The 144,179-nt window shown below is 43.2% G+C and overlaps 2 protein-coding genes across 2 annotated transcripts; both read right to left on the bottom strand.

The window, feature by feature from the left end:
* Positions 1-85,465: 85,465 nt before the first annotated feature.
* On the bottom strand, positions 85,466-87,684 carry LOC115777537 (zinc finger BED domain-containing protein 4-like). Its single transcript, XM_030725464.1, has 2 exons — positions 86,189-87,684; positions 85,466-86,050 (listed from the first exon to the last, which is right to left on the bottom strand). Exons 1-2 carry the CDS (start codon positions 87,568-87,570, stop codon positions 85,525-85,527), a joined length of 1,908 nt encoding a protein of 635 aa, XP_030581324.1. The 5' UTR covers positions 87,571-87,684; the 3' UTR covers positions 85,466-85,524.
* A 1,163-nt stretch (positions 87,685-88,847) lies between these two features.
* LOC115777507 (heterogeneous nuclear ribonucleoprotein L-like) lies at positions 88,848-135,908 on the bottom strand. Its single transcript, XM_030725428.1, has 13 exons — positions 135,771-135,908; positions 124,359-124,477; positions 122,366-122,475; positions 122,134-122,261; positions 120,417-120,502; positions 119,851-119,947; positions 110,993-111,065; positions 100,290-100,361; positions 95,909-96,072; positions 93,858-93,974; positions 93,381-93,438; positions 93,185-93,283; positions 88,848-92,753 (listed from the first exon to the last, which is right to left on the bottom strand). The coding sequence occupies exons 1-13, from the start codon at positions 135,906-135,908 to the stop codon at positions 92,698-92,700; spliced, it is 1,317 nt and encodes a 438-aa protein (XP_030581288.1). The 3' UTR covers positions 88,848-92,697.
* Positions 135,909-144,179: the final 8,271 nt, after the last annotated feature.

The raw sequence follows: 144,179 nt of genomic DNA, 5'->3' as shown, positions 1-144,179 counted from the left end.
TTAGAGCTTGCTATAGGTATTAAAGATACTGCACTGCAGTGGTTTGAATCATATTTATCTCATAGACTCCAATTTGTTCATGTAAATGGGGAGTCTTCTTCACACACTAAGGTTAATTATGGAGTTACACAGGGTTCTGTGCTAGGACCAATTTTATTTACATTATACATGCTTCCCTTAGGCAGTATTATTAGAAAGCATTGCATCAGTTTTCATTGTTATGCAGATGATATTCAGCTTTACCTATCAATGAAGCCAGATGACACACATCAATGAGTTAAACTGCAGGAATGTCTTAAAGATATTAAGGCCTGGATGACCTCTAATTTCCTGCTTCTAAATTCAGATCAAACTGAATTTCTTGTACTCGGTCCCACAAATCTTAGAAACATGGTGTCTAACCAGATACTTACTCTGGATGGCATTACTTTGGCCTCCAGTGGCACTGTGAGAAATCTTGGAGCCATTTTTGACCAGGATTTGTCCTTCAATGCACATATTAAACAAATATGTAGGACCGCTTTTTTGCATTTGCGCAATATTTCTAAAATTAGAAACATCCTTTCTCAGAGTGATGCTGAAAAGCTAATTCATGCATTTATTACTTCTAGGCTGGATTATTGTAATTCATTATTATCAGGCTGTCCTAAAAGCTCCCTGAAAAGCCTTCAGCTGATCCAAAATGCTGCAGCTAGAGTACTGACAGGGACTAGAAAGAGAGAGCATATTTCTCCCATATTGGCTTCTCTTCATTGGCTCCCTGTTAAATCTAGAATAGAATTTAAAATTCTTCTCCTCACATACAAGGTCTTGAATAATCAGGCCCCATCTTATCTCAAAGACCTCATAGTACCATATCACCCCAATAGAGCACTTCTCTCTCAGCCTGCTGGCTTACTTGTGGTTCCTAGGATACTTAAGAGTAGAATGGGAGGCAGAGCCTTCAGCTTTCAGGCCCCTCTTCTGTGGAACCAGCTCCCAGCTTGGATTCAGGAGACAGACACCCTCTCTATTTTTAAGATTAGGCTTAAAACTTTCCTTTATGATCAAGCTTATAGTTAGGGCTGGATCAGGTGACCCTGAACCCTCCCTTAGTTATGCTGCTATAGGCCTAGTCTGCTGGGGGGTTCTTGTAATGCACTGTTTCTTCTCATTCACCTTATTTATTTTGTTTATACTTCAATCTGCATTTAATCATTAATTGATATTAATCTCTGGCTCTCTTCCACAGCATGTCTTTCTCTCCCCTCAGCCCAACCGGTCACGGCAGGTGACCCCCCCTCCCTGAGCCTGGTTCTGCTGGAGGTTTCTTCCTGTTAAAGGGAGTTTTTCCTTTCCACTGTCACCAAGTGCTGCTCATAGGGGGTCGTTTTGACTGTTGGGTTTTCTCTGTATTATTGTAGGGTCTTTACCCACAATACAAAGCGCCTTGAGGCGACAGTTTGTTGTGATTTGGCGCTATATAAATAAAATGGAATTGAATTGAATTGAATGAGTACCTGTCAGCGAGTGTGCTGACAGGTACCAACAGGCCAAGCAGAATGTGGCTCTAACAGTAGCAAAGCAAAACCTCAGGTGTGGGAGGAGTTCAATGAGGCCATGGAGCAGGACTTTCCATTGGACTCAGGGCATTTCTGGTAAATTGTCAGGCAACTCAGGAAGGGGTAGCAGCTTCCTGCTAATGCTGTATACAGTGAGGATGGAGTGCTGCTGACCTTAACTAAGGATATAGTCAGGTGGTGCATTTTTTGCATGCATTTTTTGTTTTTCTACAGTATCAGGTTTTGTGAAAAACTTACATTCGTGATCCTAAGGACACATACTGTCCTCTATCCAAAAACTGTTGTAAAAATATTATAAAGTAATATTTTTTCCACTTTAAATGATCCAGTCTTTTAAAACTACTTCAGCTTGAAATAAATATATCAAATATTACATATATTTTTGGGTATTTTAACCCTTCAAAGGCCAGTATTCTTACATACGCCACTGTTTTTTTTTTATCAAACATCCAAATAACTAAAATAATTTACATAAAATACATTTTACGGAGGAGAGGAACATGGCGATGCAAATGTTAGCACTGTTGGCACACACCAAGAAGATAAGAAGGTCCTGGGTTCAAATCCACCTTCTGCCTGGGGCCTTACTGTGTGGAGTTTTCATGTTATCCACATGTATGTGTGGGTTCTCTTAGGGGACTCCAGCTTCCTACCACAGTCCAAAAACATGCAATTTGTAGGGATAAGTCATTTGGTGATTCTGAATTGCCCATCGATGTGAATGGTTATCTGTCTCTCTGTCTTGGCCCTGTGACAGGCTGGTGACCTGTGCAGGGTGTACCCTCCCTCTCGCCCTATGGCAGCTGGGATAGGCTCCAGACCCTCTGTGACGCAGATTGGATAAGTGGAACCAAATGAATGGAATATTTGATTTTTATTAGGCCATGAGATGGTAAATGATTGGCAGCAATATGTTTTTTCATGCATTTTTTTGTTTTTCCTGCAGTGACAAATAAAAAAAAATCATACTTGAGGTTCTGAGGACAAAAAATGTCACCTTCTCAAAAACTGCTGTAAAAATATAGAGCAAAAGAGAAAGACGGTGAGAGACAGAGTGGGTGAGAGACAGACAGGGTGAGTGAGAGACAGACAGGGTGGGTGAGAGACAGACAGGATGGGAGAGTGTAGAGCTATGTGTCTGTCTGTGATTGTGAGAGTCCAGCTAAGGTAAAGCGGAGACTGCAAATGGACAAACTGTGGTGGTCTTTGCATGTAAAATGCATGTAAAATTCCCATATTTGCATGTAAAATTCACGCTGCTTCTTACTTCTACATTTACTGATGAGAGAGGGGCCTGCAGCAGCACCTTGTAGATTTGAGTTGATTCATTTTTTGACCTGTAAACACCATGCCATGTGCTGTAAAATCTTGTCATCTCCAAAAGGGCTAATCCTGCGCTACTGTTCATTCTTATAGCCATGGCTGCAGTGCAGGTGCAGAATCTACCTGAGCGAGAACCAGAACAAAGTCCAATTTTGTTTTGGTTCTTGCTGCTGAGGCCTCTTTGAAGCTCTGAAAGGTCCCTCATTGTTTATTATTCTTGAATTAGGTTTATAAAGCAGAATCTGGCCTTCAAAGAGAAAAGACTTGAAGTTGGACATCACACACACGCGCACACACACACACACACGTGCACATGCATGCCCGTGCACACATATACACACATACACGATGATCCAACATCAATAGTGACACACACTTCTTATTTCGGGAGCAAGAAAACCTTGCAGAAAACAGTAAAAAATGTGTAATTTTGATGCATGCATTGAATGGTAAAAAAGTAGCGCCACCTGGTGGACAAATATAAAAATCAAAAATTCAAAGTCAGTAGTCCAAAATAAAATCTTAATGAAAAAGATTGCATTGGTTTATGTGAAGATAAACGTGTGATCAAAAATGCCATTTTCAATGGTTTTGAATGGGACATTTTGTGTCCCTAGGATAACGAGTGTGACTTTTTGAATTGCTAAGCTAATTTAGGCTATAAAACTGATTTGACAGTTCTAAAATTTGTTGAAAATGATTAACCTTTGGCAAGTTTGAGTTATGTTCAATCAGCACAGACAAAGTGGCAGGCAAATTAAAAAAAAAAAAAACGCAAAATGTCCCTAAGATCTCCTAAGGGTTAATTGGAGGGGAAGGTGAACTCCCGCGGGTTGGGAGTTTGGGCACCCCTGATGTAGCTGCAGCCATAGAATATACAGGACTTTGTAACATAGAGAAGAACAGAGGATTGCTTCACGAGATCTAACTTTGTATTTGTTGCAGAGATCAACAGGTTCAATCAGGTTCTTAGTGCAGTTTTTCTGATCTGAGTCTTTGTGGACGTGTAGTTCCATTTCTGGAGGTGCGTGTCAGTTATGTACGTAGGACCGACACAGAACTCTAAATCAGGCTTTATTAGATTGATGGATGATAATTTTTGCATATAATCCAGAAGAGTTACACTTATATATCATCATTTAATGTGTCCCAGAGTGCCGTTTTCTTCCACTAATGGGTTTGCAGAAATCACGTAAAAAGCACACACACAAATATATATATATAATCGAGCTCTTTTATCGATCAGTTTTCTATCAATTACTCCATCAATTAATCAAGTAATTGGATAAGATAATTTTTCATATTAACAGTTCATCTGCACATTTTAACTTCCATTGGAATAAATAAAACTACAATTAACAGGAATAGCCTATAGAAAACTTATAGAGCTCTTCTTGTAAAAGCAAATATGTAAAACTGACAGACATGACAGGCTCTAAAAAATCTCCATTGGAGGCAGTTTAAAGCCAGATTAAATAAATCTATGATGATCGTGGTGTATTAATAAAATACAAGATAAACTTTAATGATTCCACAACGGGGACATTTGCATATTACAGCAGCTAAAGTACAGAGAAGGATGAAGTAAAATAAAATAGAAAACACTATATACAAAATTACACACATATACATCATAACTATATACAGTACAGTATAGAGACAGTGTGGTGTGGAAGTGCTTGGGTGGAGGTGTTTTATTAATTTTTATTTAGGAATAAAAAAAAACTGACAGTGTTGGTCTGAGGCGATTTGCTGTGTCTTGGATGGATGTGTTCTTGGAGAAAAAATCCTCGCTGACAAAGTCTTAATGCATATATAAAAGTTTATTACAAACAGTGTCAATACAGATGCTTCTCGAGCCATCTGGGAGAGGAGTCCCAATCTTCCTAACTCAACTCAACAAAGAGATCCCAGAGGTTATATAGTGTTGGCGAAACCCCCACATCCTAACTTTCCATACATGGCTATGAAAACAACTTCAACCTATACTTATATTGGACATCTGGTCAATTCCTTATATGGAAGCAAGAGAGCCTGCAAAGGGGACCCTATGCATTCTTTGAGCTGAGGCCAAACCTTTATGTTAAAATTCAGGTTACTTCTTTTTGCCCGAAACCTTAAAGAAAAGACCAAACATTCAACATATATGTTTTAACATAGCAGTACAGACACCACAGATTCTTTCTTTCTGGTATAACTTTCACAGCCCTAGAAAAGAGTGAAGAAGCAGAAAGTGAAGCTCTGATTGGTCCAGGGGCTTCTGATTCTGCTGCTAATGATACCATACGGGCCTCGACACAGGCTTCATTTGGACCCTTTTGCTCGGTACAGGCCTCAGGGCTTTGGTACAAGACGTAACATCACTACTCCAGGAATGGAGGCATTTGGAGGCTGAAATTGGCTCTCTGGGACACTTTTTGTAGTGAACTGATGAAAGCTGTGTCTCACATGGAGTGGATGTTAGTCCAACACATCAGACATGAGCTCTGCAGCTGTCAGTTGATGTGAGCATCAATGATTTGTGTTTCCTCTGCAGGTGAAGGTAGAAAGTGTGTGTGAGCTGCAGGGTTATAATAGTTTTGGATTTTACATTATAGTTTGGTTTTAGTTAGTTTTTACTTTTTTTCTTTAATTCAGTTAGTTTAATTAGTTTTCAGAGCGGTTTTTCTTGTTTTTATTAGTTTTTATTTTTGGTTTCATGCTTAGTTTTAGTTTAGTTTCAGTTAGTTTCAGTATTAGTTTTACTATTTTCATACCTAATCAGGTGCAAGATTCAAGGCGCAAAAGTGACTATTGTGTAATGAAAACTTGACAAAAAGATACCATTTAAAGAAATATATTCAACAACCAGCTGTTCACAAGACATGCTAAATTTGTGTAATATGAAGGACACACATGAACATGAACAGGGAGAAACAAAGAAAAACATGAACTCCCAAACTCAATAAATTCTACAATAAACTCCACAATAAAGTTCAGCATCAGTGCAGCAGATTAACAACAGCTACATGTGGTGTTTGACAAAAACAAACTCTTTGAAGGAGTCAAAGCTCAAATCCAGCTGCATCCTGATGTTCTCACCACCTGAAGCTGCTTCTGTTTTGGAGCTAGCTTGGTTAGATGCTGCTAATTAAACTTACAGGGTCTTTGTACACAACCCATGGAAGTTGTCGACCTCATGTCCACATTTATGCTTGTGTAGCTGGATTGTGTGTGTTAATTACCTTATGGTCGTGTGCAGGTGTTTGTACTCAAAGAGCCTCCATAGGGGACTCTGCTGCTTTCTCTGCAGACCGCAGCCATTACTCTGCGGACCAGCGCGGTGAGCGCACGCACATGTGCACGCACTCACACAGTTGTCCTGTGGCGCTCCCAGCTTAAACTCGGAGAGCGGAAAAAATTATTTCATATCAATCCACAAGGCTTAAAAAAAAAAAAACAAGTAAATGAAAGTCAGTTTATCGATAATTTCAGTTAGTTTTGTAAACTCACAATTCAGTTTTAATTAGTTATCGTTTTTTCCTTTTAATTATAGTTTTTATTTATTTCAGTTAACGACAATGTTTTTTCAATTTCAGTTTTCGTTATTTCGTTCGTTTTCGTTAACTATAATAAGCCTGGTGAGCTGATGTGAATTGAGCAGCATGGATCAGTGTGAGGACAGAGAGGAGGGAGCCCCTCCCTCTAAAACCACTCTGTGTGGGGAACATGAGAGCCAGACCAAAGCTCAGAGGTGAGATGACCATCTCTAACTGTCCATGACTCTTCTCCATGTCACAGCTCAGCACTCACATCACTGCTGCATCATTATTCACAGGAACCCACCTGGACCTGGACTTGGACCTGGACCCAGTTGTGTGTCCTTAAAGAGTGACCGGTCTGTACATCGTTTCATTGATTTTAAAGGTCAGCGTGCGTCTGCTGCAGAGAGGTGAGCTGTCAGTAACATGAACTCTTTGATTTAACTGCTTGATGTTGTTGGATAGAAACTGCAGTGCAAACACGTCGTTCCCTCAATCCCATTGAAACTGTCTCTGAAAAACAAGCCTTTGGTTTCTAAAGAGCTGAAAATCCACTTCAGCAAACAGGAAGTGAAACCTGTTCCAGGTGGGCGGTCCCACCACCTGTCAGTCTCAGCAGACATCAGTCAGTTTAAGGCTCAGAGTCCAAACACTCTGTGCAGGAAGTGTTGGACTCTAACAGGAAGTGTGTGAGACGCCTCTGAGGGGCTTTGCTTGGTAAGGAAACACTTCACATCACAAATATTAATGGTGCAGAAAATCCACAGATCTGAGAACAGAAACATGTGAGATTGAGCCGCTCATTAAATGGAGACATTAACCTTCAAATGTGAACATTACAATAGTAGAAACAGATGTGAATCTGGTTTAAATGTGTGTAAACAGCAGCGTGAGTGAACATGAATAAATGAATGTGATTGAGAGTTCAGCTTCGTACCTGCCTGTTCATTTATGAAGCTACGAGGAGTTTTTGGTGCCAGTTTTCCTCCAATAAACTGTGATGATGATTTCAAAGGATTCATATGAAATCAGGGACGGCTGTGCTGGACTTCAGGAGGCGTTCCCAACAAACAGGAAGTAAAGACTGAGCTGAATATTTGCTCTGTAAAATCATGTCTTTGTTGTTGTTCTCTAACAGCACACAGCAGTCTGCTGTTGTGTTGTTGTTGGCACACAAAGCACCTGTGAGTTTACCTGCTGAGGCTCCAACACTAAAGAAGGATGCAGGTGGCCGCACTGATGCCTGTTCATCATTTCACCAACATGAATCTGTGCAGGAAATGTTCTTGTTGCTCTTCTTCTTCCACACGCTCTGATGTGATTGGAGGACGGTCAGCCAATCACAGCTGCAGCAGGTCACATGTTCCACGCAGACACAGGTCATGTGGGAGCATCATGTGATCCTAAAGTGTGTGGGTGTCCATCAAAGAGCTTGAGGATAGTTTGACAGTGAGGCTGGAGTTTGCACTGAGCTGACTGCATCACACTCAGAGGGTTTCTAATATCCTGAGAAGATTTCCTGCTCTTTGTGTTTGTTATTGTGAGCTCTGAAATGTCAGAGTCAGCAGGTGGAATCAGGTTTCTCTGATCCCTGATGTGGATCATGGTGACCTCGTTTCTAGTTTCCAGCTCAGAGATCAGCTCAGTGGACAAAGAGACTGTAACTCAGTTCCTGTTGTTAATGTGAACTCACTGAGTGTTTGTGGTTTCCCTCTCAGACTGACTCAGGAGGAAGAGGAGGACAGAGCAGAGCCTGCAGGATCCAGCTGTCCGTCCATGAGGAGTGACCGGTCCAAAGATAGACCTCCATTCTTCAGTGATGGACCAACAGAGTAAGAGAACTGTGATGAGCTCCTTCACATGTTTCTGTGTTCCTGATAAATATGAGCTGAAACATCCTCAGATTGTTCCACAAGTCCTGAAGTTTGATTGAAAGAAACCAAAGAAGGAAACAATCTTAGACTCAGTCATTAGTGTTTGAGCAGAGCGATGCTCATATCTGTGGGAGCCTGTTTTTATTGAAAGATCAGAGCTGCTCTGTCTCTCATTCTCATGTCTTTGTGTGCCATCTTTGAGAGTGAGCTGTTAAAGAGTCTGGGGGGGTCACACAGGGACCCAGGGTAACGTCTCAGCAGCTAAAGGCCTGGATCATATTGGGGAGTGTTACTGAGACCACCATCAGGAGAACACTGAGCAGCAGTGGTGTTCATGGCAGGGCTGCACTCCAAAAACACCGCCTACAGCTAAATGTCATGTGGACGATCAACAGGACCCTAAGAGCCTTCATCAAGAACTCAATGGGTATGTGGAGAACAACACTAGAGGCCAACTTCAAGCCCATGGCACACGTCAACATCAAGTGTGGGATTTACCAAGGAGATGCTCTGTCCCCACTGCTGTTCTGCATAGGCCTGAATCCCCTCAGCCAGATCATCAACAAGACTGGCTACGGATACCGACTACAGAATGGAGCAAATATCAGCCACCTCCTGTACATGGATGACATCAAGCTGTATGCTAAGAGTGAACGAGATATCGATTCACTGACCCACACCACCAGGATCTACAGCAATGATATCGGCATGTCATTCGGACTGGAGAAGTGTAGTCGGATGGTAACAAAGAGAGGAAAAGTAGTCAGAACTGAGGGGATTACACTACCAGAAGGCAGCATTGCAGACATTGAGGACAGCTACAAGCACCTTGGAATCCCACAAGCAAATGGGAACCATGAAGAGGCCGCTAGGAAAGCTGCAACCTCCAAGTACCTGCAGAGAGTAAGGCAAGTCCTGAAGAGTCAGCTGAATGGGAAAAACAAGATCCGGGCTATCAACACCTATGCCCTGCCAGTTGTCAGATACCCTGCTGGGATAATAAGCTGGCCAAAGGAGGAGATGGAAGCCACCGATGTTAAGACAAGAAAGCTCCTTACCATGCATGGAGGGTTTCACCCCAAATCCAGCACCCTGAGCCTGTACGCTAAGCGGAAGGAAGGTGGCCGAGGACTAGTGAGTGTCAGAACCACTGTCCTAGATGAAACAATGAAGATCAAGGAATACATCAGGAAGATGGCCACAAAGGATTGTGTGCTTAGTGAGTACCTCAGGCAGCAGAAACCTGAGAAAGAAGAGGACAAAGAACAGGAACCATCATGGAAGGACAGGCCTCTGCACGGCATGTACCACCGGCAGATAGAAGAAGAAGTGGCTGACATAGAGAAATCCTACCAATGGCTGGACAAGGCTGGACTGACAGACAGCACAGAGGCACTAATCATGGCCGCACAAGAGCAAGCTCTAAGTATGAGATCAATAGAGGCTGGGGTCTACAACACCAGGCAAGACCCCAGGTGCAGGCTGTGCAGAGATGCTCCTGAGACAATCCAGCACATAACAGCAGGGTGCAAGATGCTAGCAGGCAGGGCATACATGCCATAACCAAGTGGCCGGCATAGTATATAGAAACATCTGTGTTGAGTATGACCTGGAAGTCCCGAGGTCAAAATGGGACACGCCCCCAAGGGTGGTTGAGACCAACAGAGCTAAGATCCTGTGGGACTTCCAGATACAGACAGACAAACTTGTGGTGGCTAACCAACAGGACATCATAGTGGTGGACAAACAAAGGAAGAAAATCGTAGTGATAGACATCGCAATACCAAGTGACGGGAACATCAAGAAGAAGGAACACAAGAAGCTTGACAAATACCAAGGGCTCAGAGAGCAGCTGGAAAGGATGAGGAAGATGAAGGTAACAGCGGTCCTCGTGGTAGTTGGAACACTCGGGGCAGTGACCCCCAAGTTGGGAGAGTGGCTCCAGCAGATTCCTGGAACAACATCCGAGATCTCTGTCCAGAAGAGCGCAATACTGGGAACAGCTAAGATACTGTGCAGGTCCCTCAAGCTCCCAGGCCTCTGGTAGAGGACCCGAGCTTGGAGGGCAAAAATAGACCGCCCGTAGGGGCGAGCTGGATTTTTTCATATATATATATATATATATATATATATATATATATATATAAATTTTTTTTTTGGGGGGGAGAATATTTATTTATTTACTGTTAATCTAACTGGTGTCTGTAGGCAACCGAAACTGCAGGACGCTCAGGCAGCACAGGGAAACCACATTTAACTGCCAAATAACAAACGATTGCTTATTTATGGTGACAGGTTGCAACCCTGGATATACTATAAGGACCTGATCAAGATTAGAGCCTAAAGATGTTCTATTTGCAAAGCAGAAAGGTCATGTAATGTTAGCTAGCTAACAAATTGACTAATGCTATCCTATTAATTAACAGCTACTGTCAGGACTGCTGTGGCAAACTAAGCAGGAGGGACCTCAGAGCAGGACACAGAAGAGTGCAGGATTGAAACTTGGGATTTTATTTACTGAGTTATAAACTGAGAAGGCTGAACCGAAGGCAGCCATACAAAGAAAACCCGAAACTAGAAATACAAACTGGAAAACTCGAAACTTGAAACAACAAACTAGAAAAACTCGAAAACACGAAAGCAACAGCAGGAATGTCACACAGACATAAAAACGACGAGGACTCGAACAAGGAACAGAGGGAAAACTAAGGGCTTAAATACACACAAGGAAATCAGGGAGAGTGGAAACAACAGGGGACAACAGGTGAACCAAATGAACCTAATGACAAAGGGGAAGCAAAACTAAACACAAAACACAGGGAACATGAGACTACAGAATAACACAGGAAGTGACTAAACATAACAGACACCGACCTAAACACAGAAAACCTGACAAACTGCGCATTACACAAAGAAACAACAAAGGAAAACCACACACTCAAACAACAAACTATAAGAAACAACTTGAAAATACAACAAAAGAAAGCTACACAACAGAAACTCAAAACGTTGGGCCACCGGCCCAGGACCATGACCATGACAGCTAGAAAAGACAAAAACACGTACCTCCATAATGTTCAATGAAGAATTTGTAGCCTTTGTCCAGTTTTGAACGTGTTGTCAGCGAAAACTTGTCTGCATGTAATAGTATATCCTAATACCGTATTTGTGGCAAATGTATTAGATCCCCAGCATCGAGGCGGAATGGAAGTTGTGACGTCATGTGAAAAGGGTCTATACCAAATGAACAACGCAGATAAAATTATTTTTTGCTCTGTGGATGAACTTAAAAAGATTGGCTCTCAGTACTTAATTTATTTTCGGAAAAAACTTACAATGTCTTGTATCTTGAACAAATGTTTTTGACCTCAATACTATGGATATTTGTGTAAAGATACTAACTTGATTTTTTTTTTTGTTGATTTCACAGATTCAGTTATGTTAGATCTACTTCACCACAGAATCACTTTTATCAATGTACATGCATGGTTTACTATCAGGAAACAGCTGAATCAGAGCTAGTTAGCAGCTCTGTAGTCGAGTCCTGAAGGGCAGATGATGAAGTTTGGGAGCTAAAATCATCTCGTTGATCTGAGGATGTTGAGCTGAGGGAGGAACTAATCACATCTCAGAGGGCTGAGTCTTCCTGAGCTAAATGATTTCCAGCTGTTGATCCTAAAGAGGACCTGTTAGCACTTCATTTGGGCTTTTCCTCATTCATAACTGGGCTTTTGCTCCCAATGATCCTGATTGGAATTCAGCTTTATGTCAAAGGTATTCTATCAAGTGCTCGAGGTTCTGTCTGTAAAACATCAGGTTTCCAACATGAGATTTTGAAGCTTTTGGCTCAGAAGTTGTTGATGCTCAGCAGAGCTCTGAGACTCAAAGCAGCACACTAAGCTGAGCTGTTGGTTCTCAGTGGGATCAGCTGGATGAAGAACATTTACAGCTACAGGGAGTCACTGAGTCACTGTTTCTGTCCAAATATCACTGACTGCATCTTTACCCTGTGCTTGAACTCATTCTTGATGGTTCCTCCACAGAGTGGACCAGCAGAGCTCAGTGGGTCCCAGTGGTCAGTCTGCCCAGCAGCATCAAACACAGCTGGACTCCATATTTATGGTCTGTACATGTACAACAAGTACTGTTACATCTATTCTGCTCACAGTCATCTCCATGCTGCTCTTTGGAGACCAGTGGATTGTCAGTGTGTCCAACATGGATCTGATGTTTGGCTCAATGATTTCAGTCTGATTGGCTCATTCATAAAGTATTCTGTTCCAGCTGCTGGAGAACAACATCATCACTTTTGTGAAGGACGAGCTGAAGAAGATCCAGAAGATCCTGAGTCCAGATTACCCAGAATGCTTAGAGAGGGAGGATGAAGAGCAGAGGAGGAGCAGCAGAGAGGCATTAGTGAAGATCACACTGGACTTCCTGAGGAGAATGAAGCAGGAGGAGCTGGCTGAGCATCTGCAGAGCAGTAAGAGGATTTCTCTAAAGATTGAAGCTGCTGGATGAATGAGACATTTACTGAAGTTTAAAGAGATTAAACAGCATGGATTCAAACAGGCATTCTTTATGGAGATGAAATAGTCACATCTATTTTGTAAAACATTAACCGATGTTCTTTATTCATTCAGACCGTCCTGCTGCAGTTTGTGGACGTGAACTTAAATCTGCTCTGAAGAAGAAGTTCCAGTGTGTGTTTGAGGGCATCACTAAAGCAGGAAACCCAACCCTCCTGAATCAGATCTACACAGAGCTCTACATCACAGAGGGAGGGGCTGCAGAGGTCAATGAGGACCATGAGGTCAGACAGATTGAAACAGCATCCAGGAAACCAGACAGAGCAGAAACAACAATCAGACAAGAAGACATCTTTAAAGGCTCACCTGGAAGAGATGAACCAATCAGAACAGTGCTGACAAAGGGAGTGGCTGGCATTGGGAAAACAGTCCTAACACAGAAATACACCCTCGACTGGGCTGAAGACAAAGCCAACCAGGACATCCAGTTCATGTTTCCATTGACTTTCAGAGAGCTGAATGTGCTGAAAGAGGAAAAGTTCAGCTTGGTGGAACTTGTTCATCACTTCTTCACTGAAACCAAAGAAGCAGGAATCTGCAGCTTTGAACACTTCCAGGTTGTGTTCATCTTTGATGGTCTGGATGAGTGTCGACTTCCTCTGGACTTCCACAAAACTACAATCCTGACTGACCCTAGAAAGTCCACCTCAGTGGATGTGCTGCTGACAAACCTCATCAGGGGGAACCTGCTTCCCTCTGCTCACCTCTGGATAACCACACGACCTGCAGCAGCCAATCAGATCCCTCCTGAGTGTGTTAGCAGGGTGACAGAGGTCAGAGGGTTCACTGACCCACAGAAGGAGGAGTACTTCAGGAAGAGATGAGGAGATGAGGAGCAGGCCAGCAGGATCATCTCCCACATCAAGACATCACGAAGCCTCCACATCATGTGCCACATCCCAGTCTTCTGCTGGATCACTGCTACAGTTCTGGAGGATGTGCTGAAGACCAGAGAGGGAGGAGAGCTGCCCAAGACCCTGACTGAGATGTACATCCACTTCCTGGTGGTTCAGGCCAAAGTGAAGAAGGTCAAGTATGATGGACTTGTTCCTCCGCTTCCTCCTGGGTCTTTCACTGCAGACCAATCAGAGTCTCCTACGAGGCCTGCTGACACAGACAGGAAGTAGCTCACAGACCAATCAGGAAACAGTCCAGTACATCAAGAAGAAGCTCAGTGAGAATCTGTCTGCAGAGAAAAGCATCAATCTGTTCCACTGTCTGAATGAACTGAATGATGGTTCTCTAGTGGAGGAGATCCAACAGTCCCTGAGATCAGGAAGTCTCTCCACAGATAAACTGTCTCCTGCTCAGTGGTCAGCTCTGGTCTTCATCTTACTGTCATCAGAAGAAGATCTGGATGTGTTTGACCTGCAGAAATACTCTGCTTCAGAGGAGGCTCTGCTGAGGCTGCTGCCAGTGGTCAAAGCCTCCAACAAAGCTCTGTGAGTAAATGTATTGAATCAAATCCAATCATTGTGGGTGCTCGCAATCATGTGATACTCTTTATGTGTCATAGAGACAGTCATCACATTTCTCAGACATTTCCCAGTTAAACTCTTATTAAAGTACCATCCAGATCCAGTCTGTGGTGGACACATAGCTGATAATTATTAACTCCTCCAAATAAATTCAAACACATATAAAAAGAATAAAAATCAATGACATTTAGTTCCTACCAAAAGCATGTGGAATAATCTAGTGCTCTGTAATTCTGCTGTTCTCCATTGAGTTCTTATTCCTGTAGGTTCTTTAATCAGATCTAAAAAAAAATAAAAATGTTGATTCACAAAACAAAATGTGTCTTCTCCACCCAGTCAGTATACATTACCTTCATTTTATTCCTATGCTTGAGAAATTTCATAATCAGTGTTCTTAGTGGAGTATTATCTCTCTTGATGAAGCCTCTACAGAAAACTTCATCCATCACCACCAAGTACTTCCAGTATTTTTAAGTATGAAGGTCTGATCCTCCAGCACCCTCTCACAAGTTCACTTTCCTTGAGCTGTTCAGCCATGATTCTGTTTCCAGGTCCAGGAATATATCCTGACACAAAGCTGTCACTCAGCTTGACCATCTTTTTCAAAATAGCCAATTTATATCATTCTGTGCACTTGCCTATGAGTGTGGTGTTTGTAGAGAACAATTCCTCCAAGTCCATAATTACTACTACTTAAGTTAAAATTAAATTTAAGTATAAGTGTATAAAATGCACTATATTGCCAAAAGTATTCACTCACCAATCAAGGTCACTGAATCCAGGTGTTCCAGTCACTTCCACAGGTGTATAAACCAGCACCTAGGCATGCAGACTGCTTCTACAAACATCAGTGAAAGAATGGGTCGCTCTCAGGAGCTCAGTGAGTCCCAGCATGGTACCGTGATAGGATGATACCTGTGCAACAAGTCCAGTCACTGCTAAATGTTCCACAGTCAGCTGTTAGTGGGATTATAACAAAGTGGAAGCAACTCAGCCATGAAGTGGTAGGCCATGCAAAATCACAGAGTGGGGTCACCTGCACACTCTGCTGAGGCACATAGTGCACAGAGGTCACCTCCAAGATTCAATCAGGACAAATCTCCAAACTTGGTCTTAAGATTTGTTCAAGAAGAGTGCATCGAGAGCTTCATGGAATGGGTTACCATCCTAGCAGCTGCATCCAAGCCTTGGATCACGGGGCCTTAAGCAATGCATCGAATGCAGCGATGTAAAACAGATCAAGCAGTGAAGACATGGATGAGCCAGTTTGGTGTGGAAGAACTTGACTGGCCTGCACAGAGTCCTGACTGTGAGCCAGGTCTTCTTATCCAACATCATTGTCTGACCTCACACATCTTCTTCTGGAAGAATGGTCAAAAATTCCCATAAACACAGCTAAACCTTCACAGAAGAGTTGAAGCTGTTATAGCTGCGAAGGGTGGACCCACATCATATTAAACCCTCTGGATGAAGAATGGATGTTACCCAGGTTCATATGTATGTGAAGCCATCAATTACAGCAAGTCGTCCAGATCTTTAAGCAGCAAAGCAGCCCCAGACCATCACACTACCACCACCGTGTTTGGCCATGAATTTTTCTCTCTACCAGAAAATCCCAGTTATCTGGCCATTAATTCTGGTTTGGTTGTACATCAGGACAATGATCTGAAACGTACATGCACGTCCACTTCTGAAGGGCTCAGGAAAAAATAAAAGTCTAAAATCAAAGTATTAACCCTATAACGCCATCAATCGCTGCTGAAGCACCTGTTATGTACACTTACCTGCCGTGAACACCTGTTTAAGACTGAGCGTATCACCGCTGAGCCGGCTGATCAAAGGAACTTTAACTTACCATAATTCTGCGACCGTTTGTCCTATTGGAAAAATTCAAATGATGACTGAAAGCTGAGAAAATGTGCTTCACAGACAATGTTAGGTCATTACGGTAATTGCTGCCAGAAGTCTGCAAACTGCGGCACTTTTGAAGTACGCTGTGTCACATTCAACACATTTGGCATTATAAGGTTAACTTAAACTTAAATCTCTTTGAGATGCTTTTATTGAGCCTTAATGCTAGAAAATCCTCCAGTTTGCCTGAATTGAAACAATTCTGCAAATGAGCGGGCCAAAGTTCCTCCCCAGTAATGTGAAGTTCCTGCTGTCAGTTATTTAATTTAAGGGGCAAATACTTTTCATGCAGGGCCAGCTATATTTAGATAGCTTTCTTTCCCCCTCAACAAAATAATCATTTAAAAACATGAGCAAATACAGAATGCAGTATGGAGAGCTGTTTCATTCCAAATTAATTAAATAATTAATGAATTAATTAATAAATACTGCTATTGATAAATTATTAATAAATATTCCATTAAATAAATAAATATCCCCATGAAATAAAACAAAAATATTTTTTAAAGAAATGTTTATTTTATTTTATTTTAATTTATTTCAAGATTTATTTTTTTACTTCATGATTTATTCATTTATTTATTTCATAATGGAGTTTTATTTTGTGACACTTTTATTTTGTAAAGTTACTTTACATATTTCAGTGACTTTTATTTTTTAACCCAGTTTTTCATTTTGAAGCTTTTTTTATTTCACGTTCTTATATTCAAATGAGGGGGCGGAGTTTTATCTGTGGGGCAGTGCTGGTCAGGAGTAGCAGAGGATAGCGGCCAAAAAGTTTGAAATAAAAATATTATGATTCTGTGACATAAAATAAACTTTTAAGATGTTTTCAGGGAGTGTAGCCAATATGAAAAAAATCAGGAAATACATTTTCACACTGCTGGAACTTATTGCTGCCTTTCAGCAGGCTTCATGAGACTGGCTAATCTAAACATAATCTGCCTTTTGGGACACTGGCCGTAAAACAGCTTGTTTCAGATGACCTGAGGGTCTGCACCAAGGTTCTGTATGTGATAATGGTTATTAGTATTTAACAATAATATGATCACAGATATTAGAATTGGAAAAGTGACCAACAGTACTGTATGCCTGTACCAGCAGGTACTGAGCTAGTATCACTAAATCTACCACCTCCCTGTACCTTGTCTTTTCAGATTTATTTATTTTATTGCCCTTTAAGGCCATTAATAATCAAAGGCACCAAAGTCAAGGAAAGGACCAGTATTGTGTCTATAAATGACAGACAACTGGACCAAGAACCAATTTTAAACTGTATCATTAGTTCTTCGCTCTCTTAGTAGAAGGTTGAAAATCCCAAAGATAGCAGTTTTACAGGATAAAATAGCAATTTTGCCCCAAGAAGGTGATTTCCCGAGAGTTATTAACTGAAAAAGTGGTATAATCACAGAATGGTGTGCAGTGTGTCCTCTATAGATTTTGAGTAAACTGGACATGCAGAGGACAAAAGAAGGGGCAGTCCTAAAACACTATTTACATCTGTCATGAAATGTGCTGTGTGTGTCAGGTTAGGACCCAATAATGCAGACTCCAGAGACAGAATATAAACTCAAAAAAAACGCAGCTTTATTGGTGGAAACCTTGGAAAACAAAACTGGTCAGTGCCAGCAAAACAAGTTACAAAATCACTGGAAGCATGGAGAAACACTGAAGGAGAGCACACAGTGGAGGAACCAGACGATGTCGGACATCTAACAACCTGACAAAGAACTGACGAGAACCTAGACAATAGAAACGCAGGACAAAGGTCCCGAGACTAAACAGGGAGCAGTAGAGTCCAAAACAGGCCCAAGAACTGAACAAAGACTGAGCCGGACCCTCGGGCTCTGGACTCACTGAACTCACTGGAGGCTCACACTGTGCTGGACCTTCGGGCTTTGGACTCAGTGGAGGCTCGGCCTGAGCCGAAACATCTGGCTGCTCGGGCTCCGGACTTGGCTCCAGATGTGGCTCGGCCTGAGGTGGGAGTGAAGACTCGGGCTGAGGAGCTGCTGCAGCTGACTCTGAAGACTCTGACTGAAGGCGCTGTAGACTGAAGAGGAAGCTGGGACCACTCTGCAGGGCGTGCAGTCGTTTCTTCAGATGATTGGGGCTGCTTTTGAGGGTCCTTTGCTACTCCTTGAGGCTCAGCTTGCCCCACCCGTGGAAACAGAACGGGTGCAGGAGTGAACCTATCCTCAGCTACTCCCATCTGTAGAACAGGAACGAGTGGAGAGGCGGGCCTGTCCATGGCTGCCCCCCCCCCCCCCCCCCCCCCCCTTCACTCACGGGAACAGAACAGATGCAGGAGTGAGCCTGTCCTTGGCCACTCCTACCCGAAAAAACTGAAAGGGTGTGGGTGCTGGGTGCCTCGCAGGAGCATAGCTCACTGTCTTTATAGCATCCACAGTCTCTAAAAACAATCTTTTCTGTGCCCAAATTATTAGCCACAGTCTCACAGTGTCAAAAAGTGGGCGAATGACTCCTCGGTGTTAAACCGCACACCTCTGAGGAAAACTCTCTCTCTCTCTGATTTCCTTGGCTTGGGCGGATGAGGTAACGGCGTCACCAGGAACCGTTCCACCCGGCTGGTTCTCCCAGAGCCAGGCGAGTGCCACTGTACAGATTGGTGTCCATGGGGTCCATTGTGCGGTCAGGTCATTCTGTCATGAAACGTGTTGTGTGTGTGGCGGGTTAGGACATAAAAAATGCAGACTCCAGAGACAGAATGTAAACTCAGAAAAACCTCAGCTTCATTGCTGGAAACCATGGAAAACAAGTTACAAAATCACTGGAAACACAGAGAAACACTGAAGGAGAGCACAGAGCAGAGAGACCAGACAACATGTAACGACCTGACAAAGAACTGACGAGAACCTAGACATGGGCCTGGGCCAGAGGCCCAGGCCCATGACAACAGCAGACAGTATCTGCACTATCTGAGAGTCATGTCATAAAGAAATAGGACAAAATCCACTTCAGACCTGAGACAGAACCTGACGGATGCAACTGCTGTTCATCAAAGCCTCATCAGAAATGGAAGTGAAACGGGAGGAAAGGCCAAATTACACAAGAACTGGACTGAAAATTATTACCAACAGGTCTGAAGGAAAAATGAATCCAAATCTGAAATTTCTGGTGCAAATTATCTTCAATATGTCTGGAGGAGGTCAGGACAAAGATACGATGAATGTTGACAACCATCTGTAAAACACTGTGGAGGCTTTGTCATGGTTTGGAGCTGCACTTCAGCCAATGGTGTTGGGAATCGTGTAAAATTGATACCACATATTTAACCTCTTGTACTGCAGGGCTGCAACAATTCCTCAAGTAACTCAAATAATTCCATCCATCCATTCTCTTCCACTTATCCTGTTCAGGGTTGCGGGGGGCTGGAGCCTATCCCAGCTGTCATAGGGCGAGAGGCAGGGTACTCCTGTACAGGTCGCCAGCCTGTCACACAGAGAGACAGACAACCATTCACTCACATTCACACCAATTTAGAATCAACAGTTCACCTAACCCCAGTAACTGCCTGTCTTTGGACTGTGGGAGGAAACCCATGCAGACACGAGGAGAACATGCACGGGGGCTCCGTCAAAATATCTTATATGCTTTAATCGCTGATTAACGACTAAAAATAGACCTTCAATAGAAACTTATTTAGGAGGATGCGTGTGAATAAAAAGCATTACAATATTAAGCTCATCCAGCCCCCAGTTTTCCAACAGAAACACTGATAACACAACAGCAGCAGCTGCTTTATGTGCTGTCTGTCTGAACACACGCAGTAAGCACAAAGACGTGGAGCCATTACTGAGACGGTGAGCTCAGGTGGAGCAACAGGAAATGTTTTTCTAGCATCCAAAACAGCAGTGCTTTTTTTCTGTAACCTCCATTAAACCTTTACTGGGAAACAGCTGGAGGTCCTTCATCAACCACCTGATCAGCAAATGAAGAACAGAGAACTTTGTAGCTGCTCCATCCACCCTGTTTGTTTCACACAGAGAAAAACTGCTGTACAGAATTTAAAATTTGCAGATGAACTGTTAATACAAAAAAGTATTTGATATCCAATTACTCAATTATTTGATGGAAAAATCAATAAAATACTCAGTTACTAAAATAATTGATAGTTGTAGCCCTAATGTACTGTATTTTATGTATATTTGCATTTGTTTTAAAAAACACAGCAATTATTTCTGATTTCCTTTGCAACAGTACTGTATATATTTTTATTGTCTAAGTTCAAACATGACATTTTTATCACAAATATTTTTTTCCAGACTGAATTTCTGTAACCTTTCAAAGAGAAGCTGTGAAGCTCTGTCCTCAGCTCTCAGCTCCCAGTCCTCTAGTCTGAGAGAGCTGGACCTGAGTAACAACAACCTGCAGGATTCAGGACTGAAGCTTCTGTCTGCAGGACTGCAGAGTCCACACTGTAAACTGGAAACTCTCAGGTCAGATCAAGTGGCTTTGTCTTTTTCAATTAAACATTATATAATAAAGGTATAATTTATCATTTTTATTCCTGTATATTTATAATTTAAATTACCTCAAATTTAGAGTATATGTGTAACTTTTTAAAACTATTTAACATGAGTCACTGAGGATTCCTTCACAAACTAAAATCTAGTAAGCTCTCATTGCATCACACAGTAACATTATTAATCTTCGTATTTATACTTTTTCAGACTGAGTGGTTGTAACCTTTCAAAGAGAAACTGTGAAGTTCTGTCCTCAGTTCTCAGCTCCCAGTCCTCTAGTCTGAGAGAGCTGGACCTGAGTAACAACAACCTGGAGGATGCAGGAGTGAAGCATCTTTCTGCTGGAGGGAAGAGTCCACATTGTAAACTGGAAAATCTCAGGTCAGATCAATAAACATTTTGTTTTTTCTCTTTTGGTAAAAGCACCCAATTCAATATTTACCTAATGAAGTTCAGCTTTATCCTGTTAGTGTTCTATCTTAGCATGTTTCATTATTTCTAAGTCACAGGTAATTACTACATTTTGGTGACCATTTAATAATAATTACACACTATTAAGTGGGTATCAGGAAGGTATTTGTAAATGTATTAACCTTTTATAAAGCCATATTCCACCTTATTATGTATTTATAAACATAAATATGTGGTTTAAATGTTGCCTCAAATATTTTATATGATTACCAAGCTCACATATAGCTCATATATAAATGTTGGCGTAACCATTTCTAAATAAATTGTTACATGAAGTACAAGCTAGTTATTTAGCAGCTGTTAAAGCTTCCTGCTATCATTTAGGAAGTCTAAGCAAATGATTAACAAAAGTATTTAGATGCACATTTACACATATTAAGATTATGTAAGAGCTAGTTGTCTGTGAGTTTAATACAGGTTTTATAAATCCTTATTTCATATTTTATTTGATGGCTATTTCAGGATGTTACTAGTTGTTAGTTAAGCATTTTGTGTGATGTCATCTGTAGTGAGGACTATCTATGAGTTAGGAAATATTTACAAATGAAACTGAAAAGTCAGCAGAACCTCCACACACACACACACACACACACTAGTTTCACCTGTCTTCACAACAGAAAAACAACACAAAGTGATAAAGAACATACAAATATTTACCTCAAAATGGAAACATAACTCTGCATTTAAGTTTGTAGGAAGAGAGAAAAATACGCACTGAGCAGCTGGAGGGAACTTAGCTTAAATATGCTGAAGCTTCTTCACTGAAAATAAAACATGAATAATGCAACAAGACAATAATGAATGTTCCACACAGCATCACAAACAGGTGTGAACTTAGTAAATGTTCTACCACATTAAACTGATAATATACTGGGGTGTAAGAGTTTGTAATTTCTTTAGTTTGATCCTCAAGTTCCCGTTTCCTCTGTAGCCAGTTAGCTAGCTTTAGTCAAATAAGCTACCATCAAATCAGGTTCATTTCCAAAGTGCTCCTGAATTAAATAAAGAAGTCAGGTCACCGTGGCCAGGCGCCCCTCAATCCAGTCACTCAAAGTTTTCACTTTTCTCTTTTCAGCTGAGTTCACCATCATTTAGAAACCATAAAAATACTGTCACTAAACATGTTATGAGTTTATTAATGAAGAATAAACTGTGTGTGTGCTTATACTATACTTTATAGATTAATTATTTACTAATACCATACTAATGCTTAGCAGTGTGTGATTTTTATAAAGTGTTACCTACATTTCTAGCCTGTTTACATAAGGCACTGAGTATTCCTTTGAAAACAAGGTTAAATATTGTAAAATAGTTACTCCTCACTGCATCATGAACCCACTTTAACACCTGTATTAATGGTCTTGTTTATGATTTTTCAGACTGAGTGGTTGTGATCTCACAGAGAGAAGCTGTGAAGCTCTGGCCTCAGTTCTCAGCTCTCAGTCCTCTAGTCTGAGAGAGCTGGACCTGAGTAAAAATGAACTGAAGGACTCAGGAGTGAAGCTCCTGTCTGTTGGAGTGAAGAGTCCACACTGTGAACTGGAAATTCTCAGGTCAGGATTCTTTTTTTTTTTTTCTGATGATCATTCAAAATCTGAATGATACACTATATTTCCAAATGTATTCACTCGTCTGCCTTCACACACATATGAACTTGAGTAACATGCCATTATTAATGCATAGGGTTTAATATGATGTCAGCCCACAGCTGCAACTCTTCTATTAAGGCTTTCCACAGGTTTAGGAGTGTTTATGGGAATTTCTGACCATTCACACATCTGTGAGGTCAGACACTGATGTTGCAGAGAAGGCCCAGCTCACACTCATTGCTCTAATCCATCCCAAAGGTGTTTTTATCACGCTGAGGTCAGGACTCTTCACACCAAACTGGCTCATCCATGTCTTTATGGAGCTGCTTTGTAGTGATGTTGGAAAAGGAAGGGGCCATCCCCAAACTGACCAAACCCTCAGCATCCTCTGAGCCCACTCTGTGATTTTACATGGCCTACCACTTCATGGCTGAGCTGCTGTCTTTCCCAGTCATTTCCACTTTGTTATAATCCCACTAACAGCTGACTGGAAATATTTAGCAGTGACTGGACTTGTTGCACAGGTATCATCCTATCACGGTACCACGCTGGAGTTCACTGAGCTCCTGAGAGCGACCCATTCTTTCACTAATGTTGGTAGAAGCAGTCTGCATGCCTAGGTGCTGGTTTATACACCTGTGGACATGAAAGTGGAGTGGGAGCCAGCAGTCATAGGGTACACCCTGGACAGGTTGTCAGCCTGTCGCAGGGTAACACAGACAGACAGACAACCTCATTCTCATTCACATTTACACCTAACTCAGGTTAACCAATTAACCTAAGCCCACTAATTGCATGTCTTTGGGCTGTGGGAGTAAACTGGCATACCCAGAGAGAACCCACACAAACACAGGAAGAACATACAAACTCCAGCCTGGATTCAAATTCAGGACCATTGTTGTGACTCAACATTACTAACTGTTGAACTGAGTGAGGAGATTTAACTTAGTTCATAGTAGTTTTAATGGCAGCTTGAAAACTTCACAACATGTCTGGCTCTAGTACACACACTGCAAAGCACACAATCATTCATCTGAATGATCTACACCCTCTCCTTTTAGTTTGGGCCTCTTATAAAATAATGAACATAGTGGCAGTGCAGCATAGCTGTCTTAATGTAACAATCCTGCATAAAAATAGCAGGTAATGATAAACTTATTGGTGAAACATTGTACAGCTTTGTACCCAAAATTACATTTGAAACACACTGGTAAATATTACTCACTGTTTAAGAGTGCCCGGCTCACCACAACTTGGTACCTAAAACAGCTTCAAAATCTGCCCCCCCCCCCCCCCCCCCCTTTTTTTTTTTAATACATGAACATCTCAGTCTTTACTTTTTTTTAGCCTGTGATGTCTGATGCTACTTTTCCACCGTCGAGGAGCCTGTGCTGGTTCTGTTCCCAATGAATCAGTGAAACGCTCAAGAATGGGCACGCGTTCCCACCGCGTTTCTCTGAACTGCTCCTCTACGTATGAGTGTGGGCGGGTCCTCGTCTGGACAAGAAGCTGAAGCGCAAACGTGGGAGAACATGCTCCCCTTTCTGTGCTGTAAATACGTTTTAGGGTCCAAACCAAACTACTGCAGCATCTGTGTGCAGCACAGAGGGAAACACAGACAGATTAGAGCAAGACGACAAGTACGCACTTTGTGTCCTTTTATCTGTGATATGAACTGATACAAAGCAGCAAGTTCAGCCTTAGAGCCCAACCTAATTCACAGCCGTGAAAATCGCTTCACTTTTCTCATGTAATACACATGTAATATTGTAGAAAACTTGATGTTGAGACAGCAGAGTCACGCCTCTCTGCTGCTTTCGTCACACGTTCTTGGTTCGAGACCAGCTAGTTTGCGGGACCGGAATTGAACCTGTTTTTGGGCTGAGCACTGAGTGCTTCTGGGGTGGAAAACCCGCCTAACGATTCAAATAAAGGCACCGGAACCCTGTTGGTGGGAAAGAGGCTCCTGTGAAGTGGAGCATGATGGGAAAAGTTTGAGAACCAGTGCTTTATGAAAGGAGAGGAGAAAATAATTGTGCTTAAATTATTTGTAAAGATTTAAATGGAATCCCTTTAAAATGGTTCAGTGTGTTAAATCCGTTTAAAAGAGTGTTTACATTATATATGGTTCATGTTTACAAGCTTCCTGTTTTATTGTGAAGGGCTCATGATTGTAACAGGAAGTAGTTTCCATGATCACAGTGATGCTGCTCTGCTATTGGTTGGAGAAGGAGGAAGTGAGTTTATGAGCTCATTAGCTTGCTGAGTCCATGTTAGCATTCATTAGCAGAGTGAATGGACTCATAGCCACTGTTTAGCTCCCTCAGCTGACATTATAGGCTGTAGTTGACTGTTACTGATGAGGAAGACTGTGAAGCTCCATCAGCTGGAGCTACAGAGTTACCACGGAGACGGCACCATCTCGGGATCATTCCTCGGCTGACTGAGAGACTCCAGCAGAGATGAGCTGGAGGTGCAGAGACTTGTGCATCAGCAGAGATCTTCATCAGCCTGCTGTCCTCCTCCTCCTGCTCCTCCCAGACTGTAAATGTGCAGCTTCAGCATTATAAGGAGCAGATTTTCTTTTTGCTCCTGGAGTGAAACGGCCGACCAGTTTGTGCCACAGAGCTCCCGAGCATCACTTCAGGCCTGCAGCAGCTTTCATTGGTGTTCCAGTTGGTTTATTGGAAGAATATCTGCTGGCTGGAGTGTGTGTGCAGAGAGAGTGTGGGCCCACCTTTGCTTCATGGAGCCTCATTGAGACTTTTGTCACTGAGCAAACTTAAAGGGACATTTCAGAGAAATTCTAATCTTTCATTTCATTGTTAAACATTTCCAAATCATTTCAGTTCATTGTGTTCTGCAGCTGCTTTGCGTGCTGTTTGCTTCTTCCTGTTATTTCCTGCTAATAAGTTCAGAGGATTTGGTGACTCAGTGTTACACTGAGCATTTGTGAGTGTGATAACTTTGCTGCCCACACTGCACAGTTTGCAGTGCAGCTATTCTAGTGTTCTTCTAGTTCATCTGAAGGGAAGAACAAGACTCAGGACACTAAATCTTCTTGGAAGTCCTCGTGTTTCATGAAGGCTGTTTGCTTTAAAGAAACCAGGGCCCTTACCTGCCACAGTGAGCACAGGTGGGCTGCAGGTATCATTGACTTAGTGAGCTTTGTTGTTGTGTTGCAGGATTCTCATTGGTTTGGACTTCAGCTCAGCTGGGATCAGAGATGGATGGAGGGAATTTAATGTCAGTCCTAGAAATCCTAAACAAGGAGCAGGAAAGGAGTTTGAGTGGATCAGCAGGAACATAGAACATGGGATTTTTGAACAGCACATTGCAGCATTCAGGCATGAATCTAACACACTCACACAGATTGATGGAGAGCTGCATTGTCACAGCTTTGATTGGTCACAGATTGAGCAGAGAGAAGTGGCTCTCTGTATGCGCACTGCTGAGAGAAAGCAGCTCAGTTCATTTGTGCTCTGTTTCAGTCAGATCAGCATTACTGAGGAGCAGGAAGTGGAGCTCAGCTCTAAACACTCAGCGTGAGGACTGAGTGAAGAGTTTGAGGACAGAGTTTTGGAGCTGCGCTCACAGCTTTGAGCCGTCCATGCAGAGTGCTCATTCTGATAACATGTCCCCTCCTAAAAACACTCCTCTGAGCATCCATCACAACCACAGCAGGTAGAAGATGGCCTTTGTTTCTCTCACTGATGTTTGTGGGATTCATTGAAATCTTCTCCTCCTCAAAGTCAAACTCCTCCAAATCCAGATGCCATCAGGACAGCAGCAAAAATCCTGGTGTCCACAACTTTGAGTCCCAAACTGACTCTGAGCCTCTTTAGTGAATCCAGCAGTTTTTGAACTTCCAAAGAAGTCTTTGAGCTGCAGACGTCAGGAAATCTGAGCCCAAATGTTCCTTTTTCTTTCAGATTCCACCTTTGGAATGAAGCTTTTCACAGGCTGCTCTCCTTTAAATGAGCTGCATCAAACAGCAGGGGAAGAACACACTGTGCTGAAGGAAGATGTGGGTTTTGTAGTCCATCTTCTGCTCATTGTAGTTCCAACACATCCAGCATCACGTTGTTAAGGAGAGACGAGTGTGAAGCGCTTCAGATTCTCAGCGCTCTTCTCTTTTCCTGAGTCCTTATTAATTCTCCTGCCACCTCCCAGCTTAGGAAAAGGAGATAGGAGACACTTTTAGGATGTCCACTTTGTCTCAGGCTCAGTTTGTCCTCCTCAGGTGCTGCCTGCCTCTCTGGATCCTCCTTCTAGTTTTTCATGGCTTTTTCTTCTGCTTTTTGTTTCCATCAAACTAATCAAAGGAAGCCGACAGCCCGCTGCGCTCCCGGCCAGAGGGGCGGAGACACTCACTGTGACGGAGCGCGATGTGAGGAGGGCGTTTAGACGTGTAAACACCAGGAAAGCGGCTGGACCAGACGGTATTAGTGGACGTGTCCTTAAGACCTGCGCTGACCAGCTGGCACCTGTGTTTACACTGATATTCAACCTCTCACTGAAACTGTGTGTGATTCCCACCTGCTTTAAAAAGTCCATCATAGTCCCTGTCCCAAAGAAACCACACCCCAGCAGCCCCAATGACTTCAGGCCCATAGCACTCACCTCTGTGGTGATGAAGTGTTTTGAGAGACTCATCAAGACATTCATCACCTCCTCACTGCCCACCACCCTCGACCCACTACAGTTTGCATACCGGCCAGACAGATCCACAGATGACGCCATATCCTTCCTCCTCCACAAGACCCTTTCACACATAGACACTGGTAAGGGGAACTATGTGAGAGTGCTGTTTGTAGATTACAGCTCAGCATTCAACACCATAGTTCCCTCCAGGCTGGTCTCTAAGCTGCTGGACCTGGGCCTGGGCCCATCCCTGTGCAGGTGGGTTCACAGCTTCCTGACCAGCAGACCACAGGTGGTACGAGTGGGTCACCTCACCTCAAACCTCCCTCACCCTCAACACTGGATCCCCCCAAGGCTGTGTGCTCAGCCCTCTGCTGTACTCACTGTACACCCATGACTGCGAGGCCATGTCAGAGTCCAACGTCATCATCAAGTTTGCTGACGACACTGCTGTTGTGGGACTAATCTCTCACAATGAGGAGACAGCCTACAGGAGAGAGGTCTCCCGCCTGGAGAACTGGTGCCAGGAGAACCACCTCCTGCTCAACGTCAGCAAAACAAAGGAACTGATCGTGGACTTCAGCAGGAAGCAGCAGAGGGACTACCATCCACTTGTCATCAGTGGTGCTGAGGTGGAAAGAGTGGACACTTTCAAATACCTGGGAGTGACCATCTCACAGGACCTGTCCTGGACTCATCACATAAACATCACTGTGAAGAAGGCCAGACAGCATCTCTACCTCCTCAGGCGGCTGAGAGACTTCAAGCTCCCACTCAAGGTGCTCAGGAACTTTTACACCTGCACCATCGAGAGCATCATGCGTGGGAGCATCACCACCTGGATGGGAAACTGCACCAAGCAGGACTTCATGGCCCTAAAAAGGGTGGTTCGTTCAGCTGAACGGACCATCAGAACCACCCTCCCCAACCTGCAGGACATTTACACCAAGCAGTGCAGGCTGAGGGCCATGAAGATCCTAAAACAGCCCAGCCACCCCGGACACTCTCTCTTCTCCCTGCTCCCATCAGGCCGGCGTTACCGCTGCCTGAGGGCTAAGACTGAAAGGCTGAAGAAGAGTTTTTACCCACAAGCCATCCGTCTGCTCAACTCTGAGCCCTAACTGGACCATTATTGCACAATGTAAATATTATAATTTATAAAGGTGTGTATAGTGTATAGTATATAGAGTATAGTGTGAATTACTTTTTCTTTTTTTATTTTTATTCTTCTTATTTATATGTGTGTGTATATATGGTTGCAGGTACAAAATACATTTCACTGTGCATTGTACTGTGTATAACTGTGCATGTGACAAATAAACACTATCTTATCTTATCTTAACATCTGAAGCACCAAAATTCATCAATGACATTTCATATGAATGACATCAGTATGTTTATGAATATACATAACAAAGACTACCTACGAAGAATGGAAAGGTCTGTAATTTTTATCATAGGTACACTTAAGCTGCGAGAGACAGAATCTAAAAAAAACAATCACATTGTATGATTTTAAAGAATGAATTTGCATTTTATTGCATGAAATAAGTATTTGATACAGTAGAAAAGCAGAACTTAATATTTGGCACAGGAACCTTTGTATGCAGTCACAGAGGTCAGACCTTTCCTGTAGTTCTGGACCAAGTTTGCACACTGCAGCAGGATTTTGGCTCACTCCTCCATACAGATCTTCTCCAGATGTTTCAGGCAACATTGAGTTTTGCTCCTTCCAAAGAGGGTTCAGGTCTGGAGACTGGCTCGGCCACTCCAGGACCTTACGGAGCCACTCCTTAGCTGCCCTGGCTGTGTGTTTGGTGTAATTGTCATGCTGGAAGACCCAGCAATGACCCATCTTCACTGCTCTTACTGAGGGAAGGAAACTGCTCCTTATAAAGGAGTTGTCCCACAAAACTAAACGTAGGGGAACAGAAAACAATCACAACAGAAAGCACACACACCGGAGCTACACAAACACGTCAGGTAAATTAAATCAAATCATTTCCTGAAATTCTACATAAATAAATATGAACGTAACAGGCAGAGACAACTGTAAACTATAAACACTATTAACAAAGAACTGGCATTGTTACACAGGCAATATGTTTTTTCACTAAAGGTTTCCCTTTTTAATTAAACTTAATTACATTTATTTATATAACAATGAAAAGTCCCCTCAGCGTGCTTTGTATTGTAAGATAAAGACCCTACAATAATACAGAGGAAACCCAACAGTCCAAACGACCCCCTATGAGCAGCACCTGGTGACAGTGGGAAGAAAAACTCCCTTTAACAGGAAGAAACCTCCATCAGAACCAGGCTCAGGGAGGGGGGGGTCATCTGCTGAGGGGGGGCAGAGATTAATAATCACTAATGATTAAATACAGAGTGAAGTATAAACAGAGTAAATAAGGTGAAGGAAAGGAAACAGTGCATCATGGGAACCCCCCAGCAGCCTGGGCCTACAGCAGCATAACTAAGGGAGGGTAACTCACAGACACTCACAGACTCCGTACAACAATCAGTGGTTTCTTTATTCGGAGCAGGAAGTGAGGCATCAGTCCTGGTTATCAGTCTGTGTGGGACTTCCACAGTCCTGCAGTTTCACTCTGCAGCCTTTCACTGTTTGCTGCTGTTCTTTGCGTTTCAGCTGAGCGCCCTCTGGTGGACAGACACACTCACTTCCAGATTTGAATAACTTTATTAGTATTCTACAGCAGTGCCACTGACATAAAGAGGGTTCAACAGTGACAGAAGAAGATGGAGGAAGCCCCGTGATCCACCGGGTTGGCCTGTCGTGGTGGTGACAGTCACACAGTCATATTCAGTGGAGTCATATTTAAAGGATTCAGAGGTTTCATAACCCAGAAACATGACGATGTAACAAAAGAGAAACTCCTCAGTAATCAAAGATGTTATAAATGTTCTGTCTTTATTTCAGAGTCTCTTTTTATTCTTTTTATTATTAAAAATGAAAATATTTGACTTTTTCTGCTGAAAATGAAACCAAATAAAAAATGTATGAGCATCAACTCAGAGCTGAAGGTCAGCTGTTAGTGTGAGCAATCACACAGAGACCACGGGGATCCAGAGAAACGATCTGATGCACAGGATCTCCTTCTGCTGATATTTCTCTGGAAATGACCTCTGACCTCTGACCTCTGACCTCAGAGCAAACATCAGCTCCTGCTTCAGACTGACCTCGATTACATCTCTGCTGACAAGAGCACGTGTGCACGGATCCCAGCAGTCACTGATGGTGTTGCACCATGAAGTCAGTCACAGATGGAGAACCTCCACCTGCTGCATCCACCAGATTTACCCCCCCCCCCCCCCCCAACCCCCCCGTGTCTCAATCCACTTCAGATACAGGAAAACCAAGCTGAAGCATCACTGTTTGGGCACATGACAGGACTTCCTCTGAGAGACCTGCAAATATGAGTTGCTCTGAAAATGATAACTTCACATCCACCCTGAACACCGGGTCCAGACCGCCTCCTGGTACGGGGTTAAAGTTCACCTGCTGTGCTGATGTGGCGTTGACCCAAACTGTGTTGGAGTTTGTGTGACCCACACTGAGTCACATTAATCTTACTGTGTTCAGTTTGTGAAGCTTCAGTGTAAATCTGCATCCTTCATAATGTTACAGGTAAATCTGAGTCGTGGTCCCTGTGAGGAGCCGGTGACCCCCCAGAGGTCCCGATCCCTCAGGTTGACCACCACTGAGACACACCAGAGGGAGCAGCAGCTCCATTCACAAAACAGAGATTTCACAGGACATAAACTCGTGAATATAATTTCAGTACAGAGGATTCAGGAGCAGGCTTTTATTTTGAAATACAAACAGTGCTGTTTGAAGATATGGAAGCCTGTCTATGCCAAAAAACAAAGGTAAAAAGGAAAACTGGAATGAATGAACGAAAATGGCTTTATTGTAGGTATTTATGCTTGAAGCATGATTGCTGCTATATTTATTCTAATGTTAATTTAAAAGTCTTCAGATATTTGAAGTTAAATTGTGCCTTCATTTCACTGAATGTCTCAATATCATAAAACGCAAGGACTTAACTCGCAGCGAAAACAATGTTACTTTCTGAGGTGCATGTAGACACATTTTTAGCACCCCCCTGCACCCATCCAAATCCATACACACACACACACACACACACAGGCTTTTGTATTTATTTTATTTTTATTGATATGATCTGTTATATTGTAACTACAGCACACAGTTGCAGAACAGTGACCTGTTATTTTACAAACACCTGGACTCTTGCAAATTTCAATTTGTAAATCACGCCGCGCCCACACAGCGCCCACACAGACACACAATATAAGTGGCGCCACAGCGGCGCACAGTTATATTTTCTGTGTAATGGTGCATGCCAAGCTCACCATTACATACATATTTACATCAGAACGGCATATAATCTGAGGACGAGCTGAGAATAAAAACTTACTTACTATGAATCGCCTTCTGAATAACAGGTGTTCGTTTGCAGCGATAAAACCGGTCGAATCAGCAATAAAATCCTCTAATACAAAATAATCCACTCTCGTGAGTCATTTAGTCACTTCGCTGAATAAATGTAGTCTGTTTTTGATGCATTCTGATAATCTGTTGGCGAGAAAAAACATTGTAAATACTGTTTACGCACGTCAGCGCATAGACTCCTGCTTCCTGCTCAGTTTACGCATGGAGGACGCACCGACTACACACTGATTACGCAGGGAGGTTATGGAGTCACGTGAAAACAAACCCCATAGTGCCATATACCCACGTGTTGGGAATTTTATTGGCTAGCCATCTGTGGTTTTGGATTTCAGATCAGAGTTGACCAATAAGAACGATTGGAGAACATTTGGGGGCATGTCCAGAAAAGCCACATGACACTGTCTGGTTATTATTGGCTCTGGAAAATCCATTTCATAACATGATTGGCTAAATGAGGTGTCAATCCAATTCTGAGGGTCTAGTCTGTCATATAAAAGCATCGTAAGGGCGAACGGCAGCTTTAATGTGACGCTATGAGACCTCAAAGTCGGAAGTCGCTACAGAGGGCCCAGGGGCGGGCCGTTGCCAGTTAACAGGCTAGAGATCCCTTCCAGGTGCCTCAAACCCCACTCACACCTGTTGAGGTCACCTGAAGTGACAAGGTCTCACAAATCTCACAGTGCTTTCACAGGAAACCCTTTGTGCTAATGACCCACAAAAGTCCAGAAAGTACTATGACCTGGATGACTGAGTAGCTACAGAGACAATGGGTCAACAACCACCTCCAAAGGGGACAACCCCCACTAGGGTTTAAATAAAGTCCAGTCACCTTTTATGAAGTTCTTGAGAACAGCAGGAATGACACTTTGCCCGTCAACAGTGAGCAGCAGGTGGAAGCTATCAGGGATCAAAAAGCATCCAATTTCACCAAATTATGCTGAATATGCATACGGTCAATATGGCTCCTATGACCATGGCTGCAGCCATCTTTACTTGACACACTCACCCACAGGTAAGTGCTTGCAAACTTCAATACCCATGAAAAAAAGAGCCAAATTTGAAATATTTTAAACTGATAATCAGAATGTTCCTAATTGATTGACTGTCATTTAATATTTCAAGATAAAACAGTCAGATGATCTCTTTCTTTAGAGACTGCATTGTGTCTGGGCTCATATTACAGTAGACCTGGCCTACACAAAGATCATTAACACTTTCACACTCAATCAAACCGTCTGAGAAATATTCTCGTTGTTCCTGATGATCAGAAATCATTCAAATCAATAACTTCATTGGTGTTTTCAATCTTTTAGTCCTATTTGAAAGCTTGAGGTTCAGATCAGCAGTTCGGACTAAGACATCAAAATATACTGTGGACCAAAATCTGTACATGTTTTGTGAAGCTGTAATCTTTACAGGGATTCTGCTGTAGAAACATGCACAGGTAGAGTCGAAGGCTGCAGTGCTGCAAGGCTGGCTGCTCGTCACTGCCTCTGTTACCTGTTGAAGATGAGGCTCTGGCTGCTGGGCTGGGGGTCAGCATGTGCTCAGCTTCATCACCGCTCTGGGTTCTTGGCTGACTCTGTGTTAGCATGTTGTCTGTGCAGATACATGCAAAGAGCTGAAGTTGTGTTAGCAGTGTAACACACCTGTTTCTGCCCTGGAGGCAGTTTTCAGTTTGCATGGAGCTTTTGTCCTTTTGCAGAATAAAAAAAAGTATTGTCCATATACTCTTCTGATGAAAAGCTGTAGACGGCTCCACCGTTTTCATCCTCCTGCACAGGAGCTCAAGTCAGCTGATTGTAGCAGGAAGAAAAAAGCATGTAGTTTTATTTTTATTTTCCCTTTTTGCCTGCCCGATGTGCAGATAACTGGAGGACCCAAGCATTAACATAATTGCAACTGTAATGTCATTAGTCAATTTAGCACAGTAATGAGTTATGTTATTTTGTTACTGAAAAATGTCATGTAATTACATTCATGCATTACAACCAACACTGCTGGTGAGGGTCACCATTCCACCGCAAACCAACATGCAGGAGGCACAGCGTTCACTCGCCCATCAAATAAATGTGGAGCAGATAAAGTGGCACTCCTTAGTTATTGTACTTGGTGACTGTAACAGAGGAAACCTCAGCCTGGAAGTGCCCAAATATAGACAGTTTATTAGGTGCCTGACCAGACAAGACAATATTCCAGTTCCCTGTTAGACTACAGTAAGCAATGCTATCACGTGGTCCCTGTGACGTGCTTGATAACGAGATGTTAATCCAAATATGAGACCTGAAATGATCCGAATATGTTGCAAACTGACCACAAAGAGAGGCAACCTGGCTGTATACATAATCAAGGCTACAAAAAAAAGATGTAAAAAAAAAAAAAAAAAGAGCCTTTGACAAATTTAAGCTTGTCTCATATTTAATTCAATTCAGTTTTATTTATATAGCGTCAAATCACAGTCGCGTCAAGGTGCTTTTTAATTGTTGGTAAAGACCCTACAATAGAGAAACAGAGAAAATCCAACAGTCAAAACGACCCCCTATGAGCAGCACTTGGTGACAGTGGGAAGGAAAAACTCCCTTTAAACAGGAAGAAACCTGAAACCTGAAGAAAATAAAAACGAGTGCCGATGACTCAGCAGGGACACGGAGGCCCCCTAAAGCCGGCTCCTCCGCCGCAACGCGGCTGCAAATTTGGGAAAATGCCAGAAGCTCCAAAAGCAGCCAAAGAAAGAAGCAGAGGAAGCCAAAGCAGGGAGTAGCTAACGTTTGGATCATTGGATCCAGCTACATCAAACGAGGAGAGGGGGCAGCACACCAGCAGTTTGGGCACAATTTTGGACTCAACGCCAAAGTTAAGTGGTGTGGAAAAGGTGGGATGCGTTGGGACGGCGTCCTTCCCCGTTTCTATGCCGAGCTCTCCTCACAGAGGCCCCCTGATGTTTTGGTGATCCATGCTGGAGGCAACGATCTGGGACTCACATCCGCCCAGAAACTGTAATGAAGACACAACTGAGGCAGCTGCATGCAGACTTCCCCGCCATGAAAATTGCCTTTTCCAGCGTCAATGAGCGCCAAGCATGGCGTTACGGAAGTCCACGGTGGATCGACAGCAACAGGAAGCTTGTCAATTCGAGTGTGAGAAAGGCTGTCGACTCCTTTGGAGGTGTCGTCATTGAACATCCTCAGCTGAAATATTACGACAATCAGATATTTCAGGGGGATGGAGTCCATTTCACCCAGAGAGGCAATGAACTGTTCCTGAAGAGCATTCACTCTGCCATCAAGAAGCTTCTTCAGGACCCACTGCAGAGAACAGAAACCAACACCCCCCACCGGTCACGCAGATGACCGCCCCTCCCTGAGCCTGGATCTGCCGGAGGAAAAGACAAAAAAATGTTTTTACACCTTGTCATTAAAATGTGCAGCCATGTTCATTTGGGTTGATGCCCTGCTCCACCAGTTCCGTCTTTATTAGCTTGAACGTGCCTGTAGCATCCAGTGACACCTGCAATAAAAATCACAGCAAAACTAATTAAAAGTGGACGAAACAAATCATGTTGGCAACAAAAAGGCTAAAGCACAAATGCATTTGTAAAACTGGAGGAGGTTGGGGACAGACACTGTTTTTTCAGATGAGCTAATAAGCAAATCATCAGTGTACAAATCCACAAGATTTTCCATTTTTCCACATTTTACACCATGAATTCCTGGGTGGCTCATGACGACCCTTGTAGTGTAGTGTTTGTGTGGACAACTTCGCAGTCACAACAAAATGAAAGGACACCGATGTTTGGATGGGGGCTTCCTCCAATGAAAAACACTTTTTCAGTACTTGGACCCAAGCAGACACGTGCGTACTTGTGATGTGACAAGTACAATACTAATGTGAGTCTGCATCTGCATTTTTTCTGTGTCAGACCTGATGCCACAAAACATAGTGGGCATGAGAAACATTTTGGTTTTTGAGTTTGTATAATAATTTGAAGTCTTTCCTACAAGGGGCTGAGAGGGGTTCTTCTATAGCAGGGGTCATCAACTACATTTATCCAAGGGCCAGAATCTTTCTTGGCACACAGTGTGAGGGCGAGATGCTCTTGTAAAGTTAAAATAAAATTAAAAGAATAAAAAAATAAAATGATCTAATTTTATCCTAAGTAATATATCTGATATATCAGTTTTCCTTTCAAATTTATACAAGTTTTACTGATGTGATGTGCAAGTCTTGCACTTACATGTTCTTCTCCTTTGACGGTTGTTATGGAGACACCGCAATTGTGTGCCGTTGTTTTCATTATAGATATGATGAGCACAGGAAACAATAAAATGTTACATGAGAGCAATGAGTTTATCTATGCACAATCTACTTTTCAGAAGGCGTTTTTGTTGTAGATTTTTTAAATGAATGTAGAAACATGAAGAGTCCAAATGCAAAACCCTCTAAATCTGCCTGGACACTTTTCTTTTAAAAGAGCATTTTTCTTTATCTGGATCTTATGGTAAATTTGAGTAAATTCACAGGTAATGGTGAGGTTCCCTTTAAAAAAAATAGTCATTTACCTACTTTTTAATAAATAATATTTTGTTTTGAGGGAAACCAGCAAAATCTTCAGTCTGTCCTCTGCCCAGTGTGAATGAAGCTAAAAAGTGCAAATATCAGACTATGATAAAAAGATTTCTACATAGATTCACACAGTACAGCTGCAATGGCACAAAATGGCAGCACATTTATTTTTCTTAGAGTAACATACAGTTCCATTTTTAGTAAAACACCTTCAAAACTTGTTACCCTCAATCCAATCAGCCTTTACAGAAAGTCTTTTGAATGAACTTGATTTAATTGTGCACATGGATCAGACATGATTGGAATGTGGTGAAATAATGTCGTTTCTCCTTTTCCCCTCACTTAATTTTACTAGTTTTTGGTCTCCAGGGTAAAATGAAGAAAATTTACAAATTGTTTGTTACTGATGCTATAGGATGAAAATAGTATGGCAGATATATATAATGCATTATATGACAAATGTGATGGAAGACAGTAATTCATTGTGCCGAGAAAAAGACACAATCGGGTTAAGGCAGCTGATGTATCAACGTGTTACAGCACAGAGTAGTAGTAGTAGACAACCTTTATTGTCATTCATTATACACCCAAATGTATGCAGAACGAAATTTCGTTGCATTTAGCTCGTACAGAGATTAAAAAAAATAATAAAAAAAAATCGTAACAATAAAATATATACCAGCATAATTTTAAAAGTTTTACATAATATGATAGATGGCATCGCTAAATAAACACAAAGTATGTAAATATCTAAAAATGTAAAGATGTAGCACCAGGAATATTAAATATAGGTTTATAGGATAAATACATAAATACACAATATAAATAACAGCATGGATAAGTATAAATAAGTGGCTAGTGAAAAAAAAAAAAAAAAAACTTGTTCTTATAGGAGAGGTAGATAAACATGCACAGATGGCATAAGGCTCAATCATCCTTGAAAATGTCCTTTATGTTGTGAGTTCAGCAGTCTAATGACATGGGGGAAAAAACTGTTACAGAACCTGGTGGTCCTGCACCGAATACTCCTGAATCTTTTACCAGAAGCCAGCAGGGAAAACAGTCCACAGTGAGGATGCGAGGGGTCACTGATAATGTTGTGTGCTCGGGATAAGCAGCGCACTGTTGCGAGGTCTTGAATGGAGGAAAGAGAAGACCCGATGATTTTCTCCGCTGTCCTCACCACTCTCCTCACATTCTTCCAGTCGGAGGCACTGCAGCCTCCACACCACACAGAGATGCAGCTCGTCAAAATGCTCTCTATGGTGCTCCTGTAAAATGTAATGAGGATGGGTGGGGGCAGGTGGACTCTCCTCATTTTCCGCAGGAAGTACAGACGCTGCTGTGCCCTCTTGACCAGTGACATGATGTTTACAGACCAGGTGAGGTTGTCTGTGATATGCACCCCCAGGAACTTTATGCTGTTGACCACCTCCACAGACTTGGTGTTAATACAAAGTGGAGCATGTCTGGGTTGGTTCTTTCTGAAGTCGATAATAATCTCTTTTGTTTTATCCACATTCAGAATCAAGTTGTTGGCACTACACCAACCCGCCAACAGCTCGACTTCCTCTCTATATGCCAGATCATTGTCATCCTTGATGAAGCCCACCACTGTAGTGTCGTCTGCGTACTTGACGATGTAGTTGGTGGCAGACTTAGGAACACAGTCGTGAGTCATCAAGGTGAACCGCAGGGGGCTCAGTACACATCCTTGAGGGGATCCTGTGCTGAGGGTAATGACATTGGAGATGTTCTGTCCAATTCTTACTGACTGTGGCCGTTCAGTGAGGAAGTCCAGCAGCCAGTTCCGCAGAGGGGTGCTGAAGCCCAGGGATTCCAGTTTGTTCACCAGATGCTGTGGAATTATGGTGTTGAACGCCGAGCTGAAATCCAAGAACAGCATCCTCACATGAGTGTTTTTCTCCTCCAGATGTGCAAGGCTCAAGTGAAGAGCAGAGGAGATGGCATCCTCAGTGGAGCGGTTTGGCAGGTAGGCAAACTGGAAGGGATCAAATGTGGTGGGCAGTCTGGAGATGATGTGCTCCCTAACCAACCTCTCAAAGCACTTCATCATGATTGGAGTTAGTGCAACAGGCCGGTAGTCGTTTAGAGATGAGATATGAGGTTTTTTTGGCACTGGGATGATGATGGCAGACTTAAAACATGACGGGACTTTGGCTAGATCCAGTGAGGTGTTAAAAATGTCTGTTAGAACATAAGCCAACTGGTCTGCACATTCCCTGAGGACCCGACCCGGTATGTTGTCGGGGCCAGGGGCCTTCCGTGTGTTGACTCTCCTCAGAGTCCTCCGCACATCAGCGATGTCAAGACAAAGTACCTCCTCCTCCTGATGGGGGACAGCTCTTACTGCCAGGGTGTTATTTAGTTCCTCAAATCTCCCAAAAAAGTTGTTTAGTCCATTTAAAAAGTCCACATCATCATCACACACAGAAGGAGCCACCTTATAATTTGTAATGGTCCGTATGCCATGCCACATGTCCTTGGTGTTAGAGGAGTTTTTGCTAATCTAATAGCACGATTTAAATTGGCTCTCGCTGTTCTCAATGCATTCTCATCACCAGACTTGAAGGCTGAGTTTCTGGCTTTGAGCACTTTGCATACTTCATTGGTCATCCATGGTTTTTGATTGGCACGGGTGGTGATGGTCTTTGTGACGCTGACGTCCTCCATGCATTTGTTTATATATGCTGACACAGTCATGGCATACTCATCCATGTTGATGTGGTCACTGTAAGTGGCAGCTTTCTTGAACATATCCCATTCAGTGCATTCAAAACAGTCTTGTAATGCCTCCATAGCCCCCTCAGGCCACACCCTCACCTGCCTCACTGTAGGTTTTTCTCTGATCAGCAGGGGCTTATATGCAGGAATTAGCATAACAGATAAATGGCCTGAAGAGCCAAGGTGGGGGCGGGGGGCTGCCTTGAATGCACCCTTCATGTTGGTGTAGGCCAAGTCTAAAGTGTTCATACCTCTGGTTGCACAGTCCACATGTTGATGGAAGTTTGGAAGAACTGTCTTCATATTAGCCTGGTTAAAATCCCCGGCAACAATGAAAAAGCCTTCAGGGTGGGCTGATTGCAACTCACTGATGGTACGGTAGAGAACACTCATAGCTTCCTTTGTATTAGAACTAGGAGGCACATAAACAGCAGTGATGGAAACTAGAGTAATCTCCCTAGGCAGATAGAATGGTCTGCAGATTACAGTCATCAACTCAATGTCCGGTGAACAATGGCTTGAGACAAACTTAGCGTTCCTGCACCAGTTGTTATTCATGTATATACACAGACCTCCGCCTCGGGATTTTCCACTGGAAGTGCAGCTCCTATCAGCACGGAATATGGTTAGCCCCTCGATGTTTACAGCATTATCCGGGATTGATGGGTTAAGCCATGTCTCTGTCAAAATTATTACGCAGCAGCTTCCCATCTCTCGCTTAGTAGATAATTCCAGCTGCAGATGATCCATTTTGTTCTCCAGAGAGCGAACGTTGGAGAGAAAGATGGAAGGAAGCGGCGTTCTGTAAGGGTTTGCTTTTAGCTTAGCTGTTAGCCCTGCTCGACAACCGCGCTTCCGCTTACGGTCACAACGCCTCCGCCTACTCCTCTGTCGGCTGGTTCTGCTGGTCGAGTCCACTGCTCCATAGGCCCCTGGGTCTTTTCGTAGCACTCCGAAGCTGCGCAGCCACTTCTTAGTAGTCCTGGTAACGGAGCCAAAGTCGCTAAAAATACGTAATTTCAACAGATGTTGACGATCATACACTAACACCCAATTATTTTTTTTAACTGATTCTAAAATCCTATGTGGCATATTTTAATTAAAAAAAATTCGTTCCTATCGCGAGCTCATGCAGCCGCAGCCGCACAGGGCGCCGCCATGCTTGAAAACCACTCCACCCACCGGTAAGGAGGCGGTAAGGTTTGGGACAACGGGTGCCTCCCAACCTAAACTCCAGACTGGGCTGCTCTCCAGCAGGTGGTGACAGAGAGAACCTTTGAAGGATGGAGGTGAAAAACAAAAATAACTCCATCCGGGCCAGCTGTTCTCCAAGACACACACGCTTGTCGTGATGCACACTCTGTGTGTGTGTGTGTGGGTCGATTCAGGAGAGCCTTCAGGGTGGCTTCTCTTGGTGGGTGGAGTGCTTTTGCTGGAGGAGGCAGAATTGGTCGACTGTTATGTTATTCATTCGAGGGTTTAATTTCGGCAGCTTTTGAGATTTTGCAAATAAATCGTAAATAATTTTAAGAATGATCCACATGGTTAGAAGGGAAGCAAACTAAGCAAATAAAAGATTTTTCTTGGTGGATTTTTGTGGACTGTAATCATTGCTAGGTCGTGTTTTATAATCATCGGTAATAAAGGAAGTCAGAGCTCTGGGAATTTGAGCCACCTCTTGAACTTTGTTTGAGCTTCATGCACTTCAAGACTTGTTGCTGTCCTGAAAACCCTCCATCTGTCACCCTGTCATCATGACAAGTAAAATACTAACAATAATAAGAGAAAATACATTTGACCACTTGACTGTTCTATAAAACAGTTTATAAAACAGTTAAAAGTGTTTTCTGAATTATTTCAACACTTTAATGGTCAAAATCGTGGAATTTATGCACTTCCTGTTCACACACACGGAAGAAAGGCGGGGTGATCCAGTGCAGTGCCCTGGCTCACCTCTGGGGGCGCTGTGTCACATACAATAAATGAAGCAGGCGTTTGGTGCATGCCCATTGCTGTCTGTCTTTATATCGCCAATATACATGATTGATTACACATGTGCTACACATGCTGATGTGCCAGAGTTTGACCTTACATTAAATATTATGTTATTCTTGCCATCAATTTTGAACTGTATGCAGTTGATTAAAGCATAATTAATCATTAGTATTATTAAAAATTAGGGCTGGGACTTTAACGCGTTAATTTCGATTAATTAATTATAGGGAAATTAACGCGTTAAAAATTTTAACGCATTTTAATCGCACTTTGCACCGTGGAACGTTTCTCAGTGCACGAGTTCCCGGCATACAGATTATATCGACGCACAATGTCCAAATTAGGGGCCGCATCCTGCGAAGGACCCGGCCCACGTCTTTCGCAGCCCACGAACACCACAAAGGCCGGAAGTGAGCGGCTAGCCTTCATATCAGCTGCCGTCACCTCTGCGTAGCTCATGTCGACTAGCAACCGTAAGTGCGAAGCACAGCTGTGTAAAAGCAGCTGTTAAACGGAGAACGAACTTTTTCTCCTTTTTGTGGTTTAATTTTAAGTCTTTAATTCAAAATAAGCTGTTAAAACAAGCATAACACATTTCAACATCAAGGAATACAGCTGAGCTAATGATTAATTTCCAACTATAACAAGTGAGACATTAATGTTGAATAAAACTATCCAGTTATGATGCTTAACTTTAATTTCAGGTGTTTGTTTATCACAGGAGCACTTCCACCCTTCATTGGTCTGTGTAGTAGACTGGTGGGAAAATAAACAAAATTTTGAAGTTTAAGCTTATGTATATTGATTTATTCATCAACTAAACTTAAATTAATATTTCTCATGTCAAATATTGAAATGCGATTAAAATGCGATTAATTTCGATTAATTAATTACAAAGCTTGTAATTAATTCGATTAATTTTTTTAATCGAGTCCCACCCCTATTAAAAATATAAGCTTCTAATTTGGGTTCATGCATGTGAACATCCGACTCCAAATGAGTCAGTGCCTCACCGTCACAAACCTCACCGCACGTCACTGCTTAAAACAAACATGGAGTCAGGATTTCCTGTTTTAATGAATCGTCACCAACAGAAGGATATTTAAATATCAGGAAGATCAAATTTACAGAAAAACCTCGGACAATATAAAACACTGATGTAGCTTCCACGATGGAAAAATGCAACCATGTGGAAGTGCTCTAAGTCTGTTTTCTGTCTGAAAGCCAGTGTGCAGATTCAGCCCTCCTCATCACATTTGGGGTTTCGCAACCAAGATGGTGGAAACGTTTGAGGTACGACGGACGGACGAGCCGACCGTCTGTGGCAAGCTGGGAACAGCTGACTGTGATGTGCTCAGAGTCCAGGAGAGGGGCCCAGCAGGTACAACACCATTGCCCAGAGAAGCCAGATAGAGGCCCTGGCTATGAACACAGTTTGTATCCATCCCAGGCTGGTTGCACTGCTCCCTGGGGGGGGGTCTGTCCATAGCCCTGAAGCTGAATCACAGAGAGGCAGACTGTCAGTAAAACCACAATACAGAGCTCTTGTCTCAAATTAAAGGCACTACATTTCATGAAATCCAATCAATTCCCCAGATAATGACTGAAATAGAAACAGATCACGTGTGTTTAATAATTGGAGCTACTTACATGAGGGACATGTGGGGGGGGTGTTGCTTAAAGGTCCATGAAGTGGACAGTCCTTTCTTTGTCTCTCCTCCTAAATCTAGCTCTTGTGTTCTGAAACCAAGTCTTCACCTATAAAGAGGAAAAAGACAGATTAATGAGCCAGACATGAACATGAATTAAATTTAATATACTTGTATTGTAGCAACCTTCAAAGAATAAAAACACTCACCTGTTTGTAGGTCAGTCCTGTCATCTCTGCCAGCTCTTCCATTTCATCTGGTTTGAGATGAGTCTGCAGACTGAAGCGAAGATTAAGAATATGTAGTTGCCTCTCTGAGAAAACCACCCGGTCCTTTCTCTTAGGTTTCTCTGCACTCTTCTCTGGAGCAGTGAAGGGAGCATGCAGAATCAAACCCGTGCTGCCATCCTCATTCTTTGGGACAGCAAGAACCTGTTTCTCCTCTGTGGCAGGGCTGCTGTTGCTTGTATCATTATGGAGAGCATTTTCAGCCCATGAAATGATGTCTGCCAGGGGGAGACTCCCTTCAGGGCTGCTGCCAGAACTCCACCAATCTGAGAGGGTAAAGAGAGCGAGGCCAAGTAAGAACAAGTCTATACAGTCCACATCAGTCAGTATGGTTACTGATGTGTTTGCATAAGATACTTTAGAACAGAAATGATACAAAGATAATTTGATGAAGTTTATACAGAACAGTTTCACACTCCCACAAACTTTCTCTGCATTTTAGTTTGGCTGCATTCTTAAACTTTGTCACCAGATGGCACCACTTTAAAAACAGAAGGTTAAAAAACTGTTTGGATATTTGGAAAGTCTTTCAAAACCAAGACGGACCTGAAGAGGACTCTCTGCTCAGCTGTGGAGGGAGAAATGGTGACTTCTGGTATCAGGCCTTAAACACAGAGTTTAGCCACCTCTGCTAATATTGGCTCATTGGGCAACAATGCTGAGTACATACCTGGTGAGAAGCAGTCCTCCATGGAAAAGTGGAAATTCATCCAGTCCTCCATCTTTGCAGCAGATTTGGTGTTTGTAGATCAACACAAGAAAAACTTCAAACCAAGCAGGATGGCGCTTTGTGTCGGAAGACTGACTCAAGAGCAGTGCTCCTGAGCGGGCTTTTAAGGAGGTGTGTGGGGGTGGGTGGGGGGTGTTGAGCCGTTCTTTGTGAGTCGCTTTACAAAGCAGTCGTGCCGGTGCCATCAGCTGACATCATTTGCATTCATTTAAAACGATTTCTCAGGTTTGAAAGGAAATAAATTGCAGTTAGAAAGCAGCCATATAAATGAGTCTTACCAAATCCTTCCAGCTTACACTTTCCAAAATATTAAACTCTGAATGCCCAGAATGACTTTATGATTTTACTCACTGATTCATCAAGAAAAGACAAAGTATAATTTCACAGACTCAGATTCATGGAGTCATGATTGTTTGGAAGATTTAAAGCATAAGTTGTAAAGGTGGCCAAAGACTGACTTAAGAACAATACTGAGTCTGTTTATAAATGATAAACTTTGATAAACCTGTGACTAAGACTTTGATAAACCTGTGTGGTTTGACAAAGATTAACATTACAAACCTGAGGCGGCCACAAGGCAAATTTAGCTGTATTATTATAAAGGCAAACTGGACAGCTACACTAAAGGGATTGTGTAGTTTTGTTGAATTAGCTTTGCTTTTCTTACTTTAGTTGATCCATTATTTACACTTTAGTTTCTCTGCTAAACAGCACAAAGGCTCAGGATTTTAGTCTCTGCTTAAATCTCAACAAAAGCCACTTTGAAGCCCATCATTGTTGCAGCAGATTCTCTGCTGCTTACATTTTTGACTTTGAGCCATTTTTAATTTCAACCCAGAACTGACTTCTGTGTTATTAAAGCCACATTGACACAGGCTTAGAGAGAAGTTGGAGACCTCCACAATCCCAAATGCTTGGGACCTCCAGCAGCAGCTGGGTGGATGCTGTTGGCCAGTACATGTTTCCCTACCAACTTTCTTTTTATTGAGTCTAACACGTCCTAATACAAACACCTTTACCCCCATTATGTTCCTTATGGCCCTGGTGCCGTTTGTGGTCCCAGGTTTCTGTCTGCATTGACTTGGTAATTAATCCCATCAGTGGTAGCAGGATGTGAGGCAGGGACTCTAACAGACACATTAGCGTATGTTTAGTGGCCTCTGGCTGAACTGGGTGTCTTTTCTGATTTTGAATGGGCCAGACGAAGTGTCTGCGGGGGTTGATGAGGGCAGTTAGCCTTGATATTCATGAACCTTCTCCAAATGACCTGCACCAACAAATATTCTGACTTTAGTTCTAAATTAGTGCTGAAAGTCAGTATTTGGATGTAGTTTTGGTATAATTTGCTTTATTTTGAGACATCTTCATTCATACCTGGATTAAATTCTTCATGTTCACATCAATCATGCCAGCTGAAGGATAAGAAATCAGACACAGGTCAACAAGGAAAAAAAATCCAATTGTATTTAAAGATTATCAGTTGTCACTTTCAGAGTGTTTCATTTAATAAAGTTACTAAAGACAAAACGAGTGTTCAGGGCTGTCATCTGGATATTCAGTTCAGATTTACTAACGTCTGCAGCAGCACAAACCTGTGAACCCTCAGCGTGAAGACTCAGCGAAGAGTTACAGGACAGAGTCAAAGTTTCAGCACTGAGCTCACAGCTTTGAGCCATCCTCGGGCGACAATTACACTCATAACATTTTCCCCTCTCATTCCAAATAAATGAACACTCCAACTATCACAGATCCCACACCCAAAGTAACACATGCTTTTTTCACTTATATTTGGTCTTAATCTTTCATAAATCACATTTGGATGATTCACTGAAATATTCTGCTAAAGTTTTGTGCTGGGAAAGGGAAACTTGTAAAAATACATGTTCAATAAGGCCAGCTACCAAAATATTTGTGTCCACGTGTTTGTCCTAAAATTCCTCATTAAATCCCAAAAGCAGATTTTTAACACCAAACAAGGGTTTAGCTGTGGTGCAGAGTGTTTAGTAAATCTGTCCCACAAGGATCCAAGTACCCAAAACTACATGTCCCTCAAAGATCCTTCAACTCAGGAGAGTATTCAGAGGTACAAAGTAAGTGTTTATTAATCCAAATAACACAACAGTAGTTACACATTAAATGAAAGCACTCCATCCACCGAGAGACGCCGCCCTGAGGACTCTCCTGAATACACACACACACACACACACACACACACACACACACACACACACACACACACACACACACACACACACACACACACACACACACACACACGCGCGCGCGCAACATGGAGGACATTTTAGAGTCTGTATCTGTTGATTTGGTCACATGGCTGTATTGTTGGATTTAGACCTTTCCAAACACTGTTTGGTGTTCAGTCTGAACCATCCCTACTGCTTTAAAGCTTTTTTTGTACCATTACCTCCTATGTTTTTGAAAAGCTTTTGGTTACGTGTGCTTAAATAAGATTTCCATCATAAATTTGATGTAGCAAAGAAACTCATTTGTCCATAAAAATCACCAGAATGAAGAAATGATGGAACTGAATTTAGAAAACAGTTGAAGTATGTTTCTGTGGCTCAGAAAACAGAAATGCATTCATTCCTAAAGTACCTCCCAGCTTCTTTTACTAACCTCTTTTCGATGGGATTTTCATCAAGGTCAAGGAAAAGTGGGTAGGAAAAGTGATGAGGAGTTAGGAAAATAGAAGAGCGGTGCTTTGAGAATTCAAACAACCACAGATGAGTTTGGTGATGGGATCACAGTTATGATGAAAGGGGATATGTTAGCACAACAGGGATGGATGCTTTCCAACAGGGAATATGTTGGATTTGCTACAGGAGTGAATGCATTTTGTTCAGACTGCAGCATCTGATACCAGCTTCATGGTCCGCACTTCCACACTGGCTGTGTTTTTGCCAACATGGAAGCTACATCCATGTTTTATACTGTCTGAGGTTTTTCTGTAAATCTGATCCTCCTGCCATTTCAATATCCTTCTGTTGATGCTGCTTCATTAAAACAGAGGCTGTTTGCATGTCGTGTCTGAAATGAGTTTTCCAATAAGCGAGGACTTTGGTAGAATGAAATCCTGCCTCCATGTTTTTATGAGCAGCTAACATGATGAAGGGTTTTCAGGACAGCTTGAGGTGCATGGAGATTAATAAAATTGAAGAGGTGCCTCAAATTCACAGAGCTCTGACTTTATTACCGATGACTACACAAATACAGTGAAATTCAACACAACTTACTGTAGCAGTGAATCCAGTCCATAAAAATCCATCTATGGTTTGCTTCCCTTGTAACCATGAAGGATAGGGGGTGGATGGGGATGTCATCCCTAGAGATATTTACAATTTATTCACAAAAATCTCAAAAGCTGCCCGTCATCATAAATGGTTACATTAAAGCATTTGAAATTGGTTCCCAACCAAAGAATCTCAAAGGTTTGGCTGTAACTTTAAAATGAAAGTTAGGTTGGAAAACGAACATGAACTAATGAAACAAAACCATGAGGTTTAAAATGACTTCAATCCTTTTATTTGCAGTGAACTTATGTTGGAAAGTCAAACTAATTCCAACAAGAAATCAGAAGAGCAAAATGAAAGAAGACAAAAGGAATCCTGACTGTTCTGCTTTTATGGTGAGGAGCTGTGATTTGGCTGGGCTGCAGAAGATTTTCATATCTCCAACCAGGACACAGAAGTCTGAGGATGGCTGCTTTAGACACAAACTTGATTTTCTCTTATCAATATGAAAATATGCAAAGTTTCAGGTCCCCACCATGTTTAGTTTTCTCAGAAATAGCTGAAAGGATGAAGGTAGGACTGCTCTTAGAGGGTTTTCTTGGATAATTTATAAGAGCCATTTGAAGAGGACAGATCCTTCAGATTCTGGAGATGAACTCTTGACTATGAATAGAGAAAAATGTAGCTCAAAAAACAAACAAAGATGGATTCTTGAAGACTAAAATATTTGGATGTTCAATGACTGACAGCAGATATGGAGGCAGGGACTGATATTTTACAGCTTCTAATTTGGAAGATTAACAAGTCTCAGAACTAAACTAAAAATAAACCACTAACATTGTTGGAACCATTTTTCCTACTGAACGAAATCCACCAACTGTATTAGTGTGAGGAAGAAGCACAGATCAACCTGTGACAGGCTGAACTCCCTTTTGCTGATCAGACATGGCACAGCACGATTTATCATAACTTCAGATATTGTAGATCATGGTAGACAAAAACACAGAGGCAGGATATCATTTCATTTATTTATTGAAAGAAATAATGTTATCAAATAAATGAACACTCCTGCTATTACCAATCCCACCACCAACACAACATGCTTTTTTCACAGTTACATTTGGTGTTAAAGCTCAAGTCAAGTTTGGATGATTCAGTTAAAATATTCTAAGGTTTTGTGCTGTGGAAGAGAAACTTGTAAAAATACATACGCAATAAGGCCAGCCACCAAAATATTAGTGTTCCCTAATTTCAGTCCTAAAAGTCTTCATTAAGTCCCAACAGCAGATTTTAAACACCAAACAAGGGTTTAGCTGTGGAGCTTTGAAAAGCTTTTTCCATCCCAACAACGTTTTGATCCCTCTCCTTCTTCAGTTTCTGATTTGTGCCCTTTCTTTGTGCCTCTCCTTCTCTGCCTGTTCAATCATCTCTAGAGAGGATTCTAATAAAATAGTCGTGATCGAGCGCGTTCTCGAAAGCGCGTGCTGGAGCGCCTTTTGTGTGTTTGTGTGTGTTTGTGTGTGTGTGTGTGTGGGGGGGGGGGGGGGGGGGCATGAAGAGGGGAGGTGAAGGAGCACATACTACAGACAGCATATACTACAAAATAAAGGCGCTTCTTTACAGTAGGTCTGTTTTATTCTGAAAGGGATAAAGAATCACATTAAAGAGATTCTTTATTCCTTACAGTAGGTCTGTGGGTGTTTTATTTTGAAAGGAATAAAGAATCACATCAAAGAGATTCTTTATTCCTTACAGTAGGTCTGTGGGTGTTTTATTCTGAAAGGAATAAAGAATCACATCAAAGAGATTCTTTATTCCTTACAGTAGGTCTGTGGGTGTTTTATTTGAAAGGAATAAAGAATCACATCAAAGAGATTCTTTATTCTTTACAGTAGGTCTGTGGGTGTTTTCTTTTGAAAGGAATTCCAGAATTCATTCCAGAGTGCATCTAAGGCATAAAGCCTTTGATCTTAGAACGTATAAACAGGCTCAACATTCAGACAGTTAGTGAAGCACAAACCAAGAAGGCTGTCAGACCCAAAGCAATCAGACGCTTAAACCACAGAAGCAAACCTGAGAAGGCAAAACTCTGAAGCACCTGCAAAGATGTCATACCCACGAAGACCAAAGAAAGGCAACATGCAGACGGGTGTGAACTATAATGCGAGGGAGCAGATCGCAGCTCCGAAGCAGCAGCTGGAATCCCAGGAAAAGGCAGAAGATTGGGAAAGTGAATGCACTGCCTCAAACTTTTGCCTTTATAGTGTCAATTCTTCTTCTTCTTCAGATCATTCAATGGTACAAGACCAGTACAATAAGCTGAGCATTACTCACCATAACTACCAAAAAGCCACAAAGGCACAAATTACCAGTCTGACACGGAAACTGAAGGAAACTGAGCGTAAACTAAATGAACTTCAGAATTGTTTCCTTGGCACCGATAATTCAGAGGACACAACCGTTCTGATGAGCCAGCTGCTCGAATCTCAGACCAAAGTAAAGGAGCTCGAAGCCAACAACACACATTTAGAGAAAACCATTAAGGATATGACAGAAGAGCATCATATGCTTGCCAGTCAATTTTCCGACAACAACGTGGTTTCAGAGCGCACCATTAATGAGCTGAAGAAACAGCTGGCAGAGGCTCGTTCACCACGAAACCTGAAGGAACAAAGTAGCCAAACTGCTGCAGTACTGAGTGCAAAGCCTTCCCGCCGAGCCACGAAGGCTTCACAGGCTGACTTCAGATCTGCCAAAGAGGCTGACCTTGAGCTCAAGTGTGGCAAACAGCAAGCGCAGATCCAACAGCTCCAGCAGCAGCTCCAGCTGCAGCTCAAGCAATTTGATGACAACAAAGTGGTTTCAGAGCGCACCATTAGTGAGCTGAAGAAACAGCTGGCAGAGGCTCGTTCACCACGAACCTGAAGGAACAAAGTACTGCTGCAGTACAAACTGCTGCAGTACTGAGTGCAGAGCCTTCCCGCCAAGCCACGAAGGCTTCACAGGCTGACTTCAGATCTGCCAAAGAGGCTGACCTTGAACTCAAGTGTGGCAAACAGCAAGCGCAGATCCATCAGCTCCAGCAGCAGCTCCAGCTGCAGCTCCAGGAATCTCAGAGACAACTGGAGGAGCAGGCAATCCAACACAGACAGGAGAGAGAGAAATTCCAGTCTGAAATGAATGAGGTAAAATCCCTGCTGACTAACTACAAGAACCTTCATGCTTTCTACCCTAAAGTCATGGAGGAGGAGAAGGAAGAAAAGAGCAGCATGGGAACTCCACTGGAAAAAGCAGAGGCAGAGAAGGAATTCCTGCCGCAGACTGTGGAGCCTCTGCAGAAAAAGCAAGACATGGAAAAAGGAAAGGAAGGAAAAGTGGACTTGGTGCCGCAGACTTCCTTGTCTCTGCAGGAGCCTGCTGAAGAAAAGCAAGGCACGGAGCAAGAAAAGGAAGTGCCGCAGACTTCCTTGTCTCTGCAGGAGCCTGCTGAAGATCAATCAAAGGCAGAAAAGGAGACTCACTGCTGGAAACTGTGAGATCTTTGCAGGAGTCTTTGAAAACACAACAAGGAAACGAGAAGATCCTCACCACCAAGCTGGAGAAGCTTGAGGAACAACCCAAGCAGAAGAAGAAGAAGAAGCGCAATTGGCTGCTTAGGCTATTCAGCAGAATCAAGTCCTAAAATTCTGATTTTTTTGGTCCTAAAAATCACATTTATACACAACATAATATGTCAGTGAACTTGTCAGAGGTACGGTAACAAATCATTCCTTGTTTTCCCCCCCCAACCGGCCGCGGCAGATGGCTGCCCCTCCCTGAGCCTGGTTCTGCCGGAGGTTTCTTCCTGTTAAAGGGAGTTTTTCCTCCCCACTGTCGCCAAGGGCTCGCTCAGAGGAGGGGATCTTCTGATTGTTGGGGGGCTCTTTAAACCAACCACTGATCAGTTCACTGGCATTACATTTCAGACTCAGCAAAGATGTAAACGGATGACTCCTCACAATCATGACATGACTGCCATGATGTCAGGAATCATCCATTTAAAACATCTTTGCTGAGTCACGTTTGGTTGTTTATCAATATGACTTTTAGGACCCTGAGACCAAATTTAATAAAATAAAAAGAAAAAAAATCAAAGTATCTGTGTGAATGTTTTCATATATACTGTATATACTGTTTTATGGTAAAATACTGGCAGCTGTGGTTGGCAGAACTTCACTATTAAAAATATGGTACAACACATGAGAAATGACATTTTACAACCAACAACTGCTTGTGGTTCATTAAGAAGAAAATAACAGGTAAAGCCCAGTGCACACAAAGACACACGGTTAAACTTTCAAAAGCTTTTTGGTGAAACAGATTGAAATGATCCAATCACTCGTCCAGTATGAAGGTACGGCAGTGTTGAGATCTTCTGTAAAACAGTGTGTGTCTGCATACATATCAATAAAATCCATGGTGCATTGCCTGGCTGATGAAGAGTGTGAGAGTCCAGGTATGACTGCAGAGCGTACTCAGGATGGGATGGAGTCACACATGGACACGATGCTCATGGAGCTGGAACTTAAAGCGAGTGTGGGCACCGGTTCAGCTCGCAGACCCACGTTAACCATCAGGTGTTCACTGTGGACGGGCACGATCCTTTCTGCAGCCAGAAAACAAAGACAAACCAAGCTGGATGGATGCAGTGCTGAAGCTTGATGCTGCCACAGATACTCGTGTGAAATAAGAAAAACGTCCTCTTTCAATTCAAAGCTTTTACATGTCAGGGCTATTCTAAAAAAATCCTCTGGTCTTTTTCAGGTTGTAAACGTCTTCAAATCCAAGTTCAAATTAACAGCATGACATTAGACTGTGTCATTATTCAGTAAACAAAGCTCAAATGCAGGGTCAGAATAAGTATAGCCTTCATTTTTACATGGCAATTAAGCAGGAAAGTGACAGCCAGGAGCTGATAATCAAATACACTTGATCAACTGCTCACCAGAAGTCGTGAGCAGCCCGATGAAAGTCGATGTTTTGGCTGCTCTGCAGTCCATCACGCTACAGACAGAAAGATCATGTCTCCTCCTCATCCTGGCCACACAGAGCAATCCACATGGCCAGGATGAGGAGGAGACAGAGGCAGAAGCAGCAGGGGAGCTATCTGATCAGGCAGAGAGCGCAGGAGAGGGGACCGCAACGACCCCCAGACGAGGCAAGGCACAGAGGAAGAGTAGTGACGAGATGATGGAGGAGGATTTGAAGAGGAAGGAAGTCAGGGAGGTAGAGAGAGAGAAGGAGGGAGCCCGGAGGGATGACACAACACACTTCCTGCTCAGATTAGCTCCAGCCACGAGGAGTTTGCTCCACCAAAGCAGTCATGGATAAGAATTCAAATCCAGGAGCTCGTCCATGAGGCAGAGTTTGGGCCATCACACAATGATCCATTTCTTTAGCTTATTCATTTCCTTATGCATGAGTTTGCTTTTTGGAGGCTTGGTTTAATGAAGAGTCTCAGTCATCCAGGCAGCCAGATGCAGGAGCGCAGCTATATACTTTCTGAGGTGCATGTAGACACATTTTTAGGAACCCCCCTGCACCCATCCAAATACACACACACACACACACACACACACACACACACACACACACACACACACACACACACACACCACACACGCGCACACACACACATAGGCTTTTGTATTTGTTTTATTTTTATTGATATGAATCTGTTATATTGTAACTACAGCACACAGTTGCAGAACAGTGACCTGTTAATTTACTACTAGTAACTTTAGGTTTTATTATTAAAGATTATCATGAACAGCTGATCACAGACACAAACTATGCAAATAAACACTGACACATTTATGAGCTAACAAGCTTTCCTGCTGCTGGACAAGCAGCAGGAAACCAAGGAGCTGGTGGTGGGTTCCGCAGGCGCAGACCCACCACACGGACACCGGTGAACATCCAGGGAGTGGACATTGAGATAGTGGACTCTTATAAGTACCTGGGTGTTCACCTAAACAATAAACTGGACTGGACTCATAACACTGATGCGCTCTACAGGAAGGGTCAGAGCAGACTCTACCTGCTGAGAAGGCTGAGGTCTTTTGGAGTGCAGGGGACACTCCTGAAGACCTTCTATGACTCTGTGGTGGCATCAGCCATCTTCTATGCAGCAGTATGTTGGAGCAGCAGCTTGTCTACAGCTGAGAGGAAGAGGATAGACAAGCTCATCAGGAAAGCCAGCTCTGTCCTAGGATGTCCTCTCGACTCAGTGCAAGTGGTGGGAGACAGAAGGACTCTGACCAAAATAACATCACTGATGGACAAGGTCTCCCATCCCATGCATGAAACTGTTGCTGAGCTGGAGAGCTCCTTCAGTGACAGACTGCTGCATCCTAAATGCACAAAGGAGCGTTACCGCAGATCCTTCCTCCCAGCAGCTGTAAGACTTTATAACCATCACTGCTCCCAACAAAAACCACAATAGCCTACACAATGTAGGATAATATATAATATACTGTAAATAGTCCGGCCTGTTAAGGTTCAACACACAGGCACATCATGTACATTGTATATAGTGTTATTATTATTATTATTAGTATTAAGGTTAATATTGTTTGTTGATTTTATATATATTCTTTCTTAATAGTGTGAATTATTATATCTTTATTTATATTTATAATAACTGCGGCTGCTGTTACACCCAAATTTCCCCTCTGTGGGACAATAAAGGCTGTTTCTTCTTCTTCTTATTATTATTATTATTATATATTATATTATATATTATAGGCCATTATTATAGATGTTATTAGGAAGTGATTAGACAGGAGAGGGGTTTTCAGGAAATACTGTTAAAGGTTCAGTTTATGCCACATATCAGAAGAAGACGAATTAAAGGCACGACTGGGTCGTAACATTCACGTAGTGCTGTTTCTGCTGTCTGTACAGCTCATCGTCTTCATCTTGTTCTCTCGGTGCCTCGAGTGGAGGTGGATTCCCCCGTCTGAAGATGCTACAGTAGAGTGGACCAACACATACGTGAAGGTCCGCGTGTATCAGAACGGCTCTGACCAGCCTGGAGAACAGAGCTGTTTCTACAGAGGCCGAACGGAGATGAACGAAGACCTGCTGAGAACCGGAGACCTCAGTCTGACCCTGAGACAGATGAAGACACAAAGACCTACACCTGCACCGTCTGCAGCAGGGAGGAAACATCCTGATGGAGAAACCAGTGGAGCTGAAAGTCACAGGTCAGAGGATCCAGCATCTAACATCTGAAGCACCAAAATTCATCAATGACATTTCATATGAATGACATCAGTATGTTTATGAATATACATAACAAAGACTACCTACGAAGAATGGAAAGGTCTGTAATTTTTATCATAGGTACACTTAAGCTGTGAGAGACAGAATCTAAAAAAAACAATCACATTGTATGATTTTAAAGAATGAATTTGCATTTTATTGCATGAAATAAGTATTTGATACAGTAGAAAAGCAGAACTTAATATTTGGCACAGGAACCTTTGTATGCAGTCACAGAGGTCAGACCTTTCCTGTAGTTCTGGACCAAGTTTGCACACTGCAGCAGGATTTTGGCTCACTCCTCCATACAGATCTTCTCCAGATGTTTCAGGCAACATTGAGTTTTGGCTCCTTCCAAAGAGGGTTCAGGTCTGGAGACTGGCTCGGCCACTCCAGGACCTTACGGAGCCACTCCTTAGCTGCCCTGGCTGTGTGTTTGGTGTAATTGTCATGCTGGAAGACCCAGCAATGACCCATCTTCACTGCTCTTACTGAGGGAAGGAACTGCTCCTTATAAAGGAGTTGTCCCACAAAACTAAACGTAGGGGAACAGAAAACAATCACAACAGAAAGCACACACACCGGAGCTACACAAACACGTCAGGTAAATTAAATCAAATCATTTCCTGAAATTCTACATAAATAAATATGAACGTAACAGGCAGAGACAACTGTAAACTATAAACACTATTAACAAAGAACTGGCATTGTTACACAGGCAATATGTTTTTTTCTCTAAAGGTTTCCCTTTTTAATTAAACTTAATTACATTTATTTATATAACAATGAAAAGTCCCCTCAGCGTGCTTTGTATTGTAAGATAAAGACCCTACAATAATACAGAGGAAACCCAACAGCCCAAACGACCCCCTATGAGCAGCACCTGGTGACAGTGGGAAGAAAAACTCCCTTTAACAGGAAGAGAACCTCCATCAGAACCAGGCTCAGGGAGGGGGGGGGTCATCTGCTGAGGGGGGGCAGAGATTAATAATCACTAATGATTAAATACAGAGTGAAGTATAAACAGAGTAAATAAGGTGAAGGAAAGGAAACAGTGCATCATGGGAACCCCCCAGCAGCCTGGGCCTACAGCAGCATAACTAAGGGAGGGTAACTCACAGACACTCACAGACTCCGTACAACAATCAGTGGTTTCTTTATTCGGAGCAGGAAGTGAGGCATCAGTCCTGGTTATCAGTCTGTGTGGGACTTCCACAGTCCTGCAGTTTCACTCTGCAGCCTTTCACTGTTTGCTGCTGTTCTTTGCGTTTCAGCTGAGCGCCCTCTGGTGGACAGACACACTCACTTCCAGATTTGAATAACTTTATTAGTATTCTACAGCAGTGCCACTGACATAAAGAGGGTTCAACAGTGACAGAAGAAGATGGAGGAAGCCCCGTGATCCACCGGGTTGGCCTGTCGTGGTGGTGACAGTCACACAGTCATATTCAGTGGAGTCATATTTAAAGGATTCAGAGGTTTCATAACCCAGAAACATGACGATGTAACAAAAGAGAAACTCCTCAGTAATCAAAGATGTTATAAATGTTCTGTCTTTATTTCAGAGTCTCTTTTTATTCTTTTTATTATTAAAAATGAAAATATTTGACTTTTTCTGCTGAAAATGAAACCAAATAAAAAATGTATGAGCATCAACTCAGAGCTGAAGGTCAGCTGTTAGTGTGAGCAATCACACAGAGACCACGGGGATCCAGAGAAACGATCTGATGCACAGGATCTCCTTCTGCTGATATTTCTCTGGAAATGACCTCTGACCTCTGACCTCAGAGCAAACATCAGCTCCTGCTTCAGACTGACCTCGATTACATCTCTGCTGACAAGAGCACGTGTGCACGGATCCCAGCAGTCACTGATGGTGTTGCACCATGAAGTCAGTCACAGATGGAGAACCTCCACCTGCTGCATCCACCAGATTTACCCCCCCCCCCCCCCCCAACCCCCCCGTGTCTCAATCCACTTCAGATACAGGAAAACCAAGCTGAAGCATCACTGTTTGGGCACATGACAGGACTTCCTCTGAGAGACCTGCAAATATGAGTTGCTCTGAAAATGATAACTTCACATCCACCCTGAACACCGGGTCCAGACCGCCTCCTGGTACGGGGTTAAAGTTCACCTGCTGTGCTGATGTGGCGTTGACCCAAACTGTGTTGGAGTTTGTGTGACCCACACTGAGTCACATTAATCTTACTGTGTTCAGTTTGTGAAGCTTCAGTGTAAATCTGCATCCTTCATAATGTTACAGGTAAATCTGAGTCGTGGTCCCTGTGAGGAGCCGGTGACCCCCCAGAGGTCCCGATCCCTCAGGTTGACCACCACTGAGACACACCAGAGGGAGCAGCAGCTCCATTCACAAAACAGAGATTCACAGGACATAAACTCGTGAATATAATTTCAGTACAGAGGATTCAGGAGCAGGCTTTTATTTTGAAATACAAACAGTGCTGTTTGAAGATATGGAAGCCTGTCTATGCCAAAAAACAAAGGTAAAAAGGAAAACTGGAATGAATGAACGAAAATGGCTTTATTGTAGGTATTTATGCTTGAAGCATGATTGCTGCTATATTTATTCTAATGTTAATTTAAAAGTCTTCAGATATTTGAAGTTAAATTGTGCCTTCATTTCACTGAATGTCTCAATATCATAAAAACGCAAGGACTTAACTCGCAGCGAAAACAATGTTACTTTCTGAGGTGCATGTAGACACATTTTTAGCACCCCCCTGCACCCATCCAAATCCATACACACACACACACACACACACACACACACACACACACACACACACACACACACAGGCTTTTGTATTTATTTATTTTTATTGATATGATCTGTTATATTGTAACTACAGCACACAGTTGCAGAACAGTGACCTGTTATTTTACAAACACCCGGACTCTTGCAAATTTCAATTTGTAAATCACGCCGCGCCCACACAGCGCCCACACAGACACACAATATAAGTGGCGCCACAGCAGCGCACAGTTATATTTTCTGTGTAATGGTGCATGCCAAGCTCACCATTACATACATATTTACATCAGAACGGCATATAATCTGAGGACGAGCTGAGAATAAAAACTTACTTACTATGAATCGCCTTCTGAATAACAGGTGTTCGTTTGCAGCGATAAACCGGTCGAATCAGCAATAAAATCCTCTAATACAAAATAATACACTCTCGTGAGTCATTTAGTCACTTCGCTGAATAAATGTAGTCTGTTTTTGATGCATTCTGATAATCTGTTGGCGAGAAAAAACATTGTAAATACTGTTTATGCACGTCAGCGCATAGACTCCTGCTTCCTGCTCAGTTTACGCATGGAGGACGCACCGACTACACACTGATTACGCAGGGAGGTTATGGAGTCACGTGAAAACAAACCCCATAGTGCCATATACCCACGTGTTGGGAATTTTATTGGCTAGCCATCTGTGGTTTTGGATTTCAGATCAGAGTTGACCAATAAGAACGATTGGAGAACATTTGGGGGCATGTCCAGAAAAGCCACATGACACTGTCTGGTTATTATTGGCTCTGGAAAATCCATTTCATAACATGATTGGCTAAATGAGGTGTCAATCCAATTCTGAGGGTCTAGTCTGTCATATAAAAGCATCGTAAGGGCGAACGGCAGCGTTAATGTGACGCTATGAGACCTCAAAGTCGGAAGTCGCTACAGAGGGCCCAGGGGCGGGCCGTTGCCAGTTAACAGGCTAGAGATCCCTTCAGGTGCCTCAAACCCCACTCACACCTGTTGAGGTCACCTGAAGTGACAAGGTCTCACAAATCTCACAGTGCTTTCACAGGAACCCTTTGTGCTAATGACCCACAAAAGTCCAGAAAGTACTATGACCTGGATGACTGAGTAGCTACAGAGACAATGGGTCAACAACCACCTCCAAAGGGGACAACCCCCACTAGGGTTTAAATAAAGTCCAGTCACCTTTGATGAAGTTCTTGAGAACAGCAGGAATGACACTTTGCCCGTCAACAGTGAGCAGCAGGTGGAAGCTATCAGGGATCAAAAAGCATCCAATTTCACCAAATTATGCTGAATATGCATACGGTCAATATGGCTCCTATGACCATGGCTGCAGCCATCTTTACTTGACACACTCACCCCTACAGGTAAGTGCTTGCAAACTTCAATACCATGAAAAAAAGAGCCAAATTTGAAATATTTTAAACTGATAATCAGAATGTTCCTAATTGATTGACTGTCATTAATATTTCAAGATAAAACAGTCAGATGATCTCTTTCTTTAGAGACTGCATTGTGTCTGGGCTCATATTACAGTAGACCTGGCCTACACAAAGATCATTAACACTTTCACACTCAATCAAACCGTCCTGAGAAATATTCTCGTTGTTCCTGATGATCAGAAATCATTCAAATCAATAACTTCATTGGTGTTTTCAATCTTTTAGTCCTATTTGAAAGCTTGAGGTTCAGATCAGCAGTTCGGACTAAGACATCAAAATATACTGTGGACCAAAATCTGTACATGTTTTGTGAAGCTGTAATCTTTACAGGGATTCTGCTGTAGAAACATGCACAGGTAGAGTCGAAGGCTGCAGTGCTGCAAGGCTGGCTGCTCGTCACTGCCTCTGTTACCTGTTGAAGATGAGGCTCTGGCTGCTGGGCTGGGTGGTCAGCATGTGCTCAGCTTCATCACCGCTCTGGGTTCTTGGCTGACTCTGTGTTAGCATGTTGTCTGTGCAGATACATGCAAAGAGCTGAAGTTGTGTTAGCAGTGTAACCACACCTGTTTCTGTCCTGGAGGCAGTTTTCAGTTTTACATCCAGCTTTTGTCCTTTGTGGAAAAAAAAAAAGTATTGTCCATATACTCTTCTCATCAAAAGCTGTAGACGGCTCCACCGTTTTCATCCTCCTGCACAGGAGCTCAAGTCAGCTGATTGTAGCAGGAAGAAAAAAGCATGTAGTTTTATTTTTATTTTCCCTTTTTGCATGCCCGATGTGCAGATAACTGGAGGACCCAAGCATTAACATAATGCAACTGTAATGTCATTAGTCAATTTAGCACAGTAATGAGTTATGTTATTTTGTTACTGAAAAATGTCATGTAATTACATTCATGCATTACAACCAACACTGCTGGTGAGGGTCACCATTCCACCGCAAACCAACATGCAGGAGGCACAGCGTTCACTCGCCCATCAAATAAATGTGGAGCAGATAAAGTGGCACTCCTTAGTTATTGTACTTGGTGACTGTAACATAGGAAACCTCAGCCTGGAAGTGCCCAAATATAGACAGTTTATTAGGTGCCTGACCAGACAAGACAATATTCCAGTTCCCTGTTAGACTACAGTAAGCAATGCTATCACGTGGGTCCCTGTGACGTGCTTGATAACGAGATGTTAATCCAAATATGAGACCTCAAATGATCCGAATATGTTGCAAACTGACCACAAAGAGAGGCAACCTGGCTGTATACATAATCAAGGCTACAAAAAAAGATGTAAAAAAAAAAAAAAAAGAGCCTTTGACAAATTTAAGATTGTCTCATATTTAATTCAATTCAGTTTTATTTATATAGCGTCAAATCACAGTCGCGTCAAGGGGCTTTTTAATTGTTGGTAAAGACCCTACAATAGAGAAACAGAGAAAATCCAACAGTCAAAACGACCCCCTATGAGCAGCACTTGGTGACAGTGGGAAGGAAAAACTCCCTTTTAACAGGAAGAAACCTGAAACCTGAAGAAATAAAAACGAGTGCCGATGACTCAGCAGGGACACGGAGGCCCCCTAAAGCCGGCTCCTCCGCCGCAACGCGGCTGCAAATTTGGGAAAATGCCAGAAGCTCCAAAAGCAGCCAAAGAAAGAAGCAGAGGAAGCCAAAGCAGGGAGTAGCTAACGTTTGGATCATTGGATCCAGCTACATCAAACGAGGAGAGGAGGGCAGCACACCAGCAGTTTGGGCACAATTTTGGACTCAACGCCACAGTTAAGTGGTGTGGAAAAGGTGGGATGCGTTGGGACGGCGTCCTTCCCCGTTTCTATGCCGAGCTCTCCTCACAGAGGCCCCCTGATGTTTTGGTGATCCATGCTGGAGGCAACGATCTGGGACTCACATCCGCCCAGAAACTGTAATGACGACCCAACTGAGGCAGCTGCATGCAGACTTCCCCGCCATGAAAATTGCCTTTTCCAGCGTCAATGAGCGCCAAGCATGGCGTTACGGAAGTCCACGGTGGATCGACAGCAACAGGAAGCTTGTCAATTCGAGTGTGAGAAAGGCTGTCGACTCCTTTGGAGGTGTCGTCATTGAACATCCTCAGCTGAAATATTACGACAATCAGATATTTCAGGGGGATGGAGTCCATTTCACCCAGAGAGGCAATGAACTGTTCCTGAAGAGCATTCACTCTGCCATCAAGAAGCTTCTTCAGGACCCACTGCAGAGAACAGAAACCAACAACCCCAACCGGTCACGCAGATGACCGCCCCTCCCTGAGCCTGGATCTGCCGGAGGAAAAGACAAAAAAATGTTTTTACACCTTGTCATTAAAATGTGCAGCCATGTTCATTTGGGTTGATGCCCTGCTCCACCAGTTCCGTCTTTATTAGCTTGAACGTGCCTGTAGCATCCAGTGACACCTGCAATAAAAATCACAGCAAAACGAATTAAAAGTGGACGAAACAAATCATGTTGGCAACAAAAAGGCTAAAGCACAAATGCATTTGTAAAACTGGAGGAGGTTGGGGACAGACACTGTTTTTTCAGATGAGCTAATAAGCAAATCATCAGTGTACAAATCCACAAGATTTTCCATTTTTCCACATTTTACACCATGAATTCCTGGGTGGCTCATGACGACCCTTGTAGTGTAGTGTTTGTGTGGACAACTTCGCAGTCACAACAAAATGAAAGGACACCGATGTTTGGATGGGGGCTTCCTCCAATGAAAAACACTTTTTCAGTACTTGGACCCAAGCAGACACGTGCATACTTGTGATGTGACAAGTACAATACTAATGTGAGTCTGCATCTGCATTTTTTCTGTGTCAGACCTGATGCCACAAAACATAGTGGGCATGAGAAACATTTTGGTTTTTGAGTTTGTATAATAATTTGAAGTCTTTCCTACAAGGGGCTGAGAGGGGTTCTTCTATAGCAGGGGTCATCAACTACATTTATCCAAGGGCCAGAATCTTTCTTGGCACACAGTGTGAGGGCGAGATGCTCTTGTAAAGTTAAAATAAAATTAAAAGAATAAAAAAATAAAATGATCTAATTTTATCCTAAGTAATATATCTGATATATCAGTTTTCCTTTCAAATTTATACAAGTTTTACTGATGTGATGTGCAAGTCTTGCACTTACATGTTCTTCTCCTTTGACGGTTGTTATGGAGACACCGCAATTGTGTGCCGTTGTTTTCATTATAGATATGATGAGCACAGGAAACAATAAAATGTTACATGAGAGCAATGAGTTTATCTATGCACAATCTACTTTTCAGAAGGCGTTTTTGTTGTAGATTTTTTAAATGAATGTAGAAACATGAAGAGTCCAAATGCAAAACCCTCTAAATCTGCCTGGACACTTTTCTTTTAAAAGAGCATTTTTCTTTATCTGGATCTTATGGTAAATTTGAGTAAATTCACAGGTAATGGTGAGGTTCCCTTTAAAAAAAATAGTCATTTACCTACTTTTTAATAAATAATATTTTGTTTTGAGGGAAACCAGCAAAATCTTCAGTCTGTCCTCTGCCCAGTGTGAATGAAGCTAAAAAGTGCAAATATCAGACTATGATAAAAAGATTTCTACATAGATTCACACAGTACAGCTGCAATGGCACAAAATGGCAGCACATTTATTTTTCTTAGAGTAACATACAGTTCCATTTTTAGTAAAACACCTTCAAAACTTGTTACCCTCAATCCAATCAGCCTTTACAGAAAGTCTTTTGAATGAACTTGATTTAATTGTGCACATGGATCAGACATGATTGGAATGTGGTGAAATAATGTCATTTCTCCTTTTCCCCTCACTTAATTTTACTAGTTTTTGGTCTCCAGGGTAAAATGAAGAAAATTTACAAATTGTTTGTTACTGATGCTATAGGATGAAAATAGTATGGCAGATATATATAATGCATTATATGACAAATGTGATGGAAGACAGTAATTCATTGTGCCGAGAAAAAGACACAATCGGGTTAAGGCAGCTGATGTATCAACGTGTTACAGCACAGAGTAGTAGTAGTAGACAACCTTTATTGTCATTCATTATACACCCAAATGTATGCAGAACGAAATTTCGTTGCATTTAGCTCGTACAGAGATTAAAAAAAAAAAAAAAAAAAAATCGTAACAATAAAATATATACCAGCATAATTTTAAAAGTTTTACATAATATGATAGATGGCATCGCTAAATAAACACAAAGTATGTAAATATCTAAAAATGTAAAGATGTAGCACCAGGAATATTAAATATAGGTTTATAGGATAAATACATAAATACACAATATAAATAACAGCATGGATAAGTATAAATAAGTGGCTAGTGAAAAAAAAAAAAAAAAAACTTGTTCTTATAGGAGAGGTAGATAAACATGCACAGATGGCATAAGGCTCAATCATCCTTGAAAATGTCCTTTATGTTGTGAGTTCAGCAGTCTAATGACATGGGGGAAAAAACTGTTACAGAACCTGGTGGTCCTGCACCGAATACTCCTGAATCTTTACCAGAAGCCAGCAGGGAAAACAGTCCACAGTGAGGATGCGAGGGGGCACTGATAATGTTGTGTGCTCGGGATAAGCAGCGCACTGTTGCGAGGTCTTGAATGGAGGAAAGAGAAGACCCGATGATTTTCTCCGCTGTCCTCACCACTCTCCTCACATTCTTCCAGTCGGAGGCACTGCAGCCTCCACACCACACAGAGATGCAGCTCGTCAAAATGCTCTCTATGGTGCTCCTGTAAAATGTAATGAGGATGGGTGGGGGCAGGTGGACTCTCCTCATTTTCCGCAGGAAGTACAGACGCTGCTGTGCCCTCTTGACCAGTGACATGATGTTTACAGACCAGGTGAGGTTGTCTGTGATATGCACCCCCAGGAACTTTATGCTGTTGACCACCTCCACAGACTTGGTGTTAATACAAAGTGGAGCATGTCTGGGTTGGTTCTTTCTGAAGTCGATAATAATCTCTTTTGTTTTATCCACATTCAGAATCAAGTTGTTGGCACTACACCAACCCGCCAACAGCTCGACTTCCTCTCTATATGCCAGATCATTGCCATCCTTGATGAAGCCCACCACTGTAGTGTCGTCTGCGTACTTGACGATGTAGTTGGTGGCAGACTTAGGAACACAGTCGTGAGTCATCAAGGTGAACAGCAGGGGGCTCAGTACACATCCTTGAGGGGATCCTGTGCTGAGGGTAATGACATTGGAGATGTTCTGTCCAATTCTTACTGACTGTGGTCGTTCAGTGAGGAAGTCCAGCAGCCAGTTCCGCAGAGGGGTGCTGAAGCCCAGGGATTCCAGTTTGTTCACCAGATGCTGTGGAATTATGGTGTTGAACGCCGAGCTGAAATCCAAGAACAGCATCCTCACATGAGTGTTTTTCTCCTCCAGATGTGCAAGGCTCAAGTGAAGAGCAGAGGAGATGGCATCCTCAGTGGAGCGGTTTGGCAGGTAGGCAAACTGGAAGGGATCAAATGTGGTGGGCAGTCTGGAGATGATGTGCTCCCTAACCAACCTCTCAAAGCACTTCATCATGATTGGAGTTAGTGCAACAGGCCGGTAGTCGTTTAGAGATGAGATATGAGGTTTTTTTGGCACTGGGATGATGATGGCAGACTTAAAACATGACGGGACTTTGGCTAGATCCAGTGAGGTGTTAAAAATGTCTGTTAGAACATAAGCCAACTGGTCTGCACATTCCCTGAGGACCCGACCCGGTATGTTGTCGGGGCCAGGGGCCTTCCGTGTGTTGACTCTCCTCAGAGTCCTCCGCACATCAGCGATGTCAAGACAAAGTACCTCCTCCTCCTGATGGGGGACAGCTCTTACTGCCAGGGTGTTATTTAGTTCCTCAAATCTCCCAAAAAAGTTGTTTAGTCCATTTAAAAAGTCCACATCATCATCACACACAGAAGGAGCCACCTTATAATTTGTAATGGTCCGTATGCCATGCCACATGTCCTTGGTGTTAGAGGAGTTTTTGCTAATCTAATAGCACGATTTAAATTGGCTCTCGCTGTTCTCAATGCATTCTCATCACCAGACTTGAAGGCTGAGTTTCTGGCTTTGAGCACTTTGCATACTTCATTGGTCATCCATGGTTTTTGATTGGCACGGGTGGTGATGGTCTTTGTGACGCTGACGTCCTCCATGCATTTGTTTATATATGCTGACACAGTCATGGCATACTCATCCATGTTGATGTGGTCACTGTAAGTGGCAGCTTTCTTGAACATATCCCATTCAGTGCATTCAAAACAGTCTTGTAATGCCTCCATAGCCCCCTCAGGCCACACCCTCACCTGCCTCACTGTAGGTTTTTCTCTGATCAGCAGGGGCTTATATGCAGGAATTAGCATAACAGATAAATGGCCTGAAGAGCCAAGGTGGGGGCGGGGGGCTGCCTTGAATGCACCCTTCATGTTGGTGTAGGCCAAGTCTAAAGTGTTCATACCTCTGGTTGCACAGTCCACATGTTGATGGAAGTTTGGAAGAACTGTCTTCATATTAGCCTGGTTAAAATCCCCGGCAACAATGAAAAAGCCTTCAGGGTGGGCTGATTGCAACTCACTGATGGTACGGTAGAGAACACTCATAGCTTCCTTTGTATTAGAACTAGGAGGCACATAAACAGCAGTGATGGAAACTAGAGTAATCTCCCTAGGCAGATAGAATGGTCTGCAGATTACAGTCATCAACTCAATGTCCGGTGAACAATGGCTTGAGACAAACTTAGCGTTCCTGCACCAGTTGTTATTCATGTATATACACAGACCTCCGCCTCGGGATTTTCCACTGGAAGTGCAGCTCCTATCAGCACGGAATATGGTTAGCCCCTCGATGTTTACAGCATTATCCGGGATTGATGGGTTAAGCCATGTCTCTGTCAAAATTATTACGCAGCAGCTTCCCATCTCTCGCTTAGTAGATAATTCCAGCTGCAGATGATCCATTTTGTTCTCCAGAGAGCGAACGTTGGAGAGAAAGATGGAAGGAAGCGGCGTTCTGTAAGGGTTTGCTTTTAGCTTAGCTGTTAGCCCTGCTCGACAACCGCGCTTCCGCTTACGGTCACAACGCCTCCGCCTACTCCTCTGTCGGCTGGTTCTGCTGGTCGAGTCCACTGCTCCATAGGCCCCTGGGTCTTTTCGTAGCACTCCGAAGCTGCGCAGCCACTTCTTAGTAGTCCTGGTAACGGAGCCAAAGTCGCTAAAAATACGTAATTTCAACAGATGTTGACGATCATACACTAACACCCAATTATTTTTTTTAACTGATTCTAAAATCCTATGTGGCATATTTTAATTAAAAAAAATTCGTTCCTATCGCGAGCTCATGCAGCCGCAGCCGCACAGGGCGCCGCCATGCTTGAAAACCACTCCACCCACCGGTAAGGAGGCGGTAAGGTTTGGGACAACGGGTGCCTCCCAACCTAAACTCCAGACTGGGCTGCTCTCCAGCAGGTGGTGACAGAGAGAACCTTTGAAGGATGGAGGTGAAAAACAAAAATAACTCCATCCGGGCCAGCTGTTCTCCAAGACACACACGCTTGTCGTGATGCACACTCTGTGTGTGTGTGTGTGGGTCGATTCAGGAGAGCCTTCAGGGTGGCTTCTCTTGGTGGGTGGAGTGCTTTTGCTGGAGGAGGCAGAATTGGTCGACTGTTATGTTATTCATTCGAGGGTTTAATTTCGGCAGCTTTTGAGATTTTGCAAATAAATCGTAAATAATTTTAAGAATGATCCACATGGTTAGAAGGGAAGCAAACTAAGCAAATAAAAGATTTTTCTTGGTGGATTTTTGTGGACTGTAATCATTGCTAGGTCGTGTTTTATAATCATCGGTAATAAAGGAAGTCAGAGCTCTGGGAATTTGAGCCACCTCTTGAACTTTGTTTGAGCTTCATGCACTTCAAGACTTGTTGCTGTCCTGAAAACCCTCCATCTGTCACCCTGTCATCATGACAAGTAAAATACTAACAATAATAAGAGAAAATACATTTGACCACTTGACTGTTCTATAAAACAGTTTATAAAACAGTTAAAAGTGTTTTCTGAATTATTTCAACACTTTAATGGTCAAAATCGTGGAATTTATGCACTTCCTGTTCACACACACGGAAGAAAGGCGGGGTGATCCAGTGCAGTGCCCTGGCTCACCTCTGGGGGCGCTGTGTCACATACAATAAATGAAGCAGGCGTTTGGTGCATGCCCATTGCTGTCTGTCTTTATATCGCCAATATACATGATTGATTACACATGTGCTACACATGCTGATGTGCCAGAGTTTGACCTTACATTAAATATTATGTTATTCTTGCCATCAATTTTGAACTGTATGCAGTTGATTAAAGCATAATTAATCATTAGTATTATTAAAAATTAGGGCTGGGACTTTAACGCGTTAATTTCGATTAATTAATTATAGGGAAATTAACGCGTTAAAAATTTTAACGCATTTTAATCGCACTTTGCACCGTGGAACGTTTCTCAGTGCACGAGTTCCCGGCATACAGATTATATCGACGCACAATGTCCAAATTAGGGGCCGCATCCTGCGAAGGACCCGGCCCACGTCTTTCGCAGCCCACGAACACCACAAAGGCCGGAAGTGAGCGGCTAGCCTTCATATCAGCTGCCGTCACCTCTGCGTAGCTCATGTCGACTAGCAACCGTAAGTGCGAAGCACAGCTGTGTAAAAGCAGCTGTTAAACGGAGAACGAACTTTTTCTCCTTTTTGTGGTTTAATTTTAAGTCTTTAATTCAAAATAAGCTGTTAAAACAAGCATAACACATTTCAACATCAAGGAATACAGCTGAGCTAATGATTAATTTCCAACTATAACAAGTGAGACATTAATGTTGAATAAAACTATCCAGTTATGATGCTTAACTTTAATTTCAGGTGTTTGTTTATCACAGGAGCACTTCCACCCTTCATTGGTCTGTGTAGTAGACTGGTGGGAAAATAAACAAAATTTTGAAGTTTAAGCTTATGTATATTGATTTATTCATCAACTAAACTTAAATTAATATTTCTCATGTCAAGTATTGAAATGCGATTAAAATGCGATTAATTTCGATTAATTAATTACAAAGCTTGTAATTAATTCGATTAATTTTTTTAATCGAGTCCCACCCCTATTAAAAATATAAGCTTCTAATTTGGGTTCATGCATGTGAACATCCGACTCCAAATGAGTCAGTGCCTCACCGTCACAAACCTCACCGCACGTCACTGCTTAAAACAAACATGGAGTCAGGATTTCCTGTTTTAATGAATCGTCACCAACAGAAGGATATTTAAATATCAGGAAGATCAAATTTACAGAAAAACCTCGGACAATATAAAACACTGATGTAGCTTCCACGATGGAAAAATGCAACCATGTGGAAGTGCTCTAAGTCTGTTTTCTGTCTGAAAGCCAGTGTGCAGATTCAGCCCTCCTCATCACATTTGGGGTTTCGCAACCAAGATGGTGGAAACGTTTGAGGTACGACGGACGGACGAGCCGACCGTCTGTGGCAAGCTGGGAACAGCTGACTGTGATGTGCTCAGAGTCCAGGAGGGGGGCCCAGCAGGTACAACACCATTGCCCAGAGAAGCCAGATAGAGGCCCTGGCTATGAACACAGTTTGTATCCATCCCAGGCTGGTTGCACTGCTCCCTGGGGGGGGGGTCTGTCCATAGCCCTGAAGCTGAATCACAGAGAGGCAGACTGTCAGTAAAACCACAATACAGAGCTCTTGTCTCAAATTAAAGGCACTACATTTCATGAAATCCAATCAATTCCCCAGATAATGACTGAAATAGAAACAGATCACGTGTGTTTAATAATTGGAGCTACTTACATGAGGGACATGTGGGGGGGGTGTTGCTTAAAGGTCCATGAAGTGGACAGTCCTTTCTTTGTCTCTCCTCCTAAATCTAGCTCTTGTGTTCTGAAACCAAGTCTTCACCTATAAAGAGGAAAAAGACAGATTAATGAGCCAGACATGAACATGAATTAAATTTAATATACTTGTATTGTAGCAACCTTCAAAGAATAAAAACACTCACCTGTTTGTAGGTCAGTCCTGTCATCTCTGCCAGCTCTTCCATTTCATCTGGTTTGAGATGAGTCTGCAGACTGAAGCGAAGATTAAGAATATGTAGTTGCCTCTCTGAGAAAACCACCCGGTCCTTTCTCTTAGGTTTCTCTGCACTCTTCTCTGGAGCAGTGAAGGGAGCATGCAGAATCAAACCCGTGTTGCCATCCTCATTCTTTGGGACAGCAAGAACCTGTTTCTCCTCTGTGGCAGGGCTGCTGTTGCTTGTATCATTATGGAGAGCATTTTCAGCCCATGAAATGATGTCTGCCAGGGGGAGACTCCCTTCAGGGCTGCTGCCAGAACTCCACCAATCTGAGAGGGTAAAGAGAGCGAGGCCAAGTAAGAACAAGTCTATACAGTCCGCATCAGTCAGTATGGTTACTGATGTGTTTGCATAAGATACTTTAGAACAGAAATGATACAAAGATAATTTGATGAAGTTTATACAGAACAGTTTCACACTCCCACAAACTTTCTCTGCATTTTAGTTTGGCTGCATTCTTAAACTTTGTCACCAGATGGCACCACTTTAAAAACAGAAGGTTAAAAAACTGTTTGGATATTTGGAAAGTCTTTCAAAACCAAGACGGACCTGAAGAGGACTCTCTGCTCAGCTGTGGAGGGAGAAATGGTGACTTCTGGTATCAGGCCTTAAACACAGAGTTTAGCCACCTCTGCTAATATTGGCTCATTGGGCAACAATGCTGAGTACATACCTGGTGAGAAGCAGTCCTCCATGGAAAAGTGGAAATTCATCCAGTCCTCCATCTTTGCAGCAGATTTGGTGTTTGTAGATCAACACAAGAAAAACTTCAAACCAAGCAGGATGGCGCTTTGTGTCGGAAGACTGACTCAAGAGCAGTGCTCCTGAGCGGGCTTTTAAGGAGGTGTGTGGGGGTGGGTGGGGGGTGTTGAGCCGTTCTTTGTGAGTCGCTTTACAAAGCAGTCGTGCCGGTGCCATCAGCTGACATCATTTGCATTCATTTAAAACGATTTCTCAGGTTTGAAAGGAAATAAATTGCAGTTAGAAAGCAGCCATATAAATGAGTCTTACCAAATCCTTCCAGCTTACACTTTCCAAAATATTAAACTCTGAATGCCCAGAATGACTTTATGATTTTACTCACTGATTCATCAAGAAAAGACAAAGTATAATTTCACAGACTCAGATTCATGGAGTCATGATTGTTTGGAAGATTTAAAGCATAAGTTGTAAAGGTGGCCAAAGACTGACTTAAGAACAATACTGAGTCTGTTTATAAATGATAAACTTTGATAAACCTGTGACTAAGACTTTGATAAACCTGTGTGGTTTGACAAAGATTAACATTACAAACCTGAGGCGGCCACAAGGCAAATTTAGCTGTATTATTATAAAGGCAAACTGGACAGCTACACTAAAGGGATTGTGTAGTTTTGTTGAATTAGCTTTGCTTTTCTTACTTTAGTTGATCCATTATTTACACTTTAGTTTCTCTGCTAAACAGCACAAAGGCTCAGGATTTTAGTCTCTGCTTAAATCTCAACAAAAGCCACTTTGAAGCCCATCATTGTTGCAGCAGATTCTCTGCTGCTTACATTTTTGACTTTGAGCCATTTTTAATTTCAACCCAGAACTGACTTCTGTGTTATTAAAGCCACATTGACACAGGCTTAGAGAGAAGTTGGAGACCTCCACAATCCCAAATGCTTGGGACCTCCAGCAGCAGCTGGGTGGATGCTGTTGGCCAGTACATGTTTCCCTACCAACTTTCTTTTATTGAGTCTAACACGTCCTAATACAAACACCTTTACCCCCATTATGTTCCTTATGGCCCTGGTGCCGTTTGTGGTCCCAGGTTTCTGTCTGCATTGACTTGGTAATTAATCCCATCAGTGGTATCAGGATGTGAGGCAGGGACTCTAACAGACACATTAGCGTATGTTTAGTGGCCTCTGGCTGAACTGGGTGTCTTTTCTGATTTTGAATGGGCCAGACGAAGTGTCTGCGGGGGTTGATGAGGGCAGTTAGCCTTGATATTCATGAACCTTCTCCAAATGACCTGCACCAACAAATATTCTGACTTTAGTTCTAAATTAGTGCTGAAAGTCAGTATTTGGATGTAGTTTTGGTATAATTTGCTTTATTTTGAGACATCTTCATTCATACCTGGATTAAATTCTTCATGTTCACATCAATCATGCCAGCTGAAGGATAAGAAATCAGACACAGGTCAACAAGGAAAAAAAATCCAAATTGTAGTTAAAGATTATCAGTTGTCACTTTCAGAGTGTTTCATTTAATAAAGTTACTAAAGACAAAACGAGTGTTCAGGGCTGTCATCTGGATATTCAGTTCAGATTTACTAACGTCTGCAGCAGCACAAACCTGTGAACCCTCAGCGTGAAGACTCAGCGAAGAGTTACAGGACAGAGTCAAAGTTTCAGCACTGAGCTCACAGCTTTGAGCCATCCTCGGGTGACAATTACACTCATAACATTTTCCCCTCTCATTCCAAATAAATGAACACTCCAACTATCACAGATCCCACACCCAAAGTAACACGTGCTTTTTTCACTTATATTTGGTCTTAATCTTTCATAAATCACATTTGGATGATTCACTGAAATATTCTGCTAAAGTTTTGTGCTGGGAAAGGGAAACTTGTAAAAATACATGTTCAATAAGGCCAGCTACCAAAATATTTGTGTCCACGTGTTTGTCCTAAAATTCCTCATTAAATCCCAAAAGCAGATTTTTAACACCAAACAAGGGTTTAGCTGTGGTGCAGAGTGTTAGTAAATCTGTCCCACAAGGATCCAAGTACCCAAAACTACATGTCCCTCAAAGATCCTTCAACTCAGGAGAGTATTCAGAGGTACAAAGTAAGTGTTTATTAATCCAAATAACACAACAGTAGTTACACATTAAATGAAAGCACTCCATCCACCGAGAGAAGCCGCCCTGAGGACTCTCCTGAATACACACACACACACACACACACACATACACACACACACACACACACACACACACACACACACACACACACACACGCGCGCGCGCAACATGGAGGACATTTTAGAGTCTGTATCTGTTGATTTGGTCACATGGCTGTATTGTTGGATTTAGACCTTTCCAAACACTGTTTGGTGTTCAGTCTGAACCATCCCTACTGCTTTAAAGCTTTTTTTGTACCATTACCTCCTATGTTTTTGAAAAGCTTTTGGTTACGTGTGCTTAAATAAGATTTCCATCATAAATTTGATGTAGCAAAGAAACTCATTTGTCCATAAAAATCACCAGAATGAAGAAATGATGGAACTGAATTTAGAAAACAGTTGAAGTATGTTTCTGTGGCTCAGAAAACAGAAATGCATTCATTCCTAAAGTACCTCCCAGCTTCTTTTACTAACCTCTTTTCGATGGGATTTTCATCAAGGTCAAGGAAAAGTGGGTAGGAAAAGTGATGAGGAGTTAGGAAAATAGAAGAGCGGTGCTTTGAGAATTCAAACAACCACAGATGAGTTTGGTGATGGGATCACAGTTATGATGAAAGGGGATATGTTAGCACAACAGGGATGGATGCTTTCCAACAGGGAATATGTTGGATTTGCTACAGGAGTGAATGCATTTTGTTCAGACTGCAGCATCTGATACCAGCTTCATGGTCCGCACTTCCACACTGGCTGTGTTTTTGCCAACATGGAAGCTACATCCATGTTTTATACTGTCTGAGGTTTTTCTGTAAATCTGATCCTCCTGCCATTTCAATATCCTTCTGTTGATGCTGCTTCATTAAAACAGAGGCTGTTTGCATGTCGTGTCTGAAATGAGTTTTCCAATAAGCGAGGACTTTGGTAGAATGAAATCCTGCCTCCATGTTTTTATGAGCAGCTAACATGATGAAGGGTTTTCAGGACAGCTTGAGGTGCATGGAGATTAATAAAATTGAAGAGGTGCCTCAAATTCACAGAGCTCTGACTTTATTACCGATGACTACACAAATACAGTGAAATTCAACACAACTTACTGTAGCAGTGAATCCAGTCCATAAAAATCCATCTATGGTTTGCTTCCCTTGTAACCATGAAGGATAGGGGGGGGATGGGGATGTCATCCCTAGAGATATTTACAATTTATTCACAAAAATCTCAAAAGCTGCCCGTCATCATAAATGGTTACATTAAAGCATTTGAAATTGGTTCCCAACCAAAGAATCTCAAAGGTTTGGCTGTAACTTTAAAATGAAAGTTAGGTTGGAAAACGAACATGAACTAATGAAACAAAACCATGAGGTTTAAAATGACTTCAATCCTTTTATTTGCAGTGAACTTATGTTGGAAAGTCAAACTAATTCCAACAAGAAATCAGAAGAGCAAAATGAAAGAAGACAAAAGGAATCCTGACTGTTCTGCTTTTATGGTGAGGAGCTGTGATTTGGCTGGGCTGCAGAAGATTTTCATATCTCCAACCAGGACACAGAAGTCTGAGGATGGCTGCTTTAGACACAAACTTGATTTTCTCTTATCAATATGAAAATATGCAAAGTTTCAGGTCCCCACCATGTTTAGTTTTCTCAGAAATAGCTGAAAGGATGAAGGTAGGACTGCTCTTAGAGGGTTTTCTTGGATAATTTATAAGAGCCATTTGAAGAGGACAGATCCTTCAGATTCTGGAGATGAACTCTTGACTATGAATAGAGAAAAATGTAGCTCAAAACAAAGATGGATTCTTGAAGACTAAAATATTGGATGTTCAATGACTGACAGCAGATATGGAGGCAGGGACTGATATTTTACAGCTTCTAATTTGGAAGATTAACAAGTCTCAGAACTAAACTAAAAATAAACCACTAACATTGTTGGAACCATTTTTCCTACTGAACGAAATCCACCAACTGTATTAGTGTGAGGAAGAAGCACAGATCAACCTGTGACAGGCTGAACTCCCTTTTGCTGATCAGACATGGCACAGCACGATTTATCATAACTTCAGATATTGTAGATCATGGTAGACAAAAACACAGAGGCAGGATATCATTTCATTTATTTATTGAAAGAAATAATGTTATCAAATAAATGAACACTCCTGCTATTACCAATCCCACCACCAACACAACATGCTTTTTTCACAGTTACATTTGGTGTTAAAGCTCAAGTCAAGTTTGGATGATTCAGTTAAAATATTCTAAGGTTTTGTGCTGTGGAAGAGAAACTTGTAAAAATACATACGCAATAAGGCCAGCCACCAAAATATTTGTGTTCCCTAATTTCAGTCCTAAAAGTCTTCATTAAGTCCCAACAGCAGATTTTAAACACCAAACAAGGGTTTAGCTGTGGAGCTTTGAAAAGCTTTTTCCATCCCAACAACGTTTTGATCCCTCTCCTTCTTCAGTTTCTGATTTGTGCCCTTTCTTTGTGCCTCTCCTTCTCTGCCTGTTCAATCATCTCTAGAGAGGATTCTAATAAAATAGTCGTGATCGAGCGCGTTCTCGAAAGCGCGTGCTGGAGCGCCTTTTGTGTGTTTGTGTGTGTTTGTGTGTATGTGTGTGTGTGTGTGTGTGTGTGGGGGGGGGGCATGAAGAGGGGAGGTGAAGGAGCACATACTACAGACAGCATATACTACAAAATAAAGGCGCTTCTTTACAGTAGGTCTGTGGGTGTTTTATTTTGAAAGGGATAAAGAATCACATCAAAGAGATTCTTTATTCCTTACAGTAGGTCTGTGGGTGTTTTATTTTGAAAGGAATAAAGAATCACATCAAAGAGATTCTTTATTCCTTACAGTAGGTCTGTGGGTGTTTTATTTTGAAAGGGATAAAGAATCACATCAAAGAGATTCTTTATTCCTTACAGTAGGTCTGTGGGTGTTTTATTTTGAAAGGAATAAAGAATCACATCAAAGAGATTCTTTATTCCTTACAGTAGGTCTGTGGGTGTTTTCTTTTGAATGGAATTCCAGAATTCATTCCAGAGTGCATCTAAGGCATAAAGCCTTTGATCTTAGAACGTATAAACAGGCTCAACATTCAGACAGTTAGTGAAGCACAAACCAAGAAGGCTGTCAGACCCAAAGCAATCAGACGCTTAAACCACAGAAGCAAACCTGAGAAGGCAAAACTCTGAAGCACCTGCAAAGATGTCACACCCACGAAGACCAAAGAAAGGCAACATGCAGACGGGTGTGAACTATAATGCAAGGGAGCAGATCGCAGCTCCGAAGCAGCAGCTGGAATCCCAGGAAAAGGCAGAAGATTGGGAAAGTGAATGCACTGCCTCAAACTTTTGCCTTTATAGTGTCAATTCTTCTTCTTCTTCAGATCATTCAATGGTACAAGACCAGTACAATAAGCTGAGCATTACTCACCATAACTACCAAAAAGCCACAAAGGCACAAATTACCAGTCTGACACGGAAACTGAAGGAAACTGAGCGTAAACTAAATGAACTTCAGAATTGTTTCCTTGGCACCGATAATTCAGAGGACACAACCGTTCTGATGAGCCAGCTGCTCGAATCTCAGACCAAAGTAAAGGAGCTCGAAGCCAACAACACACATTTAGAGAAAACCATTAAGGATATGACAGAAGAGCATCATATGCTTGCCAGTCAATTTTCCGACAACAACGTGGTTTCAGAGCGCACCATTAATGAGCTGAAGAAACAACTGGCAGAGGCTCGTTCACCACGAAACCTGAAGGAACAAAGTAGCCAAACTGCTGCAGTACTGAGTGCAAAGCCTTCCCGCCGAGCCACGAAGGCTTCACAGGCTGACTTCAGATCTGCCAAAGAGGCTGACCTTGAGCTCAAGTGTGGCAAACAGCAAGCGCAGATCCAACAGCTCCAGCAGCAGCTCCAGCTGCAGCTCAAGCAATTTGATAACAACAACGTGGTTTCAGAGCGCACCATTAGTGAGCTGAAGAAACAGCTGGCAGAGGCTCGTTCACCACGAAACCTGAAGGAACAAAGTACTGCTGCAGTACAAACTGCTGCAGTACTGAGTGCAGAGCCTTCCCGCCGAGCCACGAAGGCTTCACAGGCTGACTTCAGATCTGCCAAAGAGGCTGACCTTGAACTCAAGTGTGGCAAACAGCAAGCGCAGATCCATCAGCTCCAGCAGCAGCTCCAGCTGCAGCTCCAGGAATCTCAGAGACAACTGGAGGAGCAGGCAATCCAACACAGACAGGAGAGAGAGAAATTCCAGTCTGAAATGAATGAGGTAAAATCCCTGCTGACTAACTACAAGAACCTTCATGCTTTCTACCCTAAAGTCATGGAGGAGGAGAAGGAAGAAAAGAGCAGCATGGGAACTCCACTGGAAAAAGCAGAGGCAGAGAAGGAATTCCTGCCGCAGACTGTGGAGCCTCTGCAGAAAAAGCAAGACATGGAAAAAGGAAAGGAAGGAAAAGTGGACTTGGTGCCGCAGACTTCCTTGTCTCTGCAGGAGCCTGCTGAAGAAAAGCAAGGCACGGAGCAAGAAAAGGAAGTGCCGCAGACTTCCTTGTCTCTGCAGGAGCCTGCTGAAGATCAATCAAAGGCAGGAAAAGGAGACTCACTGCTGGAAACTGTGAGATCTTTGCAGGAGTCTTTGAAAACAGAACAAGGAAACGAGAAGATCCTCACCACCAAGCTGGAGAAGCTTGAGGAACAACCCAAGCAGAAGAAGAAGAAGAAGCGCAATTGGCTGCTTAGGCTATTCAGCAGAATCAAGTCCTAAAAATCTGATTTTTTTGGTCCTAAAATCACATTTATACACAACATAATATGTCAGTGAACTTGTCAGAGGTACGGTAACAAATCATTCCTTGTTTTCCCCCCCAACCGGCAGCGGCAGATGGCTGCCCCTCCCTGAGCCTGGTTCTGCCGGAGGTTTCTTCCTGTTAAAGGGAGTTTTTCCTCCCCACTGTCGCCAAGGGCTCGCTCAGAGGAGGGGATCTTCTGATTGTTGGGGGGCTCTTTAAACCAACCACTGATCAGTTCACTGGCATTACATTTCAGACTCAGCAAAGATGTAAACGGATGACTCCTCACAATCATGACATGACTGTCATGATGTCAGGAATCATCCATTTAAAACATCTTTGCTGAGTCACGTTTGGTTGTTTATCAATATGACTTTTAGGACCCTGAGACCAAATTTAATAAAAAAAAGAAAAAAATCAAAGTATCTGTGTGAATGATTTCATATATACTGTATATACTGTTTTATGGTAAAATACTGGCAGCTGTGGTTGGCAGAACTTCACTATTAAAAATATGGTACAACACATGAGAAATGCCATTTTACAACCAACAACTGCTTGTGGTTCATTAAGAAGAAAATAACAGGTAAAGCCCAGTGCACACAAAGACACACGGTTAAACTTTCAAAAGCTTTTTGGTGAAACAGATTGAAATGATCCAATCACTCGTCCAGTATGAAGGTACGGCAGTGTTGAGATCTTCTGTAAAACAGTGTGTGTCTGCATACATATCAATAAAATCCATGGTGCATTGCCTGGCTGATGAAGAGTGTGAGAGTCCAGGTATGACTGCAGAGCGTACTCAGGATGGGATGGAGTCACACATGGACACGATGCTCATGGAGCTGGAACTTAAAGCGAGTGTGGGCACCGGTTCAGCTCGCAGACCCACGTTAACCATCAGGTGTTCACTGTGGACGGGCACGATCCTTTCTGCAGCCAGAAAACAAAGACAAACCAAGCTGGATGGATGCAGTGCTGAAGCTTGATGCTGCCACAGATACTCGTGTGAAATAAGAAAAACGTCCTCTTTCAATTCAAAGCTTTTACATGTCAGGCTATTCTAAAAAAATCCTCTGGTCTTTTTCAGGTTGTAAACGTCTTCAAATCCAAGTTCAAATTAACAGCATGACATTAGACTGTGTCATTATTCAGTAAACAAAGCTCAAATGCAGGGTCAGAATAAGTATAGCCTTCATTTTTACATGGCAATGAAGCAGGAAAGTGACAGCCAGGAGCTGATAATCAAATACACTTGATCAACTGCTCACCAGAAGTCGTGAGCAGCCCGATGAAAGTCGATGTTTTGGCTGCTCTGCAGTCCATCACGCTACAGACAGAAAGATCATGTCTCCTCCTCATCCTGGCAACACAGAGCAATCCACATGGCCAGGATGAGGAGGAGACAGAGGCAGAAGCAGCAGGGGAGCTATCTGATCAGGCAGAGAGCGCAGGAGAGGGGACCGCAGCGACCCCCAGACGAGGCAAGGCACAGAGGAAGAGTAGTGACGAGATGATGGAGGAGGATTTGAAGAGGAAGGAAGTCAGGGAGGTAGAGAGAGAGAAGGAGGGAGCCCGGAGGGATGACACAACACACTTCCTGCTCAGATTAGCTCCAGCCACGAGGAGTTTGCTCCACCAAAGCAGTCATGGATAAGAATTCAAATCCAGGAGCTCGTCCATGAGGCAGAGTTTGGGCCATCACACAATGATCCATTTCTTTAGCTTATTCATTTCCTTATGCATGAGTTTGCTTTTTGGAGGCTTGGTTTAATGAAGAGTCTCAGTCATCCAGGCAGCCAGATGCAGGAGCGCAGCTATATACTTTCTGAGGTGCATGTAGGCACATTTTTAGGAACCCCCCTGCACCCATCCAAATACACACACACACACACACACACACACACACACACACACACACACACACACACACACACACACACACACACACACACACGCGCACACACACACATAGGCTTTTGTATTTGTTTTATTTTTATTGATATGATCTGTTATATTGTAACTACAGCACACAGTTGCAGAACAGTGACCTGTTAATTTACTACTAGTAACTTTAGGTTTTATTATTAAAGATTATCATGAACAGCTGATCACAGACACAAACTATGCAAATAAACACTGACACATTTATGAGCTAACAAGCTTTCCTGCTGCTGGACAAGCAGCAGGAAACCAAGGAGCTGGTGGTGGATTTCCGCAGGCGCAGACCCACCACACGGACACCGGTGAACATCCAGGGAGTGGACATTGAGATAGTGGACTCTTATAAGTACCTGGGTGTTCACCTAAACAATAAACTGGACTGGACTCATAACACTGATGCGCTCTACAGGAAGGGTCAGAGCAGACTCTACCTGCTGAGAAGGCTGAGGTCTTTTGGAGTGCAGGGGACACTCCTGAAGACCTTCTATGACTCTGTGGTGGCATCAGCCATCTTCTATGCAGCAGTATGTTGGAGCAGCAGCTTGTCTACAGCTGAGAGGAAGAGGATAGACAAGCTCATCAGGAAAGCCAGCTCTGTCCTAGGATGTCCTCTCGACTCAGTGCAAGTGGTGGGAGACAGAAGGACTCTGACCAAAATAACATCACTGATGGACAAGGTCTCCCATCCCATGCATGAAACTGTTGCTGAGCTGGAGAGCTCCTTCAGTGACAGACTGCTGCATCCTAAATGCACAAAGGAGCGTTACCGCAGATCCTTCCTCCCAGCAGCTGTAAGACTTTATAACCATCACTGCTCCCAACAAAAACCACAATAGCCTACACAATGTAGGATAATATATAATATACTGTAAATAGTCCGGCCTGTTAAGGTTCAACACACAGGCACATCATGTACATTGTATATAGTGTTATTACTATTATTAGTATTAAGGTTAATATTGTTTGTTGATTTTATATATATTCTTTTCTTAATAGTGTGAATTATTATATCTTTATTTATATTTATAATAACTGCGGCTGCTGTTACACCCAAATTTCCCCTCTGTGGGACAATAAAGGCTGTTTCTTCTTCTTCTTCTTATTATTATTATTATATATTATATTATATATTATAGGCCATTATTATAGATGTTATTAGGAAGTGATTAGACAGGAGAGGGGTTTTCAGGAAATACTGTTAAAGGTTCAGTTTATGCCACATATCAGAAGAAGACGAATTAAAGGCACGACTGGGTCGTAACATTCACGTAGTGCTGTTTCTGCTGTCTGTACAGCTCATCGTCTTCATCTTGTTCTCTCGGTGCCTCGAGTGGAGGTGGATTCCCCCGTCTGAAGATGCTACAGTAGAGTGGACCAACACATACGTGAAGGTCCGCGTGTATCAGAACGGCTCTGACCAGCCTGGAGAACAGAGCTGTTTCTACAGAGGCCGAACGGAGATGAACGAAGACCTGCTGAGAACCGGAGACCTCAGTCTGACCCTGAGACAGATGAAGACACAAAGACCTACACCTGCACCGTCTGCAGCAGGGAGGAAACATCCTGATGGAGAAACCAGTGGAGCTGAAAGTCACAGGTCAGAGGATCCAGCATCTAACATCTGAAGCACCAAAATTCATCAATGACATTTCATATGAATGACATCAGTATGTTATGAATATACATAACAAAGACTACCTACGAAGAATGGAAAGGTCTGTAATTTTTATCATAGGTACACTTAAGCTGTGAGAGACAGAATCTAAAAAAAACAATCACATTGTATGATTTTAAAGAATGAATTTGCATTTTATTGCATGAAATAAGTATTTGATACAGTAGAAAAGCAGAACTTAATATTTGGCACAGGAACCTTTGTATGCAGTCACAGAGGTCAGACCTTTCCTGTAGTTCTGGACCAAGTTTGCACACTGCAGCAGGATTTTGGCTCACTCCTCCATACAGATCTTCTCCAGATGTTTCAGGCAACATTGAGTTTTGGCTCCTTCCAAAGAGGGTTCAGGTCTGGAGACTGGCTCGGCCACTCCAGGACCTTACGGAGCCACTCCTTAGCTGCCCTGGCTGTGTGTTTGGTGTAATTGTCATGCTGGAAGACCCAGCAATGACCCATCTTCACTGCTCTTACTGAGGGAAGGAAACTGCTCCTTATAAAGGAGTTGTCCCACAAAACTAAACGTAGGGGAACAGAAAACAATCACAACAGAAAGCACACACACCGGAGCTACACAAACACGTCAGGTAAATTAAATCAAATCATTTCCTGAAATTCTACATAAATAAATATGAACGTAACAGGCAGAGACAACTGTAAACTATAAACACTATTAACAAAGAACTGGCATTGTTACACAGGCAATATGTTTTTTCACTAAAGGTTTCCCTTTTTAATTAAACTTAATTACATTTATTTATATAACAATGAAAAGTCCCCTCAGCGTGCTTTGTATTGTAAGATAAAGACCCTACAATAATACAGAGGAAACCCAACAGCCCAAACGACCCCCTATGAGCAGCACCTGGTGACAGTGGGAAGAAAAACTCCCTTTAACAGGAAGAAACCTCCATCAGAACCAGGCTCAGGGGGGGGGGGGGGGGGGGGTCATCTGCTGAGGGGGGGCAGAGATTAATAATCACTAATGATTAAATACAGAGTGAAGTATAAACAGAGTAAATAAGGTGAAGGAAAGGAAACAGTGCATCATGGGAACCCCCCAGCAGCCTGGGCCTACAGCAGCATAACTAAGGGAGGGTAACTCACAGACACTCACAGACTCCGTACAACAATCAGTGGTTTCTTTATTCGGAGCAGGAAGTGAGGCATCAGTCCTGGTTATCAGTCTGTGTGGGACTTCCACAGTCCTGCAGTTTCACTCTGCAGCCTTTCACTGTTTGCTGCTGTTCTTTGCGTTTCAGCTGAGCGCCCTCTGGTGGACAGACACACTCACATCCAGATTTGAATAACTTTATTAGTATTCTACAGCAGTGCCACTGACATAAAGAGGGTTCAACAGTGACAGAAGAAGATGGAGGAAGCCCCGTGATCCACCGGGTTGGCCTGTCGTGGTGGTGACAGTCACACAGTCATATTCAGTGGAGTCATATTTAAAGGATTCAGAGGTTTCATAACCCAGAAACATGACGATGTAACAAAAGAGAAACTCCTCAGTAATCAAAGATGTTATAAATGTTCTTTCTTTATTTCAGAGTCTCTTTTTATTCTTTTTATTATTAAAAATGAAAATATTTGACTTTTTCTGCTGAAAATGAAACCAAATAAAAAATGTATGAGCATCAACTCAGAGCTGAAGGTCAGCTGTTAGTGGGAGCAATCACACAGAGACCACGGGGATCCAGAGAAACGATCTGATGCACAGGATCTCCTTCTGCTGATATTTCTCTGGAAATGACCTCTGACCTCTGACCTCAGAGCAAACATCAGCTCCTGCTTCAGACTGACCTCGATTACATCTCTGCTGACAAGAGCACGTGTGCACGGATCCCAGCAGTCACTGATGGTGTTGCACCATGAAGTCAGTCACAGATGGAGAACCTCCACCTGCTGCATCCACCAGATTTACCCCCCCCCCCCCCCCAACCCCCCCGTGTCTCAATCCACTTCAGATACAGGAAAACCAAGCTGAAGCATCACTGTTTGGGCACATGACAGGACTTCCTCTGAGAGACCTGCAAATATGAGTTGCTCTGAAAATGATAACTTCACATCCACCCTGAACACCGGGTCCAGACCGCCTCCTGGTACGGGGTTAAAGTTCACCTGCTGTGTTGATGTGGCGTTGACCCAAACTGTGTTGGAGTTTGTGTGACCCACACTGAGTCACATTAATCTTACTGTGTTCAGTTTGTGAAGCTTCAGTGTAAATCTGCATCCTTCATAATGTTACAGGTAAATCTGAGTCGTGGTCCCTGTGAGGAGCCGGTGACCCCCCAGAGGTCCCGATCCCTCAGGTTGACCACCACTGAGACACACCAGAGGGAGCAGCAGCTCCATTCACAAAACAGAGATTTCACAGGACATAAACTCGTGAATATAATTTCAGTACAGAGGATTCAGGAGCAGGCTTTTATTTTGAAATACAAACAGTGCTGTTTGAAGATATGGAAGCCTGTCTATGCCAAAAAACAAAGGTAAAAAGGAAAACTGGAATGAATGAACGAAAATGGCTTTATTGTAGGTATTTATGCTTGAAGCATGATTGCTGCTATATTTATTCTAATGTTAATTTAAAAGTCTTCAGATATTTGAAGTTAAATTGTGCCTTCATTTCACTGAATGTCTCAATATCATAAAACGCAAGGACTTAACTCGCAGCGAAAACAATGTTACTTTCTGAGGTGCATGTAGACACATTTTTAGCACCCCCCTGCACCCATCCAAATCCATACACACACACACACACACACACACACACACACACACACACACACAGGCTTTTGTATTTATTTTATTTTTATTGATATGATCTGTTATATTGTAACTACAGCACACAGTTGCAGAACAGTGACCTGTTATTTTACAAACACCTGGACTCTTGCAAATTTCAATTTGTAAATCACGCCGCGCCCACACAGCGCCCACACAGACACACAATATAAGTGGCGCCACAGCAGCGCACAGTTATATTTTCTGTGTAATGGTGCATGCCAAGCTCACCATTACATACATATTTACATCAGAACGGCATATAATCTGAGGACGAGCTGAGAATAAAAACTTACTTACTATGAATCGCCTTCTGAATAACAGGTGTTCGTTTGCAGCGATAAAACCGGTCGAATCAGCAATAAAATCCTCTAATACAAAATAATCCACTCTCGTGAGTCATTTAGTCACTTCGCTGAATAAATGTAGTCTGTTTTTGATGCATTCTGATAATCTGTTGGCGAGAAAAAACATTGTAAATACTGTTTACGCACGTCAGCGCATAGACTCCTGCTTCCTGCTCAGTTTACGCATGGAGGACGCACCGACTACACACTGATTACGCAGGGAGGTTATGGAGTCACGTGAAAACAAACCCCATAGTGCCATATACCCACGTGTCGGGAATTTTATTGGCTAGCCATCTGTGGTTTTGGATTTCAGATCAGAGTTGACCAATAAGAACGATTGGAGAACATTTGGGGGCATGTCCAGAAAAGCCACATGACACTGTCTGGTTATTATTGGCTCTGGAAAATCCATTTCATAACATGATTGGCTAAATGAGGTGTCAATCCAATTCTGAGGGTCTAGTCTGTCATATAAAAGCATCGTAAGGGCGAACGGCAGCGTTAATGTGACGCTATGAGACCTCAAAGTCGGAAGTCGCTACAGAGGGCCCAGGGGCGGGCCGTTGCCAGTTAACAGGCTAGAGATCCCTTCCAGGTGCCTCAAACCCCACTCACACCTGTTGAGGTCACCTGAAGTGACAAGGTCTCACAAATCTCACAGTGCTTTCACAGGAAACCCTTTGTGCTAATGACCCACAAAAGTCCAGAAAGTACTATGACCTGGATGACTGAGTAGCTACAGAGACAATGGGTCAACAACCACCTCCAAAGGGGACAACCCCCACTAGGGTTTAAATAAAGTCCAGTCACCTTTGATGAAGTTCTTGAGAACAGCAGGAACGACACTTTGCCCGTCAACAGTGAGCAGCAGGTGGAAGCTATCAGGGATCAAAAAGCATCCAATTTCACCAAATTATGCTGAATATGCATACGGTCAATACGGCTCCTATGACCATGGCTGCAGCCATCTTTACTTGACACACTCACCCACAGGTAAGTGCTTGCAAACTTCAATACCCATGAAAAAAAGAGCCAAATTTGAAATATTTTAAACTGATAATCAGAATGTTCCTAATTGATTGACTGTCATTTAATATTTCAAGATAAAACAGTCAGATGATCTCTTTCTTTAGAGACTGGATTGTGTCTGGGCTCATATTACAGTAGACCTGGCCTACACAAAGATCATTAACACTTTCACACTCAATCAAACCGTCTGAGAAATATTCTCGTTGTTCCTGATGATCAGAAATCATTCAAATCAATAACTTCATTGGTGTTTTCAATCTTTTAGTCCTATTTGAAAGCTTGAGGTTCAGATCAGCAGTTCGGACTAAGACATCAAAATATACTGTGGACCAAAATCTGTACATGTTTTGTGAAGCTGTAATCTTTACAGGGATTCTGCTGCAGAAACATGCACAGGTAGAGTCGAAGGCTGCAGTGCTGCAAGGCTGGCTGCTCGTCACTGCCTCTGTTACCTGTTGAAGATGAGGCTCTGGCTGCTGGGCTGGGGGTCAGCATGTGCTCAGCTTCATCACCGCTCTGGGTTCTTGGCTGACTCTGTGTTAGCATGTTGTCTGTGCAGATACATGCAAAGAGCTGAAGTTGTGTTAGCAGTGTAACACACCTGTTTCTGTCCTGGAGGCAGTTTTCAGTTTGCATGGAGCTTTTGTCCTTTTGCAGAATAAAAAAAAAGTATTGTCCATATACTCTTCTGATGAAAAGCTGTAGACTAGGGTTTAATATTTTTCCCGAAAATGGCATGAATCAAATCCCGGGAAAAGACGAGCAATTTCCCGGGAATCCCGGGAAAAAGTGGGTTTTATTTATTTTTATTTTAATTAGGCCTTCTGTAGCCTGTGTCTGGCTTAACCTATTTTGATATTGTAGATATTTTACTCAACTCCATTTTAAAAGCGAAATATGTTTAAGTAATCTATTTCATGAGACCTTCTTCACACATTAGGCCCGTATTCTAATTCATGATTGTTAGTAAGTGGCTGCAAACGAGGAAAAGAAACACTCGAAGTTAAACAGATATTTCTTTATTGTTCAGGCATATACTATAGGCTATATAATGCAAGATAACAATATATAATAATATAAAATTAACAACAAATTAAAGAGGAAAGAAGTACAACTGTGTATTAAAACGCTTGAAACGGAGGCTGAACGTGCCTGAAATGAAAAGTAATGCTTTCGCATTAAACGAACCCTTCTGTCAATATTTCCTTAACTTTAACATTCGGAAGCTTTCTTTTTTTTCTGAAAGTGTGCTTTTAAGAAGCAGAGAGCATCGAGAGATTCTGCGCTTAAGCGATTTCGGAGTTTAGTGACAAATTGGCCGCAGATAGAAAATGCTCTCTCCGCCTCCACGGATGTAGCCTGAACAGAATGCAGGGCATCAAACAACTGCTGCAGGTGGGGCGGTCTCCTGTTTGTAGCTTCGAACAGAGAAAACTCTTTGGTCAGAACTTTCATGAGGTCACCCTCTTTGATTTCATCTGACGCCGGCGTAGTGGTCATTGAAATGGCCTGCTGCAGATCCAATGCTAGGTTCCCTTCAGTTGAGACGTCTTCAGTCGGTGATGTAGGTCTGGCATCTGCATCACCCTCGCTCGCGCTCTCTTCGGAGAAACGGCCGAGGAAAAGACGCTCCACAAGTCCCTTAGCCGTCCGTATCAGCATCTGTCTTGATGGCATGGTGAAAATCTCAGTGGGCCTTGGTGCTGGTGCGACTAGAACACCGGGATCCAGAAGGTACCTGCCAAAAAATATAGTAATGAAAATGAGCGGATTGACCAAGGCCTCATTCTCCGATCACAAAATTAATAGGCTACGTTACTACTACTACTACTACTACTACTACTACTATAATAATAATAATAATAATAATGCTCACCTATACAAAGATACCAAGTTCTTCTGTCTCCGTTCCATGAATCTCCTCTCAATCGCATCCCTCATTTCAAGGCTCAGGGGGGTGTCCTGCTTTGTCAACTGGTCAATCATGAAGATGAAAATCCCATCAGCTTTAACGAGGGTGGTGTCACGGTTACAAAGCGATTCGACTCCCATCTTCACCGGCTTTAAGCAGGAGCTGAGTTGCTGAATGAGTGCAAGCTCTTCGTTGGTGATGATTAGTGCATTGTTGATATCAACGAGGGTCTTCGTCACTGGTCTGTGTAGTGCAATGTAGCGGTCCAGCATGTCAGCCAAACTGTTCCATCTGGTGCGACAATCCAAGATGAGTGCCAACTCTTTCCCCTGGTCTTGTTTGACACATTCCCTCAGCTTGTCGTTGCTGACTGGGGATTTGTGGAAGTGCCTCGCAATTTTACGCACTCGCTCCACGCTCCTGTACATGTCCTCTCTCACTGACCGATACCCATCCTCGCACACAGCTAACTCGTCATCAGAGTCTTCACTGCTCTCCTCCTCTTCTTCACTTGCTTTGCTCTCTCCATCAGAGGTGGCACGGTGGTAGAGCACATCTGTGACAGCCAGGTGAACTGCGTGGGCATAGCACAGCTGTAATTCCGGCAGCACCAGTCTCCCAAACTTCACCATCACTGATGCTCCATCCGTAGTGCAGCACACAATGTGTTGGTTCATGTCAAGCTTGAAACATTGAAGCTGATCGTCAACCAATGCTTTCACTTTTTCTGCTGGCATTGTTCCACGGACATGTATGACACCTAAATTCCAGTAAGTTTGCGCACCGTGCACATTTATGCTCATGTACCGCTTATGTTGGGAAGAAGTGTATTCGTCAATGGTCAACGAAAAACGCAACCCTTTCTTCACCATGTCTTGGAACATTTCGGCCAGTTTAATTTTCTCCTCGTTCGCAAACACTCTAACCTGCTTGGAGATTTCTGTGGGATTCTTTGGGAGAGTGTAGCCATCCCTCTTGAGTGCTGATCTCAGATACTCACATTTCGCCATACTATTAAAGGAGAATCCATCAAAAGCTGCCATCTCCGCTAGTATTTCTTCAAGAGACTTGCTGCTAACTCGGCTAAAGTAGCCATCCAGCATTTTAGCACGTTTTGAACATGATGGCCTTTCTTCGTGTTTGTCATGTTTGGACTCTAAATGTCTGCGTAGTCCGCTTGTTGATCCACCAGAACATTTGACGACTCGGTCACACAACATACATTTGGCGCTGTCATTATCTATTTTTGTAAAATGCCCCCACACAAAACTGTTCGTAGACATCATTGCCTGTATGCGCCTCGCTTCTGCTGAGTTACCGCAATACCGTAAGTACTGTTGACTCATCACCCCATCAATGTTACCGTATGACAACAAATCGACGTGCGCGACTTTTTTCCCGGTTTCCCGTCTTACGTTTCCCGGGAAACGGGAAATGGTTCTGATCGCATTTCCCGGGAATCCCGGATCCCGGGCTTAAACCCTACTGTAGACGGCTCCACCGTTTTCATCCTCCTGCACAGGAGCTCAAGTCAGCTGATTGTAGCAGGAAGAAAAAAGCATGTAGTTTTACTTTTATTTTCCCTTTTTGCCTGCCCGATGTGCAGATAACTGGAGGACCCAAGCATTAACATAATTGCAACTGTAATGTCATTAGTCAATTTAGCACAGTAATGAGTTATGTTATTTTGTTACTGAAAAATGTCATGTAATTACATTCATGCATTACAACCAACACTGCTGGTGAGGGTCACCATTCCACCGCAAACCAACATGCAGGAGGCACAGCGTTCACTCGCCCATCAAATAAATGTGGAGCAGATAAAGTGGCACTCCTTAGTTATTGTACTTGGTGACTGTAACAGAGGAAACCTCAGCCTGGAAGTGCCCAAATATAGACAGTTTATTAGGTGCCTGACCAGACAAGACAATATTCCAGTTCCCTGTTAGACTACAGTAAGCAATGCTATCACGTGGTCCCTGTGACGTGCTTGATAACGAGATGTTAATCCAAATATGAGACCTGAAATGATCCTAATATGTTGCAAACTGACCACAAAGAGAGGCAACCTGGCTGTATACATAATCAATATTAAATGTCTTACTTTTTTAATTAAAGTGTTTCAGGTGTCTTCCTTCACAATAAATTGAACACATTAACATCACTATACCAGCTCATTCTGGTTTCTTAATTCATAAAATTCATATAAGCTGCTGAAATATTCAGGGTCTCAATTCATCAGTCTTCGAAAACCCTGAATTCATGAAACCTTTCAGAGATGGTAGTATAATCACAGTAACACGGTGTTCAGATGAGTAATCACTGTCCTCCAGGAGAGCAGAACATTGGAGGATCAGTGTGGTACAAAAGGGAACTTTTCACCAGTGAAACACAGTAAACACATCTGTTAAGATTACATCAGACCCTGGGCATAAATGATATCCTTTCTGTCTTATCATTGTATTACTATTACAATTAGCTAACCAAACAGCTGGGTGTTTAGTTGAACAGTTCAATTAAATATCACTGACCCTTCAAATGGGACAATGGTAGCACCCTTTTGATCCAAATTTCCATCTGAAATTGATGATGACAAGTGAGGGACGGCTCTGTGTACGACCTGTTAGCCCCAAACAGCATTTATTCAGTTTATACATGTACATATAATTTATCACCACAGAATCTCTAAAGCAACATATGTATTTTTAATGACAACAAACTGTTAACAATATCGAAGCTTTAAACCTTTAAAATCATAAATAACTCATACCTGTGGACCGTCTCAAACATCACGTCTGCAGTGAACCCTCTGTTTTCATTTCACTGCTGCCCTTATCTTTAGCAGTATTTAAAAAAAGTACAAATGTAGAACTATAAGATATACGTAAGTATATAACAGCACAAACGGAATAATCTGAATTTATAGCATTTGAACACAAATAACCTATGTAGCCATGTTTAGTAACAAAAATATAAAATGAGTGCTTTTCCAGTCCTCAGAGGGTTACGAACTCGATCATAATAAAGGTCCTCATTTAGTAAGATGAACTTTATAAAAACATAAATAAAACCTCATTAGAAACACAGCAAGTTATGTACAAACCTCTCAGTGTCCATTTAAAACACAAGCACAGCAACACATAAGCAATAACTCATCTGTCAAAACCATTTGTCCTTGTTTTACATATCATGTACAATAAACATGCTGCAGTTCACAGGTAGAGTCTGCTGTCCTAAACAAAAGGCCTGGAGCAGTAACCTCTGCATGGAGACACCAGGCTGTTTGTCACTGTGCTGTAGTGACAGCTGTCCCTCCATAACTAATGGATTCATGTACGTCATGCAAAAACAATCTTATTTCACCTACAGATCTGAAATGAATGCTTTCCAATGAGTTATTCCATGAATTCAGTCCTCAGTTACTATTGTGCAGCGCAAGTAGCTAGGCTATATGCTAGGCTATGATGCAGATGGAATTGGGAATTAGAGTTTGGGACACCCGCTGCCAACCAAAAAGATCGAACTCTCCTTGATATTAATTCTCCGTCTCTAAAATCCAACATAAGGGACGAGGAGCATTCCTCCAAAACAAATTCCTTCATTTGGCCTTTTGATGGAGAGCACTGTAACACACTGTAACACACTGTAACACACGGCTCTGAGATCCCCTCAGGCGTTGAGGTGGGCTGAGGTCGAGTCCCTGTCATCCTGAAACCTTCCATCAGGACAGAAATGTTTCCTCACAGGATGAAGGCGATCACTGAGAACAGGTTTGTGACCAAACAGCTCGTCTCTCTGCAGAAACATCAGGTTTGTCAGTCTATCTGTATCCATCTGTACTGTCTGCTGCTGCTTTTTCCAAAATCGGCGTCTGCCTGCATCTTACACAGTAAACTGGAACCAGCTGCAGCCCAGGAACAGGACACATGCTGCAGGCATTAGACACAAACAAAGTGGTTCTGCTCCCATACCCATACTAATATTTAGTATCCCAGAAAAATATTTACTATGTATTATGCGAAATGTACTACTCCAACAAGCTACATGTCAAGTAGCATGTCCCACTAATACTGCAGGAAACTACTGCAGAGAGCTGCAGTAAATTTGGAACGGCTCTGCAGTCACACAGGGGTTAAAGGGGGATTGGCAGGTGGGGGGGACCCTAAGATGGGGTGTAACACTGATGGTGTGAAAGAATCACACTGAAATAAGTCCTAATAATTTGTATTGTGAGCTTCAGTAGATTTTACTTTGTCCAGGTTGTGATCAGCTGCCACTCACAGATTTACTGCTCTTTGTGCATTTAGCCAACTGAATTCAGCAGGATAGAAGCAGCTGCTTCCTGCAGGGTAAAGGTCAAATTTAATCTGCATCATCACCTTAAATACATACATGTCTGCCACCCTTGATGTAACCCAACACCGACCACGCACATCACAGCCTGCTCTGCACCGCTCCCACACAGTGCACCACCACAACCTTTAGCCTGGACTTAACTGTCCAGTTTTTCATGCAAACTTTGAATAACACAAAATTATTATACTTCAGTTTTTTTTGCAAGACATTTCACAAAAACATAATTCAGCAACACATCATGTATCCATCCAATATCCCCAAACCCTCTAACATCTATTAGGATTATTATATCTCACTTGCTGAGGGTCACACACCTCACTGGGAAATACAGCAAGTGTACATTCAGCTACCGACACACAAACTCAGAAACTGCACAGAAAAAACTTTGTCTGCTGAGATCTGTGTTTGAAATGAAACAGTGTGTTTATGCTGGCTGCTCTTCTGTAGCACTGCAAACAACTTCATCCACACACGAACACATCACAGGGCGAGAAGGAGTAAAGGGCGTGTTGGAGGTGTGAACACGTCACAGGATATCATTATTTTATTACTATTATCTCCATGCTGTCAGCTGGAGGCAACGCCAGGCCGCAGCACATGAAAATGAACGTTCTTCTTACAGTATTATACATTAACCTGTAAACCCTGTATGCACACACACACACACACACACACAGAGTGAAAACATGTTGCGTTAATAATTAGGAGCAGGGCTACTCTTTAAGGATCACACTTGAGTACTGGCAGGTTGATGCAGTGGGCCCAGTATTCCCAGTTCAATGGTCTAAGGAGCAGTGACTATGGTTACATGCAGAGAGAGCGCTCCTCTCACACTCGGCTGATCTGGTTTCAGCTCATGAAGAAAAGTCGTGGATCAGAAAAACGAGCTGAACTCGAGCTCAGACTCTGCTGGCTGGTTGGAGTTTCTACTGGTTTCAGGTCACATATATTTCACCATAACAATAGAGTGCTAATAAAGGAGAGCCCAGCAACTCTGACATTAACATACATGTTGATTCTGAAGTGACCAAAGCTGGAAAAAGCACGCAGTTCATTTCCATTTATACAACAAACACGACAGGAAGCAGCTGATCCTAATAAAACTCCTCTGTGTACAATAACTCAAACACTCATATAAGAGAAAAAATGTGTGGCTATAATACACAGACTCACTGAAAAAACCTGTAACTTTAAACAACACACTGATACTTTAAACCCTCATTAAAACAGTTTGTAGTATTTGTACTGAGGGACCAGCTGGAGAGAAACTCACACACATCAAATCCACCTGATTGTTAATATTCAGTTTGATTTATACAGCACCAGCTCTCAGCAAACAGTCGCCTCGAGGTGCTCTACTGTGAGCTGAACACCCCACAACAATCCAGAGTCACTCAGCAGGTTTGTGACTGGCTGCTTAGAGCTGGGGGTGTATTTACCTCCGTGAGCAATTTACTCAGCACATACGATCATGTCACCATTAGAAAGTTTACTGTGTACAAGTCAGTACACATAATCTACATGATCAGTTCTCTTGATTTTATGAATGAACTACGAAGCTCAGAGCTGGCTTGTAGTTCTCCAGATTACATGTGTGAACCTGTGGATGGTGCTGTGTTGTTACAGGAAACACACGAGCTGGTCAGAGGCTGAGCAGCAGCGTGAGGCTGCTGCACGCACACAAAGAAACCTTAAATGAGAGCAAGTTATTTCTACTTTAATTTATTCATTCCAAGAAACATATGTCATCTATTTAAACAGAAACTCTTATTTCAGGTGTCTTCAGAGGTTTCAGTGTGAGCGAGTTCACAGATTCAAGGATGGAAGGCTGACTCCATGAGTATGCAGTCAGTCAGCTGGGACAGTTGTGACTGGATGCTGGGATGATGGCTGTGCATTGATGTTTAGTCTGGAGACAGTGACAGAGTTTTTCTCTCCTCGACACTTTTATCACACGTCCTTTCTGTCCTCTGAAGGCCATCAAACTCAAAGTGGGCAGTGAGACAGTTTCCACTCTTTCCTGCACTGCTCTGTGTGTCTGCCTTTCACGCTCCCTCCCCCAGGTCAGAGGTCAGCTATCGGCAGGTCCGGCAGCTCTCTGTGTGCTCTGCAGCTCGTTACAGATGTGATGAGGTGGAAAAACACAGTTTGAGAGTGTATGGGTTGGACCCGTCTGAAATCAGGAATATACAAATCATACTTAGTATAAATGCTGACATTAACTGTGAGAAACATACAGAGACATAAGCAAAGGTACTATTTCTGCTCCCTTCTTCTTCCGTGTTTTTCCATTTAGTTGGAAAAAATGGGAAAAGGTCGGTCAGCAGTGACTGAGGATACTGCAAGCTCATAACCACAGTTCAGTCTGAACTGTGGTTATGAGCTGCTCAGAGGAGACTGTACGTTAATGAGGATGTCAGTGCAGTTCTCTATCATTTAAGTAAACGCTGTGTGTATACAGTCAGGTGTGTGAGGAACACAGTGACACAGTTTTATAATTGTGTGTCTGAAATCAAGCTGTGACTGAAGTGCAGTGAGTTTTAGATGGAGACGTTTCCAACGCACACAGTCAGGCTCACACTATGCGGACAGCTGTGGACTTACTGGGGATCCTGATCTGGTAGTGGTTGAGCACAGTAAGAACCTCCACAGCTTCTGTCTTACTGTCAAACTCCAACAAGCCAGAGATTGTCTTAGAAGAGGCTGAGAAAAGAGCGAGTGGAACATTAAAACGAGCGGGTCCTCCAAACACGTCCAAACTAACAGACTTCAGCTGTTCCAAAATAAAAGCTTTACTCACGTTTGGCATCAAACATCTTGAATTTGACAAAGCCGGGCAAATCATGCTCCGTGCACAGCTGCAGAAACACAGACAGACCTACAAACTTATCATCAGTGGTTACGTGATGTGGAGGTGGGTTTGTTTATGGCACACACGCTGCTCAGGAAATCAAGCTCTCAAGTCAAGAGAGGTCTTTGGGATTTAAAGATCTCTTAATTCAGAAAAAAAAACAGGGCAATCATCTAAAAATGTTTTCTTGGAATTTCTGAGATAACTGTCTCATTAATTCAGAAATACCCAATAAATTATACATTGATTACCCTCCATATGTATCTCTGTATGATAGAACCTAAGATGGTTTTTGGAGGTTTGGAAGCCCTCTAAATGATCTGCAGCAAAGCTCTTCAGACAACAGCAGACCGCTGGGCTGATGGACGGAGAGCCTTTCACAGTTTCACAATAAAGCAGGACAATGACCCGACAGAAGCACTTTACCCTCAGTAAATGATCCTGTGATATGCACGGAGGAACGTTGTAGTAGTGCAACACTGCAGATGGAGGCTGGATGATGTTTTTGGAGGCCTGTCCAGCACTGCTGAAGCGGTTGTTCCTGGTCATAGCGAAGTCCTTGTAGCTGCTGCTGCCATCCTCTAACTCAAAAACCTGGCTGGGGATCACTGCGTGCTGCTTAGACACACTGCAACAAACACAACAGCACAACACAATGTCTTCACAAATCCACGCACAGCAAATCTGCTGAGCATCAACGAGCCGAGGCAGCAAACACAAGTCCAGCAGCTGCGGCTGAACCGACATCAGTACAGGTTCAACGAAAGCAGCCGAGGCTGTGGAAGACTGACTGTTACAATACGTGAGCATATTGGTGCTGCAGACATAAAACTGAACACATAAACAAGTCACAGCAGAAAGAAGGTTCACACTGCAAACGTGAAAACAATATACATCATTACATGGAGAACGTTCATCATTTAATTAAAAAACACCAAACTTTCAGTCTGTATATGAAAGTATTAACATTTAAATGATGACCATCGTTCTGTTGCTTTGAGGTGATCCAGAGTTTTTACTTCTGAGCTCATGTTTAATATTTTGCTTACTGAGTCATTAGTTGTGGCTTTTGGTTACAGTCTGAGTTTTGTTGTTAGTCTTTAGTCATCTGGGCTCTGCTGTGTTCCCTGTGCCTTTTTGTCAAGTCTCTGTTTGTGATTCAGTATTTTGGTACTTCCTGTTTTATTGTGTTAGTCTTTTGTCTTGTGTGCTTTGTGTTTAGTTTTGTTTCCCCTGTCTTGTCTCAGCTGTGTTCCCCGGTGTGTATTTGAAGCCCCGTCAGTGTGGTGTTTGTCTGCCCTTGTGTTTCCTGTGGTTTGGATTATTGAACTTCCCGGGATCGCTGCTCATAGAATCTCAGTTACATTTTTCCCTCCACTTTTTAAAGTACAACTAGCTGAGAAAATGAACCAAGTCCTCTTAGCACTGTTAGCAATATTACATTTGTACACATTTTTAGAGATATGAATATTGTGTGTATATATACTTCTTACCAGACATTCAGTCTTTTACCAAACACCTTAATGCTGTTGAGGTGTGTGATGGCTCTGTCCACAGCATACTCATCTCCCATCTCCACCAGCGCTGTGCCAGGAACACTCTTCATAAACTTAACCTACAGCCAACACACAGACGTCACACACAGGAGCACATGCTGATGTAAACAGTATGCATTAAAGGACATCTTGGGTCAGTACTACAGAGGATATGTGACAATCAGTGAAATCAGGTCGTGATTTGCACATCTGCACTTTGGAGAATTTAGATATGATGATGACCACAGCTGTGCTGCTGCTTCATGAAACATTCATGGGTTTAATAGCTTGGAGTACTTCTCTGTGTAATGAGAGCCACAGATTCTTTTCATGACAACGTCTAGATCATGACAATAATAGTGTGGTGAAAGTAATTTATGACATATTGAAACGAACTGGAAGAGGCCGGTGATTAAAAAATTCCAAGATTCAAATTGTAAATTTATGAGAAAACAGATATTCTGACATTATAGTTCAAATTTTTGGTTTGAGGAACCACATTTCTTCACACCTGCCACTAAACAGGGAACGCAGCAACACACAAGTACCAGTGAGGAGAAGCAACAAAATGGACACTTGTAGTGATATCCTCGCTCAGTGCAGTACAGTAAAGTCTAACTTCACTCAGATCAGTATGTTATGTGCTTGTGAAGGCGAGTTTGCCCCCACTGATTTATATCTTTTAAGCTCACAAATGTATTCTTCTCACAGTTCTGCTTTTCCTTGTTTCTTCCTGCTTTTACTCCTCCCCACCTCACCTGGCTCTGTCTTTTTTTCCTGGAATGGCCCTAATAAGCTCTGCTAATAATTCAGGTACAATTTCAACATTAACACTTGTTTCCTTTATTTCTATAAAATGTGCCAAAGACACCACGAACAAACGCCTACCTTCTCAATGTTGCCTTAGAGGCAGAAGAGGTTGAAGATACGAGTGCAGTTCATCTTGGATGGATGCAGGCCACTAACCATGGCAACAGAACTAGGGGCGTGGCCAGAGTATGAGGAGGACGACTGGGGTAGCGGGTAAGACACCATGTCTGGAACATCCACTGAGGTGAGCTTGTACCTGCTGTTGCCAGGAAGTGGCAGCAGGGGGCATGGTGGACCTGAGAAGGCACACATCGGAACAATCAATATCTTGTGAGAGGCTGTGCAGGCTGTGTCTTTTGTTACTAGAGATGCACTGATCCAGTGATAGAACCCTGCAGTGATAGAACAGTTCCGATAGAGAACCAGTGAAATTCTCAGCCTGACACAAGACGACCTCAGCATGGCACGCTGCCGGGGGCTCAACCGCTGGCTAGAACCCCGATGAAGAGTTCCTCACTGGAACTAATGGCTGAGCCCAACTCCTGAAAAACAACCCCACACCATAATCGAGTGGGGGGGATTATGGTGTGGGGTTGTTTACACTTTATAACTTTACACTTGGCACAATGCAGTCAGACAGGTACCGTCCCCCTGGCAACCACCAAACCCAGACTCCTCCATCAGATTGGCAGATGGAGATCCATCCCTCCACACGTCTCCACTGCTCTAGAGTCCAGTGGCGGCGTGCTTTACACCACTGCATGCTGTGCTTTGCGTTGCAGTTGGTGATGTAAGGCTTGGATGCAGCTGTTTCACTTGATTCTCTGCATCTTTTGATATATATACTGGACGATGAGATATTCAGTCTTTGCCATTTTAATTTGAGGAGCACTATTCTGAAATTGTTCCACAAATGTAGATGTAGTTTTTCAGATTGGTGAGCTTCTGGCCATCTTTACTTCTGAAAACTTCCTCCAGCTGTTTCTCTTTAGTACTACTTTACTTTTCTAGCCTTCGACTGCCCCATCCCAACATTTTTTTTAAAGATCACTGGCATTCACACCCCTTGAACTTTTCCATATTTTGTCACATTACAACCACAAACATAAATATATTTCACTGGAATTTAATGTGAAAGACCAGCTGCAGGTCTTTTAGGGTTTGTCTCCACCAGCTTTGCACATCTAGTGACTGAAATTTTTGCCCATTCTTCTTTGCAAAACAGCTCAAGCTCAGTCAGATTAGATGGAGAGCGTTTGTGAACAGCAGATTGGGTTTAGGTCTCAGGGGGGCTCAATACTTTTGCACACCACACTTTTCAGTTTTTTATTTGTAAAAAATCTTTTGAATCATGTATAATTTTCTTTCCACTTCACAATTGTAACCACTTTGTGTTGGTCTTTGACATTAAATTCCAGTGAAATATATTTATGTTTGTGGTTGTAATGTGACAAAATATGGAAAAGTTCAAGGAGGATGAATACTTTTGCAAGCCACTGTACGTTCCTGCTATCAAATTCCAAATGAGCTAATATTTCTTTCATTCCCTTTGACATGCTTTCTATGTGTAACAGTTTAAATACCAGGGATCAACCATCCTCTGCAACAGACGGTGCTCAAGAGCGGTGAAGAACAGGGTGGAGTGGGTGGAGATGAGTATCAGTGGTGATTCAGGACAGAAGGATAGCAGCAAAAATGAAAGGGAACATCTACAAGATGGTATTGAAGGTGGCTGTAGCTCAGTAGGTAGAGCAGGTCACCTACTGATCGGAAGGTCAGTGGTTCGATTCCTGGCTACTCCAGGCTACATGCCAATGTATCCTTGGGCAAGATACTTAACCCCAAGTTGCTCTCCGACCGTCCCGTCGGAGTGTGAATGTTAGTTAATTAAAAGCACTTAGCTTAGTAAAAACATGGAAGTGCTTGTATGCATGGGTGTGCATGGGTAAATGTAAAACGTGTTGTATAAGCGCTTTGAGTTCTCATACTGCGTAGAAAAGCGCTATATAAGAGCTAGTCCATTTACCATTATGATGTATGCTTTGGAGACTTTGGCTCTCACAAAAAGACAGGAAGTGGAGCTGGAGGTGGCAGAGTTGAAGAAGCTAAGATTGTCATCTGGAGAGACTGGGATGGACATGATTAAAACTGAGTACATCAGAAGGACAGCTCAGGCTGAGCGGTTTGGAGACAATGTTGGAAGGCAAGGCAGAGATGATTTGGACATGTGCAGAGGAGGGATAGTGGATATACTGGACAACAGCTGTTAAATATGGAGCTGCCAGGCAGGAGGAAAAGAGGAAGACCTCCAAACATCCATGGATGTAGTGAAGGAGGACAGAGAGCGGGTTGGTGTGACAGAGGAGGATGCAGGGATAGGGTGAGCTGGAGGCAGATGAGGTGACCCGTAAAGAGAGCAGCCAAATGAAGAAGAAATATTTTCCATGTTGCATTGTGAATATAATATGGGTTTATACCCTGAAAGTTTAAATACTGTAGTTTTTAATACTGTGTATTGCCTCCTTTTAACATCAGTGACAGTCTTTTGCAGTAGCTGTGGATGAGGCACATTATTTGCCCAGATGGTAAAGCTGCACATCCTTCTCAGCAAAATGCCTCCAGTTCCTGTAAATTGTCCTGCATGAACTGTTTGAGATCTCCCCAAAGTGGCTCAATAATATTGAGGTCAGCAGATTGAGATGGCCAGTCCACAACCTTCTGCTGTAGCCAGTGACAGGTTGACTTGGCCTTGTGTTTCGGATCCTTGTCATGTTGCAGCTTCCAGGTTGATGAGTGCAAATTTTCCTCCAGTATTTGATGATCGTGCCACATCATCAAATAGCCAAGTTCCCCGTGCCTGTGTAGCTCACACATCCCCAAAACATCAGCGATCCACCTCCATGTTTCACAACAGGGATGGTGTAGTTTTCATCATAAGCCTTGGTGACTCCTCTCCAAATGTAGTGTTTATAGTTGTGGCTCCAACGCTCCAAATAACTTCGTTCCAGAGGTTTTGAGGCTTGTCTCTGTGCTGTTTGGCATATTGTAAATGGACTGCTTTGTGGCATTGATGCAGTAATGGCTTTCTTCTGGTGACTTGACCATGCCGCGCATTTTCCTTTAAGCGCCTCCTTACTGTGTGGAAGTGTGCAACAGCTTTTTACCACAGAGTCCTGTATGTCAGCTCAAGGTATTTGTGGGTTTTTCTTTGCATCCCAAACAATTTTAATGGCAGTTACAGCTGACATTTTTGTTGGTCTACAGTACCTGACCGTGGCTTGGGTTCAACAGAATTCCTCATTTGCACTGCTGATTGGAATTCTCAATTCCTTGGATATCTTTTTATATCCTTTTCCTGCTTTGTAAAGTTCAGCTCTCGCCTCCTGCAGATTCTTTGATAATTCTTTTGCTTTCCCCACGGCTCAGGCCCCGTTTACACCAGAAAGGTTTCAGTGGAAACTGTTTTACTGTTTTCGAAAAGTAACTTGTTCACACAGAAATGTTTCAAAAGTGATCTCTGATTACACGGAAACACAAGATGTTGAAAACGCTGCAGTTTCTATTGCCGGGCCACAAGTTAGCGGTGTGGATATAGGAGCCGCCACCATAGAGCACGTGTGAGTTTTCAAAAAGCAACATTTTCTCCCGTTTACATGGAAATGTAGGCCGGAGCGTTTCAGAAATGCTGCACTCTGCAGCCCGTTTCCAAAAAGTATTGTTTCCACAGTGTTGTGATGTAAACGGGGCCTCAGAATCCAACAGTGTCAGTGCAACACGATGAAACATGCAGGGGAGTGTCAGGAGCCCAGAGTGACTTTTTATACACATACTAATTACAAGCAAACGGGGACAGGTACCTTTGACAGCCATTTAAAGCTGTGAATGTCGACCTGTGTGTATGTTATCATGCCAGAACTTCCAGGATATGTAAGCTTTTGATCAGGGTCATAAAAAGGTCAAACTAACCAAGAGAGAAAGGAAAGTTTTTGTGCAATCATTCATATTCTCTGAAACATGGCCCCAAACAAACATACAGTATAAATCACACGTTCTCCAGGATACGTAAACTTCTGAGCACAACGGTACGTTTTACAGTGTCATACTTTTCTCAGATTTAGGGTGGTGTTAATACAGCACCAGTTCACTCTTATTTGTGGAGCAAAAACCCTGAAACATCAGAGAGAGAACCCCAAAGATCAGTGGACTGTTGCCAAGTGATATGACTAAGCGCTTGGCAACAGTGATGAGGAAGAGCTGCTTTTTAACACGAGGAGACGTTCAGCGAACCGCGGTCAGGCAGGGGCAGCCATCTGCTGCTGCCCATCAACTGTGAGGAGGAAAAAAATGATAGAGCGACAAAGCTACAAGAGAAAGAAAAAGCCACCCGACCTCCTCTGCCTTCTGTGGGGTTTCATTCCTCTGTATTTCACTGTGATTTACTTACTTTGTTGTACAGTGCTTTGTGGCTTCATGCCTGTGAACAGCACTCTTTGAATAAACTTTACTTACTCACCATAGCTGTTATCACTGTAGGATGATGGGTGTTCACCTAAAATGGCCTGTCTCTGTCGTCCCTTTCCACGGTCTGAAACGCACACAAACACAAACACAGACACATAACACACATAATTATCTGAGTGTGTGAAGATGACGATTTTGAATTTACTGCTAAAGCACACTTAGAGATCTGTTAGTCCCAACCACATGAACTCTGAGGGCTGAAAGCTTGGAGTGACTGGGTGGGTAGTAATTAGCAGGCTTCATTACAACCTGTCTAACTGGGCCTGTTGGTGATGTGCTCGCAGATCTCAGCAACTAACTTGGTGATTAGTCTTGTTGAATTAAAATCAAAATCATAGACAAACCAATATTACCCAGTTTGTGAAAAAATATACTGATGTATATTCCCTAAAAGAAAGTCACAAAGAACAGTGAGACAACACCACAAAATAATGTATAAAGTTTCCTCCACTAATCAGAAGGACAGCAGTTCAGTTCTCAGCTCCCACAAGCAATCAAGTTAATCCTGAAAGCTGGCTCTGATTGGTCACTGACACATGGTTTTATGTGACAGCTGAAGTGCTGTATATATACTTTAAAATTGACTTTATGAATACATGGATGCACTACACTAACAACTAAAATAAAAGCACTAATTCAACATTAAATCAACTCAGGAATTAGGCAACATTTAAAATAGAGTAATTCTCATCTTAATATCACAGATCACACAGATTAACATGCTGCAGCAAAAAAAGGCACTGAGGACTGTGTTTGCTGCAGGCCTGAGCAGGACCCGGTCCAGGCTTCTTATTAGTTCAGGTCTGAGCTGAGGCGAAAAGGAGAGTCACGTGTTGAACTTCTATTTGGTAGCTGTTCACTGAAACACACAACTCCCCATGAGAGTGAAGGAGGCCATCATTAGGCTGAATAACTAAACCTGTCAGAGAGCTCCAAAAACTTTGTTTTTAAGAATGTACCTACATCCATCCATCCATCCATTTTCTTCCGCTTATCCGGGGCCGGGTCGCGGGGGCAGAAGCCTAAGCAGAGAAGCCCAAGCTTCCCTCTCCCCAGCCACCTCCTCCCGCTCATCCGGAGGGACCCCAAGGCGTTCCCAGGCCAGCCGAGGAACGCCTTGGGGTCCTCGGCTGTACCTACATACATTCTTAAAAACCAGCAATGCACAGCCATCACTGCCATCACTGCCATCACTGCTATCACTGCAATCACTGCCATCACTGCCATCACTGCCATCACTGCCATCACTGCTATCACTGCCATCACTGCCATCACTGCCATCACTGCCATCACTGCCATCACTGCCATCACTGCCATCACTGCCATCACTGCCATCACTGCTATCACTGCTATCACTGCCATCACTGCCATCACTGCTATCACTGCCATCACTGCCATCACTGCTATCACTGCTATCACTGCCATCACTGCTATCACTGCCATCACTGCCATCACTGCTATCACTGCCATCATCACTGCATCACTGCTATCACTGCCATCACTGCTATAACTGCAATCACTGCAATCACTGCCATCACTGCTATCACTGCCATCACTGCTATCACTGCCATCACTGCCATCACTGCTATCACTGCCATCACTGCCATTAATGCCATCACTGCTATCACTGCCATCACTGCCATCACTGCCATCACTGCCATCACTGCCATCATTGCCATCACTGCTATCACTGCCATCATTGCTATCACTGCCATCACTGCCATCATTGCTATCACTGCTATCACTGCCATCACTGCTATCACTGCCATCATTGCTATCACTGCTATCACTGCCATCATTGCTATCACTGCTATCACTGCCATCATTGCCATCATTGCTATCACTGCCATCACTGCCATCACTGCCATTAATGCCATCACTGCTATCACTGCCATCACTGCCATCACTGCTATCACTGCCATTAATGCCATCACTGCTATCACTGCCATCACTGCTATCACTGCCATCATTGCTATCACTGCCATCACTGCCATCACTGCTATCACTGCCATCACTGCCATCACTGCCATGACTGCTATCACTGCCATCACTGCCATCACTGCCATCACTGCCATCAGAGCAACAACAAAAGGCCTGGAAGACAAAGTGGATAAATGCAAATCCTTTCTGAGGTTAATAAAAAACCCTCTAATAACCTCTAAGGATATATGTGTACCACTGCCGAAGTCTACATTTAAGCATCTCCATGAATGTAAATACAGACAGAATTAGGGTGGTGTTAATACAGGAAGGCCAAAAACATCTAAAAGTTCTGGAAAGACAGTTCTGGAAAAATGATTTGAACTGATGAAACCCAAATAAATATCCCAGAATGATGAACACAGAAAATGATGGAGGAAAGGAACAGTTCATGATCTGAAGCATACCACATCACCTGACAAACATGGAGGAAGCAATGTTATGATATGGCCGTGCATGGCTGCCAGTGGACCTGAGTCACTAGGGTTTATTGGTGATATGACTTTGTACAAAAAATTATATTTGGACCATTCCTGCTACAATTCAGCTGGCTTCTTTTTAAATTAGGGATTCATAAAAAAAGATTCCTGTTCTTCCCAGTGCCTGAATTCCTCACCCCATCTTTATGGTTGAGGCCAGCCACATCACAAAGGAAACCAGGTTCCTCCCTGTGTTTGCAGGCTTGCAACATAGACTGAAGGGCAGCTGAGGCTGAGGAGGTCGAGTTTTGATTCCCAGTTCCTCCGGTCCACAAGCCCAAATGTCCTCGGGAAAGATACTGATTCCCAAACATTCCCATCAGTGTGTTAGCTCGTTTGTCTGTACAAACCCTCAGCAATTCTACTCAGGAGAGTAGAACTACTACAGTTAAATAACTAACCCAGCATGTGGAGGTTACCAAAATATTCCTATCCCATACTCTGCCCTACGATTCTGTCCATGAAAGAGAATGACTCACAGCCATACAGAGCCCTGTGACTGTGGCGAACGCTGGTAATAGTTGAGATTTGAGACAATGTATCAAAACTCTACCATACAGATTCACTAAAATACGGCCCTTGCCTAATTATTAATGGTGGACTGAAAAAAGACATCTGAGGATGCTGGTGCTTCAAATTAGTAATGGTTTAATGAACTGAAAAACTGTAATAAAATCATTTTTTACATGTGTGAATCCATATGACCCCAACCCACATTCTCAGCAGCTGCCTATAAGGAAGGGTTATTATTGACCTTTGACTTTTTGTCTGTTGAGCAGTTGGCCTTGTTGAAGAGGTCCTGCTTTGCACATGATAACTCAAGAAAAAAAAAACTACAAACAATGTAGCCATTTTCTCATTAGTATTTCAAAACAAAAGGCCAGAAATGAATACTGTGAAGAAATGTGAGGTTTTAAAGTGAAGTAACTCATTTCGTGTGTGTTGAAAGCATGTGAGATATTTCAGAACCCTTTATTCTTATGAACACATCACATTAATGAATAACCCCACCTGTTCCCAAAGAACAGCAAAAAACTTCAGTACACCTGATCGTGGTCATGGAGGTGGGGAAAGAAAAGAAAAACCTGTTTGAGGGTGGTTTTATTCAGAGAAGGCATAACGATACAGAGAAGGTCGTGTGAAGAGAGATAAGAAAGAGACAGTACCTGTGAGGCATCAAGCTCTCTCTTTTTTCTCCCTCAGCACGCAAGAACATCGACCTGCATTACATTATCATCATAATGATTAAAAACATCACCATCATCAAAACAAACTGATCCACTGTCTCTCATCCATCAAAGCATTACATACTATATATACTACACAGAATGCTGGAGGCACACTGAAGTGACACAGACTCTTATGATCCATCCCTTACATCCCATTCTGTACTTTCAAAGATATTGATATTTATATATTTATTTGTGTACCAATCAGAGGGAGCTGAGTGTGAAAGCGAAGCTGTCGATTTACCGGTCAGTCTACACCCCCACCCTGACCTATGGGCATGAGCTTTGGGTCGTGACCGAAAGAACGAGGTCACGGATACAAGCGTCAGAAATGAGCTGGCCTCTCCCTTAGAGATAGGGTGAGGAGTGCAGGTGAGGGAGGGGCTCAGAGTAGAGCTGCTGTGCCTCCACATTGAGAGGAGCCAGTGGAGTCTTGTTGGTTTTTTTAACTAATGTGTAAAGCACTCTGGTTAACCTTGTTGTTTTAAAATGTGCTGTAGAAATAAAACCCAGGCCCGATTACTGCCAGACCTGCTCAACCAGGAAATCCCTTAAATAGAAACTGTCTGACAAAGTAGGCTCAAAGATTTCAAAGAGCAACACATCATACCACGACCTAAAGAACAGGCCATACTTGCCAGTTAAGGTCAGAGTTCATCATCATTCCACATCTGAATAGATTAAAAAAAAAGAGGATGCCATTGGAATGGCCTGGTCAAATTCTGGACTTAAACCAGGTTGAGATGTTTTGAGGTGTCAAAGACTCTCAAATGTGGCTGAATTAAAACAATTCTGCAAAGAAGAGCGAGTCAAAATTCCTCCACAGTGATGCGAAAGACTCAGTGCCAGTTATTAGCATAAGAGTGGAAGACGCCCTCATCTGCATGCTGCAGAGGACGTATTGCTACCTGGACTCCTCAGACGCACCTGTATGGAATATGCTCTTTGACTTCACGAGTGCCTTCAACACAATCCAGCCACGGCTGCTCACAGTGAAGGATGATGCAGGTAGAGTCAATCCTGGTCGCCTGTGACCTGTTACCTGCAGGTCACAGTATGTTCACCTGAGGAGCTGTGTCTCCAGTGACGTGCTGACAAATACAGGGGCTCCACAAGGGACCGTCCTGTCCCCCTTTCCTTTCACAACCTATAAATCAGACTTCTGGTCCAACTCCAGGCCTGCTTTCTTCAGAAATTCTCTGATGAGTCTGCGATCGTGGGTTGTATCAATGAAGATGGGCAGAGGAGGCATGAGCAGGGACTTTGTGGACTAGTGCAACCTCAACTGCCTTCACAGGGAGATGGTGATGATTTCAGCAGGAAGAGACCCACACGGGCTCCAGTCACCATTCAAGGCACAGAGGTGGAGGTTGTGTCCTGGGTGTGCAGCTGAATGACAAGCTGGACTGGTCCAGCCACACGGAGGCAGCGTACAAGAAGGGACAAAACAGATTATGCTTCCTGAGAAGGTTAAAATCCTTCCACATCTGCAGACCTCTACTGCTTTGGTGTGGTGTGCTGGGGGAGGGGGGTCCTGCTGGGGTACCAGCATCACGACAGCAGACAGTAGGAGACTGAACAAAACCATAAAGAGGGCTGGCTCTGTCTTTGGATGTCACTTAGACCCTATGCAGGTGGTGGGGGACAGGAGGACCCAAGCAGAACTGGCATCCATACTGGGGAACGCCTCCCACCCCGTGAACGGGACTGTGGAGCACCGGCAGCTCCTTCAGTGAGCGACTGCTTCATCCGGAGTGTGTAAGAGAGCGCCATCGTAGGTCCTTCCTTCCTGCTGCTGTCAGACTCTACAACCAGCATTGACCCAGCAGACTAGTTACTATTTCACTCATTCTAATCAAGTGCAATAATCATTCACTTTTACTAAATGTATTTAAATGTTTAGAGATTTTTGTTGTAGAGTATTTTAGTATTTCCTCTCAGATTTGATATAGTATTTGTTTTAGTACCCAGTGTTCTGCTGTCCCTTTGCTGTTTGCAACACCGTAAATTTCCCACAATGTGGAACAAATAAAGGATCATCTTATCTTAACAGCAGCTCACGCCCACATCACCCATGAGTGGCTGTTGTTGTTTTTGTTGTTGTATCCAGAGATGGTATTGATTCCACTCCACACCTCACAAATGTTGCTCTGCTGCAGGTTTATTTCCATCTTCTTTTTGTATTCTACTTTTGCCATTTTCAGTCTCTTCTTCAGGTCATGTTGCACCTGTTTGAGCTGTTCTTTGTCTCTGAAAGCTAGCTTTTTCTGGTTGAGGATCACGTTTATGCCTCCTGGGTTTAGTATTATTGTGGAAACAGGGTTCCTTAGTGTGTGGGCAGTGTTTTATTGCTAGCACAAGTAAATGACAAAGAGGCTCAAAGTCAGTGTGGTAGCAGGACTGGTCTGGTAAAACCAACTATGACCATGATTTGTCTGGTCAGCTGAAAATGCATCTCATGCCTCAACATAAATGTGGCGTTGGTGAATCTCCACTGAAGGGACACAGCTGTGTGTCGTGAGACGGGCACAGATTATTACTCTAATGTAAAACTGTTCAAAATACAGCTGAAACCAGAAGTTTACAAACACTGTATAAAAAGACACACATGCGTGTTTTTCTCTGTCTGACAGGAAAAATCAGAACAAAGCTTTCCTGTCTGAGGTCAATTAGGATTACCAAAATTATTTATATTTGCCAAAGGCCAGAATAATGAGAAAGTCAAAGTCAAAAGTTTACATACACTAGGATTACGATACCTTTAAACAATTTGGGACAGCCCATATGATGTCATGTCTTTGGAAGCTTCTGATAGGTTTATTGGCAACATCTGAGCTAATGAGAGACACACCTGTGGATGTATTTTAAGGTACACCTGAAACACAGTGCTTCTCTGTGTAACATCGCGGGAAAGTCTAAAGAAATCAGCCAAGATATCAGGAGGAGAACTGTGGACCTGCACAAGTCTGCTTCATCCTTGGTGCTATTTGCAGATGTCTGAAGGCGCCTCGTTTATCTGTACAAACAATTATACACAAATACAAACAAGATGGGAATGCCCAGCCATCACAGCGCTCAGGAAGGAGACGGCTTCTGTGTCCCACAGTTGAACGTGCTTTTTAACCCAAGAACAAAAGCCAAAGACCTTGAAGATGTTGGCTGAAGCTGGTAAGAGTGTGTCTGTATCCAGTGAAACGAGTACTGTGTCGACACGGGCTGAAAGGCCACTCTGCCAGGAAGAAGCCATTACTCCAAAAAAACATAAAAAAGCCAGATTAATGTTTGCAAATGCACACAGGAGCAAAGACCTGCATTTCTGGAGATGTGTCCTGTGGTCTGATGAAACTAAAACTGAACTGTTTGGCCATAAAGACCATCGTTATGTTTGGAGGAAAAAGGAGAAGCTTGCAAGCCTGAGAACACCATCCCAACTGTGAAACACGGCGGTGGCAGCATCATGCTGTGGGGTTGTTTGGCTGCAGGAGGGACTGGTTCACTGAAATAGATGGCATCATGAGGAAAGAACATTATGTGGCAATACTGAAGCAACATCTCAAGACATCAGCCAGGAAGTTAAAGCTTGGACACAAATGGGTCTTCCAAATGGACAAAGACCCGAAGCATACTGCCAAACTGGTTACAAAGTGGCTTAAAGACAACAAAGTCAATGTTTTGGAGAGGCCAGCACAAAGCCCTGATCTCAATCCTATTGAAAATTTATGGGCAAAGCTGAAAAGGCAGGTGTGAGCAAGGCAGCCTGCAATCATGGTTCAGTTACACTAGTTCTGTCAGGAGGAAATTCCCACCAGCTACTGTGAGAAGCTTGTGGAAGGACGTTTGAGTCATACAGGCAATGGTACCAAATACTCGTGAAATGTATGTAAACTTTTGACTTTGGAGAAAGTAATAAAAATGCCTTATAAAATTCTCTCTCTCATTATTTTGGCATTTGGCAAATATAAATAATGTTGGTAATCCTAACTGACTGAAAACAGGAGAGCTTCATTCTGATTTCATGTCAGACAAAGATGCATGTGTGTCTTTTTACAGTGTTTGCAAACTTCTGGTTTCAACTGTATATAACTGGTTAATTCACAGTGATGTGTGCACACTCCCCTGAATCCCTCCCCAATCATGTAGTTGCTGGATGGGGGGAATTATGATAGCATTAAATGAAAAGGCCCTGATGGCAGTTAATAAGGGAGGAATCAGATTAGTTTGTTCCACAGAAGAAACTAATCAGTATAGATAAACCATCAAACACTAGTACACAACACTGATTATTGTCTCATGGCTGTCAGCAGTGCTCAGTGGTAACTTTTCTCTGTCTGTGTCACTGCAATGTACCTCCATGAAATCATGTAACACAGTAGGTAAATATTTATGAATATTAAATCTATAACAGAGTTGGGACCAGTTCACCACACAATCAATCATTTAATCAATCATTTTAAAAAAAAGGGACATTATATTAGTGACCCTATGCCCCACAGCAGCCCAAACTGAAGGATTTAATGGTTGTTAAAGGCACTGAGGGGAAGGGTCCCACCAAAACAGTAATAAATAATAATTAATGCTGGATCGATATCAATACAATATTTCACGGTGAACCTGATATTGTGCCACAGTCCACTGTCTGCGGCCTTACTGCTGTATAATTTCAGACATGTTTTTTAAATCAGTGTTGTCTGAAAATGAATCTGTTTCTGAACTGATTGAATTATGGATGAACTGACTCCAACATCAGTCTCATCATACAGTTCCAGACTTTTTAGATTACGCAGCTACGGACCACACAGGAGTGTGACAGCTCCCACTCATGCAGTAATACAAAGTAACACTATTTGGCTTTGTTTTAAACAAGTCACTGATACATCCTAATCAATCGTTATATGAAAATATACCAATCAATATTATGTGGAAAGAAATTTCATGTAGATGGCTAAATGCTTGTGATTAGAGGTGTCACAATATACTGGCTTTCACCATTACTGTAATATTTGCACAAGTGTGATTTTTATTTATTAAGTACGCTTCAAAAAGTGGAGTTAGTGTCTGTTAGAGTTCACAGATTTGTGTACCTTTGTTTTGCTGGTAGTAGAACGAGGCCATGTGAATGCACCCCTGTGACCCCTGTGACTCCTGTGCCCTTACTGCCCTGCAGCTCTGCCTGTTTGATTCTTTGCACCAAGAATTTAAAGATTAATATCAGGCCCATTACAGTCAACAGTTGAATCTTTCTCACATGCAGCAGATGCTTCCTTTGGTAACAGCATGTTCATGCTAGCTAACCTTTGGGACTACAATCCCTCCTCTCCTTTTGCTCTTCATATTTATATTAATTTAGATTTTATTCTTATTGGTTTGAGATGCTGTAGTTTAATCTTACATGTTTGAGGATCTGGAAATACCACAACAAGGACATCTACAATAACAACACTTTGTCATCTGAATAGAAAATTTGCACACCTGAACTCAGGTAGAAATGGGAAGGACGCTGCCATGCCAACACATAATGGCTCCACACTCTTTATTTACACAGCTGGATTATTCATGTGTCATCTGACTAGCTCCTGCACCTGTATATCTTTGTGCTGCAGACTTGTAAGAGGATATCATTTTGAATTTGACAATGAAATCCTCAGTGTAATGTTTTACATCAATTATCTGTAACATTTCCAAGATGGTTTTATAATAAATAAATACAATTAATAGTTTTCAGATATGATCATTTTTGCAGTAAGTAATAAAGTCTGATATTGTGACATCCCCAATTCAGATGAAGTAACAGAGAGCAGAGTTCTGATATTTACAGCGTAGAGTCACATAGCCAGAGTACTGAATCCAACATTTCACCCATTAAGAGGTTTAATCAGGTTTTCATGTTGACGTGTTTGTTAGAAGACATGCAGAGCTTCCATGCACAGTGTCACTGCAGTGTTATTCAAAAGCTCTTCTCTTCTATATGCATGTTTGGTTGTTATAGCTGCATTTCAGCCAACATGCTTGTGCATCATCCCACACACTGCCACCTATTGGCCAGTCATGGGAAGTTGTTTTTGTTATTTTATTTGTTGACTGTAACGAACCAGATCAGGATCAATCAATGCTTGCAGTAGTGACAGTGGATCTGTTATTGGTTTGTTAAATACAGATTTCTCTGGTTCAAAGGTCAAACGCATTGTGTCCAGCTGAGTGGTCATGTTTGTAATGAAAAATTGGTTCATAAACAAAATTTCAATTGCATTGTCTTTTTTTTTTTGTCACGCCTAAAGAGGAATAAAAACATCTTGACCGAGGTGCTCATAATTCATGCATGAAAGAGGTCTAGAGGCTCTGAAACGCTGAACACACTGTGTGGACCAGGCATCAGGCTATGTGAGACTACAGCTGCAGACAGAGGACGAGATTAAAACAGGGTGGAAACGGTAGAAAGAAGGCAGTGCTACTGGAGTCTTGCAGAGACAGGTAGGGAAGATGGCTCCTGGGCATGTTGAAGCAGCAGCTGCATGGTGGTCAGCAGGAGTGAGATCCATCTCTCTCTCTCTCTTTGCTGGGTTGCAAAGGTGTAGATGGAAGAAAGTTGCTGTGCATGGTCAGCCTGATGTCCATTCCTTTTTCTCTGTTCTCTCTCTGTCCCTCAATGTTTCTCTCTCTCTTTCCCCACAGTAGGCAGAGGTGCAAGCTTGTGAGAGGCCGGTAACTGGCTGATGTGAGAGTGCTTTGATTGGAGATGGAGAGGCAGGAGACGTAGGAGTCTTGGTGTGATGGAGGACTAAGGTCCGGGTCAATTTTTCAGGACTACACAGTCAGAGACTGGTCCGTAATGACTGAAGATTTGGGCAGTTTCGCAAATGACTGGGAACCTATAAAGATTTCCAACTACTGGCGCAACATCAATAAAGGAAAGCTGTAGTAAAGGTAAATATGCCCGCACAGATCCTTCAGTATCACAGTCTGACAGTGTGAGCATGAACTAAGGCTAAAAGAGACTTTTCATGACCTACCTCGTCTGACCAGGTATGGTTTTGTGTAGTCCCAGCTCTCGTTGTCGTTCTTAATAACATTCAGACGTGTTGGCTGTTAACACAAACATGAGAAAGAAAACAGGTTCAGGATCCAGCTGAAAGCATCTCTGATACCAGGGATAGTCCTGGATTAAGCACAGAGAGAACATGCATCAGCGTGCAGTGCATCAACATTTCCTCCCATGTGTCTGTACCTCAGCACCGATTACTATCTGCACAAACTGAAGTCATTCATTCGGAGATGGGAAACTCATGTTTCCAGTTCCAGAAAGGTTGATCCAGAGTTAGTTCACCTTCAGCGTGAGTAGTACACAGTGGAAACGATGGCAGACATTCTCTGCTGACCCACATCAGCTTCCAATGTTACTACCAGGTCACATGTCAATCAGCAGTATTCTTCACTCTCATTGGTAGTCACTTCAGTCGCTCACCTGGAAGTTGAGAGATGTTTGTCCCCCTGTAGGACTGCTCAGTGACATGTGATGAACTGGAACTTTAAAGCTTTCATGTAATGCAGCACATACATGATGTGCTTTTACTTTTTCATACTGTAAAATGTCCTGAGGACAAGCAAACTGACTGTGTGATTCAAGGGTTGTAAGAAAACAGTTTAGTGGAGGCTGCACGGGTTAGTTTGCAGTAATGCAACATATTAACAGGTACAGGGCAGGTGTGGTGTTCACAGTCACAGTTAAACTGAAGCTGATGATTCACTCACTGAAATCCTTTATAGTGTGCAGGGGCTGGAAAACAGCCATGACACACTGCTGGCTGAATCCACAGAGAGCAGCAGCACAGATCAAATGATCACAGATCAAATGATCACAGATCAAATATCCATCGAAATCATTGTGACTTATTTCTGAGCGACCCCCCCCACCCCACCCCCCTGGTTTGTGTTAAACATAACACACATTCAAGCTGAATACATTCAATAGAACTTAAAGTAAAATGAAGCTTATATTCCTTTAAATGTATTTTATTATTATATTAATAATATCAAAAATACAAAAGTAGCTGGTAGAAATGAACTTTTTACTTTTATACTTTGAGTATATTTCAGAGCCTGTACTTAATACTTTTACTTGAGTAAAGAAGTTGAATCAGTACTTCAACTGGTAGCACTTTTAACACAAGTATCTGTACTTCTACTTAAGTGATGAATGTGTGTACTTCTGACACCTGTCTGGCTGTCTAAAACAGGACACCTGTTTTAGGCTATTTGTGGACTTTTTCAAATCTAATTGAAGTCTAAGTGAATTCTGTTTTTATGTTTATTCGTTACTTGCTGCCAGACCATTCAACACCACCGAGGCTACAGAGAATAAAAACTAAAACTTTTTTACAGATGAATTTAATGAAACCTTTTATCATCATCATCCATCAGATCTTCTGTGGTTTAATGAGCTGATGAGTCAGCATTGTTCCAGCTTTCATTCCTGTTTTTGTCACGTCCACAGAACGAAAAGACACAAGGAGGGTGAGCGTTAACAGGTTTATTACAATAGAATGTGCGAAGGGAAGTGAGCAGGGGGCGAGAGTTGTTGAGGGAGAGGAGAGGCTGCCTCCGACGAGGAATACGAGTGACGGTGGTCCCAAGGGTCCGCAGGAGCGGGGGGGCAAGACGGTGGCGGCGATGGAGCGCGGGCAGGAATCCACAGCTGACCTGAGGTGAGAGACGAGGAGTTAGAGAAGACAATTGGAACAGGTAAGTCATAAGCCTGATACTGAGCCGACACTGACTGTAACTCTGTCAATGATCCAGCAATGAGTCGAGGTCTGCTGTCATCTTAAGAAGGCGGTGCTGATTGCCTCAATGGAGAACAGGTGTGGAGCAGCTCCATGGAGGGACCGCCCTCACAGGGCATGACAGTACCCCCTCCTCAACGGGAGCCTCCTGGCGACCTGAACTTGTCTGGATGCCGCCGGCGGTACTCCTGCACTAGGCGTTTGTCCAGCATGTTCGTTTGGGACACCCAGGAGCGCTCCTCCGGCCCATAGCCCTCCCAGTCCACCAAATACTGATAACCACGGCCGCGGCGGCGCGCATCCAGGATGCGGTTGATGGTGTAGGCCGGATGGCCGTCGATGATGCGCACCGGAGGAGGAGAGGCTGCCGGCGGGCACAGAGGGCTGGTAGAGACAGGTTTCACTTGGGACACATGAAAGACGTTATGAATACGCATGTTGCGAGGGAGGTTAAGCCGGACCGAGACAGGATTGACAAGGGAGTGTATTTCAAATGGACCAATGAATGTAGGGGCGAGTTTCTTAGATTCAGCCCGAATAGGCACGTGTCTGGTTGAGAGCCATACCTTCTGGCCAGGTTGATAGGCTGGCGCCGGGGTCCGATGTTGGTCTGCCACTCGCTTGTTTTGGTCCTTGGTGCGCTGTAAGGCCAACCGGGCCGCCCGCCACACACGGCGACAGCGGCGGAGGTGGTGTCGGACGGAAGGAACCTGGAGATCCCTTTCGATGGTGGGCAAGAGGGGAGGTTGGAAACCCAAGGAGGCCTCGAAAGGTGACATGCCGGTGGCGCTGGACGAGAGGGAGTTGTGGGCGTATTCGATCCACGCCAAATGGGAGCTCCAGGTGGCCTGGTTGGTGGAGGCCACACAGCGTAGCGCTGCCTCGAGTTCTTGGTTGGTACGCTCTGTCTGACCATTAGTCTGAGGATGATAACCTGAAGACAGGCTCACCTGGGCTCCGAGCGACTTGCAAAACTCCCTCCATACTCGAGACGTGAATTGGGGCCCTCGATCGGATACGATGTCTTCAGGAATGCCGTGCAGGCGGAAGACATGATCAGTAAGCAGTTGGGATGTTTCCAGGGCTGAGGGGAGCTTGGAGAGTGCAATGAAATGAGCAGCTTTAGAAAAACGGTCCACAATGGTAAGGATGACAGTCTTACCCTCAGAGGGAGGAAGGCCGGTGATGAAGTCCAGAGCAATATGTGACCAGGGCCGCTTGGGGGTCGGCAGGGGCCGGAGGAGACCAGCGGGTGAGGAGGTCGATGGCTTATTTTGAGCGCAGGTACTGCAAGCAGCCACATACTCCCGGACATCCTTAATCAGCGAGGGCCACCAGAAATACCGTTGGAGGAAGGTGACGGTTCGGTGAGCCCCTGGGTGACAGGTAAACCTAGCGGTGTGGCCCCACTGTAGAACCTGGGCCCGAACCTGGGAGGGCACGTAGAGGCGGTTAGGAGGGCCGGTACCGGGGTCCGGTTCCGTCCGGAGGGCCGTCTGGATTGCCGACTCGATCTCCCAGGTGATAGAGCCTATGACACAGGAAGGTGGGAGTATGTACTCCGTCTGGGAGAAGTGGTCCGGGGAGGCATACTGACGAGAGAGGGCGTCTGGTTTCACGTTCCGGGACCCGGGTCTGTAAGAGATGGTGAAATTGAATCGGGTAAAGAACAGGGCCCACCTGGCTTGCCGGGGGTTGAGTCGCTTGGCCGATCGGAGATAAACCAGATTTTTGTGGTCCGTCCACACCAGAAATGGATGTGTAGCGCCCTCCAACCAGTGTCTCCACTCCTCGAGTGCCAGCTTGATGGCCAACAGCTCGCGGTCCCCGACGTCATAGTTGCTCTCGGCGGGGGAGAGTCGACGAGAGAAAAAGGCGCACGGCTGAAGGTTACCTGCTGCCTGTTGAGAGAGGACGGCCCCTACTCCCACATCGGAGGCGTCCACCTCCACGATGAAGGGTTGTGACAGGTCGGGTTGGAGCAAGACTGGGGCGGTGGTAAAACGGTCCTTCAGGAGCTGGAAGGCCTCAGCCGCGGCAGACGTCCACCTGAAAGGGGTTTTCGGAGAGGTAAGAGAGGTTAATGGCAGGGTGATCCGACTGTAATCCCTGATGAAGCGTCTGTAAAAGTTGGCAAAACCCAGGAAACGTTGCAGCTGTTTGCGATCAGCGGGTGTTGGCCATTCCAACACGGCCTTGATTTTGACAGGATCCGCCCTCACCCGCCCCTTCTCAATGACATAGCCCAGGAAAGAGGTGGTGTCAACATGGAACTCACACTTCTCCCCCTTCACGAACAGGCGGTTCTCCAACAACCGCTGCAGCACCTGCCGCACATGCGTCTGATGTTCCTGTAACGAGGAGGAGAATATGAGGATGTCATCGAGGTACACAAAGACAAAATGATTAATGAAATCCCTGAGTACGTCATTAATGAGGGCCTGGAACACTGCGGGGGCGTTGGTCAGTCCGAATGGCATGACCAGATACTCAAAATGACCGAGGTGTGTATTAAACGCTGTTTTCCATTCGTCTCCCTTGCGGATTCTAACGAGGTGGTAAGCGTTGCGGAGGTCCAGTTTCGAAAAGATGGTGGCTCCTTGTAGTAGCTCGAACGCGGAGGTGAGTAAAGGAAGTGGGTACTTGTTCCGGATGGTGATGGCGTTGAGGCCCCGGTAGTCGATGCATGGGCGGAGAGACTTATCCCTCTTGGCAACGAAAAAGAATCCGGCCCCCAAGGGAGACGTGGAGGGCCGGATGAGACCAGCTGCCCTGGCCTCAGTGACGTACTTTTCCATAGCGTCTCGTTCCGGTTTGGAAAGGCTGTACAGGCGGCTGGAGGGATAGGGAGCTCCCGGGCGGATGTCAATGGCGCAGTCGTAGGGGCGATGAGGCGGCAAGGAGACAGCGTGATCTCTGCTGAACACTTCAGCGAGGTCGTGGTATATCTCGGGCACTCCGGAGAGGTCGGGTGGCGTGTTGTCCTTGGGAGATGCTGCGGGCGGGACGGAGGGAGTAGCGGCCTTAAGGCATCGCAGGTGACACTGCTCGCTCCATCCAGAGATGCTCCGAGTGGTCCAATTTATGTGTGGATTGTGTCGTTGAAGCCAAGGAAAGCCGAGAACGATGGGTGTCTGGGGAGACTCGAAAAGGTAAAATGAGATTAGTTCAGAGTGGTTACCTGAGAGAGTGAGCGAGATGGGGTCAGTCCGGTGGGTAATTGTGGAAAGTTTGGCGCCATCTAGGCCAACCACCTGAAGCGGCTGAGGAAGCGGGACGAAGGGAATACCATACTGGTGAGCGAGAGCACGGTCCAAAAGATTTTGCTCAGCCCCTGAGTCCACTAAGGCGAGCGCCGGATGACTCTCGGGAGGAAGGTTAATTTTTGCCTGGATGGTTAACCTGGGTTGGGAGGGACTAGCATTGACCGCGCCCGTCAGTATCCCCACCATTACCGACGGGCGGCCCCTTTTGGCCGAGTCGGGCAGGAATTAACGAAATGTCCTTTTAGTCCACAATAAAGACACTCACCGCTCGCCATCCTCCGGCGGCGCTCCGCTGCTGACAGCCGAGAGTGACCGAGCTGCATGGGCTGCTCCACCAGGCCAACAGGTGTCCCCGCAACCTCCGGTCCCTCTTCCGGGGTGTCATCCCGATCAGCCGGGGCCGTGCGACGAGAGGCCTGATGGGAATTGTAGTTTCGCAGCCCGCGCCGGGTGCTCAGGCGATCATCCAGGCGAATACAAAGGGAGATCACAGCCCCCAGGGATGGCGGCAGGTCTCGGGTGGCGAGTTCATATTTGATTTCCTCATTTAGGCTGTTAAGAAATATACCTCTGAGCGATTTTTCTTCCCAGCCCGCCTCCGCCGCGAGGATCCGGAAATCCACTGAAAAGTCTGCAACGCTTCTCTTTCCTTGGCGTGCATTTATGAGTTTTTGCGCGGCCGCCTCCGGGCAGGAGCCCTTATCAAACACCTCTTTGAACTGAGATAGGAACTCACGGTAAGTAATTCCAGGGTCCCTCTGCAGCACCGCGTGTCCCCAGTCCAGCGCCCGTCCCCGTAGTAATCCGAGAATGAAGCCGATCTTGGTGCCGTCTGAGGCAAATGCGGTCCGCTGCTGTTGGAAAATAAACAGGCATTGGGTGAGAAAACCCCCACATTTTCCCAGGTCCCCATGGAAAGGCTCCGGAGTCGGAAGGGCTCTTTCGATCGGTCCGGCTGGTCCCGGGAGATCTCCCGGCGGCAGCTGGGGCTGTGGTGGAGCCGAAAAGAGGGGAGCGGAGGGCGTTCGTGATGCGGTGGCCTCCAGCATACCTTTCAGCTCCGCGAGCTGCTGCGTGGTGGCGCCCAGCTGGCTGGAAACCAGCCGCAGCATGTGCTCATGCCGCTGGAGAGTCTCCTCCTGTAGAGCCATGGCCCGATCCAGGGGGCTGGCGGTCGACGCGTCAGTTTGTGGCTGGATCATTCTGTCACGTCCACAGAACGAAAAGACACAAGGAGGGTGAGCGTTAACAGGTTTATTACAATAGAATGTGCGAAGGGAAGTGAGCAGGGGGCGAGAGTTGTTGAGGGAGAGGAGAGGCTGCCTCCGACGAGGAATACGAGTGACGGTGGTCCCAAGGGTCCGCAGGAGCGGGGGGGCAAGACGGTGGCGGCGATGGAGCGCGGGCAGGAATCCACAGCTGACCTGAGGTGAGAGACGAGGAGTTAGAGAAGACAATTGGAACAGGTAAGTCATAAGCCTGATACTGAGCCGACACTGACTGTAACTCTGTCAATGATCCAGCAATGAGTCGAGGTCTGCTGTCATCTTAAGAAGGCGGTGCTGATTGCCTCAATGGAGAACAGGTGTGGAGCAGCTCCATGGAGGGACCGCCCTCACAGGGCATGACAGTTTTCAAATAGACGTTATGAATGTGGGAGATCTTTCCTACTTTTACTGTTCAGTGCACGGTTGTTAGATGTGGTTTTCTGCTCTACGTGACACGCGGTGTGCTTTATACAGCGTGCCATCACTCACCCATTCGCACCTGCACTTTTTTCTACACCCAAGTGTTCTCTAACATTCTCACACATCAGGGAACAACTCGGGGTTCAGTATCTTGCCCAAGGATACTTTGGCATACAGTCTGGAGCAGCCAAGAATCAAACCAACGACCTTCTGATTAATAGGTGACCTCCTCTACCTCCTGAGCTACAGCCACCCCAAAATGGTTAAGCCACATACACATCCATACAGAGCTTTTAATCCTGAACTGCTGTACTGTGCTTTTCCTCTGTCACAGTCATGCTGCTGATTTTGCCTGCAGGCTGTATCGTCAGTAAACTCTTCATATTTGTGTCACAGTATAGTTTATCTTCCTCAGCTCTGTTATCAGTACATTTATCCCTGTGCCAGGTCAGAGGCTTCTAATCCAACCCTTTGGTGTGTGTGCACTCACAGCTACAGTAGACTGGGGAATCCTGGGTTAACCAGCTTCACGTGACCCTTTGCCCTGATTACTGAAGTTAGGGTAAGTGAATCCAGACCCTGGGTATGGTGAACTTACTTTGTAGTACAGGGTCTCTGTGCCAAGTGCATTTATGACCACCCCTGTGTTCAAACGTGGTGTTTGTGAATAAAAACGATGATGAACACAGAAGACAAACAAAAATCACCACACGTCTCACTGTCATTGCCCACCGGAGTGTGGATACGTAAGTCCCCCAGTACAACAATGAAGGCCCTGGCTGGGGCACCCAAGAGCACCCAGGACCTCTGAGACAGCTGCGGATCCATTCCCTGAAACCGAAGGGGTAGGGAAACCCACCCTCTTCTTCACCGAGGCAAACACCAATGTACACACTCCCCACGCCGATGAGGTGAGCCCAACTATATCTAACCAGTATCTCTAAACCTCACGAACTAGCTCAGCCCCTTCCACCAGAAAGGTGACCGTCCATGTGCCTGTAAAGCCCGTTTTTGGCAACAGGAGATGGAATCACCAGTTAGCCTAATGTGCATGTTTTGGCTGGATTAAAAAAATGACACACTGAAGCTTTAAAATATTAGGAAATATTAAAGCTGTCATAAAATATACCAAAGGCTCCAGACAGCCCTGCCGTAGAGCGCCACTGGAGAAATAGGAGATGGATAATAACATCTCCACCTCTGTACTATTATTCATAACATCAGTTAAACAGGATGCTGTCTCCTGGCTCCTTGTGTAAAGATGCAACAACAGCACTGCTTTTTTATTGCATCAACAGCTGTTTTTGTCACAGTGCAGACAGTCTGAATTATCACACTGAAAGCAGTTTGAGTGGTTTTTCCAGCTAGTGGCAAAGATTTTCAGAGTTGATCCATAACTTGGCAAAACACATTGGACTGTTATGAGAATCATGTATGAGATTGATATGAGACCATTATCACAGGGCATTTTCACTGTAAGCAATGGACCAAAAAAATGAGCCAATCAAGAATTAACCCATGATTCAGAGCTCAGCTTCACTTCCTCAGACGTGTTTGTGTCTCTGTCTTTCTGTCTGCCTTTAGTGGGAAGAAGAGAAAAAGAAAATATGCTGGCTGTTGCAGTGATGCAGGAAGTTCTATGACCTGAAGTACTTCTGCACCTTATAAATGATCATAGGTTAAAAGGCTCATCATTCTGAGTGCTAGAAAGCTCATCCAGAGCTGGATTTTAATGAAGGTGAATTCACATTTACATCATTTTTAGTATTCCCTTAGATCTGGAAAGCTTGTTATTGAGTTTGTTTCAGAAAGCTATCAAAACACATTTAAGCTGTAACAGAAGATCACGTGTCCTGACACACATTATCAACATTATTGGTAACTTTAGCAACAATCTACCAGAGAGGCATGACAACGGCAGTAATGAACTTCAAACCTAAACCATCTCCTTTAGGTGCACTGAAGGGTTTTGGGCTTTCAGTCTCATCACTGCTCTGTGATGTTCACTAACCCAGTCTGACCGTGAGGGAAACGAAACAAAAGACCTACATCAAAAACCCTGCAGCCAAAGCACATCAGTGCTGACGGCACATTAACACTCTTTGACTGCCGCTGCGGCTGATGTTTCTCTTACCCTTGCATATTCAATCTTTAGTGTACAGCAACCAGCATAGATGTCGGCTCCGTTCAGAGCTGCTTTGGCCTTCTGAGCACACTGAACTGACTCAAACCTGCAGGAGCTTGGTTAAGGAGAGGACACTGCACATTCAAACACAACGATACACGTTAGAGGACTTTCATGTGCCGGACACTTTCACAAAGCAACGTTGAATAACTAATGAAACCACGTAGAAGCAAGGGTAATATAGCACCTAAATAATTATTGTTTAGAGTATTTTACAATTTGAACAAATTACTGAAAGCATGCTCACTGCTACAGTACAAACACTAACAACGGTTTGTGTGTGTTTGACCATGAAATAAGATAAACCCTACACACAATCCCATTTACATTTTGTGACCAACAAGAATGCAAATGTGGGTTTCTGAAGGCTAGCAGTGCTTCCAAACCACAACATTGATACAGCATGAATGTTATGAATATTAGGAAAAACATGTCGTACATGTTAGCCAATGAAAGCTTTTTTCTGTGGATGAATATCAAGAATTTACACACAGTCCCCCGTTCAGTAAGGATACTCCACCATGGCCTGGATTCCATTTCGTTTAAAGATGACGATCCGTAGCACACTGCCAATGGGGTTACACACGGTGTACAGAACATCCTGCACCGATATGGACAAAAAAGGACAAAATTCAACATTAGGCTTAACCAGGTGAGGTGTGTGTGTGTGTGTGTGTGTGTGTGTGTGTGTGTGTGTGTGTGTGTGTGTGTGTGTGTGTGTGTGTGTGTGTGTGTGTGTGTGTGTGTGTGTGTGAGAAATTACACAAAATAGTTTATAAAATAGTTTCTTGCTGGCTTGTTTTTTTGTGGTCTGGGAGCAGGCAACGTCTCTGTGGGGATGGGGTTTGGGGGAGATGACAGGAGGAGAGAAGCTGCAGAGAGGCGTGTAAGACTGCAACTCTGTTTCCTGGTCTCAACCCTGGGTAGTCATCACTGAAGTAGTTAAGTAAATCCTTGGTGGCTGGTCTCCTGGGGTGGATGAGATTTGCCTTGAGTTCCTGAAGGCCCTGGATGTTCTATGGCTGTCTTGATTTATACGTCTCTGCAACATTGTGTGGCAATCTGGGGCAGCACCACTGGATTGGCAGACTGGGGTGGTGGTTCCCATCTTTGTGGTCCAGCTATAGGGGATCACACTCTTCAGCCTGTCCTGGAAGGTCTATGCCAGGGTGCTGGAAAGGAGAGTCCATTAGTCGAATCTTAGATTCAGAAGGAACAATGCGGTTTTCGTCCCTGTCGTGAAACGCTGGACCAGGTCTTCATCCTCTCAAGGATATTCAAATGTGTGTAGAAATTTGCCCATTCAGTCTACATGTGTTTATGGACAGAGTTTCTAGACATAGCCAGGTGGCGGAAGGCTTTCACCTTGGTGGCCTCTGTTTTTGGCAGATGATGCGGTCCTGTTGGCTTCATCAGGTGTGGTTCATCTGAGCGGTTCATAACAGAGTGTGAAGCGGTGGGTATGAGAATTAGCACCTCCAAATCTGAGGCCATGGTCTACAGCCGGAAAAGTGTGGAGCGCCCACGCCAGGTCAGGGAAGAATTTAAGTATCTTGGGGTCTTGTTCACAAGTGAGGGGGAAAGGGAGCGGGAGATTGGCGGACTGATTGGGTCAGCAGCTGCAGTGATGTGGACACTGCACGGGTCTGTAGTGGTGAAGAGAGCTGAGCGTAAAAGCACATCTATGTCCCTACCCTCACATAAAGTTACTAGCTTTGGTAAGTGACCAAAACAGTGAGATTGTGGATACAAGCGGTGGAAATGAGCTTTCTCCAAAAGTTGGCTGGCCTCTCCGTCTAGAGACAGGGTGAAGTGTGCAGTCATTTGAGACGGGCTCAGAGTAGAGCTGCTACACCTTAACATTGAAAGAAGCCAGTTAAACTGGGGAGGTGACTGGGGAGAGGGAGGTCTGCGTTTCTCTGCTTAGGGTGGTGCCCCAGTGACCTGGCCCCGGATAAGCGGAAGAAAAATGGATGGATGGATGGATGGTTTCACTTGTTCTGTTAAAAATAAAAAACTAGACTACAGGTTCGATTTGTGCAGAAATATATGCGCTGCCTGACTCAATAAATTGTGTGATATGTCAGCCAACAAAAAAAAAAATGTGGGAGCTAAAAAGAGGAACTATTTGAATCACTGCAGTGAGCTGCTGAATCAGATTAGACAGACAAAATTTGAGATCAGATGGTGTATGTGTGTGTGTGTGTGTGTGTAGGTGTGTACTCTGATTACCGTTGTTATAGGGTAGAGGGGATTCTGTATGGACAGCAGGAGGACTTTGTTACCACTGTTGGGGTTGTCGGCATTTGTTGGCCTGGTGATTCTTTTGGATGTGGAATAATTAAAGTAAGCCTGTTGGCCTGAAGAACAAATGAAAAATATGAACACAAAAAGTATTTAAATGTGTGTTACTAATCAAGTTCATAATTAAACTATTACAGTAAAAAAGCTGGGAATCAAAAACCTGCTATGTATACTGGCTCCTTGGCTCCACAGGACACACAGCGGTCAGCACTCTCAACTGCAGAGAATTCCACCAAGGCCTGACGCTTGAATGGCATCATCATCACATAACTGAAAACACACACGAACATCTGGATAAGACAGTCATGAACACTGCAAACTAGCTTCACTTTATAGAACTAAATTTGATGCGTCACTTCTCAGAGTAGCCACACTGTAACTCCAGCACTGAGGCAATCTCAGAACATCATGGTGTGCTTCACTATCGCTTCTCAGCAAACATCAAAAGAAATGGGTTGCTTGTGTGACGCCAGTAACTTTTAACCAAAGGCTTTCCAGTAGTTACAGATAGGTTTTCAGACAATAACACAGTCTTTGTAATTTTGCCTCTGTACACCACCACAGTGGACTTCAAATCAAATCAAGGGGTTTAATAAAGTACTGCATTAACTGCTGAGGAAATACAACCACTTTTATGCATAGTTCCCCATTTTCAAAGGCTCAAAAGTCACTGGACAAATTAACATAGTTTTAATACAAAGGTTGTTTTTAATACTCCTTTGCACTCAGTGATGGCTGGAAGTCTAGAACCACGGGCATCACCTCTGTTGAGATGCTTCAGTTGCTGCTTGTCTCTCTTTAGTTTTCTCCATCCAACCTTCAGTAAAATGAAAATCAGGCTTTTAATTTAAGTGTTCCATTATATTTGGATCTTTGACCTTGTGAGACTGTACAAAAATGGCTGTAATTCCTAAACAGTGAATTCAACACTTCTGTTAAACTCCAATTATTAAAGCTTCAGTCACTTCTTGATCATTTAAAATCTACTGTGGTGGTGAAAAGAGGCAAAATTACAAAAATTGTGTCATTGTCCAAAAACAAATGGACCTAACTGTACTGAAATCAAGTAAATTACTCATTAAAGACAAAACAACCTGAGCAAGAAGACACTCGATACCACCAGCCTGTGAACTTTTCCTGGTTAGAACCCCGCCAATTAAAGACGAACTTTCCCAGGGTCTCAGTTTTGACCCTAACTTAAGAGGGGAAAACTGTATTTAGCAAACAATATCCTACATAATGCAAACTCTCTAAACATTTGCAGTCAGCTTCATTTTTTATTTATTTTTTTGCACCAAGTAGTTGTTAGTTAATATGTTTAACCAGGATGGCTGCTCATTCATTGTTTTTAGATAACCACCTTAATTTTGATGTACAGTACCAGTCACAAGTTAAAGTTACCTCATCGGTGAGCATGTCCAAACTTTTGACTGGTACTGTAAGTGAAGTGGCTGGCATAGCTACTGTGTGTAATTTAATAGAGGTGGCAACAGCAATTAGCAACCCAGCTGCTTACATACAAAGAGAAGAACTCACCATAATCAAAGCAGTTTTCAGTAAGAAACACAGATGATCACAGAGCCAGCTAGCTCATTCAGATGTGTTGGTTGTTGGGTAACAGACATTAAAAGTTAATAAGGATTTGCCTCTGTAGCACCAAAAGTGTGCAAATCCTATAAAATCCTATTTTAACTCAAGACCACAGAGAAGAAGCTTTAGTAATATCAACTCTGCACCACTGAATCATTTTTATGTCGCTCTCTATTAAGTTGACAGTAATATTTGTATTCTTCTTTTAAAAGAAATACAATAACTAGATGCATAATTTTTAATGTAATACGTGTATAAAGTTAAATCTGAAATCCTCAAAGTCAAACTGACATCAGCTTCTAGCACAGTTTCTTCCCCGTATTCTATTTGTACTTTCAGACCCAGGTGAAATAATCAGACTGCAGTGTTATGCCAGTGTAACTGGTGAGTAGCTAATGTATAAAGTACAGTCCACCTTAGGTTAACTGTGACTCAAACTGTCACTTTGGTGTAAATGTATCATCTGTGTACTATATGTGTAGCTGTGTCTGCTGTGTAAGGACATGTAAGTTACAGATACCCACAAACCAGACGAATGCTGTACACTTTGGCTGCTGTCTCACCATATGGGTCCAAACTTTTCCAGGGCATCTATCAGGTCTGCTTCCACCACAGCCTCACACAGACCCCTGACATGCACCACAGGACTGGGAGAGATACGATGGGAGTCCTCGCCATTGTCCTGCAACACACACAGTCAGCCACAGTTATTCAAATCATGATAATCTACTGTATTCTATTCTAATCTATTCTAATCTGTAGCTTTTTGTTTTTACACACAAAGGGTTCCAATATTGACCTCTGGCCTAAAAATAAGAGAAGAATTAAAAATTAGTATCAGAAATTCAAGTCTTATTAGAGTTTTTAGTATCAAACACAAAAACTTTTTGATTTAAAAAAAATTATCTTTACATCAAACTTAACCAAGCGACACATTTTTAATTAATAACAGAATTACAAAAGACACAAATCCTGTGTGAAAATCTAGAATGATGTAATATTCATTTAGTGTACAGGAAACAGTGCATACGAGGGTGCATGGATGAAATGGCATATTCAGGCACATGAATCAAAAGATTCATGGTCGTGGGGAGACAGACAGACACCCTCTCTATTTTTAAGATTAGGCTTAAAACTTTCCTTTATGATCAAGCTTATAGTTAGGGCTGGATCAGGTGACCCTGAACCCTCCCTTAGTTATGCTGCTATAGGCCTAGGCTGCTGGGGGGTTCCCAAGGCCCTTTTTCCACCGACGGGGTTCCGGTGCTGGTGCCAGTATTTGAACCATTCAGCGTTTTTTCCCCCGCGAACACACTCGGTGCTCTCCCGAAAAACGGGTTCAACTCGGGCCCCGCAAACTAGCTGGTCTCAAACCACAAACGCGTGACGAAAGCGGCAGAAGGGCGTGACTCTGCTGTCTCAACATCAAGTTTTCTACCATATTACATGTGTATTACAGGAGAAAAGAGAAGCGATTTTCACGGCTGTGAATTAGGCTGGGCTCTAAGGCTGAACTTGCTGCTTTGTATCAGTTCATATCACAGATAAAAGGACACAAAGTGCGTACTTGTCGTCTTGCTCTAATCTCTGTCTGTGTTTCCCTCTGTGCTGCACAGACAAGGACCCGCCCACACTCAAAGGATCAGTTCACAAAGCGCGTTGGAATCGCAGGCTTGTTCTTAAGCGTTTCGCTGGTTCATCGAAACCGACACGAGCACCGGCATGAGCACCGGCACGAGCACCGGCATGAGCACCGGCACCGGTTTCTTTTTCATTCACTCTTTTTACCCTGCATTTAATCATTAGTCATTATTCATCTCTGGCTCTCTTCCACAGTGTGTCTTTTGTCCTGTCTCTCTATCCTCAAGCTCCAACCAGTTGGAGATTCCCAAAGGTGAAGGTCAGAGGTCAGGTTTTCTGAAACTCATCAAACTTCACACACTTGAGTTTAATATAACAGCAATTTGACCCCTCCCCCTTCCCCCCATTACAAGTCCAACACAGCCGAGCATTTGCACCCACTCGGTGCTGCTCTTGTGATGTACAGTCTCTTATCTTCAGGGGCACGAAGGAAATCAGATGATTTAAAATGCTCTTCAATGGGGAGGTGTGGTCCAGTTCTTTATTTCTTCATAAGGTTTTCATATTGCTCAAAGTTGTTCACATCCTAACAAAGATACAATAATGCAGAGTCATTACTGTATCTACAGTCATTATTGCACAACAATTCATTTCTTCATTTTATATATAAGCCCTTCATAAATCCTGTGCACCGCAGTCTATTTACCAATATAAGTAAAGATAATACATAAAAAAAACTGAAAAACTTGGAAATCACTTTTTGGCACAACACTGGAAAACCTGAAAACACTGCTGTCACCGTGTTTTGTGTACAGAGGTCATCCTGCTTCCCTACATACGCTATGGTATCACCTGGACCTCACTTCTGCACCGAGGGGGACACCCCCCCCCCCGGACCTCGATTCGTCTTTTAGCGACTTTTGAGACAGCCGACAGCAAGTTTTCTTACACAAAAGTGATGGACACACATGTCCATTCACATATATGCAAATAGACTTATGTGTCTATGGTAGAGTTCAGCTCCACACCTGTAAAGTTTCCTCACGAGAGCGTGAACCTGCAGCAGCGCCCACAGCAGACACACGTGTGCACCATCTTTCTTTGTGCGCAGACTTCTACATTGTTGAATTTCCTCGTGAGGAATGAATGATATTATTTCTACGGATTATGGTTTTTTCCATGCACGACTGCTGGCTTAAATATAATTCCATATTCATCTTATTCATAATTGGAATTTGCAGTTTTCCAGCGAACACTCTCTGTCTTCATTGGAGGGGCAGGGTCACAAACAGATTATGGGGTCACATGCAGGCCAGGCCCAGGCGGAGAATTTTTTTGGACTTTCTGACTCATTTTATTTCTCTGTGTCATAAGCGACCTATTCAATCAGATAGTTATTTTTTTATTATAAAAAAAAGTGGTTACAATTTCAAGCACTATATCTAAAATTCAAGCACTTTTCAAACCTTGAAAGGATAATATTAAAACCTGTATATACCCTGATGATACCAAAGGGGTAGTTCACAGTATTTGCTGTACTTTAAAATGTGTCCAATATGCCAAAAAACAAACATCTGACCACTCAAACATTAAGCTAATAATATTTCAGGCTTCTAGCCAGAAAAAAATTCACAGGCCGGTGGTATCGGACGGACGGTTACAGAACGACTCCCTGCTCCTGTTAGCAAACTGTAACGACAGCGATATGTTCTGGACAGCAACTCAGCCAGGAGCAGCGCCGGGTCATCAACCGCTAGCTAGAGTCTGACAATTGTGTAAGTCAAGGTCTGGGATATATCAGGTTCATTCTTGCAGTCAGTGTGGGGAATGCAGGAGAAAGTGATGCAACGACATGACTGGCCCTAACAAATATCAAATCCAGATGTCTAATTTGGAGCATCTCTTAACGACAGCAATAATGAACACTTACAGACACTAATCCAAGGAGGAACAAACCATTAACTGGCAACAGGGTGGTGGGGAAGTTGTTGAAACAGGTCTGAGAGGCAACAACTCAAACCTGTGAAGGTGCTCTGTGTCCAATTCCTCAGAGCACCTTCACAGGTGTATTTGAACACAGCCAGTGTTTCAATGTGCTGATGCTGTTCTAAGTATTCTGCAAAGAAAAGGCCTCCCCAACCGGTTTATAAGGATGTAACTTATTTGACTGGACAGTTACTAAACACCCAGGCAGTCAACATAGATTTAGTTGCAAAACCGTTGACTACCGTCTGTTTATTCAGCTTGAATAAAGAGCAGACATCAGTCATAAGCAGGAAATCATTGGTCAATGAAGGGCAGGAACGTTGGAATAAGGCCTTCGTGCAACAAGTTTTTACTGTCAGTGCTGAATCTGGAGTAACCGTGACAGAAGAGAGAGAGACGAAGTAAGAATACAGGATATTCGAGTCAAATGTTAACACTTCTCCAAACTCCTTTTTTGTAGCTTGGATATCGCCTCAGATATTCTTCTTGTTCCCTCTTATATCATTCTGTCTACGATCCACCCCACCCCCCATCCTTCCTCTTTCTGTCCTTCTCTTTCACATTGACATTCCTTTTAATCCATTTATAGAGGCAGATGGCTCATCTAAGTGTTTGGAGAGGAAAAACAGGGCATGAGAATAACTTTTCTCTCTGTCCACCAGGCTGCTGGCTTCTTTCTTTCAGCCATTCGAACAATGATGGCATTATATCTTTAAATGCACAGCATGTGAACTGTTAGGCACTTTACAAAGGAGAACACAGACTTATCATGTCTAAACCAGACTGAACTATGCACTAACCATAACTGTAAAATGCTTTGATACAGGGCTGTATGAGTGTTATGTGCATACAAACGTGTCTTGTTTAAATAAATTGTGCAACAACTTTATAAGTATTTTATTTGCAGAGTACCTTGAACACATCCGCTCTCATTCTGTGGAGGAACTCCAACTTTTGTTTGTAGCAACAGAGTTGATACAGTAGCTAAATATCCTACTGAGAAGAGTTTTTCAGGTCACCGTCCATGTCCTGATAGGAGGAAGCAGATGGCATTTAAGGAGTAACAGTTAGTGTCCCCGTATTTTCCAACTGCTCTAACAAAGAGGTTTAGTTTACTGTGGAGATGCAAAATGTTCCATTGGTTTAGTGAACACATGAAGGTTTTATGGGGGCTAAGGATGAGGCCCCCAATTACATTTTTTTCTCCAGTGGGTTTTCCTGATAATTTACTGTTGTAGCCTACCTTTATACAACCCTCTCTATCTATCCAATTCCATCATACTCAGATATGCTGTATTAAATATTAATTATGACAAACTGGACACTCCATGATGCTGTTATTGAATGCAATGTCTGCTATCAAATACAGTTATTAAAGCTACCCAAAGCTCGTGATAAATCGACAGCTTCACTTTTACGCTCAGCTCTCTCTTCACCACGACGGACCGCTGCAACATCCGCATCACTGCAGCCAAGACCTCAATCCATCTGCCTCTCCAGTCTTCCTGCACTCCTACACAAGACCGAGTTACTTCAGCTCCTCCACTTGGGGAACCAACTTGTCCCTGAGCACTCATCCTTTTCCTTTTTAAAAGTGCTGATTCTCATACCTGCGGCTTCACACTTGGCTGCAAACCGCTCCAGTGCGAGCTGCAGGCCACCACCTGATGAAGCCAAGAGGACTGCATCATCATCATCATCATCATCAAAAACAGATGAGACTCTGAGGCCAGCAAGGAGGAACCCTTCTGCCACTTGGCTACACCTAGAAATTCGGCCGGTGACAAAGGGCAGCCTTGGTGGAGACCAACACCCACCGGAAATGAGTCTGACTTATTGCCAGCAACGTGAACCGAGCTCTCACTGCAGTTCTACAGGGACTGAACGGCCCATAAAAATGGGCCAGACACCCCATACTCTCACAGCACCACCCACAGGATACCCTGAGGGTTGCAGTTGAATGTCTTCTTCAGGTCTACAAAACACATACAGACTAGATGGGCAACCACCAGGGTTCTAGCCAGAAAAACATTTCAGGCCCGCGCATGTGTGTGCTAGGGGGTGGGGGCTAATGCTAAATGCTGTACCAGCTTGCTGCTTCGGTGACAGTGAACAGTTGAATAATATTATGTATGCAATATTCTGTGATAATGGTTGGTTCTACGGGCCATTGAAGGCACCTGAATCTGATTGGACCATGTGACTTGATGACAATAGGGCGTGTGCATCCCTCTAGTCTGTGTTGATGCTCTGAAAGTAAGATGCACGTTTACGTGCAGCTACTGTTAATTAACATTCCTTTAGCAACATGTCAGCGTGTTATTCTTGTGAGTCTACGAAGTCAAGAAACAAGACAAGCTCCTGGGATTTTATGTGTGATAGGAAGACCAAATTTGTCCTTTGGAGTGGCGTGCGCAGAGTGTGTGGAGTGTGTGGGCTGCACGCCTGCTTGCTAATTGCAGTGATAGAACAGTTCTGATAGAGAACCGGTGAAATTCTGAGCCTGACGCAAGATGACCTCAGCATGGCGCCGCGCCGGGCGATCAACCGTTGGCTAGAATCCTGAACCACAGAGGAGAAATAGCTGGTCCGGCATTCCATGACCAGGACGAAAACCACAATGTTCCTCCTGAATCTGAGGTTTGGCTAACGGACAAACCCTCCTTTCCAGTACCCTGGCACAGATTTAATAGAAAAAAGACTGACTGTACCGTTAAAATGTTTGATAAATAACTAATGAATATTGAATTGTTTATGTGCAAGTTTATGCTTCTTAATGTGCAAATGTTTTTCTTAAAGCGCGGCGTGCTAACTAAAGTGCAGATATGCCCAGATAAAGGGGACAATATTACCTAAACAAAATCATTTTTCTGAACAGAAATACCTGTTTATATGTAGCTTTGCTAACCCAGCACACAAGCTTCTCATATCACACATTGTGTTGACTATGCAAGAGAATTTAGCCAAAGGTTCTCCAGCTTAAGGACGGAGGCTGTTCACAAGTCAGTTACTGCTTCACAACATCCTGAGTCACTGTCAGCTGACAGCTGCCTTCAGCATCCCCGGTCTGCTTCCACGACTTGTCTTCTAAGCGCTTTCACTCTTTTGCTCTCGACTGGCTGGCATTGTGGACTTGTATTCCTCCATTATGGTTATCTTGAAGCAGGTAAACAGCCTGCTCCTGCATAGCACCTCAAAGCACTTTACCAGGTAGCAGAACTGCTGGAATCCCATGTGGTGAAAAGGTTTGACGAGGCACTTCAGCATGTGGAGGAGCTGAATGTCACACTGACAGCCATGTGATTACCACTGAACTACATGACATTAACACCTATTCCTCCGGTACAGTTTATACAGTATTTGAATATTGTAGATCAAAGTAAAGATAGTATTCAACTTTCCTGGACAACACTGCTTAAAACATCAGCCTCAGGCACAATGAAGCACAATGCACTATAGAATATTAGTAACAATGTGTTTACTGCACAATGTATTTTATTTTTAAATCTCTGAATCTCATCCATTAGTTTTCTTAATATTGTTTTTACCTGACAGTTTTCTTATTGAGTCCTGTGTTGTCCTTTTTTTCTCTGCTGCAGTCTGAAAAGCCTCAGCTCTCCCTCTGCTGCAGCCGGCAGCATTCCTACCAAACAGCCGCCATCTTCTCGCTGCTCTCAGCCTGACAAATCGTGCTGTTAGTCATCAGCTCCCACACACACACACACACATGCACACACGCACACACACACTTTTGGGAATGAGGGCTGTTTTCTCATTAACAGAAAAGTATGAATAATTGTCAGGGGTCTAGCCTGGGGGAAGGGGGGTGGAGGGGGCAGGGTATCGGACGACCACTTGCTAGTCGCACCTGAGTGCAAGTTGTGGTAAAAGTGAAGAGTACCTCAGATCAGCTGCTGTAACTCCTGTTGCTAAGGGCAAACACTTGAACAACATTACATCAAATGATCATTCAGAGCCACAAATACCTTTAGAAAGGCTACAGAACACTGACTTCCACCAACACACATTTCACTTCTTCAAATAGCACATGGTTATATAAAACAATTCAATTCAATTTTATTTATATAGCGCCAAATCACAACAAACTGTTGCCTCAAGCGCTTTGTATTGTGGGTAACGACCCTACAATAATACAGAGAAAACCCAATAGTCCAAACGACCCCCTATGAGCAGCACTTGGTGACAGTGGGAAGGAAAAACTCCCTTTAAACAGGAAGAAACCTCCAGCAGAACCAGGCTCAGGGAGGGGGGGTCATCTGCTGAGGGGGGAGAAAAGACATGCTGTGGAAGAGAGCCAGACATTAATAATAACTAGTGATTAAATGCAGAGTGGAGTATAAACAAAGTAAAAAAAGAAACAGTGCATTATAGGAACCCCCAGCAGTCTAGGCCTATAGCAGCATAACTAAGGGAGGGTTCAGGGTCACCTGATCCAGCCCTAACTATAAATGGTAAATGGACTAGTTCTTATATAGCGCTTTTCTACTCAGATATGAGCACTCAAAGCGCTTACACAACACATTCACATTTACCCCATGCACACGCATTCATACAAGCACTTCCATGATTAATTAACATTCACTCACATTCATACTCCGACAGAACGGTCGGAGAGCAACTTGGGGTTAAGTATCTTGCCCAAGGATACATTGGCACGCAGCCTGCAGTAGCCAGGAATTGAACCACTGATCTTCCAATCAGTAGGTGACCTGCTCTACCTACTGAGCTACAGCCACCCCTATAAGCTTGATCATAAAGGAAAGTTTTAAGCCTAATCTTAAAAATAGAGAGGGTGTCTGTCTCCTGAATCCAAGCTGGGAGCTGGTTCCACAGAAGAGGGGCCTGAAAGCTGAAGGCTCTGCCTCCCATTCTACTCTTAAGTATCCTAGGAACCACAAGTAAGTAAATACATTTTATATATGTACTTCATATATACAAAAACTATCCCCTGGTTCCCCCAGTCATCTGACCCTGGGGGAACATAACATGAATAAATTGCTTAAGTTTGTAAATTTAAAACTGAACAAACCACAAGAATTCTGGAACAATGTACTTTGGATGGAAGAGAGCAAAGTGGAGATTTCTGGCCTTAATCAACAGGGCCACATTGGTTGAAAACCAAACAAAGCACATCAGCACAAACACCTCATTACAAACTGCCTGCACGGTGGTGGAGGGGTGATGATGGAGGCTTCTTCTGCAGCCACAGGATCTGGGTACCTTCCAGCACTGAGTGGACCATGAACTCCGCTGTATACCAAAGTATTCTAGAGCCAAATGTGAGGCCATCTACTCCACAGCTAAAACTTGACTCAAATTAGGTCGTGCAATAGTTCAATGACCCCATGAACAGCAGCATATCTACATCAGAATGGCTGAAAAAGAAAGAATCAAGGTGTTGCAATTAGAGCTGCAACACTTCATCGAGTAACTTGAATAATTCAATTATAAAAAAATCCTCAACGCAAATTAGTTGCTTTGATGTTTCATTTAAACTCTACAGCTCAGGTGTTTTCACCCACATTAGCAGCATTAAAGTTCTCCGTCACTGCGAACGAAATCTGTTTGGAAAAAACGACCCTTTAACATGGAGTGGATCATCGTTGACACAGTTTTCGTGTGTGTGTGTGTGTGTTGTGCTCGTTAGGCTGAGATTTTCAGGGGCTCCGTCAAAATATTTTTTATGCTTTAATCCCTGATTAGAAACTAAAAATAGACCTGCAATAGAAATATATTTAGGAGGATGCTTGTGAATACAAAGCATTACATTAAGCTCATGCCGCCCCCAGTTTCAACAAAAACACTGATAACACAACAGCAGCAGTGTCAGGTGCAGTCTGTCTGCAAGCACAAAGAGGCGGAGCCGTTACTGAGACGTGAGCTCAGGTGGAGCAAAAGTAGATGTTTTTCTAGCATCCAAAGCAGCAGCTCTTGTTCCTGTAACCACCTTAAAACCTTTACTGGGAAACAGCTGGAGGTCCTTCATCAACAACCTGATGTAAGTGAAGAACAGAGAACTTTGTAGCTGCTCCATCCACCCTGTTTCACACAGGGAAAAACTGCAGTACAGAAGTTAAAATATGCAGATGAACTGTTAATAAGACAAGTATTTCTTATCCAATTACTCGATTAATTGAGTAATGATGGAATAATCGATAGAATACTCGATTACTAAAATAATCGATAGTTGCAGTCTTAGTTGCAATAGTCCAGTCAAAGTCCTGACTGAAAGGCTGAGGCAGGACCTTAAGAGAGCTCTGCATAAACAAATGCTTTACACACCTCAATGAACTGAAGCAATGTTGTAAAGACGAGTGGAGCAAAGTTTCTCCACAATGATAAAATGATAACTGATAAAGTCATACAGAAAACGACTAATTTGAGTTATTGCTACTAAAGGTGGTTCTACAAGCTACTGAATCAAAGAGTGTGCTTAGTTTTTCTGTTTTTAACACAGTGCTCCTACAGTGTGGCCTAGTTTTTGTTAAATACATGACGCAGCTGAATAGTGCAGTGTTGAGGAACCAGGACATACTGATGATAAGTGGGCTACTGGAATAAACTGACAGAATGCTACTATGCCAGCTGACTCAATGACACACGTTATATGAAACACGTGGCAGAAAAACCAACATCGACACTGGCCAAGAAGCACCTGGTAGCTCAGGTTTATAACATCAATACAAAAAAAGCTGGAGGTCCAGAGTCAAGGGCATGACTCCCCCAGCTTACTGACAAAGTCCCGTTAGAGGAGACGGTTGCAGACAATAGAGGTCTATTCCCGAGACACATACCAGATCAGGCGATCAACTGCTGGCTAGAACACTGCTGTTCTCCAAAGACCTATCCAAGGTGTATGAGCAGCTGCAAGGGAACAATAGCACAAGGGCAGACCCATCCAGAGCAGAGACTGACTGGATATACACCTCTGAGAGAGGAGGTCACATATCACTAACACCCACTGGTAAGGCTGGGCGATATGGGCCAAAAATGATATCTTGATATTTTTTCTTCCCAAATGTATAAACAAAAAGGCACTTCTGAGTCAAAGCTACACGTACTGAATGTCACATGGGCACTTTTATTAACATTCAGCTGTAGATGTACATCAGAAATTGCTCAAAAATAAACTACTGGCATATTTAATTAATAATGCTCCTCGAATAAATTAATGCTTTTTTCCCTCCATAACAAAAGACTCTCAGCTGTGCTATTAAAATGTAAAGAGAAAAGATACAGAGGAAAATAGCAAAAGGCTGACTGATTCTTTAAAAAGCCAGTCTGCAGTGAAGTGGACTTCACCAAAGTACTTCCTCCTGTGTGTACTCCTGTACATCTAGCACTCTGTGCAAATAACAAAACGTGTAAACAGACTGAATGAGCAAAACTCCATCCTTCAGTCAGCAGGGTTGTGGCTAGCTCAGTAAATCCACAGACATATGCGCTGACATATCACAGCAACAGGCCCACCCACTCAATGTGGTGTTTTACAAGGACACGAAAAAGACCCACTTCTGCTATTAAGGTCACGTGACTTACGGTACAAACCAACAGCCAGGTACGCTTGGGGGTCTGGGCGATGCCAAAGCGTACGAACTGATGCAGTACAAAGGTTGTATGTACACAAAACACGGCAGCAGCAGAGGATTTCAGGTTTCCAGAAGTCACTGACGTCACCGGAAAGTTGCTATTTCTTAAAAACTCGATATATCGCCCAGCCCTACCCACTGGCTCAACACCTAGCAGCAGCCTCCCACAACAAGAACAGTCGCCATAACCTGAGGGCAGACATCCAACAACAAGTCTATGGAATGATGAGTTGGGCGGCACCAGGACCCAACATGATCCACACTTATTGGCTAAAGAAGCTAATGGCACTCCATGAATGCCTGACAACACAAATAAGTAGGCTGCTAATAGATGGTACTCATCCAGACCAGCTAGCACAAGGCAGAACAATCCTGATCATAGATAAGATAGATTTATTGTCATTATGCGATTGATACACACAACAAAATTAGCTTGTGCAACCACTAAAAGATCAATGCTCACACTCACTGCAACCACACTAAAGCACTTAAACATTTACACATAAATATATTAAAAGCACAAATAATTAGGAACATCAAGGCATCACATATTGAACATTGCATCATCCTATGAAGTGCAGTTGTGCTAGGTTGGGGGTAGGAGGGTTATTTAGTTCCAATATGGCCCTGGGTTTGAAACTGTTCCGTGGTCTGGAGGTGTGGGCTGGGATGGCCTAGAAGTGCCTGCCAGAAGGAAGCAGGGTGAAGAGATGATTAGCAGGATGTCTTATCCTGGTGGAGACAGCGAATCTTAAAGATGTCCTCCAGGGGAGACAGGGAGGCTCTGCTATACCGTACTCTGTATCTTGACTTGAAGGCAGTGTTGTGCTCCTTCAGAAGAACCTGGACCGGGATTCCGATTTGGGGGGATCCTGACTCGGGTGTTGATGGTAATGTTTTCAACACAGAGGACAGCAGAAGCATATTCTTCCACATCTTGAGTGAAAAACAAGGTCCAGATTGTCTGCTCAAAGCAGTCCTGTAGCTGTAGGGATGCATCTGCAGGCCACTTCGTGACAGATTTAATTATGGGTTCCTGTTTTTTAATGATGGGGCAATATGCAGGAATCAGGGATAGTGACGGGTGATCAGACTGGCCTAGGTGTGTGAGGGGTGAGGCTCTGTATCCCTTTTTGATATAAGACACAGTCCAGAGTATTGTTTTCCCTAGTTGTGCATTTTACATGTTGGTCAAAGCTACACAGCACAGTCTTGAGATTGACATGGTAAAAATCACCAGCCACAATAAAAACACCCTCTGGATACGAGCCCTGCTGTTTGTTTATAGCTGCCTGTAGGTCTCCAAGAGCTGTTTCAGCATTAGCGGATGGTGGTACTGAGACTGCTGTTAGCCTAGCCAAAATGCCAGATGGTCTGGCAGTTTGGCTAAACTCATCTGACTTATGCAATCAGATTTAATTGGAAATGCATTCCTAGATTTTTCATCTGAGGTAGGCGGAGGACGAGCCCCCACAATCCGACTTGTATGATCCGATTCAGGTGGTGATTTTTATTGGAATTAAAGTTAGGAACAATCAGGACCTACAGAAGCCATCTGACTAGAGCGAAAATCCGATTTGTGCGACTGTGACTTAGGCGATGTCTACTGTATGTCCATATGGAAGAAGTTGATTTGAGGTTTTTGCAAAAGAACATCTGGATTTAGCTGGTTTTGCCACAAAACAAAATATTACATTATTAAAATATAGCTGGTAAAAAGTAGAGAAATGAATATATTTACAATTTTGGAAGGAAACAAAAAAGGCAGTTTGTTGTCTAAATAATGACCTCATCACTGCCTGTGAAATGAAATGACTGAACTTTAACATAGGAGCCTCATAAACCTGTGCTGGCTCACCCGGCTCAGGCGATGCACTGAGTGTTTCTTCTTCACGCATCTCTCTGTGTTCATACACCAATACTGTATTTAATCATTAGCAGTTATTAAACTGTGGCTCTCTCTCCCATCATGAGCCTTTTACCCTGTTTCCCTCTGCTCTCTTCTGTTTCTCCTCACCTCTACTGGTTGTGAATAATGGAGTTTTTCCTTCCCACTGTCTCAAAGTGTTTGCTCATGGGAGTCATCTGATTTTGGGGTTTTCTTTCTAATATTGTAGGGTCTTTACCTTACAATATAAAGTGCATTATGGCCACCATTTTTTATGAACTGGTGCTACATAAATAAAATCAAAATTGAATTAATAGTCATTAACATTAACATGTTTTCCAAAAATAATTTCAAATTTCTATTCATCTGACTTCAGAATAGTTTTCCACCTTGCTTCAGTCAATTTTAAACGAGCTTAGTCCCAGAGAAGACATCTGTGTTTCTGGATCATGTTCATGCATGACTTCTTCTTCACATGTTAAAGCTTTAACCTGCAGTTGTTAATGGCAACATGATGGCAAATGATTTCTGGAAGTGTTCCTGAGTGCATCCAGTAATTTCAGAACCATGCCTGTTTTTAATGCAGTGCTGCCTGAGGGCCCAAAGATCACAGGAATCCAATCTTGATTTTCAGTCTCGTCTCGTCAAAGTCTTCACAATTTAAGTTGATGAGCACTATTCTAAAAAGTTCAATCAAATTTTTTTTTTGTTTTTTTTTTTTTTTGCACAATTTGAACACCTGATCTTTTGCAGCTTGGTAAACCTCTGCCCATCTTAACTTCTGAGAAACTCAGAGATACTGATCACCGAGCTGCTCCCAATGCATTCAAGTGAAGTGTGCTGTTGTGTGAGTGAATATTAGATAGAAAGCACTCAGATGTAGAAAAAAGTGTATGAATGCATGTGTGAATGAAGACAAAGCATTGTTAGTGCTCGTGTAGAGAATAAAAGCACTAATAAGAACCAATCATGCTACTGATCTGATCCAGCTCTTTCTTTTAGTACTACCTACTTTTCCAGTTTTTTGTTGCCCTTGTACCAATTTTTCTGAGATGTGTTGCTACCATCAAATTCAAAGTGAACTAATATTTTTCTTAAAATGTTCTACTGTGAACAAAAACACAGTTTTATGAAATGCTGTTCTGGTCTAGTACACCCCCTACCCCCTTAAACTCACCCCTGCATGCTGCAGGTATCACTGCAACAGAAAGTGGGATGTCTGCCATCAGCCTCCAGCAAGCTGCCTAATATAAACTAAGTTAACAGTAGGTGTGCATATATACACTTTTACTCCCACCAGCTTTTACCAGTGAAGGGTTTAATGGCACTTGCAGTAACTTACTGCAAGCGTTACTGTTTTGGACACTAGAAACACATTTCACGGGGTGGCTGTGGTTCAAGAGGTACAGCAGGTCATCTACAAATCAGAAGGTTAGAGGTTCAATTCCTGGCTGCTCCAGTCTGCATACCAAAGTGTCCTTGGGCAAGATACTGAACCCCAAGTTGTTCCCGATGTGTTCATTGGAGCGTGAATGTTAGATGGAAAGCACTTAGATGTGGGAAGTGCTTGTATGAATGTGAGTGATCATGTAGAGTAGAAAAGCGCTCTATAAGAACCAGTTTTCTTTCACTCCACAGGAGCTCATTGTATCACTGCATGGTATCTCAACAGCACCGGCAAGGATAAGAAATCTCTCAGCTGGGTCATAAGGTCAGCTGAGAGAATTATTGGACTCCCACTGACCCCCCCCCCCCCCCCCCCCGGATGACATCTTTAAGATTTGCTGCCACCACCGTGCACGTGGCATTCTGCAGGATAAGACTCATCCTGCCAACCATGTCTTCACCCTGCTTCCTTCTGGCAGATGATTCTGGGCCATCTCAGTCCGCACCTCCAGATTATGGAACAGTTTCATGCCCGGGGCCATACCTAAATAAACCAATACCTACCTAGCACAACGGCACTTTATAGGAATATGCAACATGTAATGCCTCGATGTTTCTGATTATTTATGCTTTCAATATATATCTATGTGTGAATGTGTGGGTGCTTTATTGTGGTTGTAATGTGCGGCTGTGAGCACTGATCTTTTAGTGGACGCACAAGCAAATTTCATTGTGTGTATCAACAGCATAATGACAATAAATCTATCCATCTCCTGTCTGCACTTCACCGTGTGTGCACACAGACTCCAGCTCCATGTTAAACTTCGACAGCATCGCTTTCACTGCTGTTGTGTTATCAGTCTTTTTGTTGAGAAAAGTAGGGGCTGTGTGGGCTGAAACTTGTAATGCTTTTTATTCAAATGTGTGTTCCTAAATACATTTCTATTGCAGGCCTATCTTTAGTTGCAAATGTGGGTGAAACATGTGCTTATGTGGTGACAACCGAGCACTAGAGTCACGGATTAAACTAAACCCTGAAATAAAGAATTCACATTGAGGATTTTTCTGTGATCGAGCTGCTCGGTGAACTCTTGTAGCCCTAAATTAAAATCAGCTTTAAAGATGTGCAATGGATGGAACACAGCTGAGTCAGAGATGCAACCACATAGACCTGCAATAAAATTCTGAAATTATAATGGTACTGGAGCCTTAACTCGTGCCTTTCATTAGCAGAGTGACATTTTATCAGTGTGTGGACAGGATGCATTCAGGGACTGTACTGCATCCAGGTCATCCAAGGATGCACTACAACAGAAAATACACACATTAAGGTAGAAAGTAGAAGAAGCCTACAAGCAAAAGTATTAACTTAAATAAATAAAGCAGGCAGGACAGCTTAGGTTGCTCCAACCTTTCACACCGGTTAAAGAAATGTCGTTTTCTTTATCATTATTACAGAAAGACAACAGGTTACTGTGTACTGAACGATCATAAGTGACCCTCACCTCGACTGACAGAAAGAGGAAGGGTTTTGTACCAACAACTTTGAACTCACCATAATGAGAATTAAAGTGCTCCTAAATCAACCGAGCCAAGTCAAAGAAAGCCCCTCCGTTTTAGACTGACTGAGGATCCAGCAGCAATCACAGAAATCAGATGTTTGATGGATCTTTGTGTACTTGTTACTTTGGTGTTTTAAATACTTATCATGTCATTTATTGTTTATTTTATGGGGATCCTGTTTTTTAGCCTGTCAGCTGTATACATGTGCTCTCTGTAAGTAATGGCTGAAGTAATAGACATCCCTAAGTAGCTCATCCATCTTCTAATCAACCTCTATGGATGAGATGACGTACGTGTAACTCTGTATGTGCATGCATACTTGAGTATTCGGAAACTAGACTACATGCATGTAATGCTGATTACATGCAAGATGATACCCCCTTCACTCAGAGTGTGTGTGTGTATGTGTGTATGTGTGTGTGTGTGTGTGTGTATGTTCCACTCTAATACCCATGCACTGTAATGGTGAGATGATGAGAAAGGAACAGTGAAGGAACAGTGTGGTTGAATGGCAGCCACTCGTATACATTACACCCATCTCCTGAATCCAAAAACAACTTCTCACTTCTGTTTACTCAGTCGGGTCATTTAGTTTATAACCCACGAGTCCTTTAGCTGATGCATAACTTGTGCAAGAAAATGTCATTGCAGCATTTTTAAACTAGTGCTGCAGCTGTATGAGATTTCAATTCAATTTTATTTATATAGCGCCAAATCACAACAAACAGTCGTCTCAAGGCGCATTGTATTGTGGGTAAAGACCCTACAATAATACAGAGAAAACCCAACAGTCAAAACGACCCCCTATGAGCAGCACTTGGTGACAGTGGGAAGGAAAACTCCCTTTTAACAGGAAGAAACCTCCATCAGAACCAGGCTCAGGGAGGGGGGGGGTCATCTGCTGAGGGGGGAGAGGGGAGACAAAAGACATGCTGTGGAAGAGAGCCAGAGATTAATAACAATTAATGATTAAATGCAGATTGAAGTATAAACAAAATAAATAAGGTGAATGAGAAGAAACTGTGCATCATGGGAACCCCCCAGCAGCCTAGGCCTATAGCAGCATAACTAAGGGAGGGTTCAGGGTCACCTGATCCAGCCCTAACTATAAGCTTGATCATAAAGGAAAGTTTTAAGCCTAATCTTAAAATAGAGAGGGTGTCTGTCTCCTGAATCCAAGCTGGGAGCTGGTTCCACAGAAGAGGGGCCTGAAAGCTGAAGGCTCTGCCTCCCATTCTACTCTTAAGTATCCTAGGAACCACAAGTAAGCCAGCAGACTGAGAGCGAAGTGCTCTGTTGGGGTGATATGGTACTATGAGGTCTTTGAGATAAGATGGGGCCTGATTATTCAAGACCTTGTAGATGAGGAGAAGGATTTTAAATTCTATTCTAGATTTAACAGGGAGCCAATGAAGAGAAGCCAATATGGGAGAAATGTGCTCTCTCTTTCTAGTCCCTGTCAGTACTCTAGCTGCAGCATTTTGGATCAGCTGAAGGCTTTTCAGGGAGCTTTTAGGACAGACTGATAATAATGAATTACAATAATCCAGCCTAGAAGTAATAAATGCATGAATTAGCTTTTCAGCATCACTCTGAGAAAGGATGTTTCTAATTTTAGAAATATTGCGAAAATGCAAAAAAGCGGTCCTACATATTTGTTTAATATGTGCATTGAAGGACATATCCTGGTCAAAAATGGCTCCAAGATTTCTCACAGTGTTACTGGAGGCCAAAGTAATGCCATCCAGAGTAAGTATCTGGTTAGACACCATGTTTCTAAGATTTGTGGGGCCGAGTACAAGAACTTCAGTTTTATCTGAATTTAGAAGCAGGAAATTAGAGGTCATCCAGGCCTTAATATCTTTAAGACATTCCTGCAGTTTAACTAATTGATGTGTGTCATCTGGCTTCATTGATAGGTAAAGCTGAGTATCATCTGCATAACAATGAAAATTGATGCAGTGCTTCTAATAATACTGCCTAAGGGAAGCATGTATAATGTAAATAAAATTGGTCCTAGCACAGAACCCTGTGGAACTCCATAATTAACCTTAGTGTGTGAAGAAGACTCCCCATTTACATGAACAAATTGGAGTCTATGAGATAAATATGATTCAAACCACTGCAGTGCAGTACCTTTAATACCTATAGCAAGCTCTAATCTCTGTAATAAAATGTTATGGTCAACAGTATCAAAAGCTGCACTGAGGTCCACAGGACAAGAACAGAGATGAGTCCACTGTCAGAGGCTGTAAGAAGATCATTGTAACCTTCACTAATGCTGTTTCTGTACTGTGATGAATTCTGAAACCTGACTGAAACTCTTCAAATAAACCGTTCCTCTGCAGATGATCAGTTAGCTGTTTTACAACTACTCTTTCAAGAGTCTTTGAGAGAAAAGGAAGGTTGGAGATTGGCCTATAATTAGCTAAGACAGCTGGGTCAAGTGATGGCTTTTTAAGTAGAGGTTTAATTACAGCCACCTTGAAGGTCTGTGGTACATAGCCAACTAATAAAGACTGATTGATCATTTTTAAGATTGAAGCATCAATAATTGGAAAGACTTCTTTGAACAGTCTAGTAGGAATGGGATCTAACAAACATGTTGCTGGTTTGGAGAAGTAACTATTGAAGTTAACTCTGAAAGATCAACTGGAGCAAAAGAGTCTAAACAAATACCAGCAGTGCTGAAAGCAGCCGAACATGAAGAATAATCTTTGAGATGGTTATAAATCATTTTTCTCTAATGTCTAAAATTTTATTTGTAAAGAAATCCATGAAGTCACTACTAGTTAAAGTGAAAGGAATACTCGGCTCTACAGAGCTCTGACTCTTTGTCAGCCTGGCTACAGTGCTGAAAACAAACCTGGGGTTGTTTCTTATTTTCTTCAATTAATGATGAGTAGTAAGATGTCCTAGCTTTACGGAGGGCTTTTTTATAGAGCAACAAACTCTTTTTCCAGGCTAAATGAGCATCTTCTAATTTAGTGAGACGCCATTCCCTCTCCAGCTTTCGGGTTATCGCTTAAGCTGTGCGTTTGTGAATTATACCACGGAGTCAGGCACTTCTGATTTGAAGCTTTCCTTTTCAGAGGAGCCACAGTATCCAAAGTTATACGCAGTGAGGATGTAAAACTATTGACGAGATAATCGACCTCACTGGGAGCAGAGTTTAGGTAGCTGCTCTGTATTGTGTTGGCACTGAAGAGCATAACAATGAAGGAATTAGATCCTTAAACTTAGTTACAGCACTTTCAGAAAGACTTCTGCTGTAATAAAACTTATTCCCCACTGCTGTGTAATCCATTAAAGTAAATGTAAATGTTACTAAGAAATGATCAGACAGGAGGGGGCTTTCAGGGAATACTGTTAGGTCTTCAGTTTCTATGCCATATGTCAGGATAAGATCCAGAGTATGATTAAAGTGGTGGGTGGGCTCCTTTACATTTTGAGAGAAGCCAATTGAATCTAACAATAGATTAAATGCAGTGTTGAGGCTGTCATTCTCAGCATCTACATGGATGTTAAAATCACCCACTATAATGATTTTATCTGAACTGAGCACTAAATCAGATAAAAAGTCTGAGAAATCAGACAGAAACTCTGAGTAAGGACCAGGTGGACGATAGATAATAACAAATAAAACAGGTTTTTGATTTTCCCAATTAGAATGGACAAGACTAAGAGTCAGGCTTTCAAAAGAATGAAAACTTTGTCTGGGTCTTTGATTAATTAATAAGCTGGAATTGAAGACTGCAGCTAATCCTCCTCCTCGACCTGTGCTTCGAGCATTCTGACAGTTACTGTGACTCGGGGGTGTTGATTCATTTAAACTAACATATTCATCCTGCTGTAACCAGGTTTCTGTAAGGCAGAATAAATCAATACGTTGATCAATTATTAAATCATTTACTAATAGGGACTTGGAAGAGAGAGACCTAATGTTTAACATCCATCCATCCATCCATTTTCTTCCGCTTATCCGGGGCCGGGTCGCGGGGGCAGAAGCCTAAGCAGAGAAGCCCAGGCTTCCCTCTCCCCAGCCACCTCCTCCAGCTCATCCGGAGGGACCCCAAGGCGTTCCCAGGCCCGCCGAGATACATAATCTCTCCAGCGTGTCCTGGGTCTACCACGGGGCCTCTTCCCGGTGGGACATGCCCGGAACCTCACCCAGGAGGCGGCCAGGAGGCATCCTAATCAGATGCCCGAGCCACCTCAACTGGCTCCTTTCGATGTGGAGGAGCAGCGGCTCTACTCTGAGCCCCTCCTGGATGGCCGCACTCCTCACCTTATCTCTAAGGGAGAGGCCAGCCACCCTTCGAAGGAAACTCATTTCTGCCGCTTGTATTCGCGATCTTATTCTTTCGGTC

This window comes from Archocentrus centrarchus, unplaced genomic scaffold (assembly GCF_007364275.1).
Source record: "Archocentrus centrarchus isolate MPI-CPG fArcCen1 unplaced genomic scaffold, fArcCen1 scaffold_55_ctg1, whole genome shotgun sequence".
Lineage (NCBI taxonomy): Eukaryota > Metazoa > Chordata > Actinopteri > Cichliformes > Cichlidae > Archocentrus > Archocentrus centrarchus.
This window is presented reverse-complemented; position numbering and strand designations above follow the sequence as displayed.

Excerpts from the sequence above, each read along its gene's own strand:
- LOC115777537 (XM_030725464.1), bottom strand. The coding sequence starts at position 87,570 with ATGAGTCAACAGTACTTACGGTATTGCGGTAACTCAGCAGAAGCGAGG. Across the intron at positions 86,051-86,188 it reads AACTTGGTATCTTTGTATAG|GTACCTTCTGGATCCCGGTG; the intron begins GTGAGCATTATT and ends ATTTTTTGGCAG.
- LOC115777507 (XM_030725428.1), bottom strand. The coding sequence starts at position 135,908 with ATGTGGAAGAATATGCTTCTGCTGTCCTCTGTGTTGAAAACATTACCA. Across the intron at positions 122,262-122,365 it reads GGAGCCAGTATACATAGCAG|GCCAACAGGCTTACTTTAAT; the intron begins GTTTTTGATTCC and ends TTTGTTCTTCAG. Across the intron at positions 93,284-93,380 it reads CAAGATGTTTGATGCCAAAC|CCTCTTCTAAGACAATCTCT; the intron begins GTGAGTAAAGCT and ends CTCTTTTCTCAG.